The sequence below is a fragment of the Brassica napus genome, chromosome A5 (genome assembly GCF_020379485.1).
Source record: "Brassica napus cultivar Da-Ae chromosome A5, Da-Ae, whole genome shotgun sequence".
Lineage (NCBI taxonomy): Eukaryota > Viridiplantae > Streptophyta > Magnoliopsida > Brassicales > Brassicaceae > Brassica > Brassica napus.
In genome coordinates this window covers 22847371-22988143 of record NC_063438.1, presented here as the reverse complement: position 1 = coordinate 22988143, position 140773 = coordinate 22847371, and the positions used below count along the sequence as shown (strand labels likewise).

Genomic DNA, 140773 nt, shown 5'->3' with positions numbered 1-140773 from the left:
TTTTGATGGTTTATTAGGGGCACGAAATGTAAGGACATGTCTCTCACCCCTTCATTCGGAGGTAGAGACATTAATTTGGGCAATGGAATGTATGAAGAATTTAAAACATGTTCAGGTAACGTTTGCAACGGATTGTTCTCAATTGGTGAAGATGGTTTCGGAACCAGAAAAATGACCAGCATTTGAAAGCTATCTAGAAGACATCAAGCTTTTAAAAAGATGTTTCTTCAACTCAGACATCGTTCATGTACCCCGGGCGGAAAACCTACGGGTGGATAACTTAGCACGCATTGCTAAAAAACAACTGTCTTTCGTCGTTCACATAGATGCAGAGTTACCGATTTTGTTTGCAGAGTCAACTTGAGTGTGTAAATATTTACTGTTATCATCTTTATTGAGTTATCAAGTATTAAATTAGGAGATTTATTGTATTTCATTAATAGCCCTCGCAATACTCGTTGTATTAAATTAGCTCCGGCAATGTATTTAAATTAGCTCCGGCAATGTATTTATTGTATTTCATTAATAGCCCTGGCAGGCTGGCAATGCTCCTTGTATAACTAATCAGGAAACTATATGAGTTGGCTTGTATTGGGTGTAGTGAAAATATATTCCGATCCAACTTCTTGCGGTATGTCAACGTGTACTCACATGGGTTCATTCATTATTTAATGTTTCGTGTATCGCGAGATATAAAATACATGAAGAAATTCGTCGATGTGAACTTCCCATGGGGTCGATAAATACCCATGCAATTTCCCAATATGGATCACTGCACCAATAACTAAATTATTCTCAGGTCAGTTCTCTCAACATCTCTCTCCCTCTACCCCATATTATTGTTTTTGTATGACTTAGCTATATTCGTAACTACAGGTTGTAATATTCGTAAGAAAGCACAAGCAAAAGAGATGGTTCTAAAGCTGGAAGCAAAGGGTGGTAAGAAAGGAAATGTATGGGATGATGGCGTTCACGAAAATGTTAGAAAAGTATATGTAGGGCAAGGCCAGGATTGTATATCCTTCGTCAAGTTTGAGTATGTCGATGGTTCTGAAGTGGTTGCTGGAGATGAACATGGAGAACAAACACAACAAGTTGAAGAGGTACTAAATATAAGTTTTTGTCATATTTTTATTTTTTATTTTTTATTTATTTTTTAAAATTTGAAATCTTATCCCAAAACCACACTGCTCAACCCTAAACCCAAAATCATAAACCTTAAACCCTAAACCCTAAATCCTACCATTTAACTCTAAACTCTAATGTCTAGATTAATTAACTCTAGGGATATAAGTGTATATTTACTTCTTTTGATAAAACATTTAATTTTATTTTGGTCATTTTTATTTTTAAAGTCTATATTTGTGACAAAAAAATTTTAGGTCTATCCTAAGAAATCCTGGAAATTTTTCATATATATATACTTCTATATAATTATATTAGGTTGAAAATATCAATTTTGTTCAATATTAGTTTCGTACTGAGAGTTGTTTTTTATACGTAGTTTGAAGTTGATGAAGATGACTACATCGTTTACGTAGAAGCTTTCCGTGAGACAGTAACTCAAGAAACCATCGTGGCTCTTAAGTTCGAGACTTTCAAAGGTAAAACCAATATGCATATCGAGACGAGTCCGGGGGTAAAGTTTGTTCTCCAAGGTGGCAAAATCGTTGGGTTTCACGGGCGTTCGACCAATGTTCTACACTCCCTAGGAGCCTATGTTTCTTTCTCATCCACTCTTGATTCGTTTGGAAACTGGTTAAAGGTAGAAATCTCTTAGATCGGCATAAAAAAATATTTTCCTTCTTAACATTGACACACCATATTTATGTGATTATGTGAAAACAACTAACAAGCGTGACTAAATTTGAAAATCAACGTAATAGTGGTAATATATATAAATAACTAAAAGTATACTTGAATACACGAAAAGAATGCGTAGATCTTGATATCATTTAATCATATTGTAATTTTTTTTAAAAAATGTATTAATTAACAAATCTTAGTAATTTATATATAAGGTGGAGCAAAAAGGAAAGGCCCCGGGGCTAAGATGCTCACATGCCATAGCACAAGTAGGAAACAAGATTTACTCCTTTGGTGGCGAGTTCACACCAAATGTGCCTATTGACAAAGACCTTTACGTCTTTGACCTCAAGACCGGGAAATGGTCCATTGCTCCAGCCACGGGAGACATTCCACACCTCTCCTGCTTAGGCGTCCGAATGGTGTCAGTTGGAACAAACCTCTATGTCTTTGGTGGCCGAGACGCGGACCGCAAATACAACGCTTTCTACTCTTATGACACGACCAAAAACGTGTGGAAACTGCTAACTCCTTTGGAAGAAGGACCCACTCCTCGTAGCTTCCACTCTATGGCAGCCGATGATAAAAACATTTATGTTTTCGGTGGAGTGAGTGCTACGGAGCGTCTCAAGACCCTAGACGCCTACAATATCGTTGATCAGAAGTGGAAGCAGTGTGCGACCCCAGGAGAATCATTTAGCATAAGAGGAGGAGCCGGCCTCGAAGTAGTGCAAGGGAAGGTTTGGGTGGTTTATGGATTCAACGGATGTGAAATTGATGATGTTCATTACTACGATCCCGTCGAAGACAAGTGGACACAAGTGGAAACATTTGGTGAGAAGCCTTCTGCGAGGAGCGTTTTCGCTAGTGCGGTTGTTGGGAAACACATTGTGATATTTGGAGGTGAGGTAGCGATGGATCCACAAGCTCATGTGGGTCCGGGACAATTGATGGATGGGACTTTTGCGTTGAATACAGTGACGTTGAAGTGGGAGAGGTTGGATAAGTTAGGTGAAGAGAAGGAGGTGGAGGGGACAACGAGTGGGTCATCAGGACTATCAATACATATTGGGATCCCAATCCTAATAGATGTAGATGTTTCGATCGGAAACCCTTTTGGAGGCCACAAGGATAAAAAGAAAGAAGAGAAGCAGGTGACTCCAGAGATCAGGGGATGGACAGCTTCCACGAGTGCGACAATTAATGGTAAGAAAGGGCTCCTGATGCATGGTGGCAAAGCCCAGACCAATGACCGTTTTGATGATCTCTACTTTTACGAATTTCAATAAGGGAGGTCATGGTACCATATGATCTTTCATCAGCTTTCCGTTTTCTTTTTCTTATTTTTTTTCTGTATGTTTCAGTTGTGTGTGATTCAATAAGGGAAGGTCGTGATATGTAAGATCCTTCATTTGCTTTCCGCTTTCTTTTTCTGTATGTTTGTAATGTTTCCTTTTTAATGAATAAATTGCCCGTTTTCTGGATATGAATCACCAATTTAAGAACGCATGCAGGGCCATAGCGTTAGCTTTAATTTAGAGCGCTGCATCATGATCACAAATAAAATCAGTTTTATATACGAAAGCGACATCAATCATAATCTGGGGTTTTAGATACTTAGTCCAATCTGAACAAATCTAACTGCTTTGACTAAAAATGGATTGTGTGAAGCCCTACATCATACAAAATAATCCCCACGTAGTATTAGTACGTACTGTTCAGGATTATGGTTCAAATATGACTGCTTAAACGCCGTGAATTTGAACATAAACGTTTGTGATTGTTTCTTTTGTGTCTGTAATTCAGTAAGGGAGGGTCATGATACCATATGATCCTTCATCAGAATACTGTTCTTTTCTTTCTTTTTCAGTACGTATGGTTGCTATGTTTCTTCTTTAAATCAAATAAATCGCTTGTTTTCTTCAAAGAAATCACCAGATAAAAAATAAATTAAGAACACATATAGCCTTAGCTTTTAATTAAATGAACAACGATGGATGTAGTGAAAACTAAGAAAGCGCGTATACATTAGAGCGCTGCATCATGACGCATATACAAGTCAGTTTTACATACGAAAGCGTCATCACAAATGATGAAGAGAAATCTACACGTTTCAACCTGCACAAAGATATATCAAATTATAAAAATCCTTTAAATACTTCTTGTACTGCTTTGGACCATTAGTTTAATATGGTATTTTGATCAGTTAAAACAGAATTTCTGTTTTTCTCCTAAATATGAAATATTCTTTAAAATTAGAAACAAGTAAACAGCCATTAAGAAATAACTTAGAATCAACGGATCTAATTCAATCTATCTACCTTCCGGTAAATCAATAATTATGGCTACACTGATGGACAGTTTATAAATTAATAAATATGATAAATTAATATATTCTATTGAGTAAAAAAACCATTTCATTTTAATATTTAAAAACTATACCAAATTTGTTTATTAATCGCTATATATAAAGTCTTACATCTACTCTAACCATAAATGGACAAACAATTTATATACGAAGTGGATATTACATGAATGAATACATTAAACATAAACACACTTTTATAATATATATGCATACCAATGTCATAGCATGTATAACCTATATATAACAAAGATTTATATTCAACCGCTATTCTATATGAAGAGAACACACATTTATAAATATATAAGAATTATTTACAGAAGTTTAAAAACTCAACTTCGCGACCTAAACAATAAATTATAAAAAAAATAATCGTTAAACCCTAAACTCAAATGTTATGATATTTTTCATTGAGTTTTTTTTTAAATGCTATCCAAGTTGATGTATTTCAAGAAATTTCTCAAATAGGATATTCAGTACAAAATTATTTTGCAAGTACAAAATATTATAGTTTAAAAAAATTTTTTGTTGTTTTTAATAATATTCCATTTTAAAAATTATTTTTGTGGTTTTTAATAATATCCCAAAGAATTCTTCTCTATTACATAGGTTCAGTTTAATTTAATTCCATATAAATTCTAAATTTTAGAAATGAAATATAAAATTATGTAAAATAGTATTGTCACATAATTATGTTTACAAAAAAATTTCTTAAAAAATGCAAAAATTGTGTAAAATAATATTGTTATATAATACTATTACATAAATTATAATATTTTAGTATATAAAGAATAAAATATGCATGGATGTGCGGATCAAGATCAAGGAGATTGTTTTTATTATTTCCAAATATTTTTATAAGTACATAAAAAATATAAGAAATAAAAATACTACATTAAACATCTATCATAATATTATCAATTGATATAAAAGCAAGAAAATTAGAATAAGTAAATATACAATATAAGAAAAAATAAACAATAGGTAAAATACAATTAAGAAATGAAAAAAAAAACTAAATTAAACATCTCTCTAAAAAAAATGTGTAGTAAAATAAATAATAAGTAAATATACAATATAAGAAATAGAAATATAATATTAAACATCTATCGTAATATTAGAATAAGTAAATATACAATAAAAGGAAAAATACCCAATAAGAAAATATACAATATCAAACCTGGAAAAACTAAATTAGACATCTACCTGAAAAATATATAGTAAAATAAATAATAAGTAAATATATAGTATAAGAAATAAAAATATTATATTAAACATCTATCATAATATGAGAATAAAAATAAATAATAAGTAAATATAAATATTACATTAAACATCTATAAATAATATTACCATTTGATATTAAAGCAAAAAAAAAAAAAAAGTAAATATATAATATAAGAAATAGAAAAACTACATTAAACATCTATCTCAAAAATGTATTGTTTTACATTTTTATTATTTAAAAATATTTTCATAAGTAAGTATATATACAATATAGGAAGAAATTAATAATAAGTAAATATACAATATGCGAAATAAAAATGTTACATATTATAATACGTAAATATAAAATATAAGAAAAAATAAATAATAAGTAAATATAATATATAAGTAATAAAAATATTTAAATTTATATCGTAATATTATTATTGATATAAAAAAAAGAAATTTAGAATAAGTATATACAAAATGAGAAAAGATAAACAGTAAGTAAATATATAATATAAAAAATGAAAAAACTAAATTAAACATCTATCTGAAAAATTTATAGATAAATAGAAAAATGTATAGTTAAATAAATAATAAGCAAATATACAATATAAGAAATAGAAATATTATATTAAACATCTATTGTAATATACCGTTTGATATAAAAGAAAAAAATCAGAATAAATAAATATACAATATAGAGAATTTTCCTAGGATAGTCTTTTGTAAGTTTTTGTCACAAAAAATAGCTCTCAATGAGAAAACATTACAAAAAGTCTTATTAAAGAGTAAAAATATATTTATACATTATGGTTAACTAATATAGACTTAGAGTTTAGAGTTAAAAGCTGGAGTTTTAAGGATAAAGTTTCAAATTTTAAAAAATAAAAAATAAATATATTTAAAATTTCAAAATAAAATGGGTTATTTTGGTCATTTTCCTTATTGAAATATATTTTTGTGACAAAAACTGAAAAAATCTATTTGAGAGAATTGCCCTACAATATACGGAAAAATAAATTACAAGTAAATATATAATATAAGAATGGAAAACTATATCAAAATCTATTTGTAAAATGTATAGTTTTATGGTTTTTTCTAAGGAAATATGTATTCACACAAACAACCAATTCGGAATTTTGTTGTTGTTCAAAGTACAACGTCCAAAAAATTAACTATATTGTCAACATTTGAAAAGCCAAATAGCTTTGTACAAGACCGCTTGAATAATAAGGTTAATGGATGGACTTTTAGATTTTTTACTAAAGGAGAAAAAAAGGTAATTATTAAATCGGTGGTTACGGCCCTGCCAAGCCATGTTATGTCTGTTTATCGGTTACCGAAGGCTACAGTAAAAAAGTTAACAAGTGCGGTAACTCAGTTTTTGTGGAGTCAAGGAGAAAGTACAAAAGACATGTATTGGAAATCATGGGATAAATTATGTGTGTCTAAAAATAATGGTGGACTAGGCTTTAAGGATCTTATTGATTTTCACGGCGATGCTTAGAAAGCAATTGTGGAGGCTGATTGAGAAGCCAAATACTCTTTTTTCAAGAGTCTTCAAATGACGGTACTACAGGAATGCTTCACCCCTGGAACCGATCCGCTCATACTCTCCGTCATATGGCTGGAGGAGTATTATTTCTGCTAGATTTGGTTTGTAAAAGACTAATTAAAAGGGTGGGAACATGTTCATCTATTTCAGTATGGAATGATCCTTGGATCCCAGCCACTCGCTCGAGACCAGCAAACAAAAATCTTCAAAATAGTTACCCGGACCTCAAAGTGAATTCCCTCATTAATTCAGAATCCCAAACATGGAATTTACAGGCAATCAGAGCTTCGGTGGATCCTCATGATGTAAAAAATATTGAAAGTATTATATTAAGTAGAAATCAGATGGAAGATAGGAATGTATGTCATTTTACTAACAATGGGAAATACTCAGTCCAATCAGGTTATCAAGTGGAACGGGTCTATCCTGACAAGGAAAAACCAACATAATTTTATGGTCCCACAGTGGATACACTAAAAGCTTTATGCTGAAAAATGCGTTGTCCCCCGAAGATAAAACATTTCTTATGGCAACTACTTTCATGATGTATAGCGGTAATAAAAATCTAAAAGCAAGAGGGATACAAAGGGATATATGTTGTGCTCGATGCAGAGATCCGGAGGAATCAATAAACCATGTGTTTTTTGAATATCATCCAGCACGTCAAGTGTGGGCATTATCTAAGATACCATCGCATCGCAATATTTTTCCTATCAGTTTTTTTTCGCTAATATGGATCATTTTTTTTGGAGAATCCATCCAAAGATGGATGACCACCAATTTGCATGGATATTATGGTATATATGGAAAGGTCGGAATAACAAAGTTTTTAGCAATCTGGATATTGATCCGAGAGAATCACTTAAAATAGCAGAATTGGAGTCATCACTTTGGGCTGAGGCACAAGTAGTAAATGACCCAACGAGGGGGCATCAGTTTGAGACCAGCCCCACATTAGCGATGGCAGGACGATGGTGCTTCATAGATGGATCATGGAAAGATAAGGATTTATTTTCAGGGCAAGGCTTGTATAGCACTTTACCGGGTTTTGATGGTTTATTAGGGGCACGAAATGTAAGGACATGTCTCTCACCCCTTCATTCGGAGGTAGAGACATTAATTTGGGCAATGGAATGTATGAAGAATTTAAAACATGTTCAGGTAACGTTTGCAACGGATTGTTCTCAATTGGTGAAGATGGTTTCGGAACCAGAAAAATGACCAGCATTTGAAAGCTATCTAGAAGACATCAAGCTTTTAAAAAGATGTTTCTTCAACTCAGACATCGTTCATGTACCCCGGGCGGAAAACCTACGGGTGGATAACTTAGCACGCATTGCTAAAAAACAACTGTCTTTCGTCGTTCACATAGATGCAGAGTTACCGATTTTGTTTGCAGAGTCAACTTGAGTGTGTAAATATTTACTGTTATCATCTTTATTGAGTTATCAAGTATTAAATTAGGAGATTTATTGTATTTCATTAATAGCCCTCGCAATACTCGTTGTATTAAATTAGCTCCGGCAATGTATTTAAATTAGCTCCGGCAATGTATTTATTGTATTTCATTAATAGCCCTGGCAGGCTGGCAATGCTCCTTGTATAACTAATCAGGAAACTATATGAGTTGGCTTGTATTGGGTGTAGTGAAAATATATTCCGATCCAACTTCTTGCGGTATGTCAACGTGTACTCACATGGGTTCATTCATTATTTAATGTTTCGTGTATCGCGAGATATAAAATACATGAAGAAATTCGTCGATGTGAACTTCCCATGGGGTCGATAAATACCCATGCAATTTCCCAATATGGATCACTGCACCAATAACTAAATTATTCTCAGGTCAGTTCTCTCAACATCTCTCTCCCTCTACCCCATATTATTGTTTTTGTATGACTTAGCTATATTCGTAACTACAGGTTGTAATATTCGTAAGAAAGCACAAGCAAAAGAGATGGTTCTAAAGCTGGAAGCAAAGGGTGGTAAGAAAGGAAATGTATGGGATGATGGCGTTCACGAAAATGTTAGAAAAGTATATGTAGGGCAAGGCCAGGATTGTATATCCTTCGTCAAGTTTGAGTATGTCGATGGTTCTGAAGTGGTTGCTGGAGATGAACATGGAGAACAAACACAACAAGTTGAAGAGGTACTAAAATATATATATATTTATATTCTTTCAAATAGCCATTTTTAAGTTTTTGTCATAAAAATAAATTTCAAAAACTAAAATGACCAAAATAGGTTTTTGTTATTTTTTATTTTTTATTTTTTATTTATTTTTTAAAATTTGAAATCTTATCCCAAAACCACACTGCTCAACCCTAAACCCAAAATCATAAACCTTAAACCCTAAACCCTAAATCCTACCATTTAACTCTAAACTCTAATGTCTAGATTAATTAACTCTAGGGATATAAGTGTATATTTACTTCTTTTGATAAAACATTTAATTTTATTTTGGTCATTTTTATTTTTAAAGTCTATATTTGTGACAAAAAAATTTTAGGTCTATCCTAAGAAATCCTGGAAATTTTTCATATATATATACTTCTATATAATTATATTAGGTTGAAAATATCAATTTTGTTCAATATTAGTTTCGTACTGAGAGTTGTTTTTTATACGTAGTTTGAAGTTGATGAAGATGACTACATCGTTTACGTAGAAGCTTTCCGTGAGACAGTAACTCAAGAAACCATCGTGGCTCTTAAGTTCGAGACTTTCAAAGGTAAAACCAATATGCATATCGAGACGAGTCCGGGGGTAAAGTTTGTTCTCCAAGGTGGCAAAATCGTTGGGTTTCACGGGCGTTCGACCAATGTTCTACACTCCCTAGGAGCCTATGTTTCTTTCTCATCCACTCTTGATTCGTTTGGAAACTGGTTAAAGGTAGAAATCTCTTAGATCGGCATAAAAAAATATTTTCCTTCTTAACATTGACACACCATATTTATGTGATTATGTGAAAACAACTAACAAGCGTGACTAAATTTGAAAATCAACGTAATAGTGGTAATATATATAAATAACTAAAAGTATACTTGAATACACGAAAAGAATGCGTAGATCTTGATATCATTTAATCATATTGTAATTTTTTTAAAAAATGTATTAATTAACAAATCTTAGTAATTTATATATAAGGTGGAGCAAAAAGGAAAGGCCCCGGGGCTAAGATGCTCACATGCCATAGCACAAGTAGGAAACAAGATTTACTCCTTTGGTGGCGAGTTCACACCAAATGTGCCTATTGACAAAGACCTTTACGTCTTTGACCTCAAGACCGGGAAATGGTCCATTGCTCCAGCCACGGGAGACATTCCACACCTCTCCTGCTTAGGCGTCCGAATGGTGTCAGTTGGAACAAACCTCTATGTCTTTGGTGGCCGAGACGCGGACCGCAAATACAACGCTTTCTACTCTTATGACACGACCAAAAACGTGTGGAAACTGCTAACTCCTTTGGAAGAAGGACCCACTCCTCGTAGCTTCCACTCTATGGCAGCCGATGATAAAAACATTTATGTTTTCGGTGGAGTGAGTGCTACGGAGCGTCTCAAGACCCTAGACGCCTACAATATCGTTGATCAGAAGTGGAAGCAGTGTGCGACCCCAGGAGAATCATTTAGCATAAGAGGAGGAGCCGGCCTCGAAGTAGTGCAAGGGAAGGTTTGGGTGGTTTATGGATTCAACGGATGTGAAATTGATGATGTTCATTACTACGATCCCGTCGAAGACAAGTGGACACAAGTGGAAACATTTGGTGAGAAGCCTTCTGCGAGGAGCGTTTTCGCTAGTGCGGTTGTTGGGAAACACATTGTGATATTTGGAGGTGAGGTAGCGATGGATCCACAAGCTCATGTGGGTCCGGGACAATTGATGGATGGGACTTTTGCGTTGAATACAGAGACGTTGAAATGGGAGAGGTTGGATAAGCTAGGTGAAGAGAAGGAGGTGGAGGGGACAACGAGTGGGTCATCGGGACTATCAATACATATTGGGATCCCAATCCTAATAGATGTAGATGTTTCGATCGGAAACCCTTTTGGGGGCCACAAGGATAAAAAGAAAGAAGAGAAGCAGGTGACTCCAGAGATCAGGGGATGGACAGCTTCCACGAGTGCGACAATTAATGGTAAGAAAGGGCTCCTGATGCATGGTGGCAAAGCCCAGACCAATGACCGTTTCGAAGATCTCTTCTTTTACGAGTTTAACTCTGCTTAAACGCCGTTTGATCGTCACCGTTTGTGATTGTTTGTGTGATTCAATAAGGAAGGGTCATGATACTATATGATCCTTCATCAGCTTTCCATTTGTTTTCTACTATGTATGTTTGTTATGTTTCATCTTTTAAACCAATAAATTGCTTCCTTTCTTCAAAGAAAGCGCCAGATAAAAAAATAGCCAAATTTTAGAACACATAGCATTAGCTTTAGCTTTTAATCCAGTGAACAATGATGGATGTGGAGACCTTCATATGATGACAATCGGAATATTATAGTTTCTGTTAGAAAGCACCACATTCTCTATAGTACGAAGGTTTTAGATATGCATTGTTTTCTTTCTATATGATTTGTGAATACAAATATTTATCTCTATCATAGGATGATCACATATAAAAAGAGCAAGAAGATCAAAAGAAGGCCACTTCAACATTGTTTTACTTGTTGTATTTTAACGGATTTGAAAATTCGAACTAAATCTACCATTATTGGTTCTATGATTTTCAAATATGTATTAAAATCATGTGTTATTGGTTTAATGATTCATAAATTCTATATCAAATCAAGTGTTATTCAATCGTACGGATTTACTAATAAATTTGATTTTATAATGGATATGAATAGATTTGTTTGGATTTTTTTGTTAAATATAAAAAGATTCAAATCCGAAGGTAAACATCCGGATTTGTAAATACTAATCCGAAAAAATTTAAAAATCTGCATATTTTACTTGGATTTATAAATACTACAGGGGGAGGGTTATTGGTAAGTGAATTCTCATGAATTTTGAATATTTTAAGAATCCATTGTTATTGGTTCTTGGATTTCAAAAATCTTACTCGAATCCATTGTTATTGGTTTAAAAATTTCTAAAATCCATTCAAATCTCTTGTTATTCAAAAAATTTAAATATTATTGATTCTCTAATTTTAACTAAATCTGGTGTTACAGAAGATGAATTCTATTCATTTTACTCATAAGACTCAACTTTCAAAATATCATATGTATCCATGTGATTTTCAAAATCCTTGTGATAAAAAACTAGAAAGCAAAATAATTATTCTTACCAAATATCTATTGCATCTTAAATTCAAATTATATGTTCAAAATTATAATTCATTACATTTATATGCTTTTACATTTTCAAATACACAATTATTTTTAAAAATATTATATTTTTAATATAATTATTAATAACTACATTTAAAAATCTTAATAATTTTAAAATATTAAAAAAAAAATTTCAAAAAACATTTTCTAATTTCAAAAAGAAAATTTGAAAAAAGATATTGTTTCTTAAAAATAGAAAAATTATAAAAATGTTCGAATTTGAAAACATATAATTTGAAATTATATAAAATAACTTTTTATTTTTATTTTTTTTATTACTTATACATTTATACAACAAGGGGTAAAAATAGTCTTTTGTCTTTTTAATGAAACTTATTTTGGTCATTTTTTAATGCTCTTTTTGTGACAAAATCTTTTAAAATGGTTATTTAAAAAAAATTGTTCAATTTTGTATGTATTTAGTATTATTTTCTTTTTAATTGAAAGCAAAAAATAAATTATCGTGCTATATGATTTAGAAAATAAATAGATTCTATATTTATTTTACAAAAAAATGATAGAAAAGAAGTAATACAAATTCATGAAAATCTATATCAATCTAAAAAAGTTATGATCAAATTTGATAAGTCTATGTATATAAATTTTCACAATCCACATAACTTTTTACAATCTACCAACTCTCAAAATTCACAAATTATACACAGATTCATCTCCCAATAACCCCCTACATGTATTTCTAAATCAATCAAAATATATAAACATATAACACCTATAAAAAAAGAAGAAGCGAAAACCAAAGATGGAGAATCGGCCCTGTGGTTTAGTGTCTTTAGAGCATCCACAACAGTATACCCCCATTAAAATCTTTAAAAAGGTGTTTTTCTATTTTTTTAACTATTTTTTTCGGATTTAAAAAAAAAATTATATATATATATAACCAACCGCGGGCCGCCACATGTCAGTAGGGCCCGCGAATAGTTAACAGATTCCACAGAATTGATCCTTAGCTAAGGAATTTAAGACCATCTTTATCGGGAATCCTTAATGGAATCCTTAAGTAAAATTGGTGATTTAATTATATAAAAAAATAGGAAAAAGATTGTTATCGATCCTTAATGGAGGATTTTGGTGATCGGTTATAAGCGTGGTTTTTCAACCACGTGTCAGCACCAAATAATTTTTTTTTTTTAATTTTCTTTTCTTTCTTTGCTTTGTTTCTCCGTCTCCTCCACGCCGTCGCGTCTCACCTCTGCCTTGGGTCTTCTTCATCCTTGTCGACTCAGGCTTGGCTCGTGGTGGTGATTGAGTTCGTTTTCAAGCCAGTAGCACCGGACTCGCCCTCTGCAACTCCGGTCGTCATCTCCGTCGTGGCTGAGTTTCAGATCGAGAAAGCTCGTTCTCTCCAATGGTGGGCTTTAGTGTGGTGAAGCCGATTGAGTTTGGCTCGTGGTTCGTTTTTTCAATCAATTTAGATATTGGATTTTCTGGGCTAGAGAGCAGATTCTACTTTAATCAATTTAGATATTGGATTTTCTGGAAAAACCCAAACATCTTTGTCTTTACGTAATAGTAATAGTAATAGATCGAGTATAAGTAGACATAAACCGCAGTCGAAGCAACTGAGAAGAACGATGTCCATTGCCAGTGATAGTTTTCGGCATTTAGCAAGAATCATTGCGATCTCTGTTCCCTCTAGAGTCCATCAACATGTTTCAAATGAATAAACATCTGACCAAGCACATATGGCCTTTAGAGGATAATGCAGGTACTTTGATGACTGATAACTTCTTACATGGCTTTCTTAACTGTATTCTAATCTATTGCTTCGTCTCTGGTCTAGGAGAATCAGCTGGCTCTAGCTCTTATTCCGAACAGTAGAGATCGGTTCAGGACTTTAAACACGGCAAAGCCATAGCCAAAGACTAAAAAGGTATTGCATTTTGAGACTTGGAAGCATGCGTTTTCTGAATTTGCAAGCAAGTTGCATCCTTTTGAAGTGATCTCAAATGTTGTCTTTTTGGTATATAGTCACAAAATTAGAATGAATATGTTAGAGTTCTTCTTGAGTGTGGTTTGTGTAAAGTGTTTATTTTTAACTGTTGTTTGAACATGTTAATCTGAGAGGAGGAGGCTTTGGCAATCAAGACAGCAGGGAAGGCGTGGTAGCAGACTATGATCTCCAACAGTGACTAAACCAAGTTTGAGAGTTGAGGTAATCGACCAAAACTTGTTTGTTTGAGTTAGTTTGTGGTTAGGGAAAACACGTTTAAGTTAGGTTGTGGTTAGGATTGTTTGCTTGGTAATAAATATGTTATATTCATGTCAAAATGTTAGGATAGGATTGTTTGCTTGGTTTGAATATGTTTGTTTGAGTTAGGTTGTGATTAGGATTTTTTTTTAAGGATCTTTAATTAAGAAACTACCATTGGAGGCACAAAATTGAATAGTTTCTTAAGTAAAGTTCTTAAGTCCACTAAAGTACATTTATATACTTAAATAATCCTTAAGAAACACAAATGGGTTTCTATGGATAATCATGCTCTAAGGGCACCAACTTGCACAGAAACCTAAAAATCATGGGTCCCATATAATTTTATAATAATTTGTTTTTTAAGGACTCCAACTAAGGATCATTGTTGCACTTGCTCTTATGGTTGATAACTTTAAATGTGTCTTAATGTAAACCGAGTGTAATTATTTATAGGAATTTAACCAATTCAAATTAGGACTAAGAACATCCCAATCAATCTGGTTTAGAATTAGGGTTTTCTTAGACTAGATAGTCGATTTTTTTCTTCTTTAAAAACGTGTATTATCCTGAGTTTTGGAGATAATAAACTAATAAGCTTTGAGAATAACCTGTCCTTGTCCATTGTTTTCTCTTTTCGGCACAACATTAATCTTTTAACCTAAGAAAAGGAATCTCCACGTGAATAATCGTTGCCGTTAAGTAAGGTGTACATGTGCCATAAGAGTAGCAACACAATCTGAGAAAAGCCTAAAATCCACAACAGTATACCCCCATGTCCACCATGACTTTTAAAATTTCAATGTATTTTCTTTAAATTTTTAATGAATTCCCCCATGCATATAAAATACTTTGTTAATATATTTTAGGTTTTCCGGGATCAAACTGAAGGTGAAGTACATCGTCCACACAAAAAGTGCAAGTAGACTCCAGGACAATCTTCATCCACCTTTTTCAAATGATCCAGGAAAAAATAATCAAGGCTGTACCACATTTGGAGAGCATCATCTAAAACCGTATGTTTTTGAAAAATTCAGTCGAACATATGATGTATGTACACTTTTCTGAGAGTGTCTTAGAATCTTCACCAAAATAAGTGAATCGTGCATTTCTTCTCCAACAGTTCTCATACCGGTTGAGCAAGCGACACTGTTGAGAAGTACCTTGTGATGCTCTTTGTTTCCTTCACCGAGATCCCTTTTTAAACGTTGAAATTGTTCTCATTTTACACGTTCATTTTCCCTGATACTAGGAGGTTTCAACGAATTCCACAGTTCCTTGGCTGTCTCCTTCTGAGTTATGGTATTCATGATGGATTTTAATTTCTTAGGCAAGTAGTTATTCACCTTAACGTATGTTAGCTTCTTTTCTACAAACTATTGTCTATGTTTCTCCATTGAATATATATCTATCCTCGGGCTGGCTCATTGTAGTCTTTCTCTACAAGTCTCGCTAACTTTTGGATCTCAGGAGGTTTTCCAACTTACTCCAGTGTTCATAAGTCGCCATAGTATCACCAGCTTGTTTTCCTCCTCTAATAACATTCTCTAACCCTCTCTTTTACAAAATCTAACCACTCAGATGCTAACAAGACTGATATCAATATGTTGGAACAAATTGAATAATGAGACTGAACGGTACTTTGTTCTTATTTCTTGAATGGTAGATTACATAAATTACTGCCTCCTACATATTTAGAGGACTTTCAACAAGCTTAGAAAGATTCAAATTAGCTACTAAATCGTAAGGGCTCCTACGTTATCAGAGCTTATTCAATCTACTATGATTAACTCCAAATATTAAGTCTAATAAGCCCAATATCCTTTGCGTCCCAGGGTTTTTTTCTCTTCGACTCCAGTAATGTCGATGTAGTTTGAATCCCCAGCTTCCGGCGATGGAGTTGAATCTGATGGAGGATAATAGTATTTATTCGGATACTCTGCTAGAGGAGATCCAACTTCCGGAGGAGAGGAGTATTCATTGGGATACTCGGCTAGAGGAGATCCAACTTCCTGCATAGGCGCGGGGATTGGAGGCGAATCTGCAGCTTCGAGGGGTAGTTCTGGTGCCGGAGCCTGTGAAGATTTAGTCGAAACCTCACCGGAGACGAGTACCAGCATTAGCAGAACTGCAATGATGCTTCCGAGCTTCATTTTTCAAACTTTAACGATGTTTCTCTCCAGAACTTTAGTAGAGAGAAAGAAGAAGAGATCTTGAGTACGATCTTTGCACTGAGCGGGAGGCACATATAAGTACGATCGCTAAATTTCTGGCTACGTAAACCTTCCTACAATTACAATTCGCCACGTGGGAGATGTAGGGGAACATAATAAAAGGCAGGGAAGCACGGGATCGCTTCATGGTAGTTTTCATTCAAAGTTACAAGTAAGAAGTTTGTGCCACGTAGGACATGTGGTGACAGAGAGGAAAAGCACTGGATCCAAACGTTATAAGTAGTTTTCCATTTTAGTACGGTCGAGACCTGATGCGTGGAACCGGCACGTGGGTTCACATGAAGAAGCTGACCCTCAAGTTTAAATAAATACTAGATATTAACCCGCACATCTGTGCGGATATATTTATATATTTAAATTAACTTTTAAAATATAAAATATGTTATAAAGAAATATATTTAATATTAATTTTATGTATATAATTTTTATTTTAAAATTTTTTATTTGTTGAAATTTATTTGATGATATTGTACAAATCATATATTAATGAAGTATTTTTGTTTATTTATTTAAAATACAACATCAATATTAATAGTTTAATTTTAAACATTAGTTTTATATGAATTAATAAAATAAATTATTAGCTTCTTTGTTTAGAAATTTTTATTCTCGAAATGTTTTTATGCGAATAAATTATTTTTTTTAATATTATTTTATTTAATATATTATATTTCAGTTTAATTTTTTTTATTTTTACTAAAATATTAAACATAAAATGTTACAAACAATAAAATATTATTTATGTTGTTTTATATAAAAATTTAATTTGAAAATTTAAAATGAATTAGGCTATACTATTTAATTTCAAAATTTGTTACTGAAATATATAAAATATGATCTATATTAAATATAATAAACAATCAAATGATAATTACCTAATGACAATATTTTTATATTTTCTTAGAAATGTTATTGTTTAGATGTATATTTATTTGTTAGAAGAATATTATATATGAGTAATTTTAGGATGTTTAGTTAAATTTATAATGAATGGTCTAACATAGACTTGTGTATGGTAGATAAAAAATAGGACTCTATTTTAATAGAGTAGATTATAAACTGAACTAGAAGATTTCCACGTTTTTATTTATAATATCTTAACTAGATTTCGACCAGCACAATCGTGCGGGTGTTTATTTTTATTTTATATACATAAATATTTTTTTACATCATTTATGGTATATATATTTATTTAACAAATTAATATATGCGTTAAAAACATATTAAATATTATTTTGTATTAAAATTATATTCAGTTTTGACCCACCGATCTTGAAAACTAAGTTTTCTATTAGCAATATTTTTACATTTATTTATTTCAGATAATATATTATTATATATACAAAAGTCTAAGATATGTCGATTTTTATAAATGTATTATATAGTTTTTGAATGTAAAGTCGTTATATCATTGTATTATATTTTTAACATAAATATTTTATATTTATAAAAACTGTTTTTACAATTTTATCAATTTAATATAATGTTATCATATTTAGTTCAGTATAATAATCTCATTTAATATGAACTATTATTATTATAAAATGATAAAAAGGTAATTTTTTTTTATAAATGATTACTATATATATATATATATATTAATGCATAATAATAGTTCATTGCTAAATACAAAATTAGTTGAAATATTTACATAAAATTTTTGAAAATTAAGATAATGCTATAATATTTTCAAAATATTTGTTAAAAAAATTATACATATATATATATATATATATATGTATATATTTATTTATATTTATATTTAAAATAAAAAGATATCATGCATAAATGATTTGTATTATTAACTTTGATGAAATACATGTTAATGTATATACGTATATTATATAGTTTTCTAATATTAACACGTGTTACCTACATATTACATTTCGAATATAAATACTTACAAAAAATAAAATATATAAATTTGACAATTTTAAATAATTTAATCATATTTAGCACAATATAATAATTAATAATTTCTCTTAAAATGATTGATTATGATTGGTAGAATTTATATTTTTAATATTATAAAATATATAAATGTATAATATTATTTCATAACTAATTTCAAAATTAATGAAAATATTTACATATAATTATTGAAAATTAAGATCTTGTTAAAATCTTTTAAACAGACTTGTTAGAACTTTTAAAATATATATTTATATTTAAAATGAAAAGATATCAAAAGATATTATGATTAACGTAGTTCAAAGATTCTATATATTATTAGTCTTAATAAAATATATTTAATAAAAAAATTAAAGGATGGTCCAAATTATAAAACAATACATGAAAGAATTCATTATTTCTATTTTAATAGATAATATAGACTATAATTAGAAATTTTAAGAAAATAGTATACAAATTTTTTTATAATAAAATCTTAACTAATATTAATTTATAATAATATTAGACTACTAATCACGAAATTAGTCAATGATTCATTTTATAATAATATTTAAAATATCTAATAAGATTTTGTAGATTTTTTTCTCAACATATTTTTATAATTAAAAAATAAAACAATTTTATAGGTGAGTTGTTATATATGTCAATTATTTAAGATGTCATAATGTTAATTAGAATTAAATGAAATATAATTTTATAGGGAAGGTCCATTTTAAAAAAAATCACACATGAAGAGAAGTTGTGACTTCTGTTTTAATATAATAGATAATAACAATGTGTTTTTAACAAGGAAAAAAAAACAATGTACTGAAATTTAATATAATATTAGATTTTTAATTCGGGGTTATGCACGAGTTTATATTAATATTTTCTTTTATTTTATTATAATTTTAAAATAGAAAAATATAAATGATTATTATACATTTTTTATGAAATTGTATTCAACATATAATTTATAAAAAAAATTCTATTTAACCTTCTATACAGTTATAGCTTTTAAATAACAAAATATTTAGATATCTTTTTGTTTGTTTATGTAAAAGCAATTATGTAGATTGTTCAATGAATATTAACTACTACTATATTGTTATAAATATTTTACTATAAACTTTCTCTATTTTTTCTATTTGAATAATGTAAAAAGTTAATTTATATGCACAATGTCTAGCTTTTCTTTTCTTTGTATAAATCATTGCATATTCCAAAAATGTCAACTTAACATTTAAATCACTTAATGTGATAATTCATATCAGATGTGGAATATAATGTTCATTAACAATTAATATAACCTATACTACTCAACATAGCGCATTTCTATATTTTCTTCTATAAATAGAGGAACTATGTTATAGATGCATGCATTAGAGCAAATCCACATCTATAATAGAGATTTATATTTTAAACGAAAATATAGAGATGAAAATAGAAGTGGGTTGGAGATGATCTAAGTCAGCACTTTCAATGTTTGTCATTTCTACATCTGGTAAACGAGTTGACCATAGGTGCATTTTTCTTATGTATTGTTTCAGCTCCAATGTTTAATTAATTAGGTTTTTATGAAACCAATTTATCAATATCTTGGCCCGATATGCATCATCATTATAATATATGTTCACAACAGGTAACGTTTTTTGGACTTATGACACGATATAGTTGTTTGGGAAAAACAAAGTTAACACGAAGCGATCATTAGTAACTAAAACTCACCACGCGCGTCTGTGTGGGTGATCAACTAGTAACACTATGATTTCTTTTGAATAATGTGTTACTAATATCATTTTTGTTTGCTCGTTCAATGACTTTAACAGTACACTTTATTTTGTTTTTAACAGTACATTTCAGATTCGAAGTCATCTAAACTAACATTCCCATGAAAATATTTTATTCCTCTACTACACCAGATTTTTTCTTGTTTTATTCCTCTACGACACCACACTTTCCATGAAGTCATCTAAATTAACATTTTCCAACGAAAAATATGGTGTAGGAGACCGTAGAAGAGGGGATGGTGGTGCAACGGAGAGTTGAGGCGCCAAAGGAGGAAGCTGAAGATGATGGAGGAAGAGACGAATCGACAATGAGAAGACTTCTACCGAGAGTTCGGAAGATTTACAGAAAAGTCTTCCGCGGAAAATTTCCGTATAAGTCATTTAGAGAAAGTCAAACTTCTGACAAAATCCGGTCAATTGCAAAACTTTGTTTATCTTAGATGACTTATGAGAAAGTCTTCTTTGGTATTTTCGAAATTTGTTGTTCACAAAGAAAAGTTGGAAGACTTCCACAGAAGTCGTCTCTAAAAAATACATAAAATCAATTGCAAACCTAACATGTGCATTGATCAGAAGACTTACGTATAAGTCTTTTATGACCAGAAGACTTACACGGATGTCTTCTGACAAACAGATCTGAAAAAAAAATCAATTTCATACTTTCAACCAGTGAGATAACTTGATTAGCTTGTTCCATCACACATAACTTCACCACGAAACAGACTCAATTGTTAATGACCAAGAATCATGAGTTTGAACCTTACAAAGTTTAGAATCAAAATTTTGGATTTTTTTGATGAATATAAAGAGAAAGTGAAAGAGGTGTAGTTTGTGTGCATAAGTAATGAGATATGAAAAGTAAAAATCAAAACTTTGGTGCATTAAGAGCTTCAAATTGGTTGTTCATGGTGGGTTAGTGTAGTGATGGTAATGGTAATATTGTAAATATTTGATGAAGATGAAGATGATAAAGTAAAACACTCATTTTCGAAAAAAAAAAAAAAGGTAATGACATTTTGTGAATAATCCAATCTTTTAAGGTGAATACGCCAAATGAAAATTCTAAAAAAAAAATTATGGATTAGTTTTATGTTTGATTTTTTTTTAGTCATTTTTGAAAGAAAAAAACCTTAGTTAATTAATATTTTTGTTTAGGGAAGCTTCCAGTGGATTTTATTGCCTTTTGAATACGATTGTGTTTGATTATGTCTGTTATTGTTTAATGGAATAAAGTTTCAGAGAGAGAGAAAATTTGTTGAGATAATGGAAAGTTTATTGACTTCTAGTTCAAAATCATTTTGTAAAGATTGACGAGAGAAATTTGCCAAATATGACTCAAAACTTAATTTTAACCACAAAAGTATCCCAAACTTGAATCAAATACAAAATAACCCAAAATACTAGTGAAATTACAACCAACCCCTTAAGAGTCGACCAAACAAAAAACCATAATTTATTTTTACGAATATAACCCCATAAAATCTTCTGAGATTTTGTAAATCTTTCGAGGTTCTGTAAGTTTTCTGGAAGTTTTCTCATATAGTAGATCTTAAAAATAATTTATAAACTTTGTAAAATATATTTTGATAGGGGAAAAATTAAAATTATGTAATTATAAACAGTTGTAAGTGATATAAATTAAAATATAATAAAATTGAATTGTTTTCAACATAGATGAGTGGAAGTAGTGAGTCATGATATTTTTTGGTTTAGGGTTTGACAACATATGTTGTAGTATTGTATGTATTCTTAGGGTTAGATTTTGGAAGTTTAACCTTTTTTTTGAAAAATTATATTTTGACATATATGTGTTTAGTTTTGTGTATATTAAACATATTTTAAGTTTAATGAAATGTTTGTTTCTATTTAATTAGTTGTTTGAGTTTAGGATATATATTTAGGGTCCAGACAACTTTCAGGAAGTGTTCTGGTGATTAGTATCTTATCAGTTAGAAGACTTTCCTTAAACAAATATTGTTCCTACATACATATACTCACACCATGTGCTAAAACATACTTCAACTCAAATTATATTCAAATTCCATACGTCAACTAACACTTTGTGGTGAATTCATTCATTGACCGTGTCTCCGTTAGTCAAATATTGACGGAGTTTTACGTGGACTTAACGGATGATTACGTGGAAATTAATCTCAACGACGTTGTTTTATTGAAAAAAAATGTTTTAAATTGGTTTATAGTGGGATTCGAACCCGGGTACTCACAATAACCTATTCCCCACTCGACCACTCTGCCATGTATGATTCATCATATTAATACATCACATATACATATTTAAAATTCATCGGTTCCGGGTTCCCCCAAAAATAAATTGATTTCGTTTGGTTTACAGGAGGATTCGAACCCGGGTTCCCTGAATTAATGCATCCCCCACTCGACCACTCTACCATGTATGCTTCATCATCTTAATACATCACATATACGTATTTAACATTCATCGGTTCCAGATTCCCAAAAAAAAATTGATTTCATTTGGTTTACAGGAGGTTTCAAACCTGGGTTCCGTGAATTAACGCATCCCCCACTCGACCACTCTGCGATGTATGCTTCACTGTTTTAAAACATCACATATACATATTCATCCTTTCCGGGTTCCTCGAAAAAGTTTCTTTTCTTATGGTTTAGAGGGGGATTCGAACCCAGTTAAAAGAATTATTTCAGCACATCCATGTGAGCAGCATACAAATCTACTTTATCACCTAATTAATCATAGAGTTAATCAATAAGTATTGTGCAACTAATTAAACCAAAATCTTGATGTCCTTTGGTCGTGTTTACAGCAAATGGGGATTTGTCCGATGAAGATGTAATCAAGCCGAGCAACATCGAGAACCTAAATTCAAATATAAATTATCTGGATTAAAATATATAAACAAATTGAAACTTACAATTTCCTAAAATTTAACATTTGAGCAAATCTTTTTTTTGACAAAACATTTGACAAATTCTACCAAATCGAATATATGTATATGTAATGTATTAAACCGATGAACATGGCGAGAGGTCCTGTGGGGGATGGGTTATTTTAGGGAACCCGTGTTTCAAGCCCCCTCTAAACCAAATGAAAACGAATTTGTTTGGGAGAACCCAGAACAGATGAATGATAAATATGTGTATATCTTATATATTAAAATAGAAGTCATGACTTCTTTAATGTGTGATTTTTTAATTTGGACCATCACTTAGAAATCTTACTAAATGTATTTTATTAAGACTAATAATACATAGAATCTTTAAAATACTTTAATCATAATATCTTTTGGGGTGTTTTTCAAAACCAACCCATATTTTCAAGTCAAATCCAAAACCAACCCTTTTTTTTTTGTCCATACTATTCATCAATAAAATTTCCATACTATCCTTATGTTTTTGAATTATTCACAAAATTGCCATTTTTATTTATTTTTTTATTAATTTCGAAATTAACAAAAAATCAAATACACCCTAACCATTTCTTCTTATTTACAAAAATGCCATCATCATCAATTTTTCCAACCACCATGAACCACCATTTTTGAGCTCTAAAGCTCTAGAATTCAATTTTCAACCACTTTTTTTCTCATTATAACCCAAAAAACTTCATTTTCTCTCATCTCCTCTACATTTCCATCTAAAAAACTCTCATAACTATCATTTTCATAATCACAAACTTCATATTTTCGAGTTTCTTCATTAGTGAATCGTTAAAGATGCTTCTTTTTGCTCATATTTGGAGTTTGGACGGTTGAAAAGGTTGGAAACAAGCTTTACACATGAAAAATGTAACTATTTACATGGTTTTCGTTCTTTTTCAGATCTGTGTCGCGACGGTAGACTGTTTTGTATGTCTACGCCTCCGTGGAGACTTACGATGCAGTCTATTTGTCAACGCACGGGTTAGTTTTGCAATTGAGCAGACAAATTTTTTTTCTAACGCAGACTTCCCCAGTAGTCTCCGTCTTTACCTTTGACAACAAAAATAAAACTTTCGGTAGACTTACTAAGACGTCTACCTAAAAGAGGTTAGTTTTTCATTTGACCGAACTTTTGACTTTTCAAAATAGACTTCAACGGAAGTCTACAAAATGTAGACTGCCAACAAAGTCTATAAAAGGTCAGTTTTGCATTTGACCAAAACTTTGACTTCGTGGAATAGGTTAGTTTTGTGTTTGACCAAAAAGTTTAAAAAGCAATCAAAAATTTATTAAATTGTAGACTTCATATGCAGTCTTCTTATCTTAAAAAAAAAATGTAGACTGCGTATAAAGTCTACTTTTTTATTTTGGTCAAATGCAAAACCAACCCGTCGGATTTGAGAGTAGACTTCACAAGAAGTCTACACACCCGTAGACGTTCATTTTAATCTACTGATTTGAAGTCAAACTTGGTCAATTGCAAAACTAACCTCTTTCAAAAAAATTCAAACATGTAGACTGCATATGAAGTCTAGTTCTGAAAGTCAAATCTTGGATGAATTCTGGTCAATTGCAAAAAGTAACCTTTTTAAATTGTAGACTGAAATGAAAGTCTACATGTACAAAATTACAACTTTTATTCAACTATAGAAAGCAACCCGTAAAATGGTCAATTGCAAAAACCAACCCAAAGAGTAGACCTATTTGACAGTCTACGTCTGTAAACTGAAAAGAACGTCAACATCTTCAGAGACTAAATATTAAGTCTTCATAGAAAAATCTATAAAAATGTGAATTTGTGTATTATTCATTAAATTTTTTCTAGTTTTTTTGTTTGACAGTGTGTGTTAGTTAATCCTAATGGGTTTGAGTGATTTTGAAAATAATTTTTTTTTTATAATTATGAAGGTATAATTCATTTGATTTGACAATGTTGTTAGCTAATAATTGTAGACGTATTTCTAAGTCTTCGTTTATAGTTTTGCTAGTAAGGCTGAGCTTGTTTCAAAGCTGAAGTCGGTGACTGTGGAATATAATTTTACATTTTCAGCATATAAGACAACAAAAACTCTGTATGTGGCTAAGTGTCGTGTTCAAGGATGTGGTTGGAAACTTAGAGCGAGTGTGAAGTATGGGCCAAAGACATTTTGGGTGACAAAATATTCGAAAAAGATGAAGAATCGGAAAGGTTGAAGAATGTTCCTTGTGCATGATGGCTGTACACATGGTAAACTTCTTGAAATGACACAAGAAGATTATGATCTGGACAACAAAATTGAGAAGATGGTGCTAACCTATTCCTTACCAAACATCATTTAAAACAAATGACTCCGAATAGGAATATACTCCTCTTATGCCTGTCACGAATAATCGACAAGTACGGAACTTGATCGAGTTATCTAAGACACACTTTGTACGCCTTTGTGTATCAAGCCTGCGCCAATACACTAAAAAAATTTGGATTGACTATATGTTAAATAATAAGTGTAGACGTTTTTGTAAATCTACAAATGTAGACTGCAGTTGAAGTCTACGTCGTAAATTCTATTAAAAGTGTATTTGTGTATTATTCATCATATTTTTTCATGATTTAATTATTTTACAGTGTATGTTAGTAAAATTTTAATGGTCTTGGATGAATTTCACAATTTAATGTGTTATAATTATACACTTGATACTTATTGCAAATTGTTTTGATTAGTATTATTCTTGAAAATTTTTGGGAAAATTTTGTATAGATTTTCTTCTTCTCACATGTGTGTTAGTTATTATTTTAGCTTATGGTGGTTTTACTTGTTTGGTTGGTTAGATCTTGTGAAAAAATTGATATCTAACAAAAAATTAATAATATCATACAAGTGAAAACAACTAAAAATGAATACAATGTTTATAGATTATGCATTAAAAAATTATTTAAAAATTAATATTTTATTATGAAAGTTATTACAGAGCAATATATTAAAAATTATTCTTGAGTATGTTTGATTTTTCATAATCTTGATGCTTCAAATAAAGTCTTGGAAAAAGTACCTGCCAAATAAGATAGAGTTATGAGAAAAACATAAGATAAAAAATAAAATCATATTTTAGTAGACTTTTTATTAAGTCTACGTAAAGTTATTGTTTAGTAGACTTTAGTTGAAGTCTACACTAATGGAAAATTTTCATATTTAAAAGTGTGCATTTAGAAAATTTGAAAATACTTTGTTCTGGAAAATATTTCAAAAATGGTTTTTTGTCATCCTTGTAACAAAGCAAAAAGATAATGTATGAATCTATAAATTTAGTTCATTATAAACACAAAATATCTTATAATGAATATATGGAAAGCTTACATTTTTGGGAAGATGATTTGAAAATATTGGAAGAGAATACCTGCAAAATAAAATAAAATTTTAAAAAATAAGATAAAAATTAAAATCATATTTGAGTAAACTTCTAATGAAATTTGCTTAAAATTCAAGGCTAGTAGACTTCATTTGAAGTCTACCAGCCGTAAGTTTTAAGTAGATTTCAAATGAAGTCTACTCTATCAAAAAAAATAGATCTGAAAAATAATACATTAAAAATATGAAATAAGTTTAAATCTAAAAAACTTTTAAAAATATGATTTAATAGACAAAATAGTTATAAATTAAAGACATATTAATATGAATTTTAATATGTAACTTTATTTGAATATAAATACTAGAACACATATTTTAAATCTATAGATGTAAACCTTACATTTCTAGGAGGAGAAGAGAACAACTATGGAAGAAAATACCTGCAAAATAAGATAAAATTATTAAAAAACATAGAAAAAAAATTAAAGTCATATTTTTGTAGACTTCCAATGAAGTCTGCTTAAACTTTATGGTTTAGTAAACTTCATATGAAGTCTGCAAGCTTTAGTAAACTTCTTTAGAAGTCTACACTGTCTGATAATTTTCAGATCTGAAAAAATCTATATATTTTGAAATGTGAAAATAATTTTAAATCTGAAAATACTTTACATAATATAATTTATAAGGTAAACTAGTAGCAAATTAATGTAGAGAGCTTGATCTATAAATTTATTTGAATATAAACATGTAAATACATATTTAAAATCTATTAATCTAAAACTTACATTTTTAGAGGAGATGATGAAATCCATGAGTGATAATACCTACCAAAAAAAGATAATATTGTGAGAAATAAACATAAAATACACATTTAAAATCTATAGATCTAAAACTTACATTTTTTAAAGGAGAAGATGAAAACCATGAATCATAATATCTAAAATGACAAGAAAATATTGTGAGAAAGACTTGAGAAAATTTTAGAGAGAAAGAAGATAATGAGAGAGATTTAGAAACAATTGAGAGAATTTTAGAGAGAAGAGAGAAAGTTTTAGAGAGAAGGGAGAGAGTTTTAAGAACTTGTGCAGCCACTTTAGAGAGAGATTGAATAAATTTTGTTTATATAGGGAGACAAAAATGTAACTAGGTTAAAATTTACGATACTGTAGACTTCGTTTGAAGTCTACTAAAATTAAAATTTTGGAGTAGATCTTACTATAACATAGTAGACCTTTTTGGAAGTCTACTATAATAATTTAATTATTGTTGTTTATTCTTTATTATTTTAATAATTTTAATATATGATTTATTAAATTTATTTCTTTATTTTTTAATAGTTATAGTATATGATTTCACTTTTTTATTCTTAAGGAACTTAACTTAGTTTAAATATAATGATTTTTTGTAAAACAAATTGAAAAATATAGACTGAAAAAGACGTCTTCAGATAAATAGACTTTATTGTAGGTCTACGAAACCCTAAACCACAAATATCAAACCCTAAATGTTTTGCTTGATAATCAAAAAGTCTCATTTATACAAAATATAAACTACTAAACATTAATATGCAGATTTAAGTTAATAAAACAAAAAAAAAAACAAAATCTAAAATCTAACCCTATGAAATCAACTACTAAAAGACATAACATGTTAGAACCTTTTGTTTCTAAACTATGAACATAGTCTAGCACATGATAACCAAATTAGTATATATTCTTCAAAATTGTTCGATTATATGAAATTTTAATTTATTTACTTCATATTATCCATTATATTGATGATTAATTAAAAATATCACAATAATTATTTTTATACATTTTCAAAATTAAATTAGTAGACCAAATTAGAGTGTAGACTACAAAACAAGTCTATAAAGTAGACTTCGTAGGAAGTCTATATATATGTAGACTTCTTTTATTACGTGTAGACTTCCAAAGGATAGAAACGTAAAATACATTTATGTTTTTTGTTTGGTCATAAGGGTGAAATAGTACTTTCACTACTCCTTTAGGTTGGTTTTGCATTTGACTGAAAGTGGGGTACACTTTTACATTTGACTTGAATATTTGGGTTGGTTTTAGCAAATGTCCCTATCTTTTGATATCTTTTCATTTTAATAGTATAGATATATTTATTTTAAAATTCTAATAAATCTGTTTTAAAGATTTTTACAAGATCTTCATTTTTGAAATTATATATAAATATTTTCACTAATTTTGAAATTTGTTTGAAATATTATTATACATTAATATATTCAGTTATCGTTTATAAAATGAAAAATAAAAAATTTCTATAATATTTTATCTATTATAGAACATAATCAATCATATTAAAAGAAATTATTATGTTGAGCTAAATATAATAAAATTGTATTAAATTTATAAATTTTTGAATTTTATTTTCGTAAAAATAAAATACTTACGTTCAAAAATAAAATCTAATATGTTGGTAAGATGAGTTAACATTAGCAAACTATATAATACATGTATAAAAGTTAACATGTATTTCTTTAAAGCTAATAATATAAAATCTTTGTAACTACTTTAATCATATATTTTCATTTTAAATACAATATATATTATATATTAAAAATTCTAAAAAATCTGTGTAAAACTATTTTAACAATTACTTAATGTATATTAAGTTATCGTTTATAAAATCAAAAATAAATAAATTATATCATATTTTACCTACTTTATAGTCATGATCATGTTAAAATACAATTATTATACTTAAATAAATATGATAAAATTATATTCAACTAATAAATTTATAAATTTTATTTTCATAAATATAAACTATTTTTTAAATATAATATGATGATAGAACGGCTTAAAATTAGCAAACTATATAATACATGTCAAAAAATTAACATATGTTAGACTTTTGTATATACAATAATATATTATCTAAAATGAATAAGCATAAAAAAATATTAGTAAAAAGAAATCCAGCTTTGAAAAATGGGTCAGAATTTAGTATAAATTAAATACAAAATAATTTTCAAATATGTTTTCTCATGAATATATTAATTTTCTTAATAACTAAATGCAAATACAAAAAGATAAATATATAATAAGAACTGACAAATATATACGGTTTTAAACAATTGATTAATTATAACATTTAAATTATAAAATTATTGTATTTGAAATAGTTATATAAACATTTAAGGATATGATTAACGTTAAAAATATATACAACTTATGTTCTAAAATAATAATTAATGTATAGAGAAATGAAAATAATAATAATTAACGTTAAAAATATATACCGGATGGTCGGGTGGGGGATGTGATATTGTGGGTAACCCGGGTTTGAATCCCACTTTAAACCGATTTAAAACAATTTTTTTCAATAAAATGACGGTATTTTGGGCTTAATTTTCACGTAATCATCCGGTAAGTCCACGTAAGATTCTGTCAATATTTGACTAACGGAAACACGGTCAATGAATAAATTTACCGAAAAGTGTTAGTTAACGTATGAAATTTGAATATAATTTGAGTTGAAGTATGTTTTAGCACATGGTGTGAGTGTATGTACTGATCTGAACCGTAACCCCTTGACGTATGAATTGGCAGTTTTCCCATGATCATTAATTGATAACCACATAATTAGATAAAAATATGAAAATAATATCATGTAATTATTCGATCGTTAACAGAAACATGCTAAACAATGATTTGATGTCGACTTTGAGGGTGAATTCCAATTTCTTCCTTTCTTTTCCAGCAAATTGAACCCTTTGAATCTCAGCAACATCTAATACTTGAGCAATAACATCTGAGAAATAAAGAGTTATATTCATAAATAAACTCTATAAATAACTTGAGTTCAAATAACTTCCCGTCCACGCACGATCTTCTCGATTTGACTTACGGATCAAGAAGCATGTTTTATCTCGATCTTCTGATTTAAAAGGAGATCGTGTAACATAAGTATTATTTACAAAGGAAATTTTGTGAACATGCTTTGTCGATCTGTATCTAACAAGAAGGACTTAGTGAAAAAATTTGAATGATTTTCCATTCTCCAAAACGCGCCTCTCCAGCCGGTTGAGGAAAAAAAATTTGCGTGTAGTGTTAGTTTGAACTGTAGTACCCTGCAACAAACATTAAGAAACACATTTTTTTATCAGCAATGATTATCTCTATTGTTTTCTTATTATCATTGATCTTCTGTTTTTTTTCTTATATAAGACATAAGCCTTTATTGAGAACTCATTTGTACAATTGTTTTGATCAGATAATTTTATTATTATATGACAAGTCGGTTTTCAGAGATACTTACTAAAAGAGAAGTGATATAAAAAAAGTCTTTAACGACACAAGGTCTTGATTTTAACTTTCAAAGAGAAGTACATAATGAAACTCATATTATATTCATATGTAAATTACACAAAATGTCATTTTTGAAATCTCTAAAGTCTTATGCCACAGACTAAAGAAAGTCTTGCTAAAATTGATATCAGAAATCCAGTCAGTCTTTGTTGCTAAAAGACAGATTTCGGATAATATCATGATTGTTTAAAAAATGTTTTATGCCATGCGAACTAAACTGAGTGGACGTAATAAAAGGATGGTCATCAAGACAAATATGAGTAAAGCATATGATAGGATGGAATGGTCATTTATTAAAGATGTGATGCGAAAGATGGAGTTCCCTGAAACATGGATCACCTGGATTATGAGGTGCATTACGTCGGTAAAATATAAAATTCTTATGAATGGACAGCCAAGTATATATTGTTCCAGGTAGAGGCATGCGTCAAAGAGATCCTTTGTCTTCTTTCTTTTTTATTCTGTGCACGGAAGCGCTTGTTAGCCTTCTCAATCATGCAGAGAACCAAAGGAAGATAACGGGAATGCGCGTCACACGCGCATGCCCTACGGTATCTCACCTTCTCTTTGTTGATGATAGTCTTTTCTTCTGTAAGGCAGAGCTCTGTGAATGTGAAGAAGTAATGAAAGTAGTCATGACATATGATAAAGCATCTGGCCAATATATTAACTTTGACAAATCTTCCTTACTCTTTGGTAAGAGGATTAATGCAGCTACTAGGCAAGAGAATAAAGATGCACTTGGAATACATAATGATGGTGGGATGGGAAAGTACTTGGAAATCCCAAAGGATATTAGTGCCTCCAAATGCAAACTCTTTACATTTCTAAAGGATAGCCTGATGCATAGAGTAAATGTATGGACTGGTAGATGGCTCTCAAAAGGGATGAAGGAGGTAATGATCAAATCCATTTTACTCGCTCTTCCGACATACGTTATGTCGACGTTTATGCTTCCATTGGAGATATGTGAAAACTTCGCAAGTACCATTGCACAATTTTGGTGGAGTTCGTATCCACCAAAAAGAGGAATACACTGGGCGAAATGGAAAAAGGTTTGTCTACCAAAAAAAGAGGGCGGGATTGGTTTCCGTTTAATTCATGAGTTCAATCTAGCAGTACTGGCAAAGTAATTATGGAGATTGGTTCAGTACCCCGATTCACTGGTTGCCCAAGTCTTGAGGGGCAGATATTATAGGATGACCTCGCCATTAAAAGCAATTTCTGCAAGTAGTCCATCATATGTGTGGACAAGCATCTTCGCCGCAAGGAAGCTTTTACTTCTGGGGATCAGACAGAAGATTCATTCTTGTTATAAAATCAAGGTGTGGAAGGATTCATGGATTCCAATGACGCCTGCTAGACCAGCTACACCTGTAGCGTCTGTGATGCACCCGAATATGAGAGTTAGTGACCTCATTAATCAGGAATCGAAGGAATGGGACGTACGACTACTACAGGATTATGTCCATCCTGATGACATACCACTCATTCGCAGTATGGCCATAAGCTCTACTCATCGCTGTGATACTTTCTGTTGGAACTACAAGAGAAATGACCAATACACAGTTAAATCCAGATAATGGGTTGCTCAAAATCTGTTGAAGCCAGAAGAGGAAAAGGAAATATTGGAACCAAGCATCACTAAACTTCAAGCCTTTGCTTGGAAGTTGAAAGCGCCAAAGAAGATGTGCCATCTTATATGGCAATTGATAACGGGTCAGGTGACAATAACGAGGAATCTAGTAAGGCGGAATATGAGGTGCGATAATTATTGTCCAAGGTGTGGGGAAATAGAGGAATATGTAACTCATGCAATATTCGAATGCCCTCCAACTCTGCAAGTATGGTCATTATCGGTAACTCATACAAGCCCAGGTACATTTCCAGTGTCAAGCGTCTACACAAACATGGACTATCTATTCTGGAGGAAGAATACTATCCTAGAACCAGAGCAAGACAGAGATCCTTATCCCTGGATAATATGGTATATTTGGAAGGCTCACAATGATAAACTTTTCAGGGGAGTAGACAGAGACTCTTTGGAACTAGTTCAATACGCAGAAAGTGAATGTCAACCCTGGTTTAATGCAAATGAGCTGATACCGCCAGTAGTACAGGCCATCAATAGTGAGGAAAACCAAGTCTTAAGCTTGGGTAATATTTTCCTATTAGATTGATCTTAGACAACTTCTGATCACTTTAGTGGATGTGGATGAATCTGGATGGATAGTCGGGAGAACATAATACTTATGAGAACAAGGAACTTCACTCGATGTGAATAAACTTTGCATTCGGAGGTAGAAGCACTGCGATGGGTGATGGAGAATATGCTTCAACACTCCCATGTCAAAGCTTTGGAACAGACTGCAAGGAGCTGGTTGCAATGATAAAGGAACCCAGGAGTGGCCAAGCTTCGCGATAGAATTGGAGAAGAGAGAGACGCTGTAGATTTGTTTCCTGGACTTCAAAATCACCCATGTGCCACGAGTGCGCAACCAGTTTTCTGATTTTTTAACTAAGACTGCTAGGACTTTTCGTAGGGAGTTAATTCTCATTAGTTGTTCAATTCCGGTCTGGTTACCCAAACCACCTCAAGCTTGAGTAATAGAATAGCCGTTCGATGTCAAAAAAAAAAATATTTAAGCCATTTACTAACAATGATGAACCAACTTAATTAATTATGTAATTTAATATATTCTAACTATATATATCCTGATCTTGTGGAAGATTTGGAATCCTTTCTTAACTAGTTTCAATGTTTCTTCTAAAAGCATTTAGTAGTCGTGCGTATATATGTAAATGTGAAAGATGCATTGTATTAAAAAACATACCCAAGAATAATCAAGCTGTATGATCGTCTGTATGCATTGGTAAGGTAAAAACAAATGCCAGGGTATTCCTATCCACATATTTGATCTTTTTTTTCTTATTATCATTAATCTTCTATTTTTTGTATATATGGCATAAATCTTTACTGAAAAGGATATTTATTGATAAAAGCCTGAGCTATTTTAAATCGGAAGAAAATCTTTCGACAAGTTTTTAAGGTTTTAACCTTTTAAATAACAAATCATTAATGTATGCCACCTTCCATCATAGAATTATAAATAAATGGTGATACACGTTAACGATTTGTGATTGATTAAAACAATAAAATATTAACTAAATAGTTTTTCTGATTTAAAAATAGTTGACAAATTTTATCACCAGAAATACTATTAAAATTTTATTTTTACAATTGGTCTGATCAGATAATCATTATATCGAAGCTCAGTTTTCAAAGATAATTTCTCAAAGAAAATTAAGTTAAAAATAACGATACAAGGTCTTGATTTTGACTTTTAAGCCTTGTCTTCTTATCAAGATGAAATGTAAAATTTTGAGTTTTTTTTTAATATAAACTGACATATAAAAATAAGGAGATACATAAATGTACATGTAAATGTAAATGTAAGCGTGTGAGTCTATATCAAGAACTTTCTAGTATTTTTGTTTGAATTCTTTTTCACCATATATTTCAGAATTTTAAAACTAATAACAAAAATTTATTTGCTAAAATATGAATTTTGAATTTAGAAAAATAACAAAATATGTAAAAAAAGTTGTGATATAATGTTTTTTAAAAAAAATATTAAAACGAAGAGAAATGTATAAAGTGTTGAATGTAGAGAATTGCTAGTAAAATATGGAAAAAAAAATATATGTTCATTATTCTTAATTTTTGAAGATTTTAATTTGATTACTTCAAATAAAAAAATTGTATCAAATATTGCATAAATAATTGATATTGATAAAAGAGCAATTATCTCAAATAGTTATTTTTAAGTTTTTGTCACCAAAATAGCTCTTAAGAAAAAAATGACCAAAATAGCCCCTTTTATTTTGAATTTTTTTTTTTTAATTTGAAATCTTATCCTCAAAAACGCACATGTTAACTCTAAACCTTAAGTCTAGATTAGTCAACCATAGGGTAAAAATATATTTTTCCCTTAAATAAAACTTATTTTGGTCATTTTCTTCATTAAGTGCTATTTTTGTGACAAAAACTTAAAAGATTTATCGTAGGAAATTTCTCTTGATAAAATGGATGACTAACTAGTACATTATATATTTAAACATAAAATTGTATAAATTATTTCGGATAAGATATTTAAACAGTAGTGTTAGAAATTTACAGAATATATAAATCAAACTTTAAAGAACATATTTTTTATTTTTCATATAAATCAATTTTTATTAACAAATTCAATAGTTTTTCATGATAAGTTTTACTAAAAATGTTTTTCAAATTCACCATATTTGAAAATGTTTTTTTTTCTAATGCTCTTTAATCATATTGGTATTATAGTCTTTTGAAGGAGGAAACCAATAGGAATAAAAGTACTTTTCTCCATTTTCTTTTAATGAAAAAATTTCAGAAAACTCTTAACTCGTAAGTCTATGAATTAATTACAGATCATTTTTTTCTATCTGATAGTAATTTTTCTCTATCAAATACTAGGGAAATTATGTAAATGATAAAATATGTTGGACGTTATAAAAAATAAAATAAATATGTTGTTTTGGTGTTAAAAAATGTCGTTCAACCAAAATATGTTCAACAAGGCACTATCTATATAATATTTAGAGAATTACCACCTTGATTTATTTTAAGTTTACTTCAATCAAATCCAAATCATGTTCAACAATGTAGATTCAAATCCAAATCATGTTTAGATAGATTATTTGTCCATATCATTGACCATTTTATATTTTATTGATTAGTTACTATAATTATTTATTGTTGATATTTTATTGATTATTTACTATAATTATTTATTGTTCAATATCTGACTGGTGGCATTTCTGGAAATATAATAAACTAATAGGAAAGGAACGTAAAAAAATAAAATTGCAGGAATTAAAAAGAATGGTTGTTCAATCCCATATTTAACAAGGAATAACTTTGTTCTTTATTTTTCTACAAAAAAAAGGAATGGTATGGAATGAAAAGGAAAATTATTCTTTATGAATTGTGATTTTTTAAAAAAAATGTTAGGAAATACATTATTCATTGTCGTTCCTTGGACACCATTCATACTCAATATAACAATCATAATTTATTTGTCGATAACACCCTCTTATTTTAAGTAAATTTCGCTTTCAGTGATATATAGAAAGTTGTTGAGGTTGTGGAAAGTTTGTTAACGTCTAGTTCAAAATCATTTTATAAAGATTATTACTATATTGCTTCATAGTTTTTAAGGACGGACAAATAAACCAAACTAGGTTAAGATCTATAAACATTATATATATATTGAATAATTAAAAAGTCATTATCTACTACCTATATAATTAAATTGGTGCAAACATATAAATAAATTTTATAAATCAAAAAAATATTTTTTCTATTTGATATGCTGTATAATTAAATTTAAATGATAGTAACATATATATGGTATATTTTAATATTAATATTTATTGAATGATGCTTTTTTCTCATATTTTTTTGATCATTTGTATCTGTTATACCAAAAATTCTAAATTAGTGATAACAAAATTTTCACTGTGAGATTAATGATTTAAGTAATAATTTATAATATTTTAAAAACTTAAGTTGTCAATATTTTTTCAAAATTTTTATCAAAAAAATGTTCAAAGTAAATTTCAAAATTAAGATATTTATGTATTTTTATATGGCATATAGTTTAATTTAAAATGATACATATATTTATATATCTTTTATTTTTGATACTTATTAAATGAGACTTTCAACTTATATTATTTTTTAATTATTTGTATCATGTCATAACAAAAGTTTTAAATCATAGATCACAAAATTTGAATGTGAAACTTTTAACAGTTTAGTAATTTATACTCGTTTTTAAAAATTCAAAATATAATATATAAATATTTTTTTTAATTTTTATTATATGTTTACTATGATTGTTTAATTTATTTTAATAGCTTAAAATTAAAGAAATATAATTATAATACACACTTATTTTTATCAAATCTTTATTATTCAAAATCATTAATTATCATATATACTTTAGCCACATTAGGCAATTCCGTAATATTATTTAAGGAAATAATGAAGCACACTAATAATGTATTTATTGTGGTTTAATAAAAAGCTTATTATATATTTAGATGGACCAACCTATTTCTCTAAGGATTCTAAGAATCATTCTAGTGATGACACGTGGCTACAAAAAAATGTTGCAATGCTTCTCAAATAATATATAGGGGATATCCGAACTGAATTTGATCTGATAAATAAAATGTATTCAAACCCAACCATAAAAAATAATTGAACGAGACTTTTTATGGTATTTTGGATTATGGAATTATCTAAATTAAATCCAAACCCGAATAGATATCCAAAAATATCAAAAAACCAAATTCCAAAAAAAAATATTTATACCAAATCTGAACTTAAATCACAAATAAATACCCAAAATACTAAAGATTTCATTGAGTACCTAAATAAACATCTATGACATGAATAATTAACTCAGATACTTATTTTAATAAATTTAGTTATATGGTGCTCTTCATTCTTTTTTCTATATAGTCGAGTTTATTGGGTTGATGTGTTTTCACTTCGGGTTTATCGGATATGATGTGTTTGTACATAGTTTTTGTTTCATTATCTTTATTCTATAATTTCATTTCTCGAAAATTTCACTGGAACCAAAAAGAATCGTGACAAGAGTATTTTTTATTTTTCATTTCAAAATTTTGATTTTAATCTTTGTTTCACTGGATCTTTATTTGGTTTTAGGATTTAACTAAGTACAAAACAATATTTTAGAACCAAAAACCCAGTTGTGAAACACTAAAGTATAATAGGTTCAACCAGTTTTTGGAAATGTTAGTATGTTACTATCTTATCTAAAAACCCGAACTAAATCCGAACCGAAAGTAGTACTAAATCCGGATCAAAATAGGTTAAATATCTGAATGGGTACAAAATTTTGGTATCAACAGAATCGGAACAGAAACCTATTTGAACCGAAATTTATGCTAAATTTGTTATTCTAGAATAAACTAAAGTTCTAAATATGATTTTATATATGCTCTTCCCAAATGTATTCTTTTTTAACACTGAAAACTTCATTTCAAAAGGACAACAACATAGTTTTTTTTTGGTTAAAAACAACGACATAGTTTTTCCTAGATGAAATACAATAATCTACCAGTAGATGGTATGAATAACTCAAATAACCAACCAAAATGAAAGTTGCAAGAAGAAAGCTGAGAGGTCAAAATCAGCAGGCTGATTTTACATATGCTCTTCCCAAATGTATTCTATCAAACGCTATATTAGTTGGAATTTCTTAATGTAAATATTATCACTCACTAATGTAATTATTATTCGAAAACGTACGCAATTTTTTGTTGTTTTGATTTTTTATTACTATTAATAGAAGTTCTTGCAGAAAAAAGAATAGATTGTTTTCACCAAAATAAAAATAAAACTTAAATAAATATTTTGATAGTTAATAATTATTAATATGTGTAAAATAATTGTGGCTATATATGCGGGCAAAATATATAATATAAATTATTTTTCAGAAAATTTAGAAAATCATATAAATGAAGTTTTTATCTAGAACTCGTGATATAACTTGAAACCTAGCCTATGATCTAACTTAGGAACATGGATATTTGAAATAATTAAAATAAGAATTTTATCAATTGGATATTTGAAAAGTTATAATATCTTATCCCTAAGAATATATTTTAGTCAAATTTTTAAAAATAATGTAATTTTTTAAGAAATTTTCTCATATACAATATTGTAGATTTGTAATTATTATAAAATAATCTTCGCCATGGAATATATAACTAAAATAAAATTTAAGGAAATATAATGCCGTTATTTCATGAACATATGTATAAAAATATTGCAAACGGAATATAATTTATCCTCACCAAAACTGCAAAACTATAAAATACATGATAGTAGTTAAGAAAAGATGAAATTTAAGTCGACCGAAACATATCATCGCTATTCAGTTATCAAGTATTAAATTAGGAATTTGATTATTTTCTCACAAAAAAAAATTAGAAGTTTTATTGTATTTCATTAATAGCGCATTTGCCACGAAAGTAGCGTAGCTCTTATTGGGTGTGACTAATTAGGAAATTATATGAGTTGGCGCTTGTATTGGGTGTAATGAAAATATATTTCCGATCCAACTACTTGCGGTTTGTCAGCGTGTACCCACATGGATTCATTCATTATTTAAAGTCTCGTGTACCGCACGATATAAAATACATGAAGAAATTCGTCGATGTGAACTTCCCATGGGTCGATAAATACCCATGCAATTTCCCAATATGGATCACTGCACCACCAATCATTACATTATTCCCAGGTCAGTTCTCTCAACATGTCTCTCTCCCTCTATCCCATATTACTGTTTTGTATATGATTTTGCTACATTCATAACTACAGGTTGTAATATTCGTAAGATTGATCAAGCGCAAGCAAAAGCGATGGCCCAAAAGTTGGACGCAAAGGGTGGTGAGAAGGGAGATGTATGGGATGATGGCGTTCACGAAAATGTTAGAAAAGTATATGTAGGTAAAGGCCAGGACTGTATAGCCTTCATCAAATTTGAGTATGTTGATGATTCTGAAGTGGTTGTTGGAGATGAACATGGAGAACAAACACAAGAAGTTGAGGAGGTACTAATAATATATACCATATAAGGTTGAAAATATCAGTTTTATTCAATATTGGTGTCGGACCAAGAGTTGTTTTTTTTCTGTATGTAGTTTGAGATTGATGAAGATGACTACATCGTTTACGTAGAAGCTTTCCGTGAGAAAGTAACTCAAGAAACCATCGTGGCTCTTAAGTTCGAGACTTACAAAGGCAAAACCAATATGCACATCGAGACGAGTCCGGGAGTAAAGTTTGTTCTCCAAGGTGGGAAAATCGTTGGGTTTCACGGGTGTTCGACGGATGTTCTACACTCCCTTGGAGCCTATGTTTCTTTCTCATCCACTCTTGATTCGCTTGGAAACTGGATAAAGGTAGGAATCTCTTAGATCGACATTAAAAATGAATCTCCTTTTCAACATAACACCACATACAGTAAAAAAACTCTATAAATTAATAATATTCGGATTATGGTATTTTATTAATTTATAGAGTTATTAATTAAAAATATATATATATATATTTTACTGTATATACATTAATTAAATTTGAAATTAAATTTTATACTATTTTAGTATATTATTTGTTGTATATAAAATATGTTTCATAGAATTTAAGTGTTGTTTAAGATATAATTTTAGTAAATACTATCAAAATATATTGATTTAGTAAATACTATCAAAATATATTAATATAAAATAAATAATATATTTTTGTCTATACTTATATAAACTATATATATATTATTAATTTATGATTTTATTGGGACTATATATTGATATAAAATTTTCTAAAAAAATATTATCTTATTATCTTATTGATTCATGTCATATTTTCAACCGGCTTAATTTGAAACCGAAAAATTTATTAAATCACCGTGTTTGTTAATTTATCGAGTATTAATTTATAGAGTTTATATTGTATATGCAATTATGTGAAAACAAGCGTGACTAAATTTGAAAAGTTAACGTAATAGGGGCTAGAAATGTATATATAACTAACAGTATACATATTTGTTAAAATAATGCGTATATCTTGATATTATCTAATCAGATGGTAAATCTCTTTAAAAATGTGTTAATTAACAAATCTTAGTAACTTATAAGGTGGAGCAAAATGGAGAGGGTCCAGGGCTAAGATGCTCACATGCCATAGCACAGGTAGGAAACAAGATTTACTCCTTTGGGGGCGAGTTTGTTAATCTTTTACCAACCGCTTGTGTTACATAACGATCACAGTGTGTTACACACGAGTTCGAGAGAAAGAATAAGATAGACGTTTCAGGCTTATAAACTTTTCTGAAAATACTTTTGTATTATTGAGATTCGGTAATGTGTTTACAACAGATGATTGATCTTTATATAGAGATCGAATCAATACAAGTATAAGAGACACAACTCTTTATACTAAAGGACACAACTTGAAGAGTTACAACTCTTTGTGTAATAACATAAATAACTAACTTATGTAAATGTATCAAGGAGAGATTAGATTATATAGTTTAACACTCCTCCTTAATCATATCTCGACTTGACTCCAAGCTGCTTCCTTAGATCTTCAAATCTTGAACCACCCAATGCCTTTGTGAGAATGTCTGCGAGTTGATCATCCCCTTTGCAATACTTCAGTTCAATGATTCCCTTTTGCTCAGCTTCCCTCACGAAATGGTACTTGATCTCTATGTGCTTCGTCCTTCTGTGTTGCACCGGATTCTTCCCAATTGCTATTGCTGATTTGTTGTCACATAAGATCGGAATGCCTCCTTCAAACTTCTGACCAAAGTCTTCAAATAGTCTTTGTAACCACACTGCTTGATTTGCTGCTGCACACACGGCTATGTACTCTGCCTCAGCCGTTGATTGCGCCACTGTTTGTTGCTTGCTTGACTGCCAACAAAACATGGCTGATCCAAGAGTAAACACATAACCTGAAGTGCTTTTCTTGTCTTCCTTAGAACCACCCCAATCGCTGTCCGTGTAGCCTAGAAGTCTTGGTTCTTTCACGCTTGTGAAGTACACTCCAAAGTTTGATGTTCCTTTGACATATCTTAACACCCTCTTGGCTTCTTGGTAGTGCTTCATGCGAGGTGATGACATGTATCTTGAGAGATAGGCGCTTGCATACATCACATCAGGTCTTGATGCACACAAGTACAAAAGCCCTCCAATGATGCTTCTATACTTAGTCGGATCTCCATACTCCTTGTCATCCTCAACTCCTTTTCCTTGTGGTGTAAGTGGGTTGCTTACACTCTTGCTGTCTCGCATCCCAAACTTGTCTACAAGTTTGTTTGCATACTTTTCTTGTGAAAGAAATATGCCTCCATTGTCTTGAATTACTTCCATTCCAAGAAAGTAGTTCAACAATCCAAGATCCACCATCTCGAATTCTTTCTTCATGTTCTCCTTGAATGTGTTGATGCTCTGAATGTTGCTTCCTGTGATGATTATATCATCCACATATAGACTCACGATCAACACATCTCCTCCTTGCTTCATGATGTATAAAGCCGCATCATTCATACTCCTCTCAAAACCGTTTTGAAGAAAGTATGAATCTATCCTTCCATACCATGCCCTTGGGGCTTGCTTTAAACCATATAAAGCTTTGTGTAGCCTTAACACTTTGTGTTCCTTCCCGTGTGTCACATACCCAGGCGGTTGTGTGACATACACTTCTTCCTTGAGGTCGCCATTGAGAAAGGCTGACTTCACATCCATCTGATACAATCGCCACTTCATCTGAGCCGCATAGGCAAGTATGGCTCGTATTGTATCATGTCTTGAGACAGGAGCAAACGTCTCAAGGTAGTCAACACCATACTCTTGAGAGAACCCTCTTGCAACTAGCCGCGCCTTGTGCTTGATGTGATTGCCGTTTGCATCGGTCTTGATCTTGTAGATCCACTTCACACTTATCACATTCTTCTTCTTTGGCTTGTCCACTAGTTCCCACGTCTTGTTCTTCTCAATCATGGCTATCTCCTCATTCATTGCTTCTCTCCATTCCTTGGTACCACACGCTTCATCATAAGTGTATGGTTCTTCATTTGCATGAAGACAAGCTTTTATAGCTTGAGCCGCTTCATCAAGCTCTACTCTCGGTGCCCTTTCCATGATATCAACCATGGACTTGAACTTCCTTGGTGCCTCAGAAGTTTCTTCATCTCCACTACTAGTATCATGATCATCATTTTGAAAAAGAACAGGACTGAAAGTACTTCCAAATTGTTCCTCAGGACTGGATGCACCTTCGGTTTGTTCCTCAGGACTGGATGCACCTTCGGTTTGTTCCTCAGGACTGGATGCACCTTCGGTTTGTTCTTCAGGCGAGTGAGAGTCTTCCATAGACAACTCCAATGTCTTCCTCACTTCTTCTTGCCTTTTCCAATCCCATTTCTTTCCTTCTTCAAACTCGACATCTCTTGATACTTCAATCTTCTCATTCTCCAAAATGAGAACTCTATAGCCTTTGGATTGGTTGCTATATCCAACAAAGACTCCACGCTTTGCCTTGACGTCTAGCTTCCTCCTCTTTTGATTTGGGATATGTATGTAGCATATGCTACCAAACATTCTCATGTGTGACACATCTGGCTTGTGTCCACACCACTTCTCTATAGGAGTGACATCTTCTTCTATTGCCTTTGATGGCAGACGGTTTTGAAGATATGAGGCAGTGTATACCGCTTCTGCCCATAACTTGAGCGGTAAGTCTTGCTCTGCCAACATCGATCTAGCCATCTCCACCAAGGTCCTATTCATGCGCTCCGCTGCACCATTTTGTTGTGGTGAATAAGGCAAGGTGACTTGCTTATTGATTCCTTCTTCTTCACAGAACCGGTTGAATTCTCGTGAAGTGAACTCACCACCTCCATCTGATCTCAGTGTCTTGATGGTACAATCCGACTGCTTCTCCACCATTGCTTTGAACTTCTTGAACAGTGAGAATGTCTCTGACTTTTGCTTCATGAAGTATACCCAACACATGTGAGTATGATCATCCAAGAATAGCAAAAAGTATCGGCTTCCATCAACAGACTGGTGCTGCATCGGCCCACATACATCCGTATGTACAATCTCAAGCTTCTCTCTTGTCTTAGTTTGAGATTCCTTTGGGAAGCTTTTGCGTGATTGCTTTCCAAGTCTACACGCCTCACATGCTTCCTTCTTGACTTTAAACTTTGGTAATCCCTTTACCAAGTTTTTTTCTTTCTTTTGTTGCAACCTTTTGTCGCCTACATGACCAAGTCTTTTGTGCCATGTCTCCATCTTTCCTTGCTCACTAGCGCTCAAGGCTTCTTCTACCTGAGCCGAACTCATCCTGATTCGATAGCTTTTGTGAGTCATTGGGATATCCATTATCCTCCTTCCTTTTGCATCATCTATGATGCATCTCTTCTCTTGGAAACTCACCCGGTATCCGCTTGAAACAATTTGTGGAACACTCAACAAATTTTTTGCCAAACCCGGAACCAAGAATACATTTCTGATGGTCTTCTTGCCACCTTTGGTCATGACGGTAATGTCTCCTTTACCGGCTGTCATGACTGTGCTTCCATTTCCAATCTTTATTGGAACCTTGATACTCCTATCAAGCTTTGAGAAGTAACTCTCCTCCTTTGTCATATGATTAGTTGCTCCACTGTCTACTAACCAGACATCTTCCATCACTGTTGTTGCTGCTTCGCTCGCACTGAACAACATGTGATCTTTATTTGAATCTTCTTCGAGACTCACATGTGCCTTCTCTTTCTTCTTTGAGTAGCACTGATTTGCAAAGTGGCCTAACTTGCCACAATTGTAACACTCCTTGTTACTTCTGTGATCCTTCTTTGGATCTTCCTTCTTCTGTTTCCTCCAACACTCGCTCTCATTGTGGTTGTTTCTCTTGCAGAAACCGCACCACTTCTTGCCTCCTTAGCGCTTTGAGTTGTCTTGTGTAACACCAGAATTTTTGTGTTTAACACGAGCATCGAATGCTCCTTCACTGGTATTTTCTTCTCTTGCAGCCAGCCTTGCTTCATGAGCCTTCAAAATCCCGATCAACTCTGTCATCTTTGTTGAAGTCAAATCGCTTGTTTGCTCCAACACACTGACTATGCTATCGAACTTGGCTGGGAGAGAGATGAGTATCTTTTGTATGAGTTGAACATCTGACTTCTGTTCACCATGATAAGTTAATTGATTTGCCAATTCAACTATCTTATCTGTGAAGACCTTAATGTCTTCATTCTCATACATCTTCAGATTCTCATACTCCCTTCGCAATGTTTGAAGTTTAATCAAACGAACTTGAGGAGAGCCTTCATACTCCTCCTTCAATGCATCCCACGCCTCTTTGGATGTTGATGCTGCTGCAATCCGTGAGAATATATGATCCGATACAGCAGTTTGCAAGATTTGCAAAGCCAATGTATCGTTCATCATCGCTTCTTCTCTAAGCAATCTTGTCCTTGCTGTTTCAGGAGTTTCATCCACTTGTGCTGGTGGGACTGCTACGCCTTCTTCAACCACAGACCATAACTTCCTGGTCTTGAGAATGGTTGTCATCTTGATGTTCCAGAAGTCGTACTTCTCTCCATCAAATATGGGGATCACTTGATTCTTCATCGTTTCGAATGATTCCGAAATCGTATGACAAAATCCTATAGCCTCCTTTTCTCCACGCCAAGTGTTTCTCTTACTAGTGCTTTGTTCTTTGTCCTCTCAAACGTAAAGCTCTGATACCATGTTAATCTTTTACCAACCGCTTGTGTTACACAACGATCACAGTGTGTTACACACGAGTTCGAGAGAAAGAATAAGATAGACGTTTCAGGCTTATAAACTTTTCTGAAAATACTTTTGTATTATTGAGATTCGGTAATGTGTTTACAACAGATGATTGATCTTTATATAGAGATCGAATCAATACAAGTATAAGAGACACAACTCTTTATACTAAAGGACACAACTTGAAGAGTTACAACTCTTTGTGTAATAACATAAATAACTAACTTATGTAAATGTATCAAGGAGAGATTAGATTATATAGTTTAACAGAGTTCACACCAAATGTGCCAATTGATAAAGACCTTTACGTGTTTGACCTCGAGACCAAGAGTTGGTCCATTGCTCCAGCCACGGGAGACATTCCACACCTCTCTTGCTTAGGCGCCCGAATGGTGTCAGTTGGATCAAGCCTCTATGTCTTTGGAGGCCGAGACGCTTCCCGTAACTACAACGGTTTCTACTCTTTTGACACGAACACGAATGAGTGGAAACTGCTAACTCCCGTGGAAGAAGGACCCGCTCCTCGTAGCTTCCACTCTATGGCAGCCGATGAGACCAATGTTTATGTTTTCGGTGGAGTGGGTGCTACGGAGCGGCTCAAGACCCTGGACGCTTACAACATCGCTGATCAGAAGTGGGTACAGTGTGCGACTCCAGGAGAATCGGTTAGCATAAGAGGAGGAGCCGGGCTCCAAGTAGTGCAAGGGAAGGTTTGGGTTGTTTATGGGTTCAACGGATGTGAAATAGATGATGTTCACTACTACGACCCGGTTGAAGACACGTGGACACAAGTGGAAACATTTGGTGAGAAGCCTTCCGCGAGGAGCGTTTTTGCTAGTGCGGTTGTTGGGAAACACATTGTGTTGTTCGGAGGTGAGATAGCGATGGATCCACAAGCTCACGTGGGTCCGGGACAGTTGATCGATGGGACTTTTGCGTTGGATACAGAGACGCTGAAATGGGAGAGGTTGGATAAGTTCGGTGGAGAGGAGGAGACAGGACTATCAATACATGTTGGGATCCCGATCCTAGGAAATGTAGATGTTTCGCTCGGAAACGTTCTAAATGAAGAAGAGAAGGAGACTCCGGATGTTAGAGGATGGTCAGCTTCCACGAGTGGGATAATTGATGGTAAGAAAGGGCTGCTGATGCATGGTGGTAAAGCTGTCACCAATGACCGTTTTGATGATCTCTTCTTTTACGAGTTTGACTCTGCTTAAACGCTTTGGTTTGATCATTACCGTTTGTGGCTGTTTGTGTTGTGTGTGTGATTCAATAAGGGAGGGACGTGATACCATATGATCCTTCATCATCCTTCTTTTTTTTTCTCTATATGTTTGCGTTGTGTGTGATGCAGTAAGGAAGGGTCGTGTGATATACCATACTATCCTTCATTATCTTTTCTGTTTTGTTTATGTATGTTTCCTTTTTTTAATGAATTGGCTTGTTTTCCGTCACTTTTCTCCATAAAAATCACCTAATTAAGAACAACGATGGATGTGTTGGAAACTTAGAAAGCACGTGTACATTATAGCGACATCAATCCTAATCCTTTATACCTACAGTTTTTCAATAAGTCATGAAGAGTGGTCTACACGGATAGTTCATATATATACTACACTTTTTTCTTAATCCTTTAAAAGCCAATATATACATACTCCAATCTGAACAAATCTAACTGTTTGGCCTAATTAAAGCTTGAACTGAATATGACTTGTGTGGAGCCCCGCATCACACAATTATAGTACTGCTCGGGATCATGATCGGTTACACAAAAAAAAATCTGTTTTTTTAAAGAAAAATATGAAATATATTTTAAAAATTGGAAAGAAACAAACAACCAACAAGAAAATAGAATAAAAACATCTTGGTATTTCTAAAATAAATACATACAAAAGAAACAAAAATGTAATGAGAAATTGTTACAAGAAAAATGTATTGAAAAGAATTTCAAGCCCTAATTTCAATTTTCAACTGTCACGATGAATCATACAAATCACGTAGCGCTTTATTTCACTATAGTCCTACATAAAAGAGTGATTCTATCAAATACCACCGCACATATATAAAAAGATATCAACAAGGTTTCGGGACATTAAAGTTCATGTGTTGAAGGTTTGAAGAAATGCGATGTTTTTTTCGTATAGGTGCGTACAGAAAAAATATATCTCGATGCCTGTAGATAGATTATCACAAATAAAAGAGCATGCATTATATAAACGGCTTATTTTCAGAATAACCAACATAAATTAGGTGAATGGCAATGATTTTGACATAATGTAATGTTAGACATTTAAATCTTAAATTGTTCAGTTTTATTCATGCACTTAACAAGTTTTCAGTTGCAAGTGAGAGAGTAGATGACGTCGTGTTTTTTGTAGTGTATTTACAATAACACTAGGGGATAACCTGCGCGTTGCGCAGAATGAGATTATTATTTTTGATATTTATAAGATGAAAAGACATAAAGTCTGTTAAATGTGGACATCGGTTTAATTGTATGTGGATTTTATTGTATTTTATTCCGTAAAATATAAAAGTTTTATTTATTTTGGTTTGAAAAATTCACAAAAGTGCTGGAGGTTAAGGATGAAGAATATTGTAGAAGAAGTCTTATAAATAAAAAGTTCAATTTTATTAAGACGCATAAAGATAAAACTGATATTACGATTTAAATCTATTGCCATAAACTAAGTTTTTGAAATATATGTAAATCTCATATTCATAACTAACACAATCATGCATATTAGCAAAATAGGAAATCATATAGTAAACTTGAAATAACCGAACTGAAACATGGTTTATCTTCGTTGATTTCAATAGACGTTCCAACTCGGAACCGGCCGGTTCGATTCGGTAAATCCACAATCAGAAGTTTCAACTTGGAACTAATAACAGTTGCATATGAATATAACTTTTTTTTTTGGTTTTTACGTGCCTCTCTTAGCCATTCATCTACAACAAACTGCACAACACAAGAAAAAAAAAAAGAGAATCTTCTAGTTTAGCTTGAAAGTTGTGTGTTTATCCTATAGATTATGTACCAATTATCAACTCTGTTGCAGAATCTCCATGATCTCATAAGACTTCGACCCTATTTGTCTTCGCATGCACCGCCTCCATTAATTTGTACGTGATAATAAAGAATAAATAGTATGCTTAAAAGAACGTATGGTAGGTCAGAGTGTGCTAGCCAGCAATGCAAACGTAAAATTATTATCATTGGCAATATAAAAATTTTATCATTTGTGTTCGTGAGCTTGACGAAAGAAAGGGGAGAAGAGTCCGTGAGCTGCAGTAGTTTCTAATAACGATAATTTTAAGCTTGACGAAACAATGGGAGAGGAGTTCTCTTTTTGACAGTAATAATCAACAGGTATGCACAAAGATGCAAAAGAATTCGCCTCATAAAGCCGATCTAATGAATAGAAACTTACATGTTCTCTTCTCCTCTTCAAGACTTCAACAATGGAGTAACGGATGCGTTGGATTTCTCACAGGTTCGATCGAGAAACACAGTTCTTTTCATCTCAGTTTGCGTGACGCTTGTCCACGACTAAAGTCCCCATCTCAAGAACCTCGCCGAGAATAACCAAGATGGATCGTCGTCGTATAGGCCATGCGAAGAAGGAAGAGGAGACTTCTATGTTCAGTAGACTAACAGATGTATTGGATTTCTCTATTTTGTCTTAAAACACAATTCTTTTCATTTCAGTTTGCAATTTATAATCCTTTTTGTCTATAAAAATTGTCATCTCCTGATGTCTGATGAGATATGTTGAAACCTCGAAGGTGTGAAGAAGATTACAAACTTTTTAGAAAGTGTTTTAATCCTCATGCTAGTTTATAATCAAAAGCTCGTTACGATCACACAAAAAAATGCCAACATGCTCCAAAAGATGAAAAATAAGGAAACAAATATGTGAGAGTGTCTCTCTAAACGACACGTGTCAATATTGGTGTGAACGCATTAATTGCAATGCTCCTCTTTTAATATATAAGAGATATGGAAACAAAGCGCATGTCCCAAATTATTTATCACCTAACTTTTAACTGTATGCAGTAAAATGAGAAAAATTAATAGATGCTTTAAATTAAAAAGTGTATTTAAAGTATGTAAAATATGTGAACATACCTGAAGAATTAAAAGTTACAAAAATTACATTCCATATAACCAAAATAGTATAGGACTACCATAGCAAGGAATGTTTAAGATTACATGATAGTAAGTAATGTTTATCCCAGCGTTTACCCAAACCTTCTATAAACTAAATCCAAAAAATTAATCACTAAACCCTAAAATTAAATATAAACTCTAACCCAAATATCAAAATATGCAAACTAGTACATATGAAGTATTATCAAAATAGAATAGTAACAAATGAACTAGTATAGTATATATTGTTCAATTCTTAAAATGTCTATGATTACATGAAATGAGTTAATGCTTACCCTAAATGTCAACTCAAACAGTACATAAACTAAACCCAAAAAATTAATAAGTAAACCCTAAAAGAAAATATAAAACCCTAACCCAAATATCAAAATATGGACAGTACATATATGAAATTATGAAATGACTATGCTTGCATGAAAGAAGTTAATGCTAACCCCAATCTCAACCTCCACCTTCCAAATAGTAAACCCTAAATTTTAATCACTAAACCCTAAACTCATTTATAAACCCTAAATTTAAATATAAATCTTAAATCCAACTAAAATGAAACAAATTAGATAGAATAATACATATCGGTGAAATTATGAAATATTTATGATTGCATAGAAGAAGTTAATTGTTGACCCCAAATTCAGATTGATTGTAGAGATAATATGTGAAGATTAACGGCATTAGAGAAAAGAAGTGGAAAGACAACATCGTATGAATATCATTCCGTTCAACATCACATTGTATTCTATTTTATTTAATGTCATAATAAATTATATTCCATTGACGTTTAATATACTATTTCTCTTTACAAAATCATATCCACATAATGTAGAACACATACATACACCAATACAAAATTCATATCAACAGAACATGAAACAACAACTAACAAGATTGAATTTTTTTTCCAAGCATCAAATGAAATATAACTTTGTAAATAGTACATTATATATTAATAAACTTGGCAAAAAAATAGTCAAATTTGAAGAAAAGACAATATGTTTCATTTCATAAAATAGTATAGAAATACAATCTTTGTTCATCTCCTTCCTCGTCTTCGTACGCGAAATCAAAACTTACATGTTTTCACGTTTCGTCTTCACTCAATAAAATATCTCAGATTGAGAAGATGGATGCACAGAGCCGCAACGTCGTCGGCCCGGGTGAAGCTCCTTGCCGCATCGGCTGTAACTTGCAGCGGCGAGCTGGTGGTGTCAGAAGTAGAGAAGGTTGGAATTTAGGGATAAAATTTTTGATCACAAAATACTCCCAGAAATCTCACATAGACAATTTCATCAACAATTCTACAAATCTGAGAAGAAACAGATTCACTTTCTCTAAATTAAAAAATTAATTGCAGAAGGTAAATGAATATCAAAGAGCCACGAGTAACTTTTGACAGGAAATTGTTAGGAAGTTTTATTTTTTTATTTTTTTCAGGTTTCACCGGTTGTGTTGAAAGATAAAATAGAATTATTATACAAAAGTGAAACTGTGTATATGTGTATTAAAAAAATTGGTTATGTAGCTAATTAGTGTTTTTTCATAGTCATAGAAACCAATTTCCCTTATATAAACCGCCATGCTTCCTTAATATTTGGACTTATTGACGCCATCAAATTTCACGTTAAAACTTAAAAGTTAAAACCATGCAATACAATATTTCTTTTTCTTATAATCATTGGACTAGTTATTCTTCTAGGGTTAAGCCCTTTGTCAAAAAAAAAAAAAAAAAGAGTTATTCTTCTAGGGTTTTACTTCCAACAATAATCCGGTTCAACTCAATAACATGTCCGCTTCGTTTTGAGTTGGGTTCTTTGATAAATGCGCTTACGAGAAGACTTAAAAGAAGAGGTAAACTGGCCCTTCGTCGACGTGAAGTCCACAAAGAAGAGTTAGACCATGTACATATACAGAGTTCATAGAACATTCTCTAACAAATGGACACAAAGACATGTGACCACTCCTACTATTATTCCAGTCACTAATTAGCCAAAAGTTGCAATCGCCTTCTCCGACATATATACCTTCTCTAATAAAGTTATCTTGAAGTTACCAATTCTGTGATCATATGATACCTCATTAACAATGTGTTTCGTTGTAATATGATACACTTTTTTTTTTTTTTTTTTTTTTTGACAGCCTAATATGATACACTAGTTTATTAGTAATTGTAGTTGTCAAAGATAGCCAGCTATCTTTTATAGAGTTAAGACTTAAGAATCGTCAACACAACCCAAAAACTAACTTTTATCAGACTCAAGAAAGCAAACACCCAAGAGAAATACGTTCCTCCCTCGGCCCAACCCAATAACCAAATTCCAGCTGCGATAGGACGGCCCTTGGTCTTCGGTTTGTCCGTTCTTGACATATCCGAACTTAACATATTGAACACTCCTGACGCCTGCTGCGGCCTGGATCCTGGTCACTTGGCCTCCTTGTGCTTCCGCCTTTCTGGCATTTCTTTTGCTCACGCAATTCTACTTTTAATTATGAACACGAATTGTTTGTAATCAAAGTCAAAGAAATAATTATCAGAGATTGAGAGTTGACCTTAGAAGTTATGCTGAGTTAGTGATCCATTGGGAACAACTGTATTAATTGATCTGCGTCAATATAAGCCCATAAATAATTTATATAACTACTATATAATCTCGTTATTCACGTGTCACTAAAATATTGAATTGTTGTGATCTCAATAGTTGATATTAATGATCTGGTTTTAGAGCATCTCCAATGTATTACCCCATTTTTTACTCCAAAATGGTGCAACACCAAAATGGAGTAAGGTTTTACTCCAATGTATTACTCCATTTTCTACTCCAAAAATAATATTTCTTAAATAATTTCATTTTTATTTTATTAATAATTGCAAATAAAATCTTATACTTATAAGAATTTACCAATTAACCCCAATTATTTTATGTTTACGATAATAATTAAAATATAAATCATTTGAATTAAATATTTATTATTAAAAAGTACAAGAAATCATTAAAAAAGACAACATATATATAGGTTCAACAATGAGCATTAGAATATTTTTCCCACAAATGATCAACTAATGCATTTCGTAATGAAAAATGAGCTTCTTTATTTTTGATAAATGAGCTTCTTTATTTTTGATATTCCTAAATCGAGCAAGAAAATTTTGAAATCGGACATTTTCATCTTCTGCAATTTCGATATCTGGAGGTGGAGCTTCTCTTCCAAGTTCAATTGGTGCATCAAGTTCACGCTCATCTTCAATTATCATGTTATGTAAAATTATACATGTAGTCATAATGTCATGTAACACATTTTTTTTTCCAAAAACGAACAGGTCATTTTGACAATAGCAAAGCGCGACTGTAGAACTCCAAATGCACGTTCAACATCTTTCCTGCATGCTTCTTGTTGCGTTGCAAAATATTTGTTTTTAGGACTCCTTGGCTCTTGAATAGTTTGTACTATGGTCGACCATTTTGGATAAATACCATCCGCTAAATAGTAACCCATATAATATTCTTTGTCTTGAATAAAATAATGAGCAGGAGGAGCAATACCTTGAGCAAGATTGGAAAAAAGATAAGAAGAGTCCAACACGTTGATATCGTTATTAGTGCCTGGCATTCCGAAATATGCATGCCATATCCAAAGATCATAATCTGCGACAGCTTCAAGAATTATAGTTGGTGATCCACTACGACCCGCATATTGTCCCGCCCAACCGGTAGGACAATTCTTCCACTTCCAGTGCATGCAATCTAAACTGCCAAGCATTCCAGGAAATCCTCGTTTTTCACCAATATAAAGAAGTCTGACAAATACAAATAATATCAAAGCGAAATGCTGAATCACAAGATCAACAAGCTCTTTCTCAGACTTCTCCGTTTGGGCAATATTTCACCGACCTTAGCGGATCCGGAACGGATTTTCCAGATTATTAAATTACTTATTTTATGTTATTTTTATTTTTATTTTAATTATTTATGTTTTCTGTTATTTTATGCATTTATTTAAAATTATTAAATAATCTTTTGTGGAATATACTATTTTCATGTTATTGTATCATTTTAAATATTATTTAAGTAAAAAATAGAAACATTAAAGATTTAAAGGACCATTTTATAAATAAAAAAAGTCCAACTCCAAAATGGAGTAATGAGTAAGATTACTCCATAAATGGAGTAACCCTAGCCATTACTCCATTTTCAACTCCAAAATGGAGTGGGGTTGGAGAAGATTTTACTCCATAATGATGTTTGGAGATGCCCTTAGTAGTAGTAGTAGTAGTACACATTTATTAATAGATAGTGATATTCTTTAAAGATATAATCGTGCCTACTACGTGGTGTACCGTCTAACCGTTTAACAATGATTATTCGTTACTGATATTATTGACCTATGGCTTGTAATGTTTCAGCGTTTTAAGTCGTCCAGGATTTTGTGCTCCATTTTGTTTGAAATAAGTTTTGGGTACTTTCCCCTACCGTCTTATAGTTAGGAATGTTAGATTGTATATTTTGCTTCGTCTTTTACAAATCCAGCAGTGTGAGATAGTCCATTCCCGATGTGAGTAGTTATGTATTACAAGGGTGGATTTAAAAAAAACGAGTTCCGTATCATACGATAAAAGATAAACGTTTTCTCACAATATACTCCCTCCGTTCCTAAAAGATGTATGTTCTGGAAAAAAAAATTGTTTCAAAAAGATATATTTTTTACTTTTTCAATGTATGATTTTATGAAAAATTGTAAGTTTCGAAAAAATTAGTATTTATTAAATTTCTATTGGGTAGAAGTTATGAAAAAATGTTATTCATAAAAAAACAATACATATTTAATGAATTTTTTTAATATATGTGAAAAATCTAGAATATGTATCTTTTAAAAACTGATGGAGTATTAATTACCTCCATCACGTCGATTGAGTTTACAATATCAATCTTGGATCAGCCGCGTAAGGAAGCGGAGATCTGATCCTAGCATACACGTTCCACGAGTTTAGACTTGGACGTGCCCTACTCAGAGTGTGATAGTATTGTCATGATAATATAAATAAATAATGACCCCGAGACCAGTTATTTGTAAAGCTTAACCAGTTATCATTATTGTCATGACAATATAAATAAATAATGACCACGAGACCCACGAGTGGCCATTTCTGTTATTTAAATTGCATGCCTTGATGAAAGAACAAAAAAAGTTAGCAATTTCTTGAAAAATTAAGAAGATTCCCGAATAATTCCAACTTCATTAAAATTTTTGTTTTAAAATAAGTATCGTTTTATAATTCGATGTAATATTTATTAGCAAATATTCTCCAGTTTGTTTTTCTATTGATTGAAATATAGTTAGATGTATAAGTAATAATGTTTTTATTTTAAAAAATATGCAAAATTAAATGTGTACATGAACCTAAAACGACAAATACAATAAAACGAGAAAATACTGAATTAAAAACTCAAATTGTTAGGAGGGTTAGACTAGACATCTCAGTAATTTTAATTAGTACATATTGTTACAACAAAAACCGATTTCAAACGAAAAAAAAAATACAAAATATGATTAGAATCGATCGGTTACAACGATATGGGTATCAGGGAAATAAATAAACACAGGTGACAGCCAAGCACTGTATTATTATTCAGGCATGCGATGCACGATCAATTCACGAGATAGTTAAGGAAATGATCGATCAAAAAAGTTCCGTTGAATTTTAGTACCCATCGTGTGTACTAAACAGAGGCCCGATAAGTATACAATTCAAAAACATGCATAATTTTGGTAATTTTACGTGTATAATCTAATTTAGGTAAAGAAATAATTAAACCATGAGTTTAGAAACCAGCAGGATTAGGTTAGGTGGAATTTCTAATCAACAAGGAAAAATGGTCAACAAAATGGTTTATCTTTTCATGAGAAGGAAAGTTACAAGAACTATTACATACTTGTGGACCCACGTTAATATTTTTATAAAGGGCCCATGTGATGCGTATTATTGTTGTAATTAAATACACTAAATTATAACAAAGCTCGTTGTATATAAATCCTAGCATTTAGGCTCTCTTCTCCCACACCAAACCTTCATCCTCATCATCAGATTCATAATCACTACAATCAGGTAATCCCTCTCTCACTGACTTCTCTCTCTCTCTCTCTCTGTATGTATTATATAAGTTTTTCGAACAGAAGTATATATTTAAAAAATGTATATATAAATGCATCACGTATGTATGTATTACGTACCTGGTGTGCGAAAATAATCAGTTGATTCTTTTCATTTCTATCTCAATCGCTTACTTTTGAAAAAGAAAAACTAAGAGACCTATTTGACTTTTGATTAACCAATGCTCGAGATTATTATCATTAAGTGTTGTAAAGACTTAGACATAGACCGGTTTCATCACATGAGTTAGATGTTGAAGCTTCTCCAGAGGTTGACATGAATTTCTTATTTTAATATAAATGGTGGAAAGAAGGTGAGAAATTTTTGAAAATTTTATAGTACAAAAAGATTTACATGCCACTTGTGTCTTTGTTGTTTGATTCACTTTTATTCTTAATTATATAATTTAATATTTTTTCTTAAAAATATACAGTATTATATTGATGAGAGGTGCGTTTAGATTAAGGAACCGGATTTATTAGCTTTGACTTGAGACTTTCATCTACACTATAGAGCATGTTCTAAAACACGTTGAGCGTTCATTACGCGTTACATAACTGTATAACGTCTAATCGTATAGGCGGACATTTAAACGGGGTATATACGGATATATATTTTTACACGAAATATAAGTATAAGATTAATATATATACATTATTTTTGAAAAAAAACTGAACATAAATATATTTTAAATCCAATTTTATGTATAAATATATAGTTTAACATATATAAATAGTTTTAAATTATAAAAATTAAATCTATTTTAAATATATAAAAGATGCTTAAAATCCGCCTAGACGTCTGCATAATGTCCGCCTAAGCGTTGTTATTCGTCAGAATTATATAAATCCACATAAAACACTGTATAATATAAAAATAATACGGTTGGCTACCGTATAGCGCTTAGAAGCCGCCTGGACGACTGTATTTTAGACCATCTTCAATGTTATACTATAATTTTCTCTATTATTTACCATGACTTACAAGAATACTCTATATTTCACTCTATTATAGAGTGAACTATTGGAGCAAATTCAACTCTATAATAGAGTTACTCTATATTAGAGTGAAATATATATAAAATTATAGTGTACCATTGGAAATGCTCTTAGAACACTGCTATAGATCAGTTTATTACATTTAGTCAAGAACAACAAAATTAAATCTCTATTACTGTATAATATACGAACAGGTAATCGAAAGCGACAATGTCTTGGGACGATGGTAAGCACGCAAAGGTGAACAAAGTTCAGATTACGTACGATGACGTCATCTACTCAATCCAGGTCACGTACGCCGGAACCGCTCTTCAATCTCAGCGTCGTGGCTCCGTTGGGCCCAAAACTGCCGAGGTTAGTTGAAAACAAACAAAAGTCTTTTATACTTTCAATTTTAATAGTAAAGCGTAATAATATGTTATGTAACACAATAATTGAACTTTTTGTTTTGTTATGTAATAGTTCACTTTGGGTCCGGACGAGTACATAACGGCTCTGTCTGCTTACGGCAAAACGCTGAGCACGCAAGACGTGATAACGTCGTTGACTTTCACAACGAACAAGGGGACTTATGGTCCCTACGGAAACAAAACTGGTTACCAGATTTCTGCTCCGGAGGGTACCGGTAAACAGATCGCCGGTTTCCTTGGTACGAGCGGCAACGTTCTCAACTCCATCGACGTTCACTACGCTCCCATTCCCACTGGAACGGGCGGAACCGGAACCGGAGGAACTGGTACGGGCGAAACCGGAACCGGAGGAACTGGTACGGGCGAAACCGGAACCGGAGGAACTGGTACAGGCGGAACCGGAACCGGTGGGACTGGAACCGGAGGAACTGGTACGGGAGGAACCGGAGGAACTGGTACAGGCGGAACCGGAGGAACTGGAACTGGTGGAACCGGAACCGGTGGAACTGGAACTGGGGGAACCGGAACCGGTGGTACTGGCACGGGAGGAACAGGAACCGGTGGAACTGGAACTGGAGGAACCGGAACCGGCGGATCAGGGGCTGAAAAGTTGGATGCACAAGGTGGCACAGGAGGAACCGCATGGGACGACGGATCCGATCACGACGGCGTGACAAAGATAACCGTAAGAACCGGTGGGGTAGGAGTTCAATTCGTTCAGTTTGACTATGTGAAAGCGGGACAACCGAAACAAGGAGCTCTCCGCGGTGTGCAAGGTAGTAGAGGTTCAACGCGAGAGGTAAGCTAATAAGAATTTTAATCAAGTTATTTCACTAGAATGATTATTTTCTTGGTACTGACATTGTGAATCACTGCAGATTTTGATTAACCATCCGGACGAGTATCTGGTTTCAGTCGAGGGTTGGTATGATTCAGCCAATGTCATCTTGGGAATCCAGTTCAAAACTAACCAGAAGACTTCTGACTACCTCGGCTATGAGTTCGATGGCAGTGGTAAAAAGTTTACTCTCCAAGTTCAAGGCAAGAAGATCATAGGGTTTCACGGTTTCGCCAGCGACCATCTCAATTCCATTGGAGCGTATTTCGTTCCCGTGTCCTCCACCCCCACCACTCCTACCGTTCCACCGAAGAAGCTTGAAGCTAAGGGTGGTGCGTCTGGAGCTGTGTGGGACGATGGTGCTCACGACAATGTTAAAAAGGTCTCTGTTGGACAAGGCCAAGATGGTATCGCAGCTGTCAAGTTTGAATACAGAAATGGCTCTCAAGTGGTTATTGGAGCTGAACGTGGGACACCAACATTGCTTGGATATGAAGAGGTATAATATAATAGAGTTTCCCTTTTTCTTAAAAGAAAAAATTAAGCTATGTGGAGCTACAAGTTTCAATATTGTATTATGCCTTCCTCTTGCGCAGTTTGAGCTTGAATCAGATGAATACATAACCATCGTGGAAGGCACCTACGACAAAATCTTAGGGAGTGATGGCCTGACAATGCTCACTTTCAAGACTAACAAGAACAGAACATATGGACCGTATGGTCTCGAAGGTAGCACACACTTTGACCTCAAGGAAGACGGTCACAAGATTACTGGGTTCCATGGCCGAGCTGGTGATAATAGTATTACTGCTATTGGAGTTTACTTGGCCCCAGTAGGCACCATCCCCTTGACTCCAGCAACACAAACCAAGAAGCTAGAAGCTAAGGGTGGTGATGGAGGAACATTATGGGATGATGGTGCTTTCGACGGCGTACGGAAAGTGTCTGTAGGACAAGCCCAAGATGGTATAGGAGCAGTTAAGTTTGTGTACAACAATGGCTCTTCTGAAGTCATAGGAGATGAACATGGAAAAAGTACTCTACTCGGATTCGAAGAGGTACTACTAACCTATTTTGTTGCTTTCTTTCTTTTTTTTCTTTTCCTTTTTTTAACATATGGACAATATTCAGTTTTGTTTGGGTTATTTTGATTGCAGTTTGAGCTTAACTATCCAAGTGAGTACATCACGGAAGTACATGGCACCTTCGATAAAATCTTTGCGAGTAACTCCGCGATCGTTACCATGCTTACGTTCAAGACTAATAAGCCAGCAACATATGGTCCCTTTGGGCTAACCGCTGGCACACCGTTCGACCTCAAAGAGGATGGTCACAAGATCGTTGGGTTCCATGGAAGTGCTGGTGATCTGCTTCACAAATTTGGAGTCCATGTCCTTCCCATCAACTGATACTGGAGATCTTGAATTTATCACACTTTTGTGGTCTTTGCACGTTGAACTTTGAATAAGCTGATTCTGCTGTTTCTTTTTGTTTCATCTCTTCAGTGGTGAAGTGTTTTCTTTGTGTTATTGTTCTGTCTGTTGATGGATTTGTGATCCATTTTAATAAAAGAAGCTTGTTCCAATTGTTTCTCTAGTTCCTTAAATCATATACACTAGGTGTTTTGCCCGCAATGCGGGCCTAAATATTTTCATAATTTTTGAAAAATTCTTTGTACACTATATTCATTATACTAAAATAAATTTTAAAATAAATTAATATTATATTTTTAACTATATAATTAAAAATTTATTTGATTAATATTTAATTATGTAATTTATGTTTTTAAATTTTTCAGATAACAATACAATATATATATATATATAATTATCTTTTTTAATTATATTTTTAGATTTTGGATAATTCAATATTATATTTTTAATTATATAATTAAGAATTTTATTTGATTAATATTTAGTTATATAATTCATGTTTTTAACTTTTTACTAAAATACTTTTTCAGATAACAATACAATATATACAGACATTATCTCCTTTTTAAATTATATTTTCAGATTTTGGATAATTCTTACTATTATTAATTTTAATCAATGATCTAATCAAATAAATTAAATTTTCGTTTTTATTTTTAATTTAATTATAAATTTTATTCATTAAGGGTATAAACGTTATTAATTACTCTAACTTTTAATGTGAAAGCTCGATTCAAAAAATTTACTACGCAAATTATTTAATTAATTAATATTTAGTTATATAATTCGTGTTTTTAACTTTTTACTAAAATACTTTTTCAGATAACAATACAATATATACAGAAATTATCTCTTTTTTAAATTATATTTTCAGATTTTGGATAATTCTTACTATTATTAATTTTAATCAATTATCTAATCAAATAAATTAAATTTTCGTTTTTATTTTTAATTTAATTATAAATTTTATTTATTAAGGGTATAAACGTTATTAACCACTCTAACTTTTAACGTGAGAGCTCGATTCAAAAAATTTACTTCGCAAATAATAGTATAGATTTAGCACTCCAAAAGACACATAAGGTTTATTAAAATAAAAATAGAAGAAACCTTCTTTATTTAGACAGCCAATAAACAAGACAAACATACATTAAAGCTTAAGATAAACCAAATACAACAATAGACCATATGACTCCAGAAAAACACATGATAATCTTATTCATACATATAATAAGATTGGTTCGGCATCAGTTGGCTATGGGCGCCACTTTAACTCCGATCTTGTAAAGAAAATCACCAGCTTGTCCGTAGAACCCAACGATTTTGTGGTCTTTCTTCTCCAACACGAATTCAGTTCCTGAGTTCATTCCATACGGGTCAGACGTCCTCTTGTTTGTCTTGAACTTAAGACAGATGATCGCCGGTGCATCTACTCCATAAATCTTGTCATGGTAGCCTATCACACTTGTGATATATTCACCATCTTCGAGCACAAACTGCACGTTTTGCAACCAATTCAACACTCAAAGACTCAATGGTTGTAAATTAACAAAAAAAAAGAAAAACTAATTTTAAAGATGAAATCAAGAAAACAACCTCTTCTGGGTCAAGCAGTGTCTTCTTCCCATGATCACTTCCAAGGACAGGCTTTGAATCCTTTACATACTCAGCCTTGAAATAAGTCACACAAGAGTCACCTTGTCCTACATATATCTTCCTCAGGCCGTCGTGAACACCATCGTCCCATGCAACTCCAGCATCTCCACCTTGTGCTGGAATAGTATCGGAGGGAGTCACTGGTGTGGACGTAGGAGCAATATAAACTCCAAGAGAGTGGATCACGTCGCTTGCACTTCCATGGAAGCCAACGATTTTGCCACCTCCCAGCTCAGCTTCTTGTCCAGAGGCCATTCCAAACGGCTGAGAAACTTTCCCCTTGAATGTGGTGAAAATAAGAGCCGTGATGATCTCTGTTGGTGTTCCAAAGAGTTTCTCGTAGTAAACTTTCACAGATGTTATGTAATCATCTGAATCAACCTCAAACTGCAAAACCATACATCAATAATTTCAATATTAGGAAAAGAGAGAGATGTATACCTTGCTTGATCAAAAATCAAGAATACAAATATCTATTTATACCTCCTCTGGGTCAAGAATTGTCTTCTTCCCATGTTCAAGTGATACAGTCTTCCCATCTTTCTCATAATCAAACTTGACATAAACCACACCAGAGTCACCTTGTCCAACATACACTTTCTTGACATTCTCGTAAACACCACCATCGTCCCAAAGCTCTCCTCCACGACCACCTTGAGCATCCAGTTTGGTCGGACCACCTGACGCCGGTGGAGTCACCGGAGTAGTTGAAGGAGATATATAGGCTCCAAGAGAATGAATAGCATCACTCGCACTTCCATGGAATCCAACGATCTTGCCACCTCCAAGCTCAGCTTCTGTACCAGAAGCTAATCCAAAAGGCTGAGAAACTTTGCCTTTGAATGTTTTGAAGATAAGAGCCGTGATGATCTCTACTGGCGTTCCAAAGAGCTTCTCGTAGTACACTTTCACGGATGTGATGTAATCTTCTGGATCAAGTTCAAACTAGCAAAAAAACAAAAAAAAAAAATCAAGAAAACTCTCTTGGTCATTTTGTTGAACGTATATAAAGAAAATGTTTTACCTCCTCTGGGTCAAGAATTGTCTTCTTCCCATGTTCAAGTGATACGATCTTGCCGTCTTTCTCGTAATCAAACTTGACGTAAACCACACCAGAGTCACCTTGACCGACATACACTTTCTTGACGTTCTCATAAACACCACCATCGTCCCATACCTCTCCTCCACGGCCACCTTGAGCATCCAACTTTGTCGCCATTGTTATTTCTTAAACCTAAATTTAATTAGAAACGCATACGAAAATTATAGAAGAGTCATGAACATTCATGCATCGTTTCCACTGGCCACACTGAAAAAGGGACAATGATGAAACTAATCTAAGTGGAGAGAACTATAATACTTCCACTAGATCGTTACTTTTAGATAATATTATCATATTCTCGTAGATTCAGTTTCCTTTACAGATGATATTCATAATTTTTTTAAGAAAACTTGTAAAATAACGGACATTACGTTTTACAAAATGATAAAAAAGAGTAAGAGGGAAGAGAGAAAGATAAACCTTTAAGTGCGAGAAATGGAGATGAAGGTGGAATGTGTGGCTTCAGGCTTGGTACTTTTTTGTATATATATAAAACAGTTTCGAATACGGACACTACGTTTTACAAAAAAAAAATAAAAATCAATACTAACTACTTTCTTTTTTCTTAGGCTTCGAGTTAAACAACTCGTGCTCCACGAGGGAGGGAAGCTTCGATTAGTTAGGAATGTGTACCAAACAAAACAGTACACTCGACACACCTTTATTTCACGAGAAAATTTATAAAAGCACACTGTCCGTTTCATAATAATATTTTTAAAAGGTTTTTGCACACAAATTAGTAAAATTGTTAAATTTTCTGTTTTATCCATATTTAATATATTTTTTTGGTTTCATTAATTAATAAATTAGAAATAAAAGTAATTTTTGGAAAAAAATGTTTCAAATATGCATTAGAAATGTAAAATAACATTTATAATAAAACTAAAATGACATTTAATATGAAACAAAAATAGTAGTATATATTAGCAGTTCAACATCGAATTATGTTTTTTCTACTAAAGGCATTTGAGTTATTATGTTTCAATGAAAGTCGTAACTAGCACAGTAGCATCCCCCCCCCCAAAAAAAAAAATTCAAACTAATAAAAAGCTCCCATAAAATAAATAAATAAAAACGGATGGGAAAGCTTCATTGAGCAAGAGATAAAGTATCTTTTATATCGATATAAAGATTTTTTTTTTTTTTTTGAACAAATAAAGATTAGGATATAACATTTCAGTATAATGAATTTGGACGTGGACTACAGAATTTCATAAGATATCCTAAACTATGTTGTTCGTGTTTGTTCTTTTAACATGTCTTCAAAATTCTGTTACCTTACCTAAACACTCAGTGTTTTAAAATTTTCATTTCTTTTCTAAAATAGTGATAATTTCACAACTTCTGATTTTCGTAAAGATGAATGAGAGTAATTAGAGACGATAGAGATTGCTAGGGTTCGTGGCATTAGAATTAGAAATGCACTGAGCACGGCCCATGACTCCATTAATCATGTTTTACAAAAGTCGGACGATCATTTCTCTCTTTTTCTCTCCAGTTATAACAACGAAACTGTTACACTCGTTATTCACGTGAGCTATATATATTTCCAAGTTTGGTACTCTCTCAAATCTCAATAATCCACAAATCATGTGAATATAAAAACTCCAATGCCATTTTCTTATAATCTTACAGCTTTCGTTTTCGTATAAAATTGATTTTATCATCCAAACATGCAACATTTTTTTTGTTATTTGATGTACTTTGGTTTAGGATTATTATATGTATCTTACCCGTAAATAGTACAAGTATTAGGTTGTGATAAAACTATAACTCTTGAGCTTTATAAAAAAAAAAAGAAATCAAAATATTACTAGCTTGTTTTTCTTATACAAGTAGGTGAAATTTTCTGCGGACAAAATGTTCAGAATGGCGTCATCATTTTATTTTGGAGAAAATTGCATTTTTTACATTATTGTAGCTATATTTAATTTAGCCTTTTATAAAAAAAAAAAAAGAAGCTATATTTAATTTGTTATCGTATTACATTAATGCCATATGTGACATTTCCACTGATATAAGCACCATTAAGATGGGACCCATCTGTTATAGAATACTACTGTCTACTAGTCTACTATACTCATTCAATAAATGAGAAAAAGTCTCAAAGCGTAGTTGGTGAGTTTTTTTTTTTTTTTTTTTTTTTTTGGTCTAAATAGTTGGTGAGTTACTATTACTTCCATAGATATTTTATCCATGCAGAAGCACTGTCTCCTAGTGATTAAAATTTAAAAATTTCTACACCCAAATTTGAGTTTTGAATCTTATACTATACAACTTTTTACGGATTGCAGAAAAAAATTTATAAAGAATTTTTAACATGATGCAAGTAAATCCGATCAGGCGTGGATTTTCATAGGACAGTTCAAGTAATGCAGTTAGGCTTAGATCCTCATAAAGCAGATAATATTGTCGGTTCTTGAATCATCTATGTAATCTTTCTCGTAATTGTAATATCGTAATAAATCAGCTTTAAAAAGGATATCATATCCATATAAATATTAACAATTTAAATTCAGTTTAACACTGCTATTAATTAAGGCAAAAAACAATTCATAAAATTTATTATTTATAGTTTTACTAGAATTTCTATTATATTAGTGATTTTATTTTATAAATATAAACATAAAATTATATTTTATTTTATTTTATTTATGAATCTTTTTATAATTTGAAAATTTTACACAAAATTTCTCATATTAATTTTTTTAATTGAGTCTCTCAAATTTTAGATATTATCAATAAAATATAATATAAGTTTATCTTATATTTATACATATTTAAAATTAATATTAATATAAATTTGTGTTATCTATATAATATACCGTCCTCTAAATTTTGTAGGTCTTTTATTAATTCTAGTTCTTTACTTTTAAGTATGCAGATCTCAATCTTATATTTATCTCGAATAAATTTATTTCATAGTCTCCATCATCTTTTATAATAAGTAAATATGTTCACAAGTATAAAAAGATAACCTCGCCGATTGAGTCATGACCGGACCCGGTGGTTGTGGTTTGGTTCTCTGGTGTTGAAGTGAGGTTAGAGAGGAGGTGGTTGAGTCAGGGTCGGCGTTTTAGGGTTTCACGAGTGGGTTTTCCAGATCTATCCTATCTTATAGGTGACGGCGCGTGGTGGTAGGAGGCCAACTCCTCTCTATGTTCCGGTGGTAGATCTTTAGATCTGGCCTGTACCGTTCTTCGTCGGAGGTGTGGCGTTAGAAGTTTGTCATGTGGTATTGCCTTGGTGTCTTGGTACTGACTCTCTTCTGACGCTGTGAGTGCTTCAGAGTGTTGTTTCCTCATCGGCGTGATGTATGCTGGTGGATTTCCTAGCATGTGTTAAGGTTACTAGTGTTGGCTTGTGGAGATTCACGGATCTGATGTAACGGTGTGGTCGTCTATGGTTATGCTTGGCAGCTCCGTTGTCATCCGGCTCAACTCTCTCTTCTACCCGGTTCTTCTTCCCGTTTCTTCTGTGATGCAGGTGGCTCGCTAATCAGAAGACTGCTCCTTATTTCAGTTTGTGTAGGTTGGTATGTGTCTCCGTTTCAACCTTTGGCATGTGAAAAGATTGGTTCCAGTTCTCATAATCAACTATAGGCGAGGTGCTTAGACCATTTGGGTTGTCTCCAAACTTAAGCTTACCTCAGAGATTCCTTGTGGTGACTGGCACTTCCCAGTGTCAACGGTGGTCCCTAAGACTGTCTCGGCAGTGTTTGGTCACACTCTTCTTGTAGGCCTTGGAGTGTGGTCGGGATATTGTAACAAGCAGTTCATCGAGCCCGTCTTTTTGCTTTTGTTGAAGAGCCTCCAAAGATGCTTTTGATTTCAAGATAGGTACGTCCGTTGTGGGTCTGCGTTGTGGGTGCGTGAGAGGAGGATAGTCGTCGGATTAGTCAACCATGACTCTTCTTCTTGGTGGCGTTGCATACAAAGAAAGTTCGTGTAGGAACATGATATAGGGCTATCTCTTGTCCACTATTGTTATGGTATGGTGGTGCTGTTTTTTATGTCTGCTTGGTGTAGAGTTTTGACGTGTGACAATCTTTGGAGGTTTTTCTTTCTTTCCGAATAAATGCTCTGCTTTGTCGAACGGGTGTGTTTGGCCTTGTGTGTTGCTGTCTGGCCATGTTAGTTTCTGTTTTTGAGGTCTACAGCGAGTTGTTCTCGGTAAACCAAATTTTAAAGAACAATTTATTGGGTACGTCAATTTCTACCGGACTTTGTCTTTCGTAATCATTGTAATTTCTTTTTTTGTGACAAGCGGTTAGTGCTATTGGAGTAGTGTTTTATGGTAAGCAGTTATACTTTTGTGTCAGTCATCCTTTAGACACCTAGTGTTTATGTTTAGTTGTTTTTTTTCATTTATTCTTTTTTTTGTTTTTTATGTAATTCTGTTAAAAGTTTTAAAACTTTGGTTAATATTTTTTTTTTACCAAAAAAATGTATAAAAAGAGAGAGGATGTTATTTTTTTGCTCTCTTTTCTTCACTTAGAAAAACTAGCTTAGTCTCAAAACTTCAAGTATTTATTAAAATGTTTATTACGTAAAAATAATTTAAAAATTGTATTTGTGGTAAAATTGAAGTTCCTTCTTATTATTTATTACCTTTTATTATATACATTGTTTGGTTATAAAAAATTAAAAAACACTTTGGTACTTGAAAACGTGTTGCAATTTGAACCTAGACTGTTGAACATGCTACGTGGATGAATTAAAGACCATCATCCTCTAGGTAATTGTTATTGTGACCACATGTTTTACATAACAAATTTATTTGACAATGGACTAATTTCGGGATTAGTTGACATATACCAGTTTTATTTTAATATATATATATATATAAGATTGTAATTAGGAAAGGAAAAATCTCTTATCTAGTATTACAAAATTATGATAAAACAACACACAAGTTGAGATATCGAAAAAATAGTAATAATTAAAATATAAAATAATTAAATTAAACTTAAATTTTTTTGTCCTAACTGCAGCTTAGAAATACTTAAATCTTAAACATTAATCATTAAACTTAAATCCAAATAAAAAAATAAAAAAATTTATTTTAATTTTTAGTTAATAATTTTGAAAAACTTTCTATTTATTTCTATCGTATTTTTCAAATAAATATGGTCACACTTTTACGTTATCATGGGCCTTATTATGTAAATACAAATTTGGGCCAGAGTCATTAATACCTTATGGGCGTTATAACACTATATCTCGTCAAATTAGAGGAAGCAATTCGCACGATCCAATAAACTTGCATAATATTAAGGAAATCCTTTTAATCCTTCTCTTTCTCTTACTGTCGTCAGCCACCACCGGGACTCGTCAGACCGTTCTAGGGTTTCGCAGTAGTCATGTACCGCACGGCAGCTTTACGAGCCAAGGCACTTACGGTCAATGTCCCACTCCACCTTTCCATTCACTTTTTCTTCTAGTGCAAAACCATTGGAACACACTAGTTTCCTATTGATCTAGATTCGATCTTATCGTTTTCTAGCAACTGGTGATTACATTTGATGTTTTTCTATTAATGTTTCGATCCGAAAGTTGTTGTCTTTTTCCAATATCTATCGCAAATTTCTGGTTTTAGATTTTTGTAACCAAGTTGTTGAAGGCTTGGCCATGTGTTGTGTAATGGCGCATGATAAAGATTTATGTTTTTGGTTATAGGGCTGTCTTAGCCGAAGTTTCAGGGCATCACGCTATGCAAGCTCCACTGCTGCTGCTGCTGCTACGGCTTCACCAGTTTTCTCCGGTAGCTCGCTTCCTTCGTTGAGCATTCCCTTGGACGGTGTCTCTCTTCCACCATCACTCCCTGACAATGTCGGGCCTAGCAAGCTTCAGACCACTACTCTTCCTAATGGTCTCAAAATAGCCTCTGAGATGTCTCCGGTGAGACCTTCTTTCTAATGACTTCAGATTCAATTTCTCTTCGTTTTTTTGTAACGAATTCATGTTCAGAATCCAGCAGCTTCCGTTGGTTTATACGTTGACTGTGGCTCTATCTACGAGACACCTTTTTCCCGTGGAGCGACGCACTTGCTTGAGAGGATGGCTTTCAAGAGTACGTTGAACAGAAGCCATGTTCGTCTTGTGAGGGAGATAGAGTCTATGGGAGCTAGTACTTCAGCTTCTGCATCTAGAGAGCAGATGGGTTACACCATCGATGCTCTGAAAACTTATGTTCCTCAAATGGTGGAAGTGCTTGTCGACAGTGTGAGGAACCCTGCTTTCGTGGATTGGGAAGTCAACGAAGAGGTAAACTTGTTATGTTCCTGAAATGGTTTAAACGGTTTCTAAATCGGTTATAATATGTTTTAGTCGAACTAAAATAATATGAACCTGTTAAATTAAGCATTAATATTAGTACATATTCACAAATTTTTCTAATTTCTTTTGTTTTGTATATTAATTTTGATAATTCCTAAACCGAAAAACTAAAATGTATTAGTATTTAGACGTAAAGTATATATATAAAATAAATCAATAATTCGTTAATGCCTAATCCGATAATCCTCTATAAAGCTATTTCTTGAACATATTGGTTTTGCTTCTCTCTTGCAAATACGAAAGCAGAACATGTGTTTTGACGCTATGTTTCTGCTGTTTCTTCTCATGGCAGCTCCAGAAAATGAAAGTGGAGATAGGAGAACTTGCAAAGAACCCTATGGGTTATCTCTTGGAGGCGGTTCATTCAGCTGGTTACTCTGGCGCAATGGCAAATCCTTTGTATGCACCCGAGTCTGCAATTAGTGGATTAACCGGAGACGTCTTGGAGAAGTTTGTTTCCGTAAGATCACTTGCATTCTTCTCTGCAGTTATGTGTCTTCCTTTTTTATCTTTCTTACTCATTTGGTACTTGAAATATTAGGAGAACTACACTGCTCCACGAATGGTATTAGCAGCTAGTGGAGTAGAACATGAGGAGCTTTTAAAAGTAGTTGAGCCATTACTCTCTGACCTGCCTAATGTGGCTCGACCAGTGGAGCCTAAGTCTGAATATGTTGGTGGAGATTTCCGTCAACATACTGGTGACGAGGTACTCTCATCTGGATTTATATAATCCATTTCACTGAGGTTTATTCCTAATATCTTTTTTTTTGTTCCCGCCATGGTCAGGCTACACACTTTGCACTTTCTTTTGGAGTGCCAGGTTGGGATAAGGAGAAGGAAGCTGTTATGGCCACTGTTCTTCAGGTGCTTAGCTCACATACATTAGTAAGATCTTTTGATATGTAACCTGCTTAATGATGTGAAATATATTGTTCTTGTTAGATGCTTATGGGAGGAGGTGGCTCATTCTCTGCGGGAGGTCCTGGAAAGGGAATGCACTCTTGGCTCTGTAAGTCTCTCATTGTCTTGTTTCTTTAACTCTCTCATCTTTTGATCTAAGTGCAGTAATGATGATGATGATAAACGATGAATTACTTATTTATGGATGCAGACCTCCGCGTTTTGAACCAATACCAGGAGTTTCAATCATGCACTGCCTTCACTAGCATCTTTAACAACTCTGGATTGTTTGGAATCTATGGCTGCACGGTGAGTTTTTTCATTTGTTCTAGTTTGTTGATTGTTATGGTGGTTTGCTTACATTTTGCTTTGGGTCTGCAGAGTCCTGAGTATGCTGCAAAGGGAATTGAATTAGTAGCTGATGAAATGAAAGCTGTCGCTGAAGGAAAAGGTTTTGTAATATTTGCTCCTTCCTTTTGTACTTTTAACCATTTGTTTATTATGTATACATTAGAAACATATTAGTTCATTTGGTTTGTGTGTTTGGCAGTTAACCAGAAACATCTTGATCGAGCTAAGGCTGCTACTAAATCTGCAATTCTAATGAATCTTGAATCTAGGGTAGATCATTCATAACTTCCACTCTTTTCTTTTTTAAAGCCATGAGATATAATCTTTATCTAATTGTTTTGGTGTGATTTGCAGATGATTGTAGCAGAAGACATTGGTAGACAGATACTTACATACGGGGAGAGGTACATAACTACATATACACATTCCACATTTAAACCAGTTATAACCGGGTTCATGTTTGCAGGAAGCCAGTGGATGCATTCTTAAAGACAGTGGACCAACTCACCTTAAAGGACATTGCAGATTTCACCAGCAAGATTATTGCAAAACCTTTGACGATGGGATCTTTAGGAGCAGGTAGAAGAAAAATAAGCATTTATTTTTCCTTTTGATTTGATCCAGTTTATTTATATTGTTACATCATTGTGTTGCTTTTTGGTTGCAGTGTTGAATGTTCCAAGCTACGACTCCGTAAGCAGTAGATTTTCTTGAAGCTCTCTGTTCAAAGCAAGAGATCTTTTCTTGCATCATAAGAACGAGTTGGGGGGACTTGTAAAATAAAAAGAAAGCATTTTTTAGGAAGATCCAACCACTTCTCTTTTTGTTTTTCTTTTATTGTTTCATCTCATAGTTTTTTGAATTCTGAGAGAGGATAAGTCCACCAAAATGGCGACAATTCACGACCATGTTTCCAACTTGGGTTCGTGAATAATACCATTGATACGTTTACCAACTTCTTTTTTTATCTTCAGTTTCTACCTTGTTTTTTTTTTTTTTTCTGTTCAACAGTTTCTATTTTCTTCCATGATTGACTATATTGGGAAACTGAGACATAGATATGATAGATCGAGTATACTTTAAAGTTTACACACATTAGTTAACCAATAGTCTTAACATTATCAAGTGATCAGTACTTTTATGAGCTCTTAATGCTAAAGACATTACTGGTAGTGTTAGATGTCTCTCAATAGTAAATAATAACATATGTAGTATTGAAAAGAAAGAAAGATGACTTTCGAGAAATTATCCATATAACAACGAGATTCTTATAACAATTGTGTTTTTATTCCTTTTTTTTTTAACATCTATTGTGTTTTTATTCTAGTTTAATTTTCATAACTAAAAGATAATTTTCATTTTAAACTAAATTAATATTCTATACATTAAATATTTTGTAAAAATATACCAGTTCTGATGATTTAATATCTTAGCTAACTTGGATCAAAATAATGAAAGCAGCTCATCAATCAATTAAATGCTTTACTGGTAGTATATCTTAAATAATGTGATGTGATCGTTGACAACAACAACAACAACAAGGAAAACAGTGTCATGTGATCAAGCAGACGAATTTACTCCGACTTTTTTGAAAAGTAAAAGCATATTCGTCTAGAGCCTAAACTAAACTATAATTAAGGTTATACAAACCTTAATTAAAAGGCTATTAGGGAATCTTTTTGGCAGATTACGAGGTAAATGTAGCTCTTACCTGCTTCTTTATCTTGGACATGGTAAACGGAGCTTTATTAAAAGCCGTAGTTGAAATATTTTTTTCTTTTGGGGTTTCAGAAGAGCGAATATGATGACGTAAACACGTATCGGTCTCCGCCAATCATATTCCCTGGTGGTTTTAATAATGATTAGATACAGAAACATTACAAAAGATTTTGAAAATTTCGTAGTAATGCAAACGTCATATCGTACTTGTCTGACGCTACATGGATACTCAATTCATTGCAAATTTCAACCTCATTTCGTCATCATAGTTAGTTGATAATAATATCTTCTCGATCACTCCAATCTTTGAAATTTCAAATTTCTCCTAAACAGATAATCACAAGTTCAATTAACCTTGAGTACTCAAAAAGTAGTTCAATTAACCAAGAAAAAAAAGTTCAGTAGACCTTTTAATATATTTTATACTCCCTCCGTCCCTAAAAAATGTATGTTCTGGAAAAAAAATTTGTTTAAAAAAGATACATTTTTTACTTTTTCAATGTATGATTTTATGAAAAATTGTAAGTTTCAAAAAAATTAATAGTGTTTATTGAAATTCTATTGGCTTAAAGTTATGGAAAATTGTTATTTACAAAAAACAATGCATATTTAATGAATTTTCTTAATATATGTGAAAAATCTAGAATATGCATCTTTTAAAAACAGAGGGAGTAATATATATTAACTTCATACTGTTTGTTGTACATGAATTGAAACAGCTTATTTTTCTAACATGTAACCTTAACTAATCCATCATAAAAAAGCATTTCAACATGAAAGAGGTCGTGTGTAGTAGTGGTAACTAGTAAATTGTCTAGTAGTAATTAACTAAAAACATCATTAGAGAAAACATCTATAAACAAATTTGACAATTTAAAAACTTGCTTGGAGTGGTCAAAGTGACTTTTTAGAAATAAATTTTAACATTTTTTCCAAACCAAACATTTACAAAATAAGAGCCCGAAGATAAAGGGAGAAAATAAAAGACCCAAAGTAGTCCTTGAAGAAAAGTCAAATCTATGACGTACTCTTTTCAAGGACGAAAAATAGAAACGTTTCTTTCTAATTATAGAATCTAAAACCAGCCGGTTCTTGTGGAAACTGACGATCATAATTACAAGAAGAACGTTTCTCTTGTTGCTGTTGCAGTAACTGCGGTTGCGGTTGGACCATCCTCACGCCGCTAACGCTACTCCTAGCCGCCATAATCTCATCAAGCGACAACCTCTTCCTATCAGGACGCTGTCTCGGCGCACTATGCGAACGCGCCTTGGCTCTGAACGACTGCGTATTAGCCATATAGCTAGGTGTCATCAAACCAGGATAACTCGGCTTATAACAAGCGTCTCTGCAAACGCTTTTTGCCGGCGAAGGCGGTGTGTAGTAATAATTATTATTCATTGCCGCCGATGAAGAGAATCTTGGGGTGTTTTGAGCCGTGGGAAATTTACATTTCTCTCCACGAAAACTCCATTCGAAATCTTCATCTCCACATTCAGATACAGCAACATTCATTCTCCTCGATCTTGACTTAGTCTTGTAAGTGTCAATCTCAACAATCTTGGGACTGGTCTCATCATAAGTGTTGTTGTTGATATGTTTCTCGACAGAGATTGACATTCTCTTGCTATGGATCTCGCTTCTTGAATCATCAAACCTCTCCTATTATATATCAAAAACATAAGTTTAGACCATAGCGATTAATGCTAGGACAGAGAAATAATAAATAAATGGTTCTTCTTACAAGAGAATGTCGAGGGTGCAACATGTTGTTACGGTTTATGCGTTGAGACCGAACGCTCGTTTGTGCTCTGATGAGAGCTTGCATGCTATAGAGCGTTTCGGCTGCGCGTTTGCGAACTAAGTATCCTCTCACTAGAGCTTGTAGCTTCACTAGACCTTTCAACGCTCTTAACGCTTTCCTCGCCTAGAAAAAGATTCAAATTAATATTTTTTAAAAGATAATAATAATCTATTTTTTTTGTAACTAGCAAAGACGTGTACTGTTGTTACATTAAGGAAGATGTGTAAGAAGCAAGCAATGTACAGACATGCTTTACTTTACAAATCCGAATCTAGAACATTAGCCACATGGCAAAAGGTTTTGGAGATATTTAAGAATTTACCAAATAGCCCTTGAAGACACTTTGAATCTTCACCGCGGCCCACCGCTCCATTGTGGTCCCGTAAACTACGTTGCCACCGGAACGTCCTCCGGTTTTCGCGTTACTTGTTAGCCTGACCACCGCAACGGCAGCTTGAGCCGCTGCAACTGCTGCGTCTGCGGCTGCGGCAGTGGCGGCAGCAACCGCAATGGCGTGTTTGTTCTGTTCTTTGTCTGTTTCCGCCAAGTATGTTCTGAGCCAGACGTTGTCTGCTTGGAGAATTTTCCGGTGGATGAGAGACTCACCGGCTTCTCCTCTTCCGTCGCCGGAAACTCGGTACTCTTTCTCTTTGCTGTTCTTCATACCGAAGATTCCCTTAAACCATCTCACTGCTCTACCCATCTTTGCTTCAGTTCAAGTTTTCAAGAACGGTCAAAGATCTCTCCTCCACGCTTTAAAGAGAAGAAATAATCAGAGATGACAAATCACAAATACCAAGACGAACTTTTCGTATGCAAGAAATGGAGAGGAAAACAAAAGTTATGGCACTGAAACTGAAGACACAAGTATGATGTTTAGTGAAAGAACCCCTTTAAACAAAAGAGAGAGAGAGATAAGAACTTCGGTGAGAGAGAGGGGGAGCGATGGAAATAGATTCTTGAATATATAAAGATCAGGTTCACATTCTTATATATATATCTATTATTTGAATTTAAACTCGAGCAATGACAAATTGGTTAATTAAAAAAATAACTATTTCTGTACATTTGTTATGGAGAATTTTTGTTTTAAAATGCACCGATCGGTAAAGAGCTAGCTAAACCTTTTGTTTATTTATTATATCTGCGATATAGCTTCGGATATAAGTTAACTTATTTTGATTCAAAATATTAACAAAATATTAAAACTTAAGCGTCATGTTGAAGGTTCTAAGCAAATATATAATGTCTTACCTTTAAATTTATTGGTTCGTAAAGAAATAAATACTCTGAACCAAAAAAGTAGAAGAAAAAATTATTTTTCTAGTTTTGTTGTTGTAAGACAAACTGTTACTTCATTTGACAATACCTTGAACTCAGTTTCAATGAGCAGACAACAACTGTAATCATCCTTTCTGAAAACGCGAAAAGTAGGAATCATTACTCAGGATTTTTTTGTATTTTTTTTCAGCTACCCAGAATTTTTTGTATTTTTTACAAAATTGCTCAGAAATTTTAAAACGATATTATTTTGTCATCGTAAACGATTTTTTTTATAAAATAAAAGAGCATTAAGTAAAAATAATATGGATTTACAGAATATTTTTACACAGTGTGGGCAGTGAATATTTTTTGTTTGAAAAGGATAGAAATAAAGAAATATGATATATAAGTAATAAATAAAATAATCTGACACAACCTCGTGAAGAACTGAATTACAAGACAAATGATGTCATGGAGAGACAAAAGATGGAGCGCTCTAATTATTTTTACTAATCGATTTATTTGAATTATTTAAAATGAGCAAAAACAGAAAGAAATACAGAAAATCAAACACAACGGACCACGGATCTGCAGACAAACGATGAAGACGAACAGAGTAAAGTATGCTTTTATATTATTTTCAAAATAAAACTGAAAATAAACACACCTTCAAAGATTCAAAAGTGCTGTGTCTGCCTTCAACATTTTGCCATTGAGTAATAATAATGTTAGTTAATTTATGGAGCATTGTGTTCTTACTCGATTTTAGAGATACCCTTCTCGTAATTCCCGTTTTTAGTTAATTTAATTACCATTTTCCCTTCCTGAACCCATAATCCCATTTTTTAATCCCATTTTTTTAAAATGCCTACTAAAATATACTCCTTTTACTCAAGTTAAAAAATCTAATGAATTTTGAAACATAACCTAACCAATCTGACTTTATTTGGTATGAAGCATGCATTTAAGCTAATTACATTGATTATAGAATCATATTGACCTGTTTCTAAATCAAGTATGGTTTAAGAGTTTATGATTTGACGATTTGAAGTTCCAATATTTATTGATAGTATAATTCAAAACCAATCTGTAAATATAGTCGTGGTTGACGATCGTTGACCAAAACATTTACATTATTATGGCTAAGGATTACGATGAAGTGTGGCTTACGAAAAGTTGAAACTTTATGACTTAATGATGAGTTTATGTTACCAATCAAAGAAGGTAGTCGCATTAGGTTTGTCTACCTCGTGAATGAAATTAACTGTGAAATAGTGTCCTTTCAACGTTCTTCTTTGTACTTTTTATGTGGTTTATTTGGCTTTGGGTATATATTCTAGAATCTAGAGTCGTTATGGGAATTTCACGGTAGCGGAATGCGTTACATTGATTAAAAAACTGATCAATAACTTTCTTTCATACTAATTGATTTTCCATTTAAAAGACCATAAATCTTTCGGGAGTGTTTGGTAATTATGAGAATGTGTTTAAGATCCGAAAGACTTTGTAGACAAGTCGCTGAAACAACTCAGGATCTGACATCTTCTTCACCATGCAACTCGGTTAATCTGGAGCGGAAGTTGAAAGCATTCAGTTTCTCATCGACAAGTAATTGCACCACACAGTGAATGTCGAAATGGATTAATCAAGGAACAAGGAAACCGAACCTGAGATTACCAAGTCTGAGTTCGGGAGCTTGTGGTCAAGTGATAAGGGGAAAGGTTTGGGACGCCAACACGTTTTAAGTTCGATCCACCTGTTATGCGAAACTAACATAGATATGAACCATTGCTTTCGATTCATTTGAATACCCAGAAAAATTGTCTATCTATGGGCTGCACCTCCCCTTGAAAATTAGTCTGAGTCCTTCCATAGACATGGGATACATCCAGATTACTTAAAAAAAAAAAAGATTACCAAAGTCTTTGACAAGAAGATAATTGAGATGGGAACTGATCAATAACTTCAATTAACGTGATAAACATTAAAAAAAAAACAAGAGATTCTTTTTCATCCAAAATGAACAATGCATGTCTGCAAGAATGAAGACCCAGATTTGTGACAAGACCATTTTTAAAGTTGGATCCAAATAGGTGTTATTTCGACTTGTTAATTTCAAAATAAATCTTTCGGGAGTTATTAGTTGGTGGCCGATATACCATGCTTTGACGATTTGTTAATCAGTATAAAAGTTGTTATTTGCAAACATCATAACTTTTTTTGTTAATATCTCTTGTATATGTTGTATTTGATCAATGATAATTTTTAAAATATATAGTTTAACTAGATGACGGTCCGCACAATGTGCGGAATAATATATATCCAATCAATTCTAATTGTAATATAATTTTTGAAACTAAATCATTTACTTAATTTCAAATATTACATTAATCATAAGATATAATTTAAAATTTTCATTACGATGAAGCTTAAACAATGACTTAGTACTTGTAAATCTTTTATTTATTCTATCACCAAACCATATATATAACCTTACAAATAATAATCACATACGTAAAAATCATCATCATAATAACCTAATAAATTTGTATCAATACTTTAAAATAACATAAAAGATAAATCTACAAAATAAAATCACAATTACCAATTATCAATGAAGTCTATAAAAGAAAACACTTCTTCATCAAATAATATATATGATCGAACATTTTTTTTTTTTTGTTGATTCCTATGAACATTATTTTAATTGTATTTTATATGAAATTCCTCTTCATCAGAGTTTATAGTGATACTTATTAACAAAATATACAATAATTAAAGCATATATTTCTTTTTAACTTAAATCTTAGAACTAAAAGCAATAATTATACTCCCCCATTTTTAATACATGACTTTTTAGAGGAAATTCTTTGTACCAAATTATATGCATTTTTATTAAAATTTATTAAAAGTTAATGTTATATGACCAATAATATTATATATTCTATTTTATTATTGGTTGAATTATTATTAGGTAAATAATTAATGATATTTTTATTTAGAGGATGTAAGAAATTATTTTTTTTCTTAACATATTTACACAATCCTAAAATGTCATCTATTAAAAACAGAGGAAATTATGTTTAGTAAAAGATTAATTTTTAATGATAACGGCAAGAAATTGTATTTTTGGACTCATAGCTTTTGATTGGTAAGCTGATTTTAACGAACTCCATAAGACAATATAACTTTTCCGTGACATACAAGGGAATGAAGCTTTCTTTTAAAAATAATAAATAAATAAATATTTATGATCTAATATTTACTAAAGTATAAATAAGATTGAACATAGCTATAAAATTATTGCTAAAATGTGATAATATCCCTTAATAACTGATAGTACCCATTAATAATTAACATTTGGTTAAAAACTAACAACTCAAAAAATTATTTATTAAAACTAATGAATCAACCTAAAATAATGGAAAACATGACAAATAAGATAAATTACTTCTAAAATTAATAAAACATGACAAATAAGTAAAATAACATGACAAATAATAAATTTACCTAAAACTATGGAGAATATGACAAAGAAATAAACTAACTTCTAAAATAATGGTATAGATATTTTCACATTATATTAGCATATTAATTCTTTCACAAAATCATATAACTGTTTCACAATAATTACATATGTAGGAAAGATCACTATCATCGTAATAACCTAATAAATTTTATTAGTAATTTAAAATAATATAAAATATCAATTTACAAAAAGACCTATTATTACCTTTATCAATAAGGCATGTGAGAGCAAACACTCTTTCATCAAGCAATATATTTGATTAAGCATCTTTTCGATGAACCCTATGTACATTAGTTTGATTAAAGTTTAGATAATTTTCATCTTCATTAGAATTTAAATTTACAGCCACAAAATAAACGAAATCACCTATATCATGATGTTTCTTTAATTTATATAAATTATGTACATGATTAGAACCAATGTCTTGAACATGTTTAGGTGATCTCTTATGTTTCAAAATATTCATTTTTTTCTTCTTTGTAAGTTTGCTATTAGTATGTTTCTTAATATGATCTGTAATCGAGCACCGTGCTGGTTTCGGTGGAGTATAAGCATAAGTTTTTATAGTGATAACTATTATCAAAACCTACAGTAGTTAAAAACATACTTTTTAACTAAACACTTATAAACTAAAAATAATGAATTACATGCACCTATTAAAACCTGGAGTTTTGTTTTTAACTACACACATATAAACTAAAATAAATAAATTATATACACCTATTAAAAGCTAGGATTGTTTTATGAGAAATTTCACTTAGTAGCGTTCAAACAAATGATAATTAACAATCTAACTAAAAAATAAAAAGCCTCCAACATTCCTACAACATACACTATATTACCTCTCTTTATTTATCTTTTTTTTTTTTAATTTTCTTCTGGTAAATGTTTCTCGTAACTATTATACTTCTTCCATGCCCATAGATATATCGTCATCTTTACCATTGTATCATCACCATAGCCATCACCATAGTGTTTTTCTATATCCACGATCACAGTTTCATCATGACCACCGATTGCTTTGTAACCACAGTCGGTACTCTGGTAACCGCCACCGCTGCTATAACCACCACCACCACAAAATTTTCTACCATTTTTTAACCACTATATCTTACTCTGTAACAACCACACCTCTTTCGTAATCACCATCAACTCATTCATGACCACATCCATTCTTAGACCATTTGATATAGTGATTGTAAAATTGAGTCTATCCTATTTCTATCCTATTTGTTAATTTAACGCCATCATAATATAGTATTTTTAGACCATTTGATAATTTAATCAATATATATTATACTAATAATCATATATATCCAAAAGAATATATACTATATCATTTGATATGTTCTATTCTATTTTTATTGCAAGTATTTCAGATTTACTTTTGATTTAAATAATATAACTATATGTTATATATTATATTTGGATTAGGGTTTACTGATTAGGTTTTAAGATTTAGTATTTGAGGGTGGGGGTGGGATTAGAGGTAGGGTTTATGATTATACAATTTATAGAGTTTTTATACAACTTATCTATTAATTCACTATAAGTTATATACTATTTTTATATAATGTTCAAGTTTATTACTTTACGTATGTAATGGAATGGACCATCTATTTTGTACTATTTGTAAAAAGTCACTTATCCTCTATCGTTGTTTCTTTGCTTGTTCCTCTGTTTTTTTTTTGTTTAAGAAATTGAGTTTCTATATGTGGTGATTAGTTGAGCGTCGTCATGTTATATATTGCTTGATTTGATTTTCAACAGTGTAGTTTTTATCTTATCTATATGTTTAAAATCATCGATGACATCACTTTCTCTTTCTTTATTACATGTAACTTACAATCAAAAAGGTAGTACCAGATAAAATTTGTGAAAAATTATTATACACTTAATTATGTCAAAATCAATGATATAATCTTTATTTCTAATGCAAATTTGGTTAGTTGACAAATTCTCTCTTTTTTTTTTATTGTAACTGTTAAAAGTATTATCTTTTTTTTTGGATCCATAAACTAATGTTAACGAAGTCCAAAACAATATATACCTAGAACAATATAATTCTTTTTAACATATAAGAGAGGATAAATTTATTTTTGTAAAATAATAAATAAGATAATATCAAATATAACATACGTCGTAGTTGTCATAAATTTTCTAATCTTTTGTAAAATAATATTTATTTCATTAATAAAATAAAATTAACTAAATTTAAATAATATAATATATGTTAAAACATTAACCTTCATATCCTGTAAATTTTTTAAAAAACATTGTTCAAGAAAAATATATGATATGGTAAAATACATAAAATTGAAATTTTGATAGAATTTGTTAATCTCTGTATATTAATATATTAAGATAATCACTAAAATTGTTTATTAAAAATAAAAATATGACAAATAAAAAAAATTACATAAAATTATGGAGAATATGATAAATAAGCAAAATTGATAATTGCTAATCTCTATTATTTAATATATTAAGATAATCACCAAATCATTTATTAAAACTAAAAATATGACAAATAAGAAAACTTATCTAAAATCATGGAAAATATGACAAATAAGCAAAATCAATTTTCAAATAATAGTATAGATGTTTTGTAATCATGATGCATATGTGTCGTTTACACGATTTCAAATTTGACAGAATACATGTCGAGAAATATGAAATATATATATATATATAATATCGTTTTAGTTCATGACAATTTGTGAAAAAGATATTCAAAACAATTTAGTTTGTGAAACAATATATAATTTAATTACTCATATTTAAAATATGTTTAAATTTATTATGATGAGTAATATATTAAAAATTATAGAAAAACTTGAATATAAATACTACTTTTATGTGGTGAAAATTGCAATATAATTGATATTTAGATCACGAGGATAATAACATATTGGCTATTCGCCTTGCGTACTAGGTAGGGCAAATGCCCCCACCGATATTTTCTTAAATGTCACAGTTTCATCCTTCCTAATTCCTGAAGTAATTTTCTACATTTAAATGAAACTAAACAAATATCATAAGCATTACTAGAAACCATTATAGGCGAGCAAGGGTGAACCTCCATGCTTAAGCCATTAGGTTTTCCAACCACAGGCTAACAAAACGTTTTTTTGATAGATGAGTCCCATCTGATGGGACGGACCTACTTACATGATAAATTTAATTTAAATTAGAAATGTTTGAGTGCGTTTACCATTAGTTTCACACATCACATGATCACGTTTCCTTTATTGGGATGCGGTAAAAGGAAAAATAATAAGTTCCTAACCGACGACACAGCACATAATAACCGGTTCGAGCTCCTTTTTCTGGAGCTTTGAATCAATGAAGTTTAATTGATTGTGTCTCAGTCTATCCGAGCTTTTTTTTGTGCAAACCGACTCGACGTTATGAAGTTTAGGTTTTCCTATATATTTTTTTTTCTAAGTATAATTAGATAGTATATAATGTGACTTAAATTTTGTATAGCTTTTTTTTTTTTGCAGTTGAGTGATCGTTAGAAACCAACATTTGAAATCAATCATCAAGCATCTTTAAATGAAACGCAAGATAACGAAAAAAAATGAAACGCAAGATAAAGCCAATCTTCTCTTCTCAATCGCATCACTGACAAATCCATTTGAAATTGGATATCTTCTCTTCACTACAACAACTCTCGCATATTGGAAGAACTTCTTCTCTATACGTGCATGGTTCAGCTCAATAACATTCACCTAATCTAGCATCCGATCTTTTCTATTTCTTTACAAATCTTGTTTCATTGTTTTGGCTAGTTGTAAACAACTTTTTTTTGTTAATCAACAATTTCTTTAAAATACACACGTTCAAAGTCGAACATGATAAATCAATCCAAGTTACGAGCAGACGTAATAATGAACAACTAACCAATACCCTTGTCTGAAACACTGCATTACAACATGGGTTGAATTGGATCGTTCTGAACATTAATGTTGCAAATTCATATTAATAGACGTGAGCTTCAAGCTCCATATTTATGCTAATACATACTTTACAAGAACCTATCTAGATCAACATCCTAGTTAACAAGAAAATACTTGAAATTTTACTTTATATATAAATATTTACCTTTTGTTTTAATTTCTTTCTTTTGCCTGACTTAACCCTGTGTGCCATAGGACCCCTTTTATGACATTGGCACTCTTTGAAGTTATCTTTTTCAGGCCATCTTTCAAGAACCTCTGCTTCTGCTGCTTCGTCTTCTTCCTTATCAAATCCAATACATCCACTTTGTCTCTTGCTTCGTTCTGAAGAAGTAGATACAACAACAAGAAGGCATAGTTTTTGCTCATAAACTTCCCTTATCGCTTAGATTTACAACACTACCCTTGGTTAACCATATTTCTACTTATAAATAAATATACAGACACATAAAGAAGGAGCATAGAGAAAAAATATGAATGTTTTAACTGATGAAGGGAATACGTCTTAACCTGTAATATGCCAACTGATGTTTCTAGAAGCACTCGATTGCTTGGAGACCATTTACTCACGGAAACATTTTTCATATAACTCAATGATTAGACGTATACAATATGAGCATACACAAGCAACCCGATAGGTCCATCACAACTCGAAAGAGTTATCTTTTACTCTCTTTCTCCGTATAATTTTTGCAGTTTACGTATTTGCATATTAGGGTTTAGTTTAGGCCAATATATTCACTTCTAGAAACAAAGAAGATATATATGTTTCTGATTTGTTTCATTTGACTCGTGAGTGTCAAGAAGAACACTTCTCATTGTCTTATTGATTATAGCATTAATAGTGGTAAATGGCCGTCGTTGGCCGTGGATCTCGAGCAAAGCAAGGATGGGAATCTTTCGGGTTTCTCTGAGCTTTAGATTTTTTTTCCCTTCCATTATATTTTTGTTTTTCTTTCCTAGATTGCGATATAGATTGCGATAAGCCTAATCTATTTCCAAGCGTCACTGTTTCCAACCAGAGATTTATGTTCGGGTGCCCTTCTTGGGATGTTTAAAATTAATACATACTGATAATTAAAAAGAATATTAATAGTGGTACGTTTCACACATTTTAATAAAAACTTATTTCCAATGGAACAAAATTACAAAAGATTTTTCAAATAGTAAAATTAAGAACTACTGTCTATACTCCCTTGTTGGAAGACTGATCTCCGTGTCTGTGTTTTTTTTTTTTTTTTTTGGCTTTTTGCTGTTGTATTATTTTGTATTGTCCAAAGATGTAAGATAAATATAACAACCTTTTCATACAACGACCGTGTCATATGCAATAAATCATATTCTATCCAATTTTATTCACATTCTAGGTTTTTTAATTTGGATTGTTTACTATCCAGAGAAATCGTCGGTCCATTGATTTTTTTTCACACATACTTGCATCATTCCGCTGCGTTTTTCGTATACACGTTTTTAGAAAAAAAAAAAAGATTTGACACTATAGTATAAAGGGATAGTTAAGTGGGATAGACACTGGTAAGGATTCAACCCTCAGTTTCATTATTAATGAGAAACAAATAATACATATTCAACAGTTATGGGCGCCTCCACTTGATGAATTCTTTATATATTGGAGAATCTTGTCTCCTAGTCACAAAACCCATGATCGCTGCCTTTGAGTTCCCATTCTTAATACTCTCCTGTTTCATGTTGTTTTAACTAACTAATATTATATAATCGAGAGAAAAAATCAAAACTATATAATGCCAAATTTTATATATCAATCCATCTGACCAATATCGACAACAAAGTTAATAATTAATTGGGATCATGATGTGTATTGAAACGTTTGTTGCGCTTATAGTTAGAGAGATGGTGCAAAAAAATGTTACATTATTGTTTCATATTGTAGATAAGGTATTCATGGCTCTAGTGTGACAGATGAAATACATCGAAGAATCTTTTACCGCTTTTCTCAAATGTGGGCCAAATCTTCCTACTGTCTTTCAAAATATATTCGTTAGTGTTCACTATGTTTAAAGATTATGTCGGAGAAAGTTTTCATTGTATATACAGTGTTTTAGGTGTTACAGATAGGAGATGCATTAATATTTTATAAACATTGTAAAATTAATAATGATTTTCTATATGCTATCAACTTGTCCAGTGGTTCAACTTTCCCCTTATAGATTTTAATTTTTGACTAAGAGAATCATAGAAGAGACTATTCGTTGCATTATACATTCAGGTAATTTAAGGTAAATTACGAAAGATTTGGTTTAAGAAATTTAAATGAGTGTCGTTGTTTGGTGAGTGTGCCGACCATTTAAAAGTAAAACGGCACACAGTCTGACAAAGAAACTCCAAAACGATACTCATTACATGCCTGTCGACACACACACACACACACATTAAAGAGATTCAGTGATGAAAGTTACTAAACCAATAGTACTGAACCAATTATTTGACTACACTATTATCAACAATCTAAAATTTGGAGACTATAGACAATTTAATAAGAGTTTATATAATTTATTCTTTTGCAAATTTGAAAACCTATATAATGTAAATATGTAATTAAAAAAAATGGGAGTCATAAGCCAATACTTCGTTACCATATACTCAGGACTGGTCTTAATTACCACTTTATTTATTATTAATTCTACGTATATGTTTTTTTTAAACAAATTTCTTGTTTCTTGTTTATAAATTTCTTATTTATTGTTAATTCTAAGTGTTTGTTTTTTTATAAGTTTCTTATTTCTTCATTTCAATAAGTGTAGTATACTGTGAATGTAATTCTAAGCCGTAATTCGTTTCTGTTTTGTTTGACGTTCTAAAAGTACTTCCGGAGTTTCTGTTTGTTTAGCGTTCTAAAACGACATAACATGTGTTTTAAGTTCGATTTCTTCGCTTCTTTTCGTAGCATCACAATCATGGACATATTATCAAATGACCAATTCCTTTATTTGAAATAGAGTAACAAGTCCATAATTGCTTTGAGTTAGGCATGTCTCAACGAAAATGACTATTCTAGTTCAATGTTTCTATCATATTTGGTTTTCATTTCCCCCAAAATCCCCCAACCACAAATTCTAACTCAACCACGAAAACGACTGCTCTAATTGGGGTCATCTCCTTGACCTTTAAATTCTGCGTATGTTAAATTAGAAAATGAAATTCTATATAGGTCCTCAACCCGATGAAAAGAAAAAAAAACAACTCTTGCTAATGTGGATAGTTTTTGGTGATTTTCAATGGGTACATGCTCCTGCATATTGTTAAACAGCATAGCCACGGCGAGATATTCGAATACTTTTATGTTACTACAAGATTAGAAGGTTTTCTACTACTCTGTTATAAGTAACTTGGTTGTGCTCAAAGTTCTATCTCGAAGTCGAAGCTGTACTTAATTTGAGATTATTCCTACGTCGGCCAGTTTTTTTACTTTAAACGTTATGCAAAATAGTTAAACGAAAACAATATGCTAAATTAAACAAGTTCCCTTTGGGAATTGTGATGTTTCAGTCGGTCCACCGAGACACGGCCGAATGGTGATAGATAATGCAATACAGTGTATAACAAAATAGATGGTAGCCACCAAAATTATCGATATAGACTGATCATTCTGAAAAATCTTTTTTGAGTTTTCAACTTTTAATCTTATGTACAGACTCAAATTTATTTAAAATAACAGAAGATAAATAATGGAATTTTATTCTCAGCCTTTTACATTATTAAAGGAGCTATGTAGACATGATATGATCATTATGTTCCAAGTATCTTCCTAAAAGCATTTCGTAAATTAAATGCTTTTTACACACACATCGCTTCTATGATCTCATTGTTGAGTGTCTTGACATGGGAAGATTATATCAAGATCAGATCAAATGTCTCTCTGAACAAAAGCCAATGATTATCTCTTATATATAACAAAAACCTGATGTACAAATTAAAAACTATGAGACCCTTCGACGCAGACAGAAGTTCCTGAAAGCCACTTCAGTTCCTCATTTTCTCTTTGCTTACTGCATCCAACTGCAAATACAGATGAAAACTATTCTAGTTATGACTATAAAACATATTACCATAAGAACATAGAAGCTTACATTTCAAGGCAGATGAAATCTCAGAGCTTTTAATCACACGCAGTCTCTTCACAGATGAAACGAACATTCTATGTTTAAAGCACATATATAAGATTAGTTAGTATCCATTCTTTCCATAAAGAATAATCCATTTGAGAAAAAAAAAACGCTAACAAAAAGTAATACTATATACTTTTTGTTTTTATATGATTTAAGAATATGATTCTGCAAAACACTGAATCAGATTCAGAGAAGAAAAGAAGAAAAGATTCTTACTGCCAAGGAACATCCCCAACAAGCATCTTGTCTCCTTCATTGTCTTCATACGTTAAAGTAAATTCTCCTTTACCATTCAATAAACCAATGATCGGTTGCTCCTCTCCTTCACCACCAGAGGTGTCTCTTTGAGCTAAAACAAACAACATAAACAAAACACACTCAATAAAACAAGAATCATTATCTACAGAATACTAATAAAACAAAACACACTGAGTTTTAACCTGCGAGTAGACCTCTGAAGAGTTTGTCAACAGCTAAAGAGAGCTGTTCGTAGGTACTGTAAGCATTGAGATCGACTTTTCTACCTATTGGAACACTATCCATGTTTATCTTTACAAACATTCCTTCCCTCTTAGGTTCGACTTGCTTCTCTCCCTCACCACTCTTGTTGATTTGATCGTTTCCGAGCTTTGAAGAGCTTGAGCTCGCTAGGTTCTTTCTGAACGAACGAACCGGAGGCCATCCCACCACTGGACCAGGAGCAGTTCTTTTTACCATTCATTAAAAACAAATATATTATATATTAACACCAGACAAAAAAAAACAGAGTAAAGCAGAGTAAAACAGAGTAAACCAGGCAGTAAATATTGGAAATTTAACATGTGAGGGTAAAGTTTCGAAAAAAAAACATGTGAGGGTAAAAAAGGAAAGAAAAAACAGAGAATTCAGGTGATGGGTCCCTAGTGTCTAGAGAATATGCTCTGTCAAAGTAAGAAAAGTTTTAACAGTGTAGGGAAAAAAGGAGATACCTTTTATGAGAGATGTGAGGAGGAGCATAAGTGGTTTTGTTGGAAGGAGAGAAATGGTTTCCACTGAGATTGAAGATAGGTTTGTCTTCAGCTTCCTTCTTGATGTTGTTTCTTGTCTCTAAGTTCTTCTTCTTCTTCATAGCTGAAAGATCTTCTTCATCACCACCGGGTGGTGCAAGCCTTAGCTCAAGTTTCTTTTCTTGATCTGAGTTGTTCTTCTCTTTATCATGGTACCATTTTCTTTCTTGAGGAATCAAATCAAGGAGTTTAGGACAGGTTTCTCTGCTTATTGGACAACCTTCCATTGTGTTTTTTTTGTTTTGTTTTGGTTACAACGCAAGAAGAGTCCTTATCTCGCTTGCTTACAAGGGGAGACGTACGACAGAGATTCTTCACCAAACCCTAAGAGACGTTTTAAATGAAAAATACCTAAGAAAACCCTAAGATAGAAACAGTCTCACAAAACCGAGAGAGAGAGAGAGAGAGAGATGTAATGAAGATATGGTAAGACAAGTGGTGGGTTTTATACAAGTGGTGCTCTTCTTTCTCTCTCTCGTGCACGCTTTGGTGGATTCTCTCTCATACACACATACCCTTTTTAATTTGTTCTCTCTCTAGATTCTGAAAGGGATCTATTATTAATAGAGTCGATTATTAAACAACACTATTGATCAGAAAAAAAAAAAAAACTACAAAAAAAGGAGAGCAAGAGAGTGACTCCACTTTTACTCGTAAACCCCAAAAGCTGAAGTAAAAAGGGACCATAAAAATTACATACTCTACAAAAGAGCAAACAGTAATTTTCTTGACATGAAAAAAGCAGTAAAAAGGGATATAGGCTTTAGGAGATTTATTGGAGTAAAACACACTCAATCTTATCTTTTTTCTGCCTCAAATATCGCTAATTATCTAGTGAAAGAAGCAAAGTATTAAAGAAATAATTAAATGCATAAATCCAGTAAACAACTTGAAAAAAAAAACATTTAAAATATGATAACAATAAGGAACTAGGGAAGATCCCATAATGTGTGGTCTGTTCTCTTATCCACTGTCCATAAGACGCATATCCCCATGCTTCTTTCTATGTAAAACTTTAATATAGTAGTATAACACTATCTACTAATATACACTAAATTTAATTTTCTTTTCTGTTCATCGTATAATAAATGAACCGCATGGGAAGATAAACTGAAAGAATCTAAGAAATGGGTGTACATACGAATCTGCATGTCGTCTCTAAATAGGTGATCGTTTATTGAACTTGACACACAATAAAAAAGGGTCAAATTGTTAGGTAGCTAATCAATAATTTTGTCAAAAGCTAAAACATTGCGTACGTGTGGATTGCGATTGTAACCAAGTAATAGTCAACTGTTTGTTTCCTAATCCTTGTTAATTTTCTCAAGACATAAATAGTAGCATCTTAATTCACAAAATTAAGATATTTTAAGCTAAAACTTATTTATATTTGTTTTTTTTTCAGGCGGAGAAACGGAACGCACATGTCTCTCCCACGTGTGAGTGGAGAGTTCCGGTCAAGTAAGGAAGGGTATTTTTGTAAAAGAAAGAAGAGTGTGTCGCTAGTCATACTTGTCTCCGTTTTACCCAACTCCGTGACTTTCTTCCCTCACTGTCCAGACAAACCTTAACCACGGTTAACCTCCTCCGGTTTATAATTAACCGCACTTCCTTATCTCTTACCGTCGATAGTTTAAAGTGGAACAGCAGAGTATTAAATTAAATTTTAGAAAACTATTACTAGAAGTTGCTCAAAAAAGAAAACTATTACTAGATCTGCGCGACAAAGTAGACAGTGGACACATGTTGCACTTGCACATGATATTAAGATTTCATACAGGTTTAAATCTTGGCCATTAATCACCACCGTACAAGTTAATAGACACGAGCTAAGGCTACGGCTTTGATTTAAAGTTTTTACAAAGCATTCGATTAAAAGCAGCCGACTCAGGAGATAATGAACAAAAACAACTCGTGAAATGAATGTCATATCAGGAAAGGAGAAAGAAAAAGGAAAAAAAAAGATAGTGAAGAGAATAGTGGTATCAATAATGTTCTTCCCACATTTTCACCAAGAAAATACAATCTAACACTTTAAAACCATATATAAAGTTGTCTAAATCAATGAATTATTTTATGCACTAACTATTAGTATGCAGAGTTTTTTTTTTGTAACTTTTAGGGTATTACTATCATCAGTTGTACACTCTCATCGTCTGTAATAGATAAATAAACTAAATTTTGTTAAGAATACATAATAGTTTCAAAAACCATACACAAACTTTAATAAAGCTCTCAGTTCAAAATAGTGTGTGTTGTTATAAACTAATCTAGTAATGTATTCTTAGAGCATTATTAACCATGTCTCTTCTGTAAGGGGTGTTTCTAACTCGGTTTTTGCACTGTTCACGAGTCTCACTGATACGTGGTAGTCCGCGATTGGTTTATTTTTTTTAGTAGAAAAAATTTCACTTAAGAATCTGTACAAGGGTTAATCATGCTCTTAATAATTCACTATCAATATTTATTTTCATGAGTATAGCTCAATACTTATAATCTCCATCAAACTTCAAAACGCTTAGTAACTGAGCGGATTCTCTTTTCACTCTTATGACAAATTCTAATACCATTTGTTGGTTTAACAAAGAACTACTTCATCTGTTCCACAAAGATATATTGTTTACTTTCACAAAAACATATTAAACTACCATAATAAATGTATCGTACTGTATTTTTTAATTTTTGATAATTTTTAACCAATAGTAATTCAACAACCTGACGCAGAGTCTAAGTTTGCTTTGGACTCCACGACTCGAGTAAAGCAGTCAACGCGTTCCTAGACGAACCGGTTTCAACCAAAGCTGATTCAGCTGCATTCTTCATAGCCTTGGTCCTCTCCCTAACCGGACCCTCCTCCACTACCTCCCGAACTCGTTTCTCCACCTCCATGGAACTCACGAAGCCCGTATCCGATTCATTCATCGAAATAGCAATCTTGATCTCATCCACAATCACCACTCTATTAAACCTCTGCTCAGCATACAACGGCCAAGCCACCATCGGCACACCCGCGCAAACAGCTTCAAGAATAGAGTTCCAGCCGCAGTGAGTCACGAACCCACCGATTGCTTTATGGTTCAGAACCGGAACTTGCGGAGCCCATGATTTAACCACCATTCCCCTGTTTCCGGTTCGGTTTAAAAACCCATCCGGTAATATAGCTTCCAAGTCCGGTTCTGTTTGGTTTTGTAACTCTGGTGGATTACGAACCACCCACAAGAACCTCTGCTCGCTTCTCTCTAAACCGATAGCAATATCCTTGAGCTGTTCTTGCGAAAACAAACCCAAGCTCCCGAAACAGAGGAAGACAACACTCTGTTCTGGCTGAGAATCTAGCCAGTTCAGACAAGAATCTACGTTTTTATTATCTCCGGTTCTTGTCTTAACAATGAGCGGTCCTATTGGATAAATATTGCGAAAACAGAGCTCCTCTGTTATGGCCTTGATGGCTCTGTTCTCTAATGCCTCGAACGTGTTGATGATGATCCCTGAAGAGTGCGAGAGCTGCTTAGAGAAGGATATAAATGCATCGTAGACCTCATCGTTGCGGTCAAGTACCTGTTAATAAATGAACGAAAGTCTATGATCAAAACAAAAAAAAGAATGAATGAGTCTGTCTCAAATTCGAAATTGAAAAATTAGTATAATAATTTAACATTTTACCAAAAAGAAAAATGAAAGTGTGAGAAATAATTAACTAATAATATATACTCTCTTCGTTTACCTATTATAAAAAATGGCACTTATACATTTTCCAAATATTAAAAAAAAACGAATTAAAATACATTTATGTTTTTATTAATGCCATCTATTTAATCAAGGGCAATTGTCAATAATATCACATTTTAAAGTTTATATCTCAAAAATGACACTAGAAAGAAAAAATCACAAAAATGACATTCATTAAAAGGTAAAATATTTCTAATACCCTTGGTTTAAAATTAAATAAACAAACAAAAATAAATAAAAATAAATAAAATAAAAATAAAAAAATGAAATTTTTTTTTTATAGTTTCAGATTATTTGTTTTCAGATTCGAATTTTTTATAATTTTGTTTTTGAATTTTTTTTTTCAAATATTTTTTTTTTCAAATTTTCTTTTTATAATTTAAAAATACTTTTTGAAACTGTTTTTAAAAATTTTATTTTTATTTTAGTATTTATTTTTTATAAAATTTTAAATCCTAATTCCAAAACCCCACCCCTTAACTCTAAACTCTAAGGTTTGGATTAATTAACCCAAGGGGTATACGTGTATATTTACCTCTTTAATAAAACATATTTTTGTGATTTTGAGCCTTGAGTACTACTTTGGGAACAAAAACTTGGTTTGGTGCTATCCTAGTCTTTTTCTCTTTAATCAATATCATTTTAGATAAATACATTTATTTATAAAATTAATATATTTTATCATAATATTGAGCTAAAACTAAATATAAGTTGTATTGAAATTGTAAAATAACAATTCTAATGTAATAAGAAAAAAATATCAAAGTAATGTTCAATAAGGAACAGAGGATGTAAAAGTTAGAGATCTATTTATAGGTAAATAGGTTTTAAATAGGAAGTTCATGATAAAACCGAATTTAACAGTACCCGAGTAGGCATATCAGAGCCTTTGATCGGAGGAACGCCGGGGATGTTGAGCAGCGTGTGGACGTCTTTGAGGTTTTTTCCAGCGGTTGTTTCGTCAAGAGTAGGGAGATGGAAGAAGGAGGCGAGACAGGCGGCTCCGGAGGTGAAGAAGTAGTAAACCGGGAAAGTGAAGTCACCGGCGACGACGTCTAGCACGGCGGTGCAGAAGAAGTCGATGATCATGGCACGGAGGTTGAATGTTTGGGAGATGGAGAAGAGAGTCCTGTGGACGTTCGGGTTGCTGAAGCAGATGATTTCTAAGATGAGCGCCTCGTGGCTTTGTGAGGTTGTTGAGGAGTAGGGTGTGACGGTTGGGAGGCGGTGGAAGGTGATTGAAGGGAAGGAGGTGGAGACGGTGGAGATGTAGGTGGTGGTTGATTCGGGCTGGTAAGGAGGTGGGACTAAGATGATGTGGATGGAGAGAGATGGGTTTTGGGAGAGGATGAGTTTGCCTAGCTCGACCATGGAGACTAAGTGGCCTATTGGTGGTGATGGATAAAGAACTATTGCTTCTTGCTTCTCCATTGGGGTTTGTGAGCTTTGTTGCAAGGATGAGTAGAAGAATGTGAAGTTGGAAGATGATGTAAATGATACTCCCTCCGTTTTTTAATATAAGTCGTTTTATACGTATGCACGTAGATTAATAAAACCATTAATTTATTATATTTTATAAACAAAAACATCATTAATTATTTATCTAACCACAATTCAACCAATAGAAAAATATAAGATATATTACCATTGGTCATACAATATTAATTATTAATAAATTTTACATAGAAAATCGAAAACGACATATAATTTGGAACAAAAAAATTTCTCTAAAACGACTTATAATAAAAAACGGAGGGAGTATGGTTTAGAGTCTCACACGGCTCTCTGATTGGAGACAGATTATGATTTGTGGAGGAAAATATACATGGACCAATCAATCAATGGCGGTGCATGGATAATGGATCCACTTTACGACAAAGAAAACATCACAAGTTGTAAAAATTTGAAAAGTCACCAAAAATTTGATAAGTCACAAAAGCAACAGTTCTTCTCACTCCTGTTGAGGTGACACCATCAGGCTTAATCCCAGAATGCTTCATAGTTTCAAACATTTCTAATCTAGCAAAGCCATTGAGGATGATATTATGTGAACTTACATCCGGGATGCAGCCATTTTTTTCCATCATTCTAAGCAACAAATAAGCTTCATTATCATACCAGCCTTCAGGTCCTTCACCATTCCTGACATAAGCGCATTGTAAGCGTCAACATCAACATCAACTCGGGTTTTATCTTCCTTAGATAGCTCATTTGCTCCAAGAGTGTTTATGAAGCTGCAATAACCTCACTTCTGAATCAGGTGCATTGGACTCAAATAAAGGCCTAATAAAAGCAGCAACTCTTGGTATGAATTCCCCACACTCACACAACCTTTGTTAACACCTCCACTCTAACCTATTTTTGCTTAAATATGTTAATCAACTTGTTTAAGAAGACAAGATCATGACTCCTCAACCCATCTCTAAGAACGTTCTCATATAAACCATATGCGTCTTCTACCTTCCCCACTCTGAGAAACCCCTTATCAATTCTGAATAACCAGAATTTTCAAAGCAAAGAGGTGATTGAGGAGTTCCAAAATCTCCTTGTTATGATTTACAAAATCTAATTTGGTGACCTGCCAACACTTAAGCATTTTCTATGGAGAAACACTCTCAACAGTCACAAGCAAGACTAAAAACACAGAGAGTGAAGATTGATGAAACATGTTGCTCAGCTCTAGAGATAATATAGCACACACTTTTGTGTCAAACTATCTGTCTCCCAGTTTCAGTTTAATGCTCTTCTCATCTCCCATTTATTCAAATAGTCGTTAACCAATTAGCATAACCGGTTTCTGTCTGTAGTGTTACAGACCAAACCATAAGGTCAAAAAACAGTGCAAAAACCAAATTGGCTTGGCCGTGACAGACAGACTAACCCAAAAAAAACAAAACAGCAAAAGCAAAAAACCAAAAAAACCTCAAACTAGGATACAGTATTAGTACGGTACTATTGCTATACACTGAATAAAAATACGAACGTAGTAAATAAATAGAAAAACTCAAGATCAGTTTCAAACGTATTTTTAAGTGGGGATCAAGAGTTGACTGTATGTACAATTTCACCAATCTAAAGATTTGTCGCCATCATCATCATCATCATCAATCATCACACGAACGTAGAAGCCTTTGAAGTGCGTTGATCTGTACCAAGAGTGATTACCATCACAGTCACATCGTCATGATATCTCCTTTTCCTACCAGCCGGAACATTCAACAATTCTTCCAACGTGAACCCTAAAACTCAAAAGAGTAGTTGTTGTTATTACTATAGATAATAAAAACTTATATCTAAAGAAATTTTTTAAACATTGGCTTACCAACACGAGCAGCAGCTTTAGCTACAAGACGTTCAAGTAGAAACTTTGCTGGATCACCACAAGGATTACTAGCAATGAAGCCATGAACAAGCTCTATCGCTTCCTCGTTGCTGAAGAAATCAAACAAACCATCGCTTGCAACTATAACAAAGTGATCTGACTCCGTTATCTTGTGAACTCTCATCGATGGTTCCACCGAAACGTAAGGCGGACTCAAAAGGTTACGAACTCGAAGAATCCCCATCAGTGCATCGTTCAGTTTCTCCTGCAATAATAAAAGTTAAAACGAGACCACAAAAGACAAAAAAAAGCTACTATGATGTTATAAAACAATACCTTCTTCAAGTAACCAACTCCTAACGCACGTGTCACTTTAAGTTTCCCTTTGATCTTCCCACCAATAACGATCTTGGGATCATCAAGATGCTCACCCAATAGCCTAGCTTCTTCGATTTCGTTATCAACAGTGTGATCCTCCGTGAGCTGAACAGCTTGCAGCTTCTTGTTACCGTTGTACGTCGCTAGCACAGCTCTGCTATCCCCTAGATTCATGATGTAAAGATCCTTCCCGACAAGTAGAGTGACCAGAACACAAGAACCAACAGACACCAAGTCCGGTCTCTCCTCCATCTCTTGCTCAACCATCCTCAAGAAATCGTTTTCCGCCTGGAGAAGCGCGCGGTTCAAGCAATCCAACACTCCTTGTCTGAACAAATCAGAGGAAGAAGAGTCTACTATTACACTGACGCCTCCATCATCAACATCTTGATGCGTCTTCATCTGGTGATCAAGCAGCTGGAGATGGAAAACAATGGACTCGTACAAAGTACAAGCCAAGAAATCAGCAGCATCTCTTCCGTTGAATCCGTCGTAGATAGCGCAGAAGAGCCAACCGTTCTCCTCAGAGCACACGGCCTGAACTCTATCTTCACCAGCAGCACCACCCGCGACTTGAACTTCCATAGCAGAGAGGACAAACCCTTCGTTCAGAGAGGAAGAAGGAGAACTCATGGAGGTCAAGAAGCAAGACTCGGGCTCGGGAGGACTCGGGCTGCAGCTGAGACTCGCCATGCTTCCGTGGAGAGAAGGAGAGAGTATGTCGAGCTTGGAAAGCGCGGGGGAAGAGGGAACTTTCCTGAAGGATTTGGGAGAGTCTAGAGAGGGTAGAATCTCGGAGCCGATGACTCCGTTGCAGATGTTGGTGTTGGCTAGTGTAGGGTTACCGCTTAAAGCAGCACCTGAGAGACAAGAGAAGCTGCTTGTCTTTTGAAGCCTAAAGCCAGCAAGAACGCCGCGGCTATCAGGAACAATAGCATCTTCAGGGATTCCTATCGTCTTCTTATTATTATTGTTGTTATTGTTGTTGTTATTGCATTGATAGCCAAAGCTTATCTCAATCTCTCCATAAGGATCACTTAACGTCTCTTGCTGCATTTTGTTGAAAAAAATGTTTCTGTAACAAACAAACAAGATCTAGTTTAGTATTTTGCTTATCAATCAAAAGAGCCATTAACCAAGAAAAGTACAAAAAAGGACTTGTTATTATTATCAAAGTGTTTTTGATCCAAAAACCAGTCCTAATCAAATCTGAAACTGAGAAACTTAGCATTAGTAATGACCTTAGAGACAAGATACGTGGTGGTGAGTATAAGCAGAGAGCGAAAGTGAAAGATAGATTGGTGCCAAAATAACAAACATTTTCACAGTTAGCACAAGTTACATGTGGAGTTAAAAAAAACAATATTTTTACCATAGGACAAATATTAAATGCAGACCACAGAAGCTGTTGCTGCTAAAGGATTCAGATAAAAATGTTTTACAGAGAAGAAAAAAAAAACAGAAACAGAGGAAACTAACGATAAAATGAATGAAAGAAAAAAAAAAAAAATCTCATAAATTTTGCCTTGAGAATATCGACTTATTCACCATACAACAGAGAGAGAGATACATGTTTTGTAAGTGGTCATTAACAAAATCTACTGAACACTGTTGTCTGAAGGAAATCTCCTAAACACTGATGTATTAATAATTCTCCACTGACAGAACAAAAGCAGTAACAGGCAAACCGGATTACAAAACCGTGAATCAAGAGTATCGAATTATAGGGGTGTCATTGGAGACTATACAGAATATTGTGATAACGTGTGTTTGTGTTTACCTTAACGTAGAAAGGATTAGTAACGCGGATGGAGAAAACTCAAAGAGGGATTCGAAGAACCGGAGAGAAGTCACAGGAGAAAGCGAATCGGAGGAGGAGGAAGCGAATAAGAAAAGAGTGAGAGAGAGAGAGAGAGAAGAGGAAATATAGAATGGATGGAGGAGAAGAGCTAACGAGTGAATGTTTTCTTTGCTAATTTTGGGTCTCTTTAAAAAAAATCGATGCCTCCCTCTCTTTATAACCTTTCTCTCTCTCTCTCTCTGATTCGTCCTTACCTTTTCGCTTCTTTTTTATATATTTTTCATTCAAAGCTCAGTTTTACACGGAAAAATATGCTACTTTATTATCTTGGTTAAAATAAATTATTATTGTATTTTAATATCTAATTTTATTAAATCTCTTTTATCTATTTATAAATCATTCATCATATATTTTAATGTCTGAGGTTATTTAATTAAGATATCAAATATTTTATGACAAAAGTATAATCACTAGCTTCATTAATTTGTGATAAAATAAATAAATAAAACAAAATTGAAAATATAAAATTTAATCTTTTTTCAAAATGTTCAAAAGAAATTTTAAATTTTTTATTTCAAAATTGCTTTTTTAAATTAATTTTTTTTTATGTTTTGTTTGGGATGTGATTTTTTTTAAAAAAAATATTATAAAACATTATTGAATGTGTATGAAATTTTCTGAATTTATAAACAAAAACAGTTTCTCAAATTCAAGAAGGACTTCGCAAACGTTTAGTTAAATTTTTTAAATGTAACTTGTATGTATATTTTGGAAAAACTTTTTTAAATGTGTATATGACGTTTTCGTGAATTTGAACTATGTGCATATTAAAAAAACAATATTAAATACATAATATTTTATAAATTGTACAAGGATATTTTTAAATATTTATAATATTTTCATAAATTTAGATATTAAATTCAGGAATATCTTCTAACAACTTTAAGAAGATGTATACATATTCAAAAATATCTTACTAAATATAGGTATAACTTTAATTCAGTAAGTTATTCATAAATACATATTCACAAAAGTCTTATTAAATACATATCTAAAAATACATTTGAAAATACATATTTATGATTTTTTCCTAATTTTATAAAGATATTATACATGTTATCATTATCTTCCTAAATTTAATAAGATATTATGTATATTTAGTAATGTTTTACTAGATATGCATGTAATTCAAATTTATTTAAAAATATTTAAGAAAAAAATCAAAAAGAAATTTCCAAAACCTCAAATTTTAGTTTAAATATTTATTTTGATATATTTTTGTCAGCAACTGAGACTGACTCATATAGGCTATGCCTAATTATTTATTTTGATATATCTGTAGAAAGCATATATAATTTTTATTTTAGTTTTAATGTAACTTAATTTAGTTATGTTGACCCTTTTGAACTAGTTTAAGAACAAAAACATGTTTTGAATTATTTTAAGCCATTTTAATATTTAATTACAATTTTATGTGTTGTTTAAAATTAAAATGATTTTACTTTTTGTATATAGTTATTTAAAATACTATAAATTTAAATGAGTAAATTATTATATAGAAACCGAAGATATGTTTGGTAGAATTCATACATACAGATTTTAGAAAATTATATCCAATATTAAATCTTAGACTTTTAAAGTAAAATTTTCTTGGTAGGATACTTTCAGATCCTTCTGATAAAAAAGATGTTAGAAATTTTTGATGGCCTTGTTAAAACTACTTTTCGAAAAGGAAAAATTATAAGAAATTAATATAATTTTTTAATCTGTTAAATATGCATTGTTGTTGTTATAACGTATAACCTTCGTAAATAACCATAACCAAACAAATCTATAGACGAGATTGAAAACTATAGTCAACAAATTGAAGGCAATAAGTGTGTTAGTTGACATTGTCTATGCTTATGTCATCCTCAGATCCCTACCTCTCTATTATTTTTCTTGGACTGCTCAATGTAACAATATATATTAATAATACTATAAGATTAAGCAAATAACCTCCATTTTTTGTTTGTTGTCTAGTTTCCCACGATACATCATATTAAAATTACAAGAGGGCTTATGTATGCAATTTAAAATGGTAAATTTCTTGACATCCATCCTATGACATAAACCCACATGTTCCTCCACTCTAGCACATTCTGATGCGAAGGATCGACTGTATATAACCTTTTCAGAGATAAAACAGCTTTCATATTTTATTATAGTAGCGTAAATTATGTTAATCCATATTCAGGTAAATAATTTACAAAATATTTATAATACAAATATTGCAGTCTGGATGGGCAGCATAATATAAAACCCCCCAAAATACATAGTGACGTTATACAAAAATCATAAAATTTTGAGTACTAGGCTACTAGTCACTAGATATCAACGTGTCGTACATCATAGTTGCCGCAAACAGAGACGCAAGGAAGTAACTTATAAAATAAATAGTACACACAAATAATACTATTCAAATGGTGAGCAAGAAAAAAAGTCGGGAATGTTTACAAGTTAGGTCGAGTGACGTAAGAAACGGGAGCGGTTCTTTACATTTTACATCTCTCTCAGAATATATTATACTAGTGTTTTTTTTTTTTTTTAATTTTATTATACTACTGTTTAATCAAAATTTGTTAAACCTGACGAAGAAGCCACACGAAAATTATTAAATAATCACAACGACGCAATGAAAAAGCTATATGAATTTATATACGTTTATCGATTTTGACTTGGTTTATTTGGAGCTACTATTATCTAACTTATGAGGTCACACCTGAAAGAAAATCCATTTCGATTTCGATTTTCTACATATTGAAAAAGTCCCACAACCTCAGACCGGTCTCCGTATTGAACAACAAAGACTTGTTCAAGCTTGACCGGTTTCCTTGATCAGAGCTTAACAACCACGCAAATCACTCAATAGATTCGGTTTGGTAAACTAAAATTCCGGTTTACAGCTTGAGATCGCGTTCTACACTAATTTTTTTTCCTATACCTTAGCGATGCATCATTAAAAATTATCGAACCAAATGTTTGGTATGATTATAGAAACCAAGAGTCAATATTGTAATGCTAATAAGAGGCTGAGTGGAAGATCATATCACATCAATATCATATCAATATACGACTTATCAATGATAGGGAGAGTCGTTTAGTAGTTTTGATATAAAAAAAATACCCACAAAATACTAATTGGTGGCTGTTGAGCACAGGAGAGGCTGCTTGCTGTTGAAGCCAACTGATTGAAACAGTCGTCATCACTTCAATTCCTTCCCTGAAATTGACATTCGATGACAATCCCATTTTAGCTTACGTACCTTTTCTTTTGGAAATTTCTAATGAACAGGAGAGGTTTCAGTTTTGTCTTTATTGGAAAGCAATTTTCAAATATAGATTGTCCATTTTCTGCAAGCTGTCTCTCTTATGTGCATCTTAGCTGCAAGCTGTTGTGTTATGTGCATCTAGTTGCAAAGTTCCTAACTACTACGTCTCTTTCTTAAACCACAGAACCTGAAGTTGTTTTTCGTTGTTAGTGTTTTATCAAGATAGTACACATATGTATAGATCCAGGATTTATAATCTTAGCAAGAAGAAGTCTGATGATGAGGTTACCTTTGACTTTTTTTTTTGTAAACTGGAATTAAGATGCAATGGTGTAGAAAACTTTTGTCATTCCTTTCTTTGTTCTCATCTGTGTGATCTGAGAAACGACAAGGGAAGTACAGAGAATCATGTAATCAACAAAAAGGGAAGAGATATATACTTGAGACTGGGTATAATGGATGTGTACCTTCATGCTTATGATATCAGATATATCGGAGACATGGGTGCCACCACACGGACACCCAGGGTTTTCACCTAATCTTAAGACTCGGGGAGTGCTGCCCTGTAAGGTAAGTAAACATAGAAACATGAGTTTGATAATACTTCAAGAGGTGAAGTGGCTCAGGACAATCTATTGTGGATTCATTTGTTATCTATTTTCCAAGCATAACTAGCTAGCTTACTCTAACTGGATACCTATTAACCAGCAATGCAACAAGGTTAAGTACTTTTGATGCTACCGGAATCATCACTAACATAGATACCAGATAGATGATATAACATTTTAGACAGAGAGTAAGAACTGATACAGAAACTGATTTATCTATCCATCATGGTTACACTTTAATTCAAAGCAAAAATGATCATTCTATGAAAATCAACTGCCTCCATATAGCCTAACTGAAAAAATTTGCTACAACTGAAGATAAACATTGCCACTCCTATAAGATCTCGAAGTCATTCAAGGAAAAATGCTACTCCGTAAGCTGGACACTCGAGGTTTATACTGAGAGAAAAATCATTGGAGATCGAGGAAGAAGATAATTGAAACAAATACCTTGGGAATATAATCAGGAAGAGTGCCACCACAGAGCAGGGATGCCTCTTCATAGGGTAATATATCAGCATAAACCTTATACAAGGAACAACAACCAAAAAAAATCACTATTAAGAATTTCCAACAATGAATAAAGAGACTCTGAGGACTTACCTTTCCTCCTTTGGATATTAGTTCATTAGCCTCTGCCTCCAACTCTTTCTGCTTCACCAGCAGTTCAGCCTGTGGAACGACTCCTTTGTATTCCACAAAAGGACTGGATCATATATCCTATTGTCAGTTAAGTTTGGCATAGAGGTAAACTGATGACCAAAACTCTCAAATATCTTATTACCCGTCAGGGAAATGGTACCCTTTCCCAGGCTCCAAATGTCCCAACCCAACTTTCTGCATACACAAATCCAGCAAGTGTCCAGCTGAGTGCAACCTGGTCATTAATAAAAAAAAATGTAAACTTTAACAACTCAGAACCTAGTTTTCAGAAACTTCTGTTGCCATCATAAACAATGAGAACAATCTTTAACAGTGACTAAATAACAACTCAGAAGATCTCCAAAAGCATTTTTCACATCAATTAGAAGAGCATCAGCAACCACTATGCAGAAAACACTTCCAGTACCAATCAAACAATCAACCTTTACACTAAGCTACAACTTCTATTTAGCTTTCCTTGCCTGGAATTGAGTTTACGCCTTGATTCATCAACAAGCAAGTGAACTTCTTTCCCCTTTTCAACATCTTTAGGATTCGAACCTTGGAACACTCCGTAATGGAGAACCTAAAGGATGTAATCATGTAACACACAAACATTATAAAGATTTTACCAAACTAATCAAGCAGTGGGAACGATTGAGATACACAATTCAAAATCTCACGATTCCATCTTTGGATCGAACATCTTGAACCGAGAACTTGAAATCCGAACCGGCGAATTCGATTAAACCGGTGTCCGACGGCTGGCCTCCACCTTGCGGATGAAACACGGTGGAGTCCAATATAAGAGCTATACGTCCATCTTCCCCCTGATTCATATAGAGATTCAGCATTGTATATAAAGAAGACGGCGAAGAGGTCGAGAATGGTGAACGGACCTTGAATAAGGAGAGGCACGTGGCTTGGGATTGAAGTTTAAACATGTCTACATGATAATCAAGCTTCGTCGGAGGAGGAGAATCCATGGTGATTCCGATGGGTGTGAACCCTTCCCGAGTTTTTTCTGTAAGTCTCCACAGCAACGGGAAACAAAGAAGGAAGTGCAGTGTAATTAGGCCTTCATTATTATGGGCTTTTCATCTCCTTGTTGGGCTTCGAATTTTCAATTTGTTTAGAACATCTCCAATGTATAACTTTATTTTTTCCTCCAAAATGGAGTTGATGAACAAACAAAAAATAGACTAATTTCATTATGGAATGAGATATGGAGTTGAGTTAGAGCATTTCTTAGTTCATATTCACTTTTACTCCATTTTAAGGATAGAGATATCCTTAGCACCATTTTTTGGGAGGTTTTTGGGTTATGTATTAAGACTATGATAGAAGCAACTTCACTCACGTTTGTTTTAAAGTTTAACCACACTCTCTCACACACCCGTGTATAAATAACCTTGAAGTTTGATAATTTTTTTCATGTGGTGAAGATTTCGTGGATGAAAAGATGATTTCTTCGAGTGAAACTAAATGATGTTGAAAAATCGGCAGATGAATAATTTCATTCTAATTTTACTGTAGATTTTAATGTTAATCTCGAAAAGTTAGAAAACCATTTTTTTTGTTGGATTTTCCTGGTTTGTGATTATATTCTTTGTTAGAACAGAAGAATACATACTCCACACACCGGGCACACCCTATGATTCTAAGAGATGGAAACGCGTAAATCGGTGAGAACACATGGTTTTAGTCACACGTCAGAACAAAAAAAAACTGCTGAGAAAAACTGAATAAAAGCCAAATAAAGCTCAATTCCCCGTAAATGTAGGTCCAAATCATAATCTTCTGTTTGGTGGCGGCGTGGCGCTGCCGCACGAGATGGCTTTAATAATAAATCAATTTCATTGATGTCAAAACAAAAATTTTAATTTGATGAAATTACAAATTACAAATTACAACTAGACTAACAGTAACACAAAAAAGTTTCATTTTACTCAGTATGTTTTTAATCTGAAATAATCACAAATCATGGTAGAAAACCATTCATAATTGTACAAACTAAAAGTAAATGCGTTTTGTAGTATTCTTATCTACCCTTGTACTCGTTTTTTATTGTTAGTACTTTAAAACATTAGATTTTTCAAATGTATGTGCATAATGGGTTAATGACATAAGCCAAAACATAATCATAACTCTTATTGACATTTTGTAGTATAATTGTTCTACTTATGATTCTGATTAAAAACATTATGATATTTGCGAAAAATAAAAGACATTCAAGAGTGAATATAAGGTAGTAAAAAGAAGTTTCATTCAAATAACAAAACATACACTATAAGTTTTTTAAATTGGTTTATATAATTACAGTAAATCATCTTTTTTTTGCGCAACCACAGTAAATCATCTATAAAATGAGTAAAAGTGACCAAGAAAATTAAGAAAGAACAAAAAAAAAAGTAAGGTGGATGTCTCCATCAAAACACTTAGGGCATTATTAAACACCCTTAAGATTTGAAGCTAACAAAAGAGCCCACTTGTAAAAGCTGTCTTAACATCACACTAAAGTCAAGTGGTAGTATCGTAATTACTAACATCTGCAGTGTCATTTCGACATGTTACTTCTCTTTTAACTAAACCTCGTCTCTGTTTCTCTTTCATCAAAGTTCGTGCACTGAAAAACATGAGAGGACTCTCCAGAAACTCCGGCACGGCGGCGATTCTCGCGATCTTCGCAATCCTCGCCGTTCAGCACTTGACCGTAGCCGCCGACTTCCCTCCGTTAGAGACAGAGTGCCGCGGTACCATAGCCGAATGCTCGGTTTCCGCCGCGTTTGGAGACGAAGGAGATCTGTTCTACGGCGGAGGAATGGGAGCGGAGTTCGAGATGGACTCGGAGATCAACCGGCGCATGTTAGCGAACAGGAGGTACATCAGCTACGGTGCGCTGAGGAGAAACAGTGTACCTTGCTCACGACGCGGCGCATCTTACTACAATTGCCGACGTGGCGCACAAGCCAACCCGTACTCTCGCGGCTGCAGTGTCATCACTCGCTGCCGGCGATAAATCTGTAATTTTCCTCAATATTCTTTTCTTTTTTCTTATATATATAATTTTCAGATAATTTCTCAGTTTCATTGCAATATTCATACGCATATATATGTAAATTTCTCTGGAAATAATCTCCGTCATTGATGTAAAAGTACCAAGAAAATAAGTATGGAATTGAATTAGATAATTAACGTTGTAATCAATAGTATCATCAGTGATATAGGAATGTGTTGAAGTAATATTGTTATTTAAATGAAATTTTTGTAGGCAGATAATGCGTACTATCCCTTATAATAGAATAGTGTATTATATGAGTGTTCATCGGTGCATCACGCATGTTCTAGAGAAATAACAGAACCTAAGAAATAAAATATGGTGAAAGTATGATCGCTAAGAGAATAAAGTTTTTATTTTATGTAAATAATGATGGAAAAAAGAAAGACGATAATATGATTTGGTTGGGTGCCAACTAAAGCCAGCTTTACCTGTACCCCTTTCGGCAGAGCCACACGTGCAGGATAATCTGTAATACTTTTTTTTGGGTCGAATAATTAATCTGTAATACTAAAATTATTAAAAAGATCCATGAATTTCGATATGAAATTTGTTAAGTCACGAGAACTCCAACGTGTAAGACCAAACACATAAGCTCTACGTCATTAATTGGAAGTGGCCATTATTTGGAGGGAAAACTTGTCAAAGACAATGAAAACTTTACATTAACTCAAAATAGTTACAGATGAAACATTAAATATCGCAACAACAATTCAATTGGAGTCAATATTTATTTATTGCACTCTCAAATCTAACGGGTCTTGTTACATTTTGACATACAAATGTACAAAAAAGTGTGTGACCACATCTCTCTCCCCAAATCTAGTGGAGAGCTCAGAGGCCAACCAAACTCATCACCGATTGTTTTGTTATATTCATTCGAATTATTATGTACATATTTGATCCAATGATGAAACTCAAATATTATACAGAAATTAGAAAGTATATATTGTGTGCATACAAAACAACAAACGACAACTTCATCTTCCGGGTCCTTGTCACGCGGACTTAGCTTTCCCATATCCTTAATATGCAAATTTCTCAATACAATAAACATATTGTTTTCAATATAATTCAATTTGGGCAGATTCGAATGTTACATCATATTCAGTAGCTGGCATTGATCTTTTATTTATTTTTCGGGATCAGTGAGTTAATTAGTGTATTTTTAGATATTTAAAAAACACGAGTCCTCTACCTACCATATTTTCAAATGCCAGTCACTCGGAAGCGATGGGACGCCGATGGAGTATCGATCTAACAACTCTTTTGGACACACCAAGGATAGACTCAAACAGAAATAATTGTCCCTTTCAATCATTCACATCCAAATGTATTCGTGGATGCATGGTTCTAAGTTCCAACAAGGTTATTTTCTAAGTAGTTCCAAGTGTACTAGGACAGATTCTCTTACCTTATGTAAAATATTTATAAAGAGAGCTAACTCTAGCTGCAACAAAAACGATGAATTTATGAATGAAAAAAAACAAACAAAATCCAAATCAACATTAGCTTCCTCAGCATTAGAGCTGGGAATTTTAATCAAAGCCTGCGGACCCGCCCCGTTTGATCCGCTGTGGGGCGGATGCGGGTCAAACAGTTTGAAAATGTTCAATGGCGGGTGCGGGTGCGAGTCAAAGATTATTTTAAGCGGGACGGATGCGGGTCAGTCAAATTTGAGTCGCGGGTACTCGCTAATCCGCAATTTTTTTAAAAAAGACTTTTTTTTAAAAACATTTTTTATAAAATATATAAAATTTCATAAATATTTATATAATTTTAATTATAAATATATTATTTTAATATAATTTTTTTAAAAATAATAATTTTTAACTATATAATAATAATTTTTAATTAAAATAATTATTTTTAATATAATTAATAATTAATACTAAATCTTGGATTTGGTTGTTAAGATGAATAACGGGTAAAAAAATTTTTGTTTGCGGGTTGTGCGGGTCGATTTTTTGAATAAAAAAAATAATTTAACCTGCAGCGGGACGGAGTGGGTCGGGACGGATTGACCCGCAAACCCAGCACTACTCAGCATCAAAAACCAAACGAAGAGAAAGTAAAGTAATGAAACTAAACTTGTAATAACGCTTCTTCTATTGGACTTCCAGGAACTGGGACCAAACTTGGAAAATAAGTACAATGCACAGGCCAAGGATCAACAACAGAATTTAGTTTGACTTTGCTGATCAACTTGTTTTCTTTCAAAATATAGATCCAAGGATGGCCAGTTTCGTCGCAAGAACACATAACAAGCCTTTTATCATCGATGAAGTAACTTGGTTGAGAGCTGGAATATTCATTCGATACTAAACCTGGAAAGTTAGGTATAGACAAAGTCCTGAAGTTCATCCAAACCACATCAGCACCATCCTCAACGTTAATCTTGTTCTTGGTCACCCAAATCTCAATCTTCTTTGTCTTGTATCATTGTTTCAACAACGAAAACCGATCTCCCTTGAAGACCGGAAGGACAAGAGCATTGCGAGGATGGTTCATCCCACATGGTAGATCACAAAAGAATGTATAGAATCTCTCGCTCGAAAAATCGAAGTTAATTAGATGGTACAAGAGATCAGTCTTGTCACAGAAAGCAATCCAATACAAATTTTCCATGTAACGATACACCACATCTCGTGAATAAGTTAGTTACTGTATCTTTCAGACTTTTGTCTCCCCTTCTAGCCTTCAACTTGAGGTCTTTCCACACATCACAAGAAAAGTCTTGGGTTTTCCACACGGAATGGTTTTTCAAGTAAGACCCAATGGTCTTGTAACGTCTTTCCTCAGCTCTCATTTTGTTATCATTATTATTATCATAGCCTATCCCATCGACTTCCAAACTAGATTGGCTAACATCAGATTTGATCCATCTACTTTGTTTCAACCACGGGTTCCAAACCACGGCTTCTTTTTTCTTGCGATATAGCAAGAACTCATTGCAGTTAGCCAATGCTTACCGAATAAATCTTGGACTTGGTTGCTAGAATGAATCGAAACGTCAACTTGTGGTTATCGATGAACGTCTTGTCGTTGAAGAGATCGTCCCATCTCTTGCAAACGGTTCTGAAGCGAACAAGAGATATTGGAGGGACATGAGTGAGTATTTCTTCAACCAACTCCCATGGAAGCTGTTCCTGATCTTGCACGCCTATCTCTTTTATCGTTTTGGTTGAATCCATCGTCTATTTTCGTAGCTAGGGTTTGAACTTTGAACCGTATCTTTTCAAAGTAGAGGATCCGATGGACAAAACAATAAATACCTCTTTCTCAAAAAAAAAAAAAAAATACTTGGTTTCACATGTGAGTAACGTGACAATAGTTGATGAGTTTAAACTGTTTTGTCTAGATGAACAATGTGTATACAAATTATTTTATGAAATAATTGAGAAACTAAAAACTATACATATATAATTAAATTGGTTTACACATAAATCAAAACAATTATCATCATTTATTTACAATCATATTATGGTAAAATAAATTCAAACATTCATTTTTATCTATTTAATATGGTATATAATTAAGTTTAAATGATATTAACATAAAAAATGATATTAAGATAGATATATTGTATATTTTAATATGATTATCTGTTAAATGAAGCTTTATACTCACATGTTTTAAAGTCTTAACATTTTTTAAAAACCAAGATAAAAAAATATCGATGTGGAACTACTAATAGTTTAAATAATTTATAATTGTTTTTAAATAATTAAAAAATATTTATTGTTTAATTATTTTTGGATACCGTAGAAATTTTATAAATTACTACTCAATAAATTAACACATTATAAATTACTAACAACTCAAAACTGTGAATAAGTGTAAAGATACATTAAATAGATATTACAATTTAGGTTTTGTAAATATATATATACTTTCATGAAATTTCAAAATATTTTTAGTTATATTAACTTGTGCAATTTTGGAACTACGATAGTTTCCTATTTTTCTTCCAAATTAACATATATCAAACTATACATAATCTAACCAAAATATGTTATAAATCAAAGACACTGATCTAAACTAAATGAAAGTAAGAAAAAAAGTAAATCTAATTTCAGCTTATTTAGAACAATGAAGCAAACATTGTCTAATTGAGAGGAATAATGCAATCCAATATTAAAAAAGAATAACCGAACCAATAATTTTTTATAAGCAAGTCACACACACACATACATATATATATATATATTATTTATTTTTATGCATATAAATCACATAACAAAACAATTTAAACTTATAAAAATGAAAAAAAATATTAATCGTTTGTAATTAATTATGTATTTTGTGAATATATACATATATATACCTCTGTGAGTATAAAACAATCACCTAGTAATATATTATTTATAAAGTGAGCTAACTCTAGCTGCAACAATGACAATGAATTTATGAATGAAAAAATAAACAAAATCCAAATCAGCATTAGTTTCTTCAGGATCAAAACCAAACAAGAAGACAGAATAACGTAATAAACTAATCTTGTAATAATGCTTCTTCTCTTGGACCTCTAGGAACCGGGACCAAGCTTGGAAAATAGGTACAATGCAAAGGCCAAGGATCAAACACATCATTTAGCTGGACTTTACTGATCAACTTGTTTTCTTCTACAACATAGATCCAAGGATGGCCAGTTTCGTCGCAAGAACACAAAACAAGCCTTTTATCGTCGATGAAGTAACTTGGTTGAGAGCTGGAATATTCATTCGATACTAAACCTGGAAAGTTAGGTATAGACAAAGTCCTGAAGTTCATCCAAACCACATCATTACCATCCTCAACGTTAATCTTGTTCTTGGTCACCCAAATCTCAATCTTCTTTGTCTTGTAGCATTGTTTCAACAAAGAAAACCGATCTCCCCTGAAGACTCTAAGGACAAGAGCATTGCGAGGATGGTTCATCCCACATGGTAGATCACAAAAGTATGCATAGAATCTCTCGCTCGAAAAATCAAAGTTAAGAAGATGGTACAAGGTATCAGTCTTGTCATAGAAAGCAATCCAATACACATTTCCATGTAACGATACACCACATTTAGTGAAGAAGATAGCTGCTTTATCTTTGAGACTTTTGTCTCCCTGTATAGGTGTCAACTTGGGGTCTTTCCACACTTCGGAAGAAAAGTCTTGGGTTTCCCACTCGGAATGGTCCGTCCAATAAGACCCAATGGTCTTGTAACGTTTTTCATCAGCTCTCATGTTGTTATTAACATAACCTATGCCAACGACTTGGGAACTAGGTTGGCTAGCATTGACTTTGATCCATCTGCTTTGTTTAAACCACGGGTTCCAAACCGCGGCTACTTTATCCATACCACATAGCAAGAACTCATTACAATCAACCAAATGTTTAATATGAGATTCTGTACCGGGAACTTCCAATGTTAACTCACGCACCAATATCTTAGGGTCAATGCTTACCGAGTAAATCTTGGATTTGGTTGTTAAGATGAATCGAAACGTAAACTTGTGGTTGTTTAGGAACGTCTTGTCGTTGAGGAGAGCGTTCCATCGTTTGCAAACGGTTCTGAAGCGTACAAGAGATATTGGAGGGACATGAGAGAGAATTTCTTCAATCATCTCCCATGGAAGCTCTTCCTGATCATGTGCAGCTATAGCCTTTTTTGTTTTGGTTGAATCCATCATCTATGTTAGGGTTTGTATCTAATGTCCGTCAAACACGTCTTCAAAATAAAGGATGCGATTATCATCAAAACAATAAATATATAATTTGGGTTTCACAAGGGAGTAACGTGACCATAGTTGATGAGTATAACACGTGTAATCTCCCTTTTTCTTCCTCAATTTGAAATCTTTATTCTAGATAATATTTACTAGAACTTGACATACACGTCCGTGCATGTATTTTTTTACTTTAGTTATTCAAAAAACATTGTATATGATTGATTATATAAGTGAAACCTCTATAAATTAATAATGTTGGGATTTTGAAATTTTATTAATTTATAAAGATGTTCATTAACATAACTACATAAGTTTCCTTATTTAAATTTTGTATAAGATATATTTATTCTAAGATAAAAAAATATATTTGATTTTAATGTATAGACATTAACTGTTATTTTTTAAATTTGACATTTATATTAATTTTATTATATTATTTGGTGTATATAACAGATATTTCATAAAATTTAAATGTGGTTTTTGGTATAATATTACTAAATCTCATCAAAAATATATTAAATGTTAAGAAAATATAAAGATAATTTCATTGTGCATATAAAACAAATAATATAATAATATGTTCTTACTTATATAAAATATGTACACATATAATTTATTAATTTATAATTTTAATGGGACCATATATATACATAGAAATTTCTAAAAGATTATTATTTTATTATTTTATCGATTTATGTCAAATTTTAAACCGATTTAAGTTAGGACCGGTGAAATTAATTAGTTTATAGAGATTATTAATTTATCGAGTATTAATTTATAGAGGTTCTATTGTATTCAATATTTGTTATATATGATTGAGTTTCTTGTCAATATATGATTGGTTGTATATTAGTTCATTTTTACATAAATTTTCTTTTATTATTATTCATTATTTATATGTGGATTATTAAATTTTAGTTAATAGTAAGAAAACTTTAGGTATTAGATTAGATAAACACATATGTTATTTATTTTATTGATAAAATTTTATATAAATGTAGAAGTAAGGGTCTGACTGGTTTTTCCGCTTCGATCCGCAAATGCAGCTTTTGCGGTTGGTAGCGGTTGACAGCGTTTCAAAACAATCATACAAACCGTTACAAATCGTTACAAACCGCTCTGAATATCTTAAAATCAAAAGTTGGTTCCAGCTAGCGTTTGCTGTTGCGGGTGAAAAAATAAATATAAAATTATTTTCAAAAATATTTTAAAATTTTAAGATTAATATTTTAAATTTTAAAATTTTAAAATGGAAATATTATAAATTAAAATTCACAAACAATATCATAATTTGTTTTATAAAAAGTCATGAAGTTCATCCAAACCACATCATCACCATCCTCAACGTTAATCTTGTTCTTGGTCACCCAAATCTCAATCTTCTTTGTCTTGTAGCATTGCTTCAACAAAGAAAACCGATCTCCTCTGAAGACTCTAAGGACAAGAGCATTGCGAGGATGGTTCATCCCACATGGTAGATCACAAAAGAGGGAGGAATAGAATATTTCGCTCGAAAAATCAAAGTTAAGAAGATGGTAAAAGGGATCAGTCTTGTCACAGAAAGCAATCCAATACAAATTTCCATGTAACGATACACCACATCTCGTGAAGAAGGTAGCTTGTTTATTTTGCCTACTTTTGTCTCCCTGTCTAGGTTTCAACTTGGAATCTTTCCACTCTTCGGAAGAAAATTCTTGGGTTTCCCACATGGGACTGTACTTCGTCCTGTAAAACCCAATGGTCTTGTAACGTCTTTCCGCAACTCTCATGTTGTCATTATTATCATAACCTATGCCATTGATTCAGAAACTAGGTTGGCTAGCTTGAGCTTTGATCCATCTACTTTGTTTCAACCACGGGTTCCAAACCGCAGCTCCTTTATCCATGCTACATAGCAAGAACTCATTGCAGTCAGCCAAATGTTTTTTTTTTTTTTTGAAGAACAAGTCAGCCAAATGTTTAATATCAGATTCTATCCCTGGAACTTCCAATGTTAACTCACGCACCATAATCTTAGGGTCAATAATTTACCGAGTAAATCTTGGATTTGGTTATTAAGATGAATCGAAAAGTCAACTTGTGGTTGTTAATGAACGTCTCGTCGTTGAAGAGAGCGTTCCATCGTTTGCATACGGTTCTGAAGCGAACAAGAGATATTGGAGGGACATGAGAGAGAATTTCTTCAATAATCTCCCATGGAAGCTCATGTTCCTGATCATGTGCAGCTATAGCCTTTTTCGTTTTGGTTGAAGCCATCATCTATTTTCGTAGAGCTAGGGTTTGAACCGAATGTTCGTCAAATATGAATGCGATGTTCAAAACAATAATAAACACTTAGGGTTTCACATGTGAGTAACGTGACCATAGTTGATGAGTTTAACACGTGTGTACTACAATTTCCCCTTATTTCTTCCTTTTAACCTCTTACCCAAGTTTATTTAACCTTCTGTTTTCTAAATGGTAATATAAGAAAATTGAATTTCTCCTAAAAGGCTTAAAACCTATGGCTTAATTGGACCATGTTAATTTTCTATTTATAATATATCAGTTTTTATGTACATATTGAGCTATTGGTTTCCGATGTCCAATCCATTGTTATGACAATAAGATTTATGGTTGTGTTTAAGAACATAAACATCACTACAAGAAACATCGGCATACTGAGGAAAAAAAATCGTCGGTATGTCGTCGGAATAACGCTATTCCAAGGATATACCGAGGAAAAAAGTCCTCGGAAATATCTCCTCTGAAATTCATATTTCCTCGGAATTCCGTCGGAAATATCCGATGGAATTCCGAGGAAACTAAATTCCAAGGAAACTCCGAGGACACCAAGTTCGTCGGAAGGTTCCTCGGAATATACCGAGGGACGCCTTCCTCGGAATATTTTGATGGAATTCCGATGGTCCAATCCTCGGAAGTTTCGACGAAATATTCCTCGGAATGTTTATCGGGAATTTCCGCGGAACCTGGCTCTCGAAAAATTCCGAGGAACATCTTTCCCTCGGAAAATTCCGAGGAACTTCTGTCCCTCGGAAAATTCCGAGGAACTTCCTTCCCTCGGAAAATTCCGAGGAACTTCTTTCCCTCGGAATTTCGGAATTTTTTTAAAAAAATTTAAATTTTTAAATTTAAATTCGAAAATTTAAAATTAAAATTAAAATTGAAAACATAGTAGATAATATTCAAAGTTAAATAAAACATTCCGAGTTTTTGGTAAAAAAAAAAAACTACGGGTCTTGAATGTTCGGGAACACCTCGTTCGGGTACATCCTCCTCATCATCTCCATCATCTGCTCGTTCAGCCTCTTTTATGTCTCATAGCCCGCCTGTTGAGCTGCCATATGGGTCTCCAACGCAGATATCCGATCATCCTTGTCCTTCAGCTGAGCCGTAAGAACTTCTAGATCAACATATGGCGGTGGTGCAGAAAAAGGAGCAGCCGACCGGGAGCGACGACCCAAACCGACCAAACGTCCCTTCTTCTTTGGAACCGACTGAAATATAAATAACCAAATTTAAATAATATAAATTGATGATAAAATAAAAATCAAGAAATAAATAAATTGAACTTTAAAAAAAAAGAACTTACCGATTCAACGATTTCGTTGATTCGAACCGAGGACAAGTTGGTCGAAGCCGTCGAATCGTCATCATCGGTTTGAAGCTGAGACACTTCGTCATACACCTGAGTTTGGACCAGGTCGACCACGTCCCTCACAAGACCATCATCAATCTGGCTGGTCTTCTTGTTGGTATACGCCCTTTTCATTAGGGCGAGATCATCAACCGGCTCGCCCTCATTTTCTTCCGCCTTGAAAAAAAAATAAATTAAACAAACATTATAAATTTGAAGAAATGCACAAAAAATAAAATTCTGAAACTTAAATAATTGAAGAAAAAACGGTTGAACTTACCATGCGATCCCCCAGAGTGGCAATAGATTGAGCACCCAAGTTATGCTTGTAGATGCCCTTCCCTTTACGGTCGCTCATGCGGTTGTTGGAGTTGGTGGAAGAAGTTTCTTTCGTCTCTTCCTTATCCCAATGCGCACACAACTCCTCCCAGACCGTGTCGTTCATCGACTTTGGAACCTTTTAATTTTTTTAAAAAATAGTTTAATAAATTAAAAATTGTTAATAAATTAAAAACTACCTTGTTTGCTTCCCACTTCTTCTTCCACTCGTACATCTGCTTCCCATAGTTGTCCATAACTTTATGGACAAAATGGTGATAGATAGAGAGCGTATCATCGGAATTCCAGTTGAATTCTTGCTGAAATATTTTAATAAATATTTTAATAACTTTATGGACAAAAATATAAATAGTTTAATAATTACAAAAAAAAAGTTTAACATGCATGTTAATTGATATATGTCACCATATTAACCATTTGATTTATGTAGTTAAAAATACATTAGTATCATCTAAATGTCTCGATCACCATTTTATGATATATATTTTGATGTATATAATCAGGGGCGGTCCTGAATTACTCGGGGCCATAAACAACAACAAAAACGGAAGCTATGTTTATATTTAACATTATAGAAATATAATAACACATTCTCGTTCAAAACTATTTTAGTAGTCCAAAAGCAATGTAGTGAAAATGTAAGAGAAGGAAGAAGAAACAAACGTTACTGTGAAAAGTTAACATTTTTTTTTCCTTTTAATTAGTTGTAGGTTCCAGTTTACTTATAATATCTTCTATAAAAAATTTTTCTTTCCTTTTCTCGGCAACTTTTTTTCTGTTTACGAGAAAGCTACAGAAAACTAAACATAACTACATTGATTTTTTTTTTAAAATTGGGGACCCTATGGAAATGGGTCCAAGGCCTATGTTTAAGTTTGCTGGGCATCCCTTTCCTAATAAAAACTACAATACAAAGACATATCAACTACGTAGAGCAAAATCCTTAGCAATCAGAGTCATTAAATATATGAACGAAACACAGAAAAGTGCGGAATGGTGCAAAAAGTTACAAGCAACACCTTTGTATGTACGTATATTGTTGGTCAACACGTTGATCAAAAAACAAAAAAAAAATGGTTGGTCAACACTACAAGTAATGAGTAGGAGCAAAATCCATTTAACAAGCTTTTATTTATGGCTTACCCAGAGGGTGATGGGTGTCTTTAACGTCGATAAGTAAACTGCAACATAACTTTTTATTAAGGCTTTATGCAAAATCCAGAGATAAGACATGAACAAAAACAACTAGGTGTGCTTTTTTCTACCATACACCACACAAAAGGTTTAGGAAAGAAACAGAAACTACAGCTAAGTTCAAATTAGAATAGGAACGAGCAAGTGTGTTCCGGCTATTTTGAGAACAGAGGGCCTCCTCCTCCAACAATTTGTTCTTAAACTTTTCAACCCAAGGGCACACCAAGATTCCTGCTTAAAAACCAAAAGCCACATCAACATCAGCAACCTATAAAGAGGGTCTACAGCAAATGGAATAAGCAAGTAACAGCAGATAGATTAGCACCTTTCAACTCACACTTAAGGATGTTCTTGTAGGAAGTGAAAACCCAAGTATAATTCATTATTGTCAATACTGCATTTGCTGAGGGGAATAATAACTAAACAGCTTCTTGAACAGAGGAACAAGTGCGACCATAGCAAGTTGGAGCTGCTCAGAGCTGTTTACGCGGACGCTTACTTGCCCTGCCCCTCTGTTGTTCAGATTAGCACGAGCTATTAGATTAGATGAACGTCCTATGGGCACTTGGGACTGTATATTCCCTCCAATAGCAAGATCCCCATGCCAATCCATCACAGAAAGTCCTAGAGTAGATAAAAACCTACCCAGCGGATAATCTTTATCTCTCAGCTGAGCTTCTAAACTACCACCATAAGCAACATCTCCTCGACTAGTCATTGCCCCTCCACACATAACCATTCTGAACCTTTTATTAGCAATCAACTTATCCTCAACTTTCAGCCCCGCAGACACCGAATCACCCAAGAGCGTTACAGAGAGACCAGCTGCAGCTTTGTGTTTCCTAAAATTGTTAAATCTCATGTCACTTCGAACAGTGTAAGCCAATTCCTTCCCAGCATTTTGCATTTCGAAACCTAGGGAGGTTGATCTACCCTCTCCGTGTTTAACCGAGCTGGCCATTTCCACCTGCACATTTGCATCCTTCTTGTCCTTTGTCACTTGGCCTGAGAACGATATGGGTATCTTTTCTTTAACAACAAAAAGTCGTTCTGCATTGACACCTTCGTAGCCAACATCATGATCCCACCCCTGAGTTTCCAGGACTGGCCTAACAAGCCACTGATTGGAGGAATCAAGGGACCGGTACCTGTGAGTAGGGTTGTCAGAGTCGAACGATGCAGGTAGAGACAAATCTGGCATGGGAACTGGAACAGAAGCAGGTTCACTTCTCTCCTCTTCCACATTTTCACTATGCCCGTTAGCAAATTCTTTAATCTCGGCAGCAAATTTCTTCATCATCTTACGTCTCTTTCTTTCCTCTTTCATCTGCCTCTTCATAAATAGTTTCTCCCGGTACTCCATCTCATCAAGATATTGCTTCTTCTGAGATTTACTAAGCCTAGCCATCTCAGCTTTAGTCAATCGCTTAAAAGGAGGAAGCTGGTCGTACTCTGATTCTTCGTCAGAACCTGATGATTCATCCAAATCATCTTCATCTTCTTCATCACCATACTGCTCTTCAGGAAGTTTAGCTTGCGGTCTTGATTGCAGAAACGATGAGAGGAGAAGTGGCAGTGGTGGAGCCTTGGATCGAGCAACAAATGGTCTCCCTGGAGTATTATTATCTTGTAATTTCAGAAGAGCGTTTGCTTCTGCTAGAATCTTGGACGCAAATGAGAGTAACAGCAAATGAGGCTTCCACACTTGGCCATTCGGTAATACTCTCTGACCTGCCCGATTTGTCCTGCAAGCAGAGTGGTTCTCAACTAAAGACACAGGGTTCATGAGCCTCATATCTCCAGCTGCTTGGCGAATGGCCTGCTGAATGACATGGGAACGTTGTGTTACAAACATGTCATAGCTAGAGGCAGTGCCATTTGGGCCATCTGGTGGAGCAGAAGCGGCATGAGTCAAACCCACAATGGCATTAAACCATATCGATGGTCCAAAAACATCAGTGATGGTGCGCAAGAGAGGCGTGTCACCAGAATCTCTGCTTTGCATATCCAGCCTATCAAGATATAATACGATATCCGGTGGATTTTTCTTGATGAAAACCTTAACAGACTTCAACATTTTCTCATTTTTGTGTTGATCAGACCATGATGGTAAGAGGCCTGGAGTGTCAATCACCCGAACCTTAATTCCCTGAACAAAACCCTCAACCTCCTGAACCCTCTTTGTCCCCATCTGGAATGCATCCGTACAGATCTTCACTTCATCAAAAATAGAATTAATCGTAGCACTCTTACCAACACCACTTTTACCGAGCACCATAACTGTACAAGAAAAATCAAGTGGATCCTGTCCAGCTGCCTCAAGTTGTTCTGCCATGGAACTGGCTCGATCAAAGCTAAAGGCACCAACACGGCTTCCGTTTCTCCCCCTCAACTGCTCAGCCAATCCAAGCCTATACAAAACCTGAGCAACAACAACATTATGTGGAGTTTGCCCTAATCTATGTGAAAGCCTCAAAAACTTGACTCTGATCAATTGGAGCTTCTCACGGGTCTCATCATGCTCATCGGTCTCTGCAGGGGTAGGGTCCTCTGCTTGCTCAGACTGATTCTGAGACACATTACCATTGACACGAGGCTGATGAAGAACACGTGGTGTGGATTCCAAAAGAGGAGCATCACGCCCAAGGCCTGCTGGGCGAGCAGGACTTGTAGACTCTGTTGGGGAAACAGAAATTGCTACCTCAGATTTTCTTTCCTGAATCTCTGGACTCATAATATTCACTCTGCTGCCTTGCTGCTTCTCAAAATCCTTATTAGGTAGAGAAGTATGTTCAACACCAAGTCCTCCATTTTGAACTGTATCATGATCTCTACTGATGCGACCTTCAGTCTCTCCATTTTCCTCAGAACTAGATTTCTCCAACGGAGATGAGGTCCCAGCAGAAGCTACTTGAATACTATCATTGAAAGATCTCTCACCTGAAGCACGTTCACCATTTCTTTGTGCCCCAGATACATCAACAGTTTCCTCCTTGTTTTCCTCTTCAATACCATCATTTGTTGTTTCCTCGATCACTTCAGCCACCAGCTGTTTCTTCTCAAGAAAGACAGTTCCATTTTCAGAAAAAGAATGTGTGGATGTCTCGCTGACATTCCCTGCACCTGCTTCCCCTTCATCACCATTCATTCGGGAAGTCACAAAACCTGGTACAGCCTCTCCCGTAGTTATATGTTGCAGGTTTGCCTCACCATGGCTCTCTCCATTAACCTCCTTTGGATCTTTCACTTCCTCTGAAGGTAAATCATCGGGTTGGAGAGATTCAGGCTTTGAACTGTCAATAGCTTCCTCATCTTCGGTATCCCTCGCATCAACATCAGAAACCACCAATTCAATTTTCTCTACTTGCTCATCGCTGTTTCCATCGTCTGCAAGCTTCTTCTCTTCCATACCTACTTACAACCATAAACAAAACGAAATCACGAATCAATCAGACTAAAAAGGCTTAACCCTAACGATAAAATTAGAGCAGAAACGAAACTCTAGAATACTCGTCTCTATCATTGAAAGTGAAACCCCTAAAAGCTTATACAAAAAAAAAGAGAAAGCTAACCTCGTTTAGAGAGAGAGAGGGAGAGAGGCAAACTTCTGACGGGGAAGGTGGAGGAGGAGGGAGATAAGAGCTTTCCAGGGACGGTGGATATCCGTTTTGGGTTTAAGCATCGTACGGTGGAAACATGAAGTGGGCCAAGGCCTTTTAGGTGGGCTGCTAAATCTTGTTGGCCTTTTTGCCATCACTACACGAGACAGATACTTGTTTTCTTCTTTCTTGGAGTTACTCACCTGTCTTTTCTATTATTGTCAGTCGCAAATATTTTATATTAGCTATTACAAACGTGATTGTTTTATATATATATATATATATGTATGGCTTACTAAATTGGTTAAATTTTACCTCAAACAGTGCATCGATGTTTTCATCAAGTGAAGGGTCGGTTATATATATAATATATATATATGTATGGCTTACTTGTGTCTGCCTAAAGTTTGTAAAGGTAGGGGATATCTGACGACCTGACGTCTCTCTTAGACAAGTTTTGTGGTCTGGCTGGTTTTTCTTCCCGCAACCCTTTCCCACGAGGTGGTGACACTTTCTCTTCACGGTCTGAAGTTAAGAGAAGCTGAGAATTAGTTTCAAGAGAGGCTATAGTTTCTACAGAACATACCAATCAACATAACTATGAATGATCTATGTCTAGTTGTCCTTCCAAACGTACCTCAGAGAGAAGCTCTGAGTCATCCACTGCATGAAGATCCCATCAAACAAGCTCCAAAATCATCTCTGAACTCGGGTGGAAAAAAAATCCTTCCGAAGAAGGCATAGCTGCTGATGGTGTATATATGATTCAGAGTACTCTCCGTTGAGATTCAGATTTCACATTAGTTTGAAAAGCTTTTGATTCTCTCCAGCAGTCTGAGCTCCATAACCGTGGCAGATACAGCAAAAACAAACACAAAGCAGCCAGCCAGTAAAGTTTCTATAGCTAAGAAAATTACCAATCGAAAGAGATAAATTACTAACATGCCCTGAAACAAATTCTAGCAAGATAAGCACAATTCACAAGGATGGTCAAAAAGATTCCAAGCTTACATTCATACTCAGCATTCAGCGAACCAAAGCTCTAACAAAACATTGGCAATTACCACCTACAAGGCATGCAAGTTATTGGAAGAGTGTAATGGAAAGAAAGACTCAGGGAAAGCAAAGAACCTGCATCAGAAGGTTTGAAAGATAACGCTGATCATTGCCAGCGTGCCATGACATCATCTCCAGCGTCATTTGTGGGTCCCACATCAGTACTCAGCCACGAGGTCTAGAGAGCATTCTCACCTTGTCTGGCGGTCATTGTCTGTGGTGTCTGCACCTCTTTCACTGCCAGCAAGATCAATGAAAGTACTCTTCCCAACAACTTTCCCAGGCAATTCATTGGCATCATCATTTTTACGTCTGGTTTCTTTTACCTCAAAACGTGTTTCTTTCCAACAAGTTGTAAGATAGCATGTGATCTAGATGACTCCCCATTTGCTCCAGTTGACCCTGTGCTCCTTTCAGCGTTCCCTTTCTCGATAAGTACCTTACAATTTGAACATCTGAGACTTCATACTCTTGCAGCCCAACACTGTAAACTTCTTGTCTACCATCTTCTCCCATTAAAAGCTTCCTACTCGACAATATTAGACAAGTCAAAACATGCAGTGACAACTTTCACATAGATAATCTCTTCCGTTAAGAACTGGCAAATCCAAACGGTATTTCCACCACAGAAGCTTTTATAATGACAACAAGACCAAAGCTACCACATCTCGCTGCTAACAAGAGCAAATTGTGTAACAGAAGTCTCGCAGATGGATTGCATGAGCACCAAACCAATGGATTTGGTGGGACTCAACGTGACAATGTGAGATTCGCAGTAACAGTATCAACAACAGAATCTTTTGATTTGAGGGAAAGACGCATAATACGAACTGGCGCAACAAAAGTTACCAGCAACTTTGACTTTCCAAAGCAGCTTACAATAGATGCTTGACAACATTAAAAGACGTTTAGCAGATGATAAGGACCCCTACAAAACTCCCTTTAAAAGCCTTGAATTACGGCTAGCTCAGAGGGTGATGATGGGTGTCTTAAAATCAACAAGTAGATTGCAGCATAATTTTAACAAGCTTTATGAAAAATCCAGAGGTAGACATGAACAGAAAGCCATACAAAGGTTTTGGAAAGAGAATAAAACCACAACTATGCTTAAATTAGACAAGGAACGAACAAGTGTTCTGGCTATGTAAAGAAAACAGAGGCCTCCTCCAACAAATTGTTCTTAAAGTTTTCAACCCAAAGGGCACACCAAGGTTCCTGCTCAAAAACCAAAAGCCACATCAGCAATCAATAAAGCGGGTTTACAGCAAATGGAATAAGAAAGCAAAAGCAGATAGATTAGTACCTTTTCAACTCTCAATCTAGGATGTTCTTGTAGTAAGTGAATTGAAACCCGAAGTGATCCATTATTGTCAATATTCCATTTGCTGAGGGGAATAATAACTAAGTAGCTTCTTGAACAGAGGAACCAATGCGACCAGTGCAAGTTGGAGCTGCTCAGAGCTATTTACGCGGAGGCTTACTTGCCCTGCCCCTCTGTTGTTCAGATTAGCACGAGCTATTAGATTAGATGAACGTCCTATGGGCACCTGGGACTGTATATTCCCTCCAATAGCAAGATCCCCATGCCAATCCATCACAGAAAGTCCTAGAGTAGATAAAAACCTACCCAGCGGATAATCTTTATCTCTCAGCTGAGCTTCTAAACTACCCCCATAAGCAACATCTCCTCGACTAGTCATTGCCCCTCCACACATAACCATTCTGAACCTTTTATTAGCAATCAACTTATCCTCAACTTTCAGCCCCGCAGACACCGAATCACCCAAGAGCGTTACAGAGAGACCAGCTGCAGCTTTGTGTTTCCTAAAATTGTTAAATTTGGTATCACTTCGAACAGTGTAAGCCAATTCCTTCCCAGCATTTTGCATCTCAAAACCTAGGGAGGTTGATCTGCCCTCTCCATGTTTAACCGAGCTGGCCATTTCCAGCTGCACATTTGCATCCTTTTTGTCCTTTGTAACTTGCCCCGAGAAAGATATCGGTATCTTTTCTTTAACAACAAAAAGTCGTTCTGCATTGACACCTTCATACCCAACATCATGATCCCACCCCTGAGTTTCCAGGACTGGCCTAACAAGCCACTGATTGGAGGAATCAAGAGACCGGTACCTGTGAGTAGGGTTGTCAGAGTCGAACGATGCAGGTAGAGACAAATCTGGCATGGGAACTGGAACAGAAGCAGGTTCACTTCTCTCCTCTTCCACATTTTCACTATGCCCGTTAGCAAATTCTTTAATCTCGGCAGCAAATTTCTTCATCATCTTACGTCTCTTTCTTTCCTCTTTCATCTGCCTCTTCATAAATAGTTTCTCCCGGTACTCCATCTCATCAAGATATTCCTTCTTCTGAGATTTACTAAGACTACCCATCTCAGCTTTAGTCAAACGCTTAAAAGGAGGAAGCTGGTCGTACTCTGATTCTTCGTCAGAACCTGATGATTCGTCCAAATCATCTTCATCTTCTTCATCACCATACTGCTCTTCAGGAAGTTTAGCTTGCGGTCTTGATTGCAGAAACGATGAGAGGAGAAGTGGCAGTGGTGGAGCCTTGGATCGAGCTACAAATGGTCTCCCTGGAGTATTATTATCTTGTAATTTCAGAAGAGCATTTGCTTCTGCTAGAATCTTGGACGCAAATGAGAGTAACAGCAAATGAGGCTTCCACACTTGGCCATTCGGCAATACTCTCTGACCTGCCCGATTTGTCCTGCAAGCAGAGTGGTTCTCAACTAAAGACACAGGGTTCATGAGCCTCATATCTCCAGCTGCTTGGCGAATGGCCTGCTGAATGACATGAGAACGTTGTGTTACAAACATGTCATAGCTAGAGGCAGTGCCATTTGGGCCATCTGGTGGAGCAGAAGCGGCATGAGTCAAACCCACAATGGCATTAAACCATATCGATGGTCCAAAAACATCAGTGATGGTGCGCAAGAGAGGAGTGTCACCAGAATCTCTGCTTTGCATATCCAGCCTATCAAGATATAATACGATATCCGGTGGATTTTTCTTGATGAAAGCCTTAACAGACTTCAACATTTTCTCATTCTTGTGTTGATCAGACCATGATGGTAAGAGACCTGGAGTGTCAATCACCCGAACCTTAATTCCCTGAACAAAACCCTCAACCTCCTGAACCCTCTTTGTCCCCATCTGAAATGCATCGGTACAGATTTTCGGTTCATCAAAAATAGAATTAATCGTAGCACTCTTACCAACACCACTTTTACCGAGCACCATAACTGTACAAGAAAAATCAAGTGGATCCTGTCCAGCTGCCTCAAGTTGTTCTGCCATGGAACTGGCTCGATCAAAACTAAAGGCACCAACACGGCTTCCGTTTCTCCCCCTCAACTGCTCTGCTAATCCAAGCCTATACAAAACCTGAGCAACAACAACATTATGTGGAGTTTGCCCTAATCTATGTGAAAGCCTCAAAAACTTGACCCTGATCAATTGGAGCTTCTCACGGGTCTCATCATGCTCATCGGTCTCTGCAGGGGTAGGGTCCTCTGCTTGCTCAGACTGATTCTGAGACACATTACCATTGACACGAGGCTGATGAGGAACACGTGGTGTGGATTCCAAAAGAGGAGCATCACGCCCAAGGCCTGCTGGGCGAGCAGGAGGTGACGCTGCAGTATTACTTGTAGATTCTGTTGGTGAAACAGAACTTGCTTCCTCAGATTTTCTTTCCAAATGTGGGCTTTCCTGAATCTCTGGACTCATATTCACTCTGCTGCCTTGCTTCTTCTCAAATTCCTTATTAGGTTGAGAAGTATGTTCAACACCAAGTCCTCCCTTACTGTTTTGAACAGTATCATGCTCTCTACTGATGTGACCTTCAGTCTCTCCCTTTTCCTCAGAACTAGATTTCTCCAATGGAGATAAGGTCCCAGCACAAGCTATACTATCATTCAAGGATCTCTCACCTGAAGCACGTTTAACAGTGTTGTAATCGGCAGCAGTCTCACCATTTCTTTGTGCCTCTTGTTCTGTTCCTCTGCCAGCTGATACATCAACATTTTCATCCCTGTTTTCCTCTTCTATACCACCATTCCTTGTTTCCTCGATCACTTCAGCCACCAGTTGTTTCTTTCCATTTTCAGAAAAAGAATGTGTAGCTGTCTCGCTGACATTATCTGTACCTGACTTCCCCTCATCACCATTCATTTTGAAAGTCACAAAACCTGGTGCAGCCTCTCCCGTAGTTATATCTTGCACGTTTGCCTCCCCATGGCTCTCTCCACTAACCATGGAATCTATCACTTCCTTCTCATTGCTACTCACTTCTTCCAGATCATCCATGTAAACTGCAGGAGTTGCCTCTCGAGGTAAATCCTCGTGCAACCCATCATCGTCTTGGAAACCGTTAATAGCTTCCTCAAATACCTCATCTACGGTATCCCTCGCATCAACATTAGAAACCAGCAATATGTTGTTATCTACTTGGTCATCGCTGATTCTATCGTCTACAAGCTTCTTCTCTTCCATATCTGACCTGCTCACAACCATAACCAAAACGAAATCACCAATCATTGCACTAACCAAACAAAAATGCTTAACCCTTGATATAATTTCCAGCAACCCTAACAGAAAAGATAGAGCAGAAACAAACCCGTAGCTCAGGATTATCACCACAAACTCTAGAATACTCGTCTCTTTTCAAAGATATACATACAAGACGAATTCATTAAAAATGAAACCCTAAAAGCTTACCCGAAAGAGAGGAGAACAGCTTTCTTCTCAAGAGAGACAGTTCCATTTTCAGAAAAAGAAAGTGTAGCTGTATCGCTGACATTCCCTGCACTTGCTTCCCCTTCAACACCATTCATTCGGGAAGTCACAAAACCTGGTACAGCCTCTCCCGTAGTTATATCTTGCCCGTTTGCCTCACCATGGCTCTCTCCATTAACCTTGGAATCTTTCACTTCCTCTGAAGGTGAATCCTCGTGTAACCCATCATCGGCTTGAAAAGATTCAGGCTTCGAACTGTCGATAGCTTCCTCAAAGACCTCATCTTCTGTATCCCTCGCATCAACATCAGAAACCACCAATTCAATTCTCTCTACTTGCTCATCGCTGTTTCCATCGTCTGCAAGCTTCTTCTCTTCCATATCTGACCTGTTCACAACCATTAAAAAAAAAAAGGCTAAACCTTTGACATAAATTCAACAACCCCAACAATAAAAATAGAGCACAAACAAAACACTAGCTCAAGGATTATCGCAAACAAACTTAATAGTTCCATAAAGATCTGAGCTGTTCACGATCATAAACAAAAACGAAAACACGAATCACTGCTCCAACCAACCAATCTAAATACAAAACCCTAGCTCAGGACTCGTCTCTTCTCTAATCGCACGTATATTTATTTGATCATAAAATTCAATAGAAATACAAGGAGAATTCATCGAAAATGAAACCCCTAAAAAGCTTACACAGAGAGCGAGGAGAGGAGCAATGGCGGAAAGTGTTTACCTAGATCTGAGAAATATCTTTTCATGCGCCTTTTACTCGCCTGCGACAGTGCGACTACGACGGGAAGGTGGAGGAGATAAGAGCGTTTCGATGGACGGTTGATATCCGTTTGGGTTTAAGCATCGGACGGTGCAGATCGAGTCTTGTTTATGCAAATGGCATGTCACGTGACAAACGTGAGGTGGGCCAAGGCCTTTTAGTTGGGCTTTTTGTGTTCACGACACGAGCGGTACTATTTTTGGAGCTATTCCCCTTGTCTTTCTAGACGGTAGCAAAGAATTTATATTCGCTATTAAAAATCTGATTTTTTTTATTACATGGCTTTTACTAAATTGGTTATAATTAACATTGGTTATAATTGCAGATTTGCAAAAGGCCCTTGAAGAAGTACAAACTGATGATACTAGGTCTCAAGAGGACATACTGGAAGTATCCAGGAAGCTACAAGAGGCATATAAGGATGAAGAGGAGTATTGGCACCAAAAAAGTAGGAATATGTGGTATTCATCTGGGGATCTTAATACAAAATTTTACCACGCATTGACTAAGCAACGAAGGGTACGTAATAGGATTGTAGGACTTCATGATGCAGCCGGAAATTGGATCACTGAGGATAATGGAGTAGAAAAAATAGCAGTAGACTATTTTGAAGAACTCTTTTGTACTACATCTCCATCGGAGTTTGACGATTTTCTCTCGGAAATAACACCGGGGATTACTCCTCAGATAAATCAATGGTTATTGAGAATGGCGACTGAGAATGAGGTCAGAGAGGCTCTTTTTATGATGCATCCAGAGAAAGCACCAGGACCAGATGGCATGACCGCTCTTTTCTTTCAACATTCGTGGCATATTATTAAGAATGATTTACTAGAGATGGTGAATAATTTTCTGGTCTCGGGAGAGATGGACGCACGGTTAAACATTACTAATATATGTATGATTCCAAAGACAGAAAGGCCTACAAGGATGACGGAGTTGCGACCAATCAGTTTATGTAATGTGGGCTATAAAATAATATCGAAGGTTTTGTGTCAACGGTTGAAAATCTATTTACCCTCTCTCGTCTCGGAGACGCAATCGGCATTTGTGGCAGGGCGTTTGATCTCTGATAATATTCTTATAGCTCAGGAAATGTTTCATGGATTAAGAACAAATAAAGCGTGTCAAGGAAAGTATATGGCAGTTAAAACGGATATGAGTAAAGCGTACGATAGGATAGAATGGGAATTTATTAAAGCTTTATTACAGAAGATGGGTTTTCATCAGCATTGGATTAAATTAATGATGGAGTGCATATCCTCGGTTCAATATAGGGTTCTTCTAAATGGACAACCACGAGGGCTCATTGTTCCACAAAGAGGTTTACGACAAGGAGATCCATTGTCTCCTTATTTATTTATCTTGTGTACTGAGGCTTTGATTGCAAATATCAGGAAGGCGGAGAGAGGGAAACAATTAACAGGAATTAAGGTAGCCAGAGCATGTCCATCGATTTCACATCTTTTTTTTGCGGATGATAGTTTGTTCTTCTGCAAAGCTCAAAAGGAGGAATGTCACACTATTCTCAGGATTTTAAAAGAGTATGAGATGGTTTCGGGGCAACTGATAAATTTTGAAAAGTCTTCGATTCAATTTGGTCATAAGATTGAGGAATCGACCAGGCAGGAGTTAAGAGATATTTTGGGTATTCAGAATTTGGGGGGAATGGGATCTTATCTAGGATTACCAGAGAATCTTGGAGGCTCGAAGATTCAAGTTTTCGGCTTTGTGCAGGATCGTCTAAATAGTAGGGTCAATGGTTGGACTTTTAAGTTTTTTACAAAAGGAGGAAAGGAAGTGATTATTAAATCAGTGATTACGGCATTGCCGAACCATACGATGTCGTGTTATCGCTTACCTAAGGCAACCACAAAAAGGTTGACGGGTGCTGTAGCACAATTCTGGTGGAGTCCTGGAGGTAGTTCACGAGGACTGCATTGGAAATCATGGGACAAAGTATGCGTCAGTAAGGAAGATGGGGGTTTAGGTTTTAAGGATATAACTGATTTCAATACTGCAATGCTTGGTAAGCAGTTATGGAGGCTGATAGAAAAGCCAAACACTTTATTCTCTCGAGTTTTCAAGGGGAGGTATTATAGGCATGCCTCACCTCTTGAACCGATCCGTTCATACTCTCCGTCATATGGCTGGAGGAGTATAGTATCTGCTAGATCTCTGGTAAGCAAAGGACTAATCAAACGGGTGGGAACAGGTTCTTCTATATCTGTATGGAATGATCCCTGGCTCCCAACCACTCGCCCGAGACCAGCCAACAAAAATCAACACAATTTGTATCCAGATCTTACAGTGGAATCACTTATTGATCCCATTTCGCGAAAATGGAATTCGCAGGCCCTACGGGATTTGGTAGATCCACAGGATGTGAAAATTATAGAAAGTATACCACTGAGCAGAAATCAGATGGTCGATAGGGAAGGATGGCATTTCACAAACAATGGAAGATTTACGGTTAAATCAGGCTACCAAGTAGAGCGGATCTACCCGGATAGGGAACGACCACCATTATTGATGGGACCAACAGTTGATGCTCTGAAGGCTTTTTGTTGGAAAATCCGGTGTCCACCAAAAATAAAACATTTTCTTTGGCAATTGGTATCAGGGTGTGTAGCAGTTAAGAAGAATCTGAAGGCGCGAGGGATGCAAGGTGAGATTTGTTGTGCAAGATGTGGAGCGGAGGAGGAGTCGATTAACCATGTATTTTTCGAATGTCCTCCAGCACTTCAGGTTTGGGCTCTTTCAAAGATACCAACAAATCCAGTCATTTTCCCAACGAGTTCTCTTTTTACGAATATGGATCATCTTTTTTGGAGGGTTGTTCCACAGATGGAGGATCATCAGTTTGCTTGGATACTATGGTATATTTGGAAAGGAAGAAACAATAAGGTTTTTAGCAATTTGGATATGGATCCTAAGGATACTCTAAAACTGGCAGAAACGGAATCTATACTCTGGGCAGAGGCACAAGTTTTGAATGAACAGAAAATGGAAACTCAGATACAGGTTACGTCCCTTCCGTCAATTTCCGGACGATGGTGTTTTACAGATGGATCATGGAAAGAGGGTGATATTTTCTCTGGTCAGGGTTGGTTCAGTACATTAGAAGGATTTGAGGGGTTGATGGGAGCAAGGAATGTACGGGCATCTCTAACACCATTACATGCAGAGATGGAAGCGCTACTATGGGCTATGGAATGTATGAGAAACTTACGACAATTTCAGGTTACGTTTGCAACGGATTGTTCTCAATTGGTGAAGATGGTTTCAGCACCAGAAGAATGGCCTGCTTTTGCAAGTTATTTGGAAGATATCAAGAGTCTGAAAGAGAGTTTCATACGATCAGAGATTATTCATGTGCCAAGAACGCAAAATACAAAGGCGGATAACCTAGCACGCAGTGTCAGGACACAAACGTCTTTCGTCGTTCACATGGATCAACATCTACCAGTGTGGTTTACAGGGTCAATATGAGTCTGTAATGTTGTCGACAAAAAAAAAAAAAAAGTTTATATTCTTCTTTTTTTCAGTTGACTGAGAAAAGAGTTTTAATTCACATTTCATTGTACAGTAAACACAAATTGTATAATTTTATGATAAGAATAAAATGAAATATATATATTCCCAAATTCACAAACACAATGGACACTTGACGAACCACACACAACAATCGTTTTTTTTTTGGGGTTTCCTTTCTTGTACCAACTATCGAGGAGGAACTCTCTTACGGCTAAGTATTTCTTGTTCCTTGAGACGGTGTTGGAACCGAGCAAGCCTGGCTTGGAGACTCACAAGCCCCGCTGCTTTCCTCGACAAGACAAAGCTCAGTTGCGTTACATAGTTTTCTATCATGCTTCCTGGTTTGTCCACCTCCGCTAAGAGCTTCATCTCCTGAGTAAGATTATGAAAAGTTTATCAGAGAGATAATAATCTACAATCGCAGTCACTTGCTTACGTTTACTTACCTCGCGAACAATCTCCATTGTATCCTCTATTTCTTTTCTGTGTGCTGTAATCAGAGCTTCCTCTTCCTGAAAAAGTCATGCGGTAACTATTAGTATAAGTTTTTACCATTGCTTGCAAACCTATCTCACAGGTTCATCTTATGATATGGATGTTTAAGTGAGTATTTTACCTCAAGCAGTGCATCAATGTTTTCATCAAGCGAAGAGTCGGTTTCATATTGTCTTGAAACCGTTTCACTTGTGTTCTGCCTGAAGTTTGTAAAGGTAGGGATGTCTGACGACCTGACGTCTCTTTTAGACAAGTTTTGTGGTCTGTCTGGTTTTTCTTCCCGCAGCCCTTTCCCACGAGGTGGCGACACTTTCTTCACTTTCTCTTCACGGTCTGAAGTTTCTTGGGGATATGAAGACAAGTTTTGTGGTGGTCTATCTGGTTTCTCTTCCCGCAACACTTTCCCACGAGGTGGAGACAGTTTCTTCACTTTCTCTTCACGGTCTGAAGTTTCTTTGGCATATGAAGACAAGTTTTGTGGTGGTCTATCTGGTTTTTCTTCCCGCAGCCCTTTCCCACGAGGTGGCGACACTTTCTTGGCTTTCTCTTCGCGGTCTGAAGTTTCTTGAGGATATGAAGACAGGTGGTTCCTCTGACTGTTGGAACCACCAAAAGCATTCTTAGATAGACTCTTGACTCTGTTGATTCGGTAAACAACAAACAGGTTAGGAGAACCTAACATAAGAATTAATTTCAAGAGAGGCTATAGTTTCTACAAAACATACCGATCAGCATATCTTAGAGTATTGAGGGTATGTTCACACGATCCTACACTCGGAGAGATGCAAGAGATCATCACCGTTCTAGAGTTTCCAACAAAGGAGTCACGGAGCACTTCAGTTAGTTTGCTTCCACGGAATGGTATATGTAGCTGGTCATTATCCAGTGCACGTATACATTCCTTAAGAGCCAAGAGACTCTTGTTGATTTCTGCGCCTTCAAACCTAAGCAAAGACCACCGTGAAAACAAAAACATTAGATCAGGAGAGTGGTGGTCCTAAAGTAAAAGGATAGCGAGATAGTGCCATTCCATCAATATCCACAAGTCCAAAAGAGGCATAGAAACTAATCTACGCATTAGTGGTAGGTCGGTACTCAACCACAGGGGTAAAGAGCATCCTCACCTTGTCTGGCGGTCATTGTCTGTGGTGTCTGCACCTCTTTCACTGCCAGCAAGATCAATGAAAGAAATCTTCCCAACAGCTTTCCCAGGCAATTCAGTGGCATCATTATTTTTACGTCTGGTTTGTTTTACCTCAACATGCTTCTTTACAACAAGCTGTAAGATAGCATGTGATCTAGAAGATTCCTCATTTGCTCCAGTTGAACCTGTGCTCCTTTCAGCATTTCCTTTGTCGATAAGTTCCTTTACAATTTGAACATCTGAGACTTCGTACTCCTGCAGCCCAACAATGCAAACTTGTTGTCTACCATCTTCTCGCATTAAAAGCTTCCTGCTCGACAATAACTAATTAATTTAGACAACGCAAAACATACATTGGTAATAGTGGACAACAGTGAGAGTATGGAGTATGAAATGATGAAAATGGCAATATTATAATTTAATGACATCTTTTTGGGGGGCAGATAATTTAATGACATCAAAACAACAATCACTAGCTAGAATATGCCTGGTCAATGTATATGCCAAAAGAAAAAGAAAGAACACTAACTTTCTCTCACTGAGAAGATCGAACAGCTTTCCACCATATATCTCAAAATAACTGAGCCACAATTTAAACTTCTGATTGCTGTATACTGGTTGACGCAACACCCTCATTAGATCTTCAACAGCGCGTATGGGTAGTGGTTTCATTGTGTATGTCTTACCACTACCTGAATAAGGTAAACCATCATCAGGGCAATGAAAGCATGAAAAAGCTATTATCATCTAATATTTTAGAATCAAATTAATGCCACTGCATACCTGTTTGACCATATGCAAAACATGTAGCTTTAGTTCTCTGGAAAATAATGGGAATTATCGGCTCAATTGTGGCCCTATACACCTGTTCAAAGGAACAACAAACAACTTCTAAGTATCTATCCATTCATCAAAAAACATCTGGACTATAAAAGTGGGAAAACCGCATGCTGATCTAAATTATTGGTCAATAATGTATGTCGATCTTGACAAAAAATCTATGACAGCCCAATAATCTTGAATTATATATTAAGTTACCTCGTCATTTGAAACATCCTCATCTAAAACAGCATCAAAGCAGAACTCATGCCTTTCCACATAAGCAGTCAAATCCACCTGCACCAACAAGATTATGTTTCGTTCAATATCAGACAAGAAAATATTAAATGAAGATAACATGTAACCTTTAATAGCAGGATGCCATCGTTCAGTTGTTCAACTGAATCATGGATGCCATTTTTATCTTCAATGAAGAATACACACAAACCTTCAGCTTGGGCTCATGGACAGTCAAAGAATTATCAGATACCGTCACGACATCATCTTCCTTTCTAGCTGTTTCTTTCTTATTTAGGGGTCTTTTCCTTACCTAAAGAATAAAGACACCCAAAAACAACGGTTTCCTCAGTGATCCCTAGCCATAATGAACGCTACTTATAAAGCAAGCAAGTAGTAAAGAAACAGGTCAGTGGTCAAGTGAATGGCTTACCACTACTTTAATCTTGGCTACACTGTTATTCTCTTTTTCACTCTTAGGCAATGAGCCCAAAGGTTCAGCATCTGTTTGTTGCTGACGATTAGTTGGAAAATTAAAATCTTCTTCAAATTCTTTATCCACACTAGGCATGAAAGGCGACGGCTCAAAGGGTTCGGTACTCACATGCTGTAACAAGAAAGGAAAATGACATATTACAAAAGCAATGAATTGATAACTTTCACATAAATGATCTCTTTCTCTAAGAACTAGCAAATTCAAGCGGCAGTTACAAACAGAACCTTCTCTAACCAAAGCTAACATATCTCGCTCAATCGTTTCAAGTAACAAGAGCAAATGTTGTGTAACAGAGTCTCGCATATGGATTGCATAAGCACCAAGCCAATTGATTAGGTGGGACTCAATGTAAGAATGGCAGTACCAGTATTAATAACATAATCTAATGATGCAAATTTATTATCTTTCCATTGTCTATAGGCACTAACGGGCTTAACCATGAAAATTCTCTGTACTAATTATTCTTCCAACCGTACCTCAGATAGCAGCTCTGTGTCATCCATAGCATGAAGATCCATTAACCCAGCTCCAAAATCACCTCTGAAGTCGGGTGAAAAAAATCCATCGGAAGAAGGCATAGCTGCTGTTGGTGTATATGATTCAGAAGACTCCCCATTAAGATTAAGATTTCGCATTAGTTTGAAAAGCCTTTGATTCTCTTCAGCAGTCTGCGCTCCATAGCCCTAGCAGATACCGCAAAAACAACACAAAGAAGCCTTCAAATTCCCCATCCCCGTTCACACAAATAAAAAAACAAGCGAAAGAGAAAGTACTAACGTCCCTTAAAACAAATTCTAACAAGATAAGCACTATCTCTCTCCGAACTACGACACAAACATACAAGAGAGCTTATACACCTTTCCTGGCTGCGAGAGATAGAGAATGTGTTCACACTCGCACAATTTTTCAAACACTAATTAATGATCTTCGTGGAATAAAAGTTACAGACTCGCCCAACTCACACGGATGGTCAACAATACTTCAAACTCTCCTTAAGATACATTATGACTAATATCCATAAAAGGAAACAATCCTACTATTTTGCTTTTTGCATCTAATACAAAAAAGTGTCATCCTTTCTACCAGCCCGAAGAGTAGATTAACTACTGAGAACTAAAGGCATGCAAGTGATTGAAAGAGTCAGGGAAAGCGAAGAACCTGCATGAGCAGGTTAGGAAGATGACGCTGATCATTGCCTCCTGTTGGAGAGGCCAGATGCTGCAAGCCAGCGGATTGGAGCCACCGCGCCATGACAGCATCTCCAGCGTCATTAGCGGGTCCCGCATCGTACAGAGCCGTCGCAGCCGCGGCGTTGGTGTGCTGCATCTGGCCGCGCTGCGATCTTCTTTGAGGAGCCAACTTGAGAGATCTGTTACCACAACTCTTCATTCATCATCCAAACCAAAAACAAAATCAGAAACACCAAACCGAAATTAAAAATATTTCTGATTTTCAATCCAAGGAAGGAGGAACACGATTACCAGATGGAACACGCAACGATCTTAGATCTGCGATATTTAAACTCTTCTCCCCAAATACACAATCAGATCCGAGACTCAGAACAAAAGAAAACCCTAAGCGATTAAGAGAGAGAGAGAGAGCTTTGTTCAAAACTTTCGTCTTTGTATTCCGTTTATGGCCGTAAGCGACGTTAGGCGGAGAGAGAGGCGTTGAAGTAAGATATTACAAACACTTGCAATAATACAAAATTACAAACAAGTCCTTTAACTTTAGATTCTTTCACCGATTTGTCCTGTTTTTTTAATTAACGTTACTATCTAGTACACATTATATTATGCGAAACAAGTCGATCCACATTCCACAAGATTTTCTTCTATGAAACGGCCTGAAAATTCTTATTTGTTCTGAATAATCAATGGAAAAATTCTCAGTAGTGTTTTTTTAACGAGATCATGAAAACGACATATATATACACCATTGTAAAGTTTTTTAAACAGTTTTTGAACTAAAAGTTTTAGCCCCAAAAAAAAACGGTTCTTGAACTATATGTATTTAACCAAAGTGCATAAAGCTGATAAGATAATGAAGGATATGTGTATTTAAAGATTCCAGCTACTCTATGATATTTAAGGATATTGGCTTGGAGCATAGCACAAATTAAGAGAGATGATGATTTGAATATATATATCCGAGGACAATGACATGAGTTTTTCCTTCTACTTTTTTTTTGTTCCTCGACATGAATGCCACAACTTTTTGTACATGATAATGATTTAATCTTATAATCACTATTATTTGCTTACTATTTTTTATTTGTTATTCTTTGCTGACTGACCCATATGATCTTTTGTAAACCATTATTCAAGTCTCTTGAGTTTTGATTTCAAATATTTGAAATGTTTACACGTATGAATGTGTTTGTGAAAAGCCATCCTATATACGTGTGTGTGTGTGTGTTGAATAATCCAATATAATATACAAGTACAAGAATATTTGAAAGTGGAGAGGTGGGGCAACAAAAGCTTGTGGGTTACTTTCTTTTGAATCAATAAAGTTTTTGCTTTCGCCTAAAGCATTAAGTAATAAGAATAAACAACAGTATGAAAGGAGTTTTGTGCAACTTTTCATCATCGTTTACGGTTAACAGGAGACCATGTGAGCTAACAATAAGAGTTTTAGCTAAAAACGAAATGAAACAAGACAAACATTAGGATTATCAGACAATGACTTTGAAATACATTAGAGAGTTGGAGCAACGTCAAACCGACCAAATCACGTTTCCTTTTACTTGAACCACAAAACGTACCAACACATTCTGGTTGTCCTCTTCTCCCCACACATCTAACATAGATTTATATATACAAATCATCTTGTTGAGCAGTTCACGCAGCCAAAAAACTTGATTTTCTATACAGTTAAATGTATATATGTAAAATAGCCAACGGTTCATTAATTTACGGCTTTGTCGTCGAAATAGTTAGCACCAATGTTCTTATACATTTTTTTTATATGTTCTTATTTACATATATGTGATTTGTTTCACAGCTAAGTCGAAAACCATGAGGACAGAACTCCAACAGATAGATTCCACACGTGTGATGATGATGTCTATACCACTTTTCTGTTACTTAAAAAAAATATTAACTCCACCCTAATAACCCCCATTAATCATATGCTCTAAAAGTGTCTACTATCACAAAAGCATAGACCATCACGGAAAAGTATAACCCAAATTATTATTATACATGCACCATTAGAGATCTGTATCAAATTTGTTTGAATCCTTGCCTAGAGTTTCAGGCTAAGTTTAGTAACCACACTTAAATAAGATAAGCAAACCACAAAATTCAATTAATATTAAATGATATAAATCAAGGAGAAGAGAAGCAAACTGGTGGTAGGTAATTTTAATAGAACACAAAACACGGAACAAAATAAAGTGGCTGCGACCGATCGACCACAGTAACCTGACGAGAGCTTCTAACTCAGCACTTGACCTCCTTCAAACCATGTCCAAAGTACAAAAATGTTGGGTTAGTTGCACCCTCCTTGTAGTAAGCAAATACCAAAGTGCTGTCATCATGCATCCCCTCCCCAACAAAGCTGTACATTGTATCAAAAACATATCATTAATTGTCATCATGTAAGGGAAAACATGATTGAATTGAGGACAAAAAAATAAAAACTCACAATTGGAAGTCATTGAGCTTGGGGAGCAAGAACTTGGTAGCTCCCTCAATACCCTTCTTGAAGGCTGCTTGATCTTCCTCGTTGAGCTTTGGTGTCAAAAGCTTGATGTACTTTTTAATATAGGCGATGAAGCCCTTCTTATCATAAGTCGGCTGCTCCTGAAGTCTGAAGGTGTCCACAATGTCAACAACCTTTTGAGTCGTGTCATCAACACCTTCGTCCTCACCACCTTCTTCAGCAGAGGGATTGGCACCAATGTTCACATCCACAGCTCCAACAGTAGTCCACTGGACAATAAAAAAAATAAACAAACATCAGAACAAAAAGCTTGCAAACTTTGAAGGGAGTAAAGGGTGTTTGATAGACACAACAGACCTTTCCTTCAACTTCCCAAAGAATACCATTCTCAATCTCCTTGTAAGGGAAAGAGTCAGACAAAAGCTCATCACCTGAAAAAATAATTAATAAAGTAAAAAAATTCAGTAATTATTCATATCGACTCGCCAAAACTTGATAAAATTATACTGAAAAAAGAAACAAAACTTGTCAGGGTAATCGTACTAATTATAATATATATATATACATATATACACTAATCAATCAAATTATAGATATATGCAAACTATAAAAACGATATATTAAAAAAAAACTATCCTTATCACTAATAGAATGCAAATTTGACGAAAATCAAAAGAAGCGATCACATGACTAACGAGATACTAGTTCCATGCAGAGAAAAAAAGTCGAAATCAATGATCCGCACGAAAGAATGATACAAAAGATGCTACGGGATTGAACACGAGAGTAGAGAATGAATGAGCTTACCGGTGAGAAGATCTTGGTACACCAACATTGTCGCTTATTGTTTTTGTTCTTCTAAATCTCTTTCTCCGAATAAAAGAATGTTAGACGCAGCGAAGATGGGATTAAAACGAGGACGTAACTTTGTTATTTATAGTCGATGGTTTCCGATGGACAACAGGAAATTTAAAAAATAGGAAATTGCCATTTTAGGTTATTTCCTTTTTTTTTTAAATATGGAAAATATATTAGCCGCGTGAAAGCTTTACGGGTCTGGTTCGGGTGGGGGATCCGAGAGTTGGGTTACGTATATAAATAAGGATCCGGTTTTTATTCGGGTCGGATAGTTTCTTTCCTGAAGATGGGGTTATCTGGTCATTGTTATGACAATTTTTATTTGGTTCTTTTGATGTTTGTTTGGTCCCAGTAACCTGGAACTCTGGCTAAAGGTTCAACTCCTCCTGCTCTGTTATTCTGTTGTCATTGTGAAGCTTGATAATCCCTTTTTAGAATTTCCATCTCTGTGATATCCCTTATATATTAATTGAGGAACATTTGAAAAGATGTAACCTCAATTTTGTATTAATTAAAAGAGGCCCCAATGCATAGGTGGCACTCAATTAGGCAGTCAATTACATTCAATTGAAAAATAAGTAGGTCCACATTCGATTTTTATATGTTGTTAGATACATAAGTTGGTCAAACTATATGATATAATGATATGATATGATATTTTCTTTCCTTAAATAAAATCTACGGAATTACCATAAATGACTAATATATATATGACAATTAATGAGTTTAATAATAAAGATTTGATAACAATGTATATCTCCTCCATCATTTTTTGTTTAATTTTATATTATTAAAATAAATTAAACAATCAAATTAGCTATAAAAATAAAATTTAGATTTTTTCGTATATGTTATATTTTGAATTTTTAAAAACGACAATAAATGACTAAAACTATTAAAATTATTATGTTAAAAATTAATGATCAATGGTTTAACATTTTTATTATAAGAAGATACACATGATTTTAAAACCATATGAGTAAAAAAATATCATTTAATAATAAAATAAATAAATATATATATATTAAACACTATATACCATAAGATTACATAAATATTTTAATATTAAAACTTTCAATGAATTTTCAAGAACATTTATAAATTATAAACTTATTAAAAATTTCAGATTGAAAATTTTGTTATCGATGATTTAAATATTTTGTTATAAAACGATATGAACGATCATAGAACCGTATGATTATAAATTCTTATTTAATAAATAACTATACAAAATATACTATTCCTAGAAAAATAGGTTGGTCCATCTTAACTTATATTACACTTTTTATTAAACTAACTATCGAATTGATAAATAACGTACCAAAAAATGTTTTGCACTTTCCTTAAATAAAAGCTACGAAATTACCTAATATGATTAACGTATATGTGAAAATTAATTATAATGAATAATAAATATTTGATAACAATTTTTGTATCTTAGTTCTTTTTTTTTATTTTATATTATTAAAATATATTTAAAAATCACATTAAATACATAATAAAAACATTTATAATTTTTCTTATATGCTATATTTTGAATTTTTCAAAACGTCTATAAATTATTAGAAATTTGAAGATCCCCAATCTGAAAATTTTGTGATCAATAGATTATTTTTTTTGTCATAATAAGTTACAAATGATCATAAAATTGTATTAATATGAACTTTTATTTAATATTATAAGAAGATACACATTATTTTAAAACCATATGAGTAAAAAATATCATTTAATAATAAAACATATATATTTACATATATATATATATAGATTATACTATATACCATAAGATTACATAAATATTTTAATATTAAAACTTTCAATGAATTTTCAAAAACATTTATAAATTATAAACTTATTAAAGATTTCACATTGAAAATTTTGTTATCGATGATTTAAATATTCAGTTATAAAATGATATGAATGATCATAGAACTGTATGATTATAAATTCTCATTTAATAAATGACTATATAAAATATACTATTCTTAGAAAAATAGGTTGGTCCATCTTGACTTACATTATATTTTTTATTAAACTAACTATCGAATTGATAAATAATCTACCAAAATTTTTTTTGCACTTTTCTTAATTAGAAGCTACGAAATTACCTAATATGATTAACGTATATATGAAAATTAATTATTATGAATAATAAATATTTGATAACAATTTTGGTATCTTAGTTCTTTTTTTTTAATTTTATATTATTGAAAGATATTAAAAAATCACATTAAATATATAATAAAAACATTTATATTTTTTCTTATATGTTATATTTGAATTTTTCAAAACGTCTATATATTATTAGAAATTTGAATATTCCCACTCTGAAAATTTTGTGATCAATAAATTATTTTTTTGTTATAATAAGTTACAAATGATCATAAAATATAACGCATATGAATTTTTATTTAATAAATATTCAAACTAAATAATATATATATATATATATATATATATATATATAAATACTAATGATTTAAAGCAACAAGATTGGCTGATCAATTTAGGGTCTGACTGGTTCAAACGCAGCGGTTGCGGTTGCGGCTGCAGATGTTTGCGGTTGCGGGTGGTTGCGGTTTCTAGCGGTTTTAAGAGATTTGTACGACTGGTTATGCGGTTAGAAATTGGTGCGTTTGCGGGATACTTATGACTGGTTAACTACCAAATACAGCTGCGGTTAAATAATAAATTAACAATATTTACATTTTATATAATTATAAAATTATCAAAAATCATAATATTATAATAAATATGTAAATTATATTTTCAAAGTTATAATTTAAAATTTTTAAAATTATAGAAAATATTTTTATTTTAAAATTTTATAATATTAATAAAAATATAATATATATATATTTTAGTATGTTCATAATTTCATTTTAAAAAATTTATTGAATATTTTTATTTTTGTATTTATATGGTTTTTAAAAAAAAGAAAAAAAAATTATCCTCCCGCAACCGTCCGCAACCGCAAAGGCTAGCTGGAACCAACTTTTGATTTTAAGAGGTTCGGAGCGGTTTGAAACGATTTGTAGCAGTTTATATGATTGTTTTGAAACGCTATCAACCGCTACCAACCGCAAAAGCTGCGTTTGCGGGTGGTAGCGGGGAAACCAGTCAAGCTCTTAGTCGTCCAGTTGAAATCTTTCAAAAGTATGTGAAAGACTAAAGTCAAAATAAATATGAATTTAGAATAGTAGTTATATTTTACTAACCAAATACCGAAAAAACCGAACCGAACCGAAACCAACCCGATATCCGGGTTGAACACCCGTAATCCAAATGAAGCCAAACTATTGTTTCATTCTCCAAAATATAATAAAAATAATAACTTAATCCCGCGCAAGGCACGGGTCTTATCCTAGTGTTGATGATATAAGACAAGACAAAAAAAAAAGGTTGTACGATGATATGATCTTCAAGGTCACATACCTAATTAGCTACACATAAATTCTGTACAGACCCTTTTCAAAAGAGATGTCATCTTGAAGGTAATTAAAAGTTTCCCATTTTGAAGATTCGGGTAACTGAACCAAAAACTTGTAACATTGGATACAACTTGATTTTTACTATACTTAGAGAACAATCAAGATACGAAGTTAATATTGTAAAGAAAGTTGATGAATGTATCATGTATAAGGCATATATAGGACCTGTGAAGATTGGTCGTCAGAAGAGAACCGCTAGGTCACCGGTCTTTCGGAAGTTTACTTTGGTGTTGGTTGGCGTGTAAAGTCATATTGTTGAGCTAGTGTGTTGTGAATCTTCAGCTATAAGGTCAACTTGATTTCACTGCAGCTATTATCATTTTTTGTTAAATTATGTTGCAATGATGTATATTAATATTCTTTAAACAAACATTTTCCTAAACAACTCTACACGAATCATAGGCGTGACAATTCATCTAAAAGCATTTGCAGGAACGTAGAGAAAGCGCTGATGATATTTGAGTACATGCGAAAGAGACAAACGGATGTTAGTATTGGTAGTATACTATCATTATTCAACAGATGTGCAAGGTTGAGGATGCTTTGGTTTTATTTTGGTATCCTGTTCTCTAAAATAATAAAGCCTAATGTTGTAGCATATACTACAATGATGTCGGGATTTAGTAGACGAGGCCTAATTCATGTAGCTGATGCGCTGTTTAGGAAAATGAAAGAAGATGGGTTCTTTGGCAAATGAATAAGTAGGTTACACCATTAGCTGAAACTCATGCGTTACTTTCATGCTTTTGATCTCAAGCATATGATGGTACAGTTGCAGTTTTGGGGAGATGGTACACACAGGTTAGGTATATATATATATATATATTTCACAAGCGTATGTTGCATATGATTATGCAGAAACTGCATGCAATTTGTTTCA

General features: G+C 33.6%; 18 protein-coding genes, 1 long non-coding RNA gene and 4 pseudogenes across 34 annotated transcripts; 9 read left to right on the top strand and 14 right to left on the bottom strand.

Moving 5' to 3' along the window:
• Positions 1-686: 686 nt before the first annotated feature.
• On the top strand, positions 687-3287 carry LOC125575416 (annotated as a pseudogene). Its single transcript, XR_007339535.1, has 4 exons — positions 687-799; positions 877-1103; positions 1505-1765; positions 2022-3287. The product of XR_007339535.1 is annotated as a nitrile-specifier protein 1-like (transcript).
• A 5383-nt stretch (positions 3288-8670) lies between these two features.
• On the top strand, positions 8671-11322 carry LOC106454059 (annotated as a pseudogene). The gene is made up of 4 exons (XR_007339534.1): positions 8671-8783; positions 8861-9087; positions 9570-9830; positions 10086-11322. The product of XR_007339534.1 is annotated as a nitrile-specifier protein 1-like (transcript).
• Positions 11323-13370: 2048 nt separating this feature from the next.
• On the top strand, positions 13371-15908 carry LOC125609029. Of its 3 annotated transcripts, none has more exons than XR_007339533.1 (4): positions 13371-13684; positions 13881-14000; positions 14076-14447; positions 15353-15908. It is a non-coding gene; the product is annotated as an uncharacterized LOC125609029 (long non-coding RNA). The 3 variants fall into 3 exon arrangements; XR_007339532.1 differs by having other exon boundaries at positions 13402-14000; positions 15353-15499; positions 15607-15908; XR_007339531.1 differs by having other exon boundaries at positions 13397-14000.
• A 380-nt stretch (positions 15909-16288) lies between these two features.
• On the bottom strand, positions 16289-16636 carry LOC106454057. The gene has a single exon (XM_013896236.1). The coding sequence runs from the start codon at positions 16634-16636 to the stop codon at positions 16289-16291; it is 348 nt and encodes a 115-aa protein (XP_013751690.1).
• A 14869-nt stretch (positions 16637-31505) lies between these two features.
• On the top strand, positions 31506-32564 carry LOC106454056. Its single transcript, XM_013896235.1, has 2 exons — positions 31506-32036; positions 32133-32564. Exons 1-2 carry the CDS (start codon positions 31506-31508, stop codon positions 32562-32564), a joined length of 963 nt encoding a protein of 320 aa, XP_013751689.1.
• A 5475-nt stretch (positions 32565-38039) lies between these two features.
• Positions 38040-41074, top strand: LOC106452208 (nitrile-specifier protein 1-like). The gene is made up of 4 exons (XM_022720182.2): positions 38040-39350; positions 39431-39663; positions 39754-40014; positions 40747-41074. The coding sequence occupies exons 1-4, from the start codon at positions 39149-39151 to the stop codon at positions 40867-40869; spliced, it is 819 nt and encodes a 272-aa protein (XP_022575903.2). The 5' UTR covers positions 38040-39148; the 3' UTR covers positions 40870-41074.
• Positions 41075-45647: 4573 nt separating this feature from the next.
• On the top strand, positions 45648-47017 carry LOC111215696 (nitrile-specifier protein 1-like). The gene has a single exon (XM_022719661.2). It carries the CDS (start codon positions 45648-45650, stop codon positions 46632-46634), a length of 987 nt encoding a protein of 328 aa, XP_022575382.2. The 3' UTR covers positions 46635-47017.
• An 8534-nt stretch (positions 47018-55551) lies between these two features.
• On the top strand, positions 55552-59566 carry LOC106452207 (jacalin-related lectin 34). Its single transcript, XM_013894262.3, has 6 exons — positions 55552-55688; positions 56926-57085; positions 57194-57940; positions 58020-58478; positions 58576-59037; positions 59137-59566. Exons 2-6 carry the CDS (start codon positions 56942-56944, stop codon positions 59386-59388), a joined length of 2064 nt encoding a protein of 687 aa, XP_013749716.2. The 5' UTR covers positions 55552-55688; positions 56926-56941; the 3' UTR covers positions 59389-59566.
• A 946-nt stretch (positions 59567-60512) lies between these two features.
• Positions 60513-62806, bottom strand: LOC106452206 (jacalin-related lectin 35). The gene is made up of 5 exons (XM_013894261.3): positions 62591-62806; positions 62093-62302; positions 61552-62013; positions 61009-61455; positions 60513-60908 (listed from the first exon to the last, which is right to left on the bottom strand). Exons 2-5 carry the CDS (start codon positions 62285-62287, stop codon positions 60660-60662), a joined length of 1353 nt encoding a protein of 450 aa, XP_013749715.1. The 5' UTR covers positions 62288-62302; positions 62591-62806; the 3' UTR covers positions 60513-60659.
• Positions 62807-67402: 4596 nt separating this feature from the next.
• On the top strand, positions 67403-70735 carry LOC106452201 (probable mitochondrial-processing peptidase subunit alpha-2, chloroplastic/mitochondrial). Of its 2 annotated transcripts, none has more exons than XM_013894253.3 (13): positions 67403-67571; positions 67849-68070; positions 68140-68436; positions 68801-68968; positions 69050-69217; positions 69298-69375; positions 69454-69520; positions 69623-69720; positions 69793-69862; positions 69962-70032; positions 70117-70166; positions 70229-70341; positions 70430-70735. In XM_013894253.3, exons 1-13 carry the CDS (start codon positions 67533-67535, stop codon positions 70474-70476), a joined length of 1488 nt encoding a protein of 495 aa, XP_013749707.1. In that variant the 5' UTR covers positions 67403-67532; the 3' UTR covers positions 70477-70735. The 2 variants fall into 2 exon arrangements, with proteins under 2 accessions (XP_013749707.1, XP_022575380.1); XM_022719659.2 differs by having other exon boundaries at positions 67478-67681.
• A 1570-nt stretch (positions 70736-72305) lies between these two features.
• LOC106452203 (protein IQ-domain 26-like) lies at positions 72306-74465 on the bottom strand. Its single transcript, XM_048779768.1, has 3 exons — positions 73608-74465; positions 73226-73408; positions 72306-73143 (listed from the first exon to the last, which is right to left on the bottom strand). Exons 1-3 carry the CDS (start codon positions 73986-73988, stop codon positions 72544-72546), a joined length of 1164 nt encoding a protein of 387 aa, XP_048635725.1. The 5' UTR covers positions 73989-74465; the 3' UTR covers positions 72306-72543.
• Positions 74466-85737: 11272 nt separating this feature from the next.
• Positions 85738-87760, bottom strand: LOC125574828 (auxin-responsive protein IAA26-like). Of its 2 annotated transcripts, none has more exons than XM_048779766.1 (5): positions 87153-87760; positions 86625-86890; positions 86401-86533; positions 86146-86213; positions 85738-86074 (listed from the first exon to the last, which is right to left on the bottom strand). In XM_048779766.1, exons 1-5 carry the CDS (start codon positions 87455-87457, stop codon positions 85989-85991), a joined length of 858 nt encoding a protein of 285 aa, XP_048635723.1. In that variant the 5' UTR covers positions 87458-87760; the 3' UTR covers positions 85738-85988. The 2 variants fall into 2 exon arrangements, with proteins under 2 accessions (XP_048635723.1, XP_048635724.1); XM_048779767.1 differs by having other exon boundaries at positions 85738-86093; positions 87153-87736.
• A 2069-nt stretch (positions 87761-89829) lies between these two features.
• Positions 89830-93072, bottom strand: LOC125609028 (UDP-glycosyltransferase 88A1-like). Its single transcript, XM_048779765.1, has 2 exons — positions 91827-93072; positions 89830-90788 (listed from the first exon to the last, which is right to left on the bottom strand). The coding sequence occupies exons 1-2, from the start codon at positions 92388-92390 to the stop codon at positions 89958-89960; spliced, it is 1395 nt and encodes a 464-aa protein (XP_048635722.1). The 5' UTR covers positions 92391-93072; the 3' UTR covers positions 89830-89957.
• Positions 93073-93868: 796 nt separating this feature from the next.
• On the bottom strand, positions 93869-96661 carry LOC125609027 (probable protein phosphatase 2C 40). Its single transcript, XM_048779764.1, has 4 exons — positions 96440-96661; positions 94618-95734; positions 94282-94546; positions 93869-94198 (listed from the first exon to the last, which is right to left on the bottom strand). The coding sequence occupies exons 2-4, from the start codon at positions 95713-95715 to the stop codon at positions 94071-94073; spliced, it is 1491 nt and encodes a 496-aa protein (XP_048635721.1). The 5' UTR covers positions 95716-95734; positions 96440-96661; the 3' UTR covers positions 93869-94070.
• Positions 96662-99532: 2871 nt separating this feature from the next.
• Positions 99533-102099, bottom strand: LOC106452199 (alanine--tRNA ligase). 3 transcript variants are annotated; one of them, XM_013894250.3, is made up of 9 exons: positions 101921-102099; positions 101705-101851; positions 101504-101607; positions 101164-101256; positions 100983-101085; positions 100830-100904; positions 100239-100334; positions 100061-100148; positions 99533-99958 (listed from the first exon to the last, which is right to left on the bottom strand). In XM_013894250.3, exons 1-8 carry the CDS (start codon positions 102005-102007, stop codon positions 100089-100091), a joined length of 765 nt encoding a protein of 254 aa, XP_013749704.1. In that variant the 5' UTR covers positions 102008-102099; the 3' UTR covers positions 99533-99958; positions 100061-100088. The 3 variants fall into 3 exon arrangements, with proteins under 3 accessions (XP_013749704.1, XP_013749703.1, XP_013749705.1); XM_013894249.3 differs by having other exon boundaries at positions 99533-99722; XM_013894251.3 differs by having other exon boundaries at positions 99533-99724; positions 100064-100148.
• Positions 102100-103507: 1408 nt separating this feature from the next.
• On the top strand, positions 103508-104295 carry LOC106345369 (rapid alkalinization factor 23-like). The gene has a single exon (XM_048779763.1). It carries the CDS (start codon positions 103657-103659, stop codon positions 104038-104040), a length of 384 nt encoding a protein of 127 aa, XP_048635720.1. The 5' UTR covers positions 103508-103656; the 3' UTR covers positions 104041-104295.
• A 1664-nt stretch (positions 104296-105959) lies between these two features.
• Positions 105960-110180, bottom strand: LOC106345322 (putative F-box protein At1g47390). Its single transcript, XM_048779762.1, has one exon. The coding sequence runs from the start codon at positions 109741-109743 to the stop codon at positions 108574-108576; it is 1170 nt and encodes a 389-aa protein (XP_048635719.1). The 5' UTR covers positions 109744-110180; the 3' UTR covers positions 105960-108573.
• Positions 106165-107273, bottom strand: LOC106345321 (annotated as a pseudogene).
• A 376-nt stretch (positions 110181-110556) lies between the features above and the next one.
• On the bottom strand, positions 110557-112857 carry LOC125609026 (annotated as a pseudogene).
• Positions 112858-114935: 2078 nt separating this feature from the next.
• On the bottom strand, positions 114936-118749 carry LOC106452197 (translocase of chloroplast 120, chloroplastic). 3 transcript variants are annotated; one of them, XM_022719655.2, is made up of 3 exons: positions 118525-118749; positions 115290-118363; positions 114936-115186 (listed from the first exon to the last, which is right to left on the bottom strand). In XM_022719655.2, the coding sequence occupies exon 2, from the start codon at positions 118359-118361 to the stop codon at positions 115341-115343; it is 3021 nt and encodes a 1006-aa protein (XP_022575376.1). In that variant the 5' UTR covers positions 118362-118363; positions 118525-118749; the 3' UTR covers positions 114936-115186; positions 115290-115340. The 3 variants fall into 3 exon arrangements, with proteins under 3 accessions (XP_022575376.1, XP_013749698.1, XP_013749697.1); XM_013894244.3 differs by having other exon boundaries at positions 114936-115183; XM_013894243.3 differs by having other exon boundaries at positions 114936-115183; positions 115278-118363; positions 118525-118748.
• A 1873-nt stretch (positions 118750-120622) lies between these two features.
• On the bottom strand, positions 120623-125216 carry LOC106452063 (translocase of chloroplast 120, chloroplastic-like). 4 transcript variants are annotated; one of them, XM_048779760.1, is made up of 4 exons: positions 125109-125216; positions 124347-124751; positions 120911-124128; positions 120623-120822 (listed from the first exon to the last, which is right to left on the bottom strand). In XM_048779760.1, the coding sequence occupies exons 2-3, from the start codon at positions 124742-124744 to the stop codon at positions 120978-120980; spliced, it is 3549 nt and encodes a 1182-aa protein (XP_048635717.1). In that variant the 5' UTR covers positions 124745-124751; positions 125109-125216; the 3' UTR covers positions 120623-120822; positions 120911-120977. The 4 variants fall into 4 exon arrangements, with proteins under 4 accessions (XP_048635717.1, XP_048635715.1, XP_048635718.1 ...); XM_048779758.1 differs by having other exon boundaries at positions 125069-125180; XM_048779761.1 differs by lacking the exon at positions 125109-125216 and adding an exon at positions 125069-125079 and having other exon boundaries at positions 124347-124779.
• Positions 125217-128695: 3479 nt separating this feature from the next.
• Positions 128696-133612, bottom strand: LOC106452064 (kinesin-like protein KIN-13A). Of its 3 annotated transcripts, none has more exons than XM_013894079.3 (13): positions 133357-133612; positions 133034-133258; positions 132352-132558; positions 131813-131986; positions 131591-131692; positions 131362-131439; positions 131107-131188; positions 130853-131015; positions 130304-130633; positions 129905-130123; positions 129301-129817; positions 129131-129196; positions 128696-129056 (listed from the first exon to the last, which is right to left on the bottom strand). In XM_013894079.3, exons 2-13 carry the CDS (start codon positions 133199-133201, stop codon positions 128871-128873), a joined length of 2292 nt encoding a protein of 763 aa, XP_013749533.1. In that variant the 5' UTR covers positions 133202-133258; positions 133357-133612; the 3' UTR covers positions 128696-128870. The 3 variants fall into 3 exon arrangements, with proteins under 3 accessions (XP_013749533.1, XP_013749534.1, XP_013749535.1); XM_013894080.3 differs by having other exon boundaries at positions 133034-133244; positions 133357-133540; XM_013894081.3 differs by lacking the exons at positions 132352-132558; positions 133034-133258; positions 133357-133612 and having other exon boundaries at positions 131508-131692.
• A 1556-nt stretch (positions 133613-135168) lies between these two features.
• LOC106454054 (translationally-controlled tumor protein 1) lies at positions 135169-136472 on the bottom strand. The gene is made up of 4 exons (XM_022720368.2): positions 136352-136472; positions 135902-135975; positions 135527-135813; positions 135169-135439 (listed from the first exon to the last, which is right to left on the bottom strand). Exons 1-4 carry the CDS (start codon positions 136377-136379, stop codon positions 135322-135324), a joined length of 507 nt encoding a protein of 168 aa, XP_022576089.1. The 5' UTR covers positions 136380-136472; the 3' UTR covers positions 135169-135321.
• Positions 136473-140773: the final 4301 nt, after the last annotated feature.

Coding starts and splice junctions, on each gene's coding strand:
- LOC106454057 (XM_013896236.1), bottom strand. CDS start 16,636: ATGAAGCTCGGAAGCATCATTGCAGTTCTGCTAATGCTGGTACTCGTC.
- LOC106454056 (XM_013896235.1), top strand. CDS start 31,506: ATGCGCGTCACACGCGCATGCCCTACGGTATCTCACCTTCTCTTTGTT. Junction 32,037..32,132: donor ACTGGGCGAAATGGAAAAAG/GTTTGTCTACCA, acceptor AGATTGGTTCAG/TACCCCGATTCACTGGTTGC.
- LOC106452208 (XM_022720182.2), top strand. CDS start 39,149: ATGAAAATATATTTCCGATCCAACTACTTGCGGTTTGTCAGCGTGTAC. Junction 39,351..39,430: donor AATCATTACATTATTCCCAG/GTCAGTTCTCTC, acceptor TCATAACTACAG/GTTGTAATATTCGTAAGATT. Junction 40,015..40,746: donor CGCTTGGAAACTGGATAAAG/GTAGGAATCTCT, acceptor GTAACTTATAAG/GTGGAGCAAAATGGAGAGGG.
- LOC111215696 (XM_022719661.2), top strand. CDS start 45,648: ATGTATCAAGGAGAGATTAGATTATATAGTTTAACAGAGTTCACACCA.
- LOC106452207 (XM_013894262.3), top strand. CDS start 56,942: ATGTCTTGGGACGATGGTAAGCACGCAAAGGTGAACAAAGTTCAGATT. Junction 57,086..57,193: donor TTGGGCCCAAAACTGCCGAG/GTTAGTTGAAAA, acceptor GTTATGTAATAG/TTCACTTTGGGTCCGGACGA. Junction 59,038..59,136: donor CTCTACTCGGATTCGAAGAG/GTACTACTAACC, acceptor TTTTGATTGCAG/TTTGAGCTTAACTATCCAAG.
- LOC106452206 (XM_013894261.3), bottom strand. CDS start 62,287: ATGGCGACAAAGTTGGATGCTCAAGGTGGCCGTGGAGGAGAGGTATGG. Junction 62,014..62,092: donor CAATTCTTGACCCAGAGGAG/GTAAAACATTTT, acceptor TTTTTTTGCTAG/TTTGAACTTGATCCAGAAGA. Junction 60,909..61,008: donor CACTGCTTGACCCAGAAGAG/GTTGTTTTCTTG, acceptor CAAAACGTGCAG/TTTGTGCTCGAAGATGGTGA.
- LOC106452201 (XM_013894253.3), top strand. CDS start 67,533: ATGTACCGCACGGCAGCTTTACGAGCCAAGGCACTTACG. Junction 70,167..70,228: donor ATACTTACATACGGGGAGAG/GTACATAACTAC, acceptor TCATGTTTGCAG/GAAGCCAGTGGATGCATTCT. Junction 70,342..70,429: donor GATGGGATCTTTAGGAGCAG/GTAGAAGAAAAA, acceptor TTTTGGTTGCAG/TGTTGAATGTTCCAAGCTAC.
- LOC106452203 (XM_048779768.1), bottom strand. CDS start 73,988: ATGGGTAGAGCAGTGAGATGGTTTAAGGGAATCTTCGGTATGAAGAAC. Junction 73,409..73,607: donor GTGTCTTCAAGGGCTATTTG/GTAAATTCTTAA, acceptor ATCTTTTTCTAG/GCGAGGAAAGCGTTAAGAGC. Junction 73,144..73,225: donor TGCACCCTCGACATTCTCTT/GTAAGAAGAACC, acceptor GATATATAATAG/GAGAGGTTTGATGATTCAAG.
- LOC125574828 (XM_048779766.1), bottom strand. CDS start 87,457: ATGGAAGGTTGTCCAATAAGCAGAGAAACCTGTCCTAAACTCCTTGAT. Junction 86,534..86,624: donor CTTCAGAGGTCTACTCGCAG/GTTAAAACTCAG, acceptor TGTTTGTTTTAG/CTCAAAGAGACACCTCTGGT. Junction 86,214..86,400: donor GTTGGGGATGTTCCTTGGCA/GTAAGAATCTTT, acceptor CTTTAAACATAG/AATGTTCGTTTCATCTGTGA.
- LOC125609028 (XM_048779765.1), bottom strand. CDS start 92,390: ATGGAGAAGCAAGAAGCAATAGTTCTTTATCCATCACCACCAATAGGC. Junction 90,789..91,826: donor GCTCTGATATGCCTACTCGG/GTACTGTTAAAT, acceptor ATTTATTAACAG/GTACTTGACCGCAACGATGA.
- LOC125609027 (XM_048779764.1), bottom strand. CDS start 95,715: ATGCAGCAAGAGACGTTAAGTGATCCTTATGGAGAGATTGAGATAAGC. Junction 94,547..94,617: donor GAGTTGGTTACTTGAAGAAG/GTATTGTTTTAT, acceptor TTATTATTGCAG/GAGAAACTGAACGATGCACT. Junction 94,199..94,281: donor TAAAGCTGCTGCTCGTGTTG/GTAAGCCAATGT, acceptor TTTGAGTTTTAG/GGTTCACGTTGGAAGAATTG.
- LOC106452199 (XM_013894250.3), bottom strand. CDS start 102,007: ATGGATTCTCCTCCTCCGACGAAGCTTGATTATCATGTAGACATGTTT. Junction 101,852..101,920: donor CGTGCCTCTCCTTATTCAAG/GTCCGTTCACCA, acceptor TATATGAATCAG/GGGGAAGATGGACGTATAGC. Junction 100,335..100,829: donor TTCCTGATTATATTCCCAAG/GTATTTGTTTCA, acceptor CTTACCTTACAG/GGCAGCACTCCCCGAGTCTT.
- LOC106345369 (XM_048779763.1), top strand. CDS start 103,657: ATGAGAGGACTCTCCAGAAACTCCGGCACGGCGGCGATTCTCGCGATC.
- LOC106345322 (XM_048779762.1), bottom strand. CDS start 109,743: ATGATGGATTCAACCAAAACAAAAAAGGCTATAGCTGCACATGATCAG.
- LOC106452197 (XM_022719655.2), bottom strand. CDS start 118,361: ATGGAAGAGAAGAAGCTTGCAGACGATGGAAACAGCGATGAGCAAGTA.
- LOC106452063 (XM_048779758.1), bottom strand. CDS start 125,133: ATGAAAAGATATTTCTCAGATCTAGGTAAACACTTTCCGCCATTGCTC. Junction 124,752..125,068: donor CTCCTCTCCTCGCTCTCTGT/GTAAGCTTTTTA, acceptor GGTTGTGAACAG/GTCAGATATGGAAGAGAAGA. Junction 124,129..124,346: donor GCTGTTCTCCTCTCTTTCGG/GTAAGCTTTTAG, acceptor GGTTGTGAGCAG/GTCAGATATGGAAGAGAAGA.
- LOC106452064 (XM_013894079.3), bottom strand. CDS start 133,201: ATGCAGCACACCAACGCCGCGGCTGCGACGGCTCTGTACGATGCGGGA. Junction 131,440..131,590: donor TCCATGAGCCCAAGCTGAAG/GTTTGTGTGTAT, acceptor TTGTTGGTGCAG/GTGGATTTGACTGCTTATGT. Junction 130,634..130,852: donor GATCTTCTCAGTGAGAGAAA/GTTAGTGTTCTT, acceptor ATTGTCGAGCAG/GAAGCTTTTAATGCGAGAAG.
- LOC106454054 (XM_022720368.2), bottom strand. CDS start 136,379: ATGTTGGTGTACCAAGATCTTCTCACCG. Junction 135,814..135,901: donor TTTGGGAAGTTGAAGGAAAG/GTCTGTTGTGTC, acceptor TTTATTGTCCAG/TGGACTACTGTTGGAGCTGT. Junction 135,440..135,526: donor AAGCTCAATGACTTCCAATT/GTGAGTTTTTAT, acceptor TACAATGTACAG/CTTTGTTGGGGAGGGGATGC.